The 144179-nt window shown below is 38.7% G+C and overlaps 1 protein-coding gene across 3 annotated transcripts; it reads left to right on the top strand.

Moving 5' to 3' along the window:
• Window positions 1-7852: 7852 nt before the first annotated feature.
• On the top strand, window positions 7853-109223 carry LOC131079630 (uncharacterized). Of its 3 annotated transcripts, none has more exons than XM_058017635.1 (8): window positions 7853-8279; window positions 21259-21950; window positions 22066-22298; window positions 22399-22551; window positions 22658-23057; window positions 23166-23574; window positions 23688-24253; window positions 109092-109223. In XM_058017635.1, the coding sequence occupies exons 5-7, from the start codon at window positions 22998-23000 to the stop codon at window positions 24251-24253; spliced, it is 1035 nt and encodes a 344-aa protein (XP_057873618.1). In that variant the 5' UTR covers window positions 7853-8279; window positions 21259-21950; window positions 22066-22298; window positions 22399-22551; window positions 22658-22997; the 3' UTR covers window positions 109092-109223. The 3 variants fall into 3 exon arrangements, with proteins under 3 accessions (XP_057873618.1, XP_057873616.1, XP_057873617.1); XM_058017634.1 differs by lacking the exon at window positions 7853-8279 and adding an exon at window positions 20829-20993; XM_058017633.2 differs by lacking the exon at window positions 21259-21950 and having other exon boundaries at window positions 7859-8279.
• Window positions 109224-144179: the final 34956 nt, after the last annotated feature.

The following is a 144179-nucleotide window of genomic DNA, read 5'->3' on the forward strand; positions in this document are numbered from 1 at the left end:
TTAGTTATGAGAGGCTTACATCCATGTTGAGTACATGTTATATATGTTGGTTTAGTCCCAAGGACTAAATGGGTTTTGGTTGTTGTTATGCTTTTCATGTGGGGTTTTGTGGAGGAGATCATACTTGACACGGTTGGCATTTAGAGGTGTATACAGTAGAAGGACATACTACTAGATTTGATTTGCAGTGTTTCTCTCTTTGTTTCAGTTATCTTCCTGGATGTTCGTATTCACATTACATTGGTTGGATGTTGTTTGGAGCTATGTGTTCATTGGATTTGTGTTTATGTGTTGTCATGTGGGAGATGGAATAGAGGTTCCTTTATCTCTTTCTTTTGTTGGTGTGGAGAACATGGGAGAGTGTTGGAGACATGGTGTGAGAGTGGTACTTGCAGGTTATCGGTTTACATGATGTTCATATTGATGTGGATGTTCTTGATACTACATGGTTACACTTCTATGATATGTTGTTAGTGGATTCATTTCTGATATTAACATTACCTATGCAATGGGAGTTCCTTGGTGTACATACGTGACATGTATTGCACTTGGGGCTTATGGTTGCATGTGATAGGTTGCATATGTTGATGAGATGTTATTCACTTGGTTTGTATACCTTGGAGTCATGTATAGTTGATGTGTTAGCACTTGTCATGGGTGTTATTTTAGCTATGGAAACAACTACCTTTGCATTGGATACCTTTTGATTAGTGTTTGTGTTCAGATATCAGTTGGTGCAGGACTTATCATTTGTTGCAACAAATTGTGTGGCTTTCTCCTTGGATGGCCTTTTCATGTCCAGTGGCAGTGACATGATGAGGGTGGGAGCATTCATGTATGATATGGTAGTCACTTTGTTTCTTGTTGTAGGTATCTTGATGGAGCACATGGAGCACTTGGATTCCATGATGGTATATGTGCACGAAGAGACCAGTTTCTTGTTTGTGTGATGGATTACTTCTTGGCCCTTATGCAATATATACAACAAGTGGGAGAATGTTGGGGAAATGGTTTTGTACACCTTGCATAATAATGCTTCATTATTGTATTATTTTATTATTGTGTGAGATGGACATAAAATTATATTATAATACCATATTGTATTGTTGCACCTAGGAGCACCTAGATGGACGTGCAACATATAGAGATTCCCTTGGAATATTCTTGTAACCACTTGATGAGTTGTATTGACACATTAATATTATTATATTATATTTATTTAATATTGGGGAATGTAATTGTGATGAAGTGCCCAATATTAAATGTGGGTCAAGGGTAGGTAGGAAAATATTATATTTTAGTGTCGCATGGTTTTGTAGCACATGGTTTTGATGTAATACCACTTGGTAGTTTTGTGGGAGCTCGTGTTTATAAAAGCAACCACAAGGGTAGTTGTTTGGGTTAGCCACGTTAGCATTTATGAAGGAGGAAGCATGGCATGAGATGTGTGGATTCATGCTTGGTCACATGGAGTGCTTGGTTATGGCTGGGTTTTCGAAGGCTTTCCATAGTTGTATTGTAATGGACACATTGTTGATAATACATGGTGGATGATGCTTTTGGAGGTTGTTTTTTTCCCTCATGAGGGTTTTCACAGGATATATCTAGTGTCACATTTTCATGGGTATGTTGTCTATTCTTTGCATGTGGACTGTGTGTGTTGATTTTATTGAAATATTAAATGGGTTATGTGGAAATTGTCATAAAGTTGGTTGTAAGTTTCCTTACAACCAACTAGACTTCTCAATAAATTGCCCAGGCTTCTATTCACCACTTTTACTTGGCTATCTATCTATGGATAGTAGGTTGCTCAACTTAAAATCAATTCTTAGTTTCTTCCATTATGTCCTCCAAAAGTATCCCACAAACTTTATATCTCTTTTGGTAGACCATGAAGCCTCACAATTTCCTTGAAAAATGATGTTGCAATATGAATAATAACAATAGTATTTTTACATTGAATAATATGAGCCATCTTTGAAAATCTATCTACCACTAAAAATATTGAATCATGAACTCTTTGTATCCTTGTAAAACCAAAAACAAAATTCAAACTAACCTCTTCCCATGGCCTCTCAAGTACAGGTAGTGGGTGATATAAACCAATGTTTTGGCTAGCTCTTTTTGCAACTAGGAAAATCCTGCAACCTCGAACATACTTCTTAAAATATTTCTACCATTGAGGCCAATAATAATTTTTTCCAACAAAATGTTATGATTTTGCTAAAACCAAAATGTTTTGCAAGTCCTCCACCATGTTTTCCTTAATCAAATTTATTCTCATAGAACTTCTAGGAGTGCATAACTGATTACCTCTAAATAATATACCATCCTAAATGAGATAATATGACCACCTTGTCCTATCCATAAAAATAAGTTCTTTGCCAACCTTCCATGCTTCTCCAAAATCGGGATCTTCTTCATACAATTCCTTTAGTTCATCAAAAGCAACAACTTCAACCTGCATTTCAATCAACAAATTTTGTCTTTTGCTCAAAGCATCTACAACCACGTTAGACTTTCCACTTCTATATTTCAAAACAAATGCATAACTTTGCAAAAAATATACCCATTTCATATGCCTTTGATTTAACTTCCTTTGACTATTCAAATATTGAAGTGCTCGATGTGTAAACAAAACAATCTCCTTAGGCAAGAGATAATGTCTCCATTTCTTTAATTATTGAACAATGGCATAAAAATCTTGATCATAAACTAAATATTTTTTCTTAGCATCATTTAGCTTCTCACTAAAGTAAGCAGTAGGTTTACCTTTTTTACTCAAAACAACCCCAATGACATTACCACTTGCATCACAATCAACTTGGAATACCTTGCTAAAATTTGGAAGTGCTAAAATAGGTTGGTCTATCACTTTAGTCTTCAACAAACCAAAACTCTTCACTACCCATAGAGTCGATTTGAACTCTTTCTTGTTTCCTCTCATAGTTAATCAATGGTGCACAAATACTACTAAAACCCTTAACTAAATTTCTATAAAAGCTTGATAATCCAGGAAATGAGCTCACCTTTGTCACACTTCTAGGTGTAGGCCATTCTATGATAACTTTCACCTTCTTTGGGTCCATCTTGATGCCATCTCTCAAAACAACAAAGACCAAATTAACCAATTCTCTCTTCACAAAGCTACACTTCTTGAGGTTAATAAATAATTTTTCATCTTTAAACTTTTTAAAATCTAGTCTAACATGCATCAAATGCTCTTTTAGTGTCTTACGAAAGATCAAAAGATACCAAGATAACTAATAAATCCGCCTAAACACTCTTTCAAAACATTATTCATCAATCTCATAAATGTACTAGGTGAATTAGTTAGTCCAAAAGGTATGACTAACCATTCATACAAATTATCCTTAGTCCTAAAAGTTGTCTTCCATTCATCTCCTCCAATTCAAATCTAATGGTAACCACTCTTCAAATCGGTTTTGGTGAAGTGCTTAGATTTACTCAAGCAATCCATAATATCATCCATCTTGGGTAATGAAAATTTGTATTTGATGGTAATATTATTTATGATTCTTGAATCCATGAAAATTCTCCATTCTCCTTTCTTCTTTGGTGATAACACTGGAGGTATTGCACAAGGACTTAAAATTTCTTTGATCAAACCTTTCTCCCAAAAAAATGCAACTTGCCTATTCAACTCTTTATTTTTTGTAGGGGACATTCTATGGGTTGCCTTGTTTGGAAAACTTGCTCCTAGTACCAAATCAATTTGATGACTTATCTTTCTCACTGGATGGGAGTCCTTTTGTCACGTTATCTAAAAAAAAATCCTAAAACTCTTGCAACAAGTTTGCAACTTCCATAGGAACATCTTCCACATTTTCATAGTTAGTTTTTGGAATCAAAGAATTTTTTTTTCTCATTCTTCATACCTTCTAAAATTTCCTTGCATCAACTAAAAAAACCCTTGCATTGTTGTAAACTTGAACCATTTCTTCTTTCAATGTCTTCAATTTATGTTTCAATCCATCCTTCGTTAATTTGTATGTGTTGGCATAACCATCAAGCATCACATTCCTATCAAATTGTCAAGGTATTCCTAACAAAACATGACAAGCATCTATGGGTATAATATCACATAAGATTTCATCATAATAGCCTCCTATTTTAAATTTTGCCAAAATTTATTCCTTGACCAAAAGTTTTTGATAATTTTGTACCCATGCAATTCTATATGGATGCAAATGTCTTCTTTTCTCTAGCTTCAATTTTCTCACCATTTCCTCAGTTACGAGGTTATCAATGCTTCCATTATTATGATGACATTACATACCGTCCCGTAGTGTCATAAAATTGCGACCCCTACAATTTTAACCACATTTGGGGTCTTCACCTTGGCGATGACATCCCCTCCCTTAACCGAGACTTATTTTTGCATTTCCAACCCTTATCCTTTCCTCCTTTATGTCTTGTTGCTGCTCTGTATCCTATTTGGGGCCCAAAATAGGGCAGGCATTCCTATCCCCCCTAGGACAGGAGTGTGGCGCCCTTGTCCCCCTAGGATAGTGGCATGGCATAGTGCCCCTGTCTCCATCTCCTAGGGTGGTCCTATGTGCGGGCTGCCTGATCTCCTATGCATTGTTTATCTTCGGGGTTTGCAATTCCTATTTGTCGGCCTTTAATGGTTGAAAATTAATCCTTGAGGCATGTATAAAAGGGAATCCAATACCCTCATTCAAAAGGAGGAGGACAGATGGATAGTGCATAGATGGATAGAGAACATAAGGAGAAGATAGAAGATTTCAAGGTCATCATCAAGCATTCAAGTCTTCTTCATTCATCCATTGGAGCAACATTACAACATTCATTTGCAAGCATGTGTGTGTTAGGGTTTTGTCATGTTACATGCCATTTCATACAACATTTGTGGTTACATTCAAGAAGCAAAGCAATCATCATCAACAAGTTGCAGATCTACAAGGTATACATCTCCATTGTTTACATTCAAGCATTTGCAATTACTTTCTTTCTAGGTTGATTCCTCAACCGGGGTTTGACTGAGGAAAACCCCTATCCACAACCCCCCTTTCTTCTCTTTTCTGTGTGTAGGTTTCAGGTGCACAGATGTAATTATAGGTTTGGGTTTCATTGCAGAGATGAAAGAACCCTTTTTGTTTTGCAGATTTTGTGGCGGACCATGTACATTCTCACCACAGTCCTGACGACTTTTCTCCAAATTTGCAAGGCAGATCCGCGTTAGTTTAATTAGCTCAGATCTAGAGTTACAACACGATCCCGAACTAGTAGCACCTCATTTCACTCATTTCCTCTCTCTTTTCCACATAGTCAACAAGTCAACTCTCTCATTTACAAAAGAGGGTAAATCACACATCAACCACTTGCAATCCACTTAGTATTCAAATCCTTGTCTCTCTTGGATTTGGATCTAGTGGATTCAACCCCTCTTTTGAATGTAAATTTCCTCCCAAGTGAAAATCATCCTAGTGGCTTCCTTTCTCTCTCCTAGGTGGGGAGTCACTAGGATCCAATTTTCCACTTTACACTTTCATTCACATTTGCATCTTGTCTTGAGAAATCTCTTTCCTTGAGTTGGTTCATTGTCTTCACTCAACAAGGCTCTCCTTGTCACCGAGACTTCACCTCCTACTTCTTCTAAATGTAATGTATGTGCATCTTCTTCATTAACATTTATTTTTCTAGGTTGATTTTCATATCTTCTTCTTGTTCTTTCTTCCTCATGAGGGCAATTATAAGTTATATGACCCTCTTCTCCACACTTGAAACAGGTTCCACAAAAGCCACCTCTTTCGAATCCTCTACTTGACCTTCCTCTTCCTTTGAAATTTTGATCTTTGAGATTGTATGAATCATCAAATTTTTTATTTTTGTTGTTGCCTTGGTTTTCATTTTTTTGATTTCTTGATTATTGTCTTCATTTTTATAAGATCTTCCTTTAGTCTTTCCACCATGACCTCTTCCTATTTGCTTGTTTTCAAATCTTTTGTTCATTCTTTCTTCTATTTTCAAGGCAATTTGGTATGCATCTTCTATGGTATACACTCTTACTAATGCCAACTCTTATTGTATGCTTGGCTTCAAACCATTAATGTAACAAATTACCTTCTCTTTGTTGGCCTCTAAATGGCTGCTTCAGATCCAAATTCTATGACTCTTTTGTATATTCTTTCACTATCCTTCCTCCTTGTTGAAGAATTTGCAATTGTTTTAACAAATCAAACTCATAATCTACTAGGATAAATTGTCTCTTCATTTCTCCAACCACCCTTTCCCATTTAGTGATTTTGTCTTTACCTCTTCTTCCTCTTTCCAATTGGACCTCTCTCCACCAAAATGAAGCATGTCCTTTCAATCTTGATTTGGTAAATCTTACTCTATCAGGGTCTTCAACTTCTTCAAACTCAAAATCGTCCTCAGTTTCATTTATCCACTCAACAAGTTCTTCAGGATTCAGGTTTCCACTGAATGTAGGGACTTCAATCTTTGGTCTTTTCCCTATCTTTGATTGTGCAATTAATAATGGATCATTAACAAATGGTGTTGCTGTATCCCTTTCACCGCTTGAGTAACTAGCAATTTTTGAGGGTTCTTCTTCTTCATCAGTTTCAGGTTCTCTTCTATGTGTAAAAACTCTTTAAATTTCTTCTTGCAAAGTTTCAAGTTACCTTCTCAAGGCTCTAAAATCATCACCATGGACAACATCTAGAGGATTTCCACCTCCATTTCTTCCTCTACCTCTACCTTTTGCAAACATTTTTCTCACAATCCACCATCACAATCTTGGTACGAAATGCCTCTCTCAATGGTCTATTCAAAACACTCAATAACACCTTTCTCTAATACCATTGATGTAAAGGGATGAAATCCCTTCAAAACCACCTGATCATACACTTCAAAACACTTATGCAAATCTAATTTCTAACAACAAATAAGATGAATTTAAACACCAATTTTGTGCAAGCAAACTGGAGAAATTCTTATTTAATTTTGAAACAACTTTACATAACACCATGCTAAGCCTATTGACTTCTCATTACAACATTCCAATCTAATATATGGTTGGTGACAAGGCTACAAAATGATGCATAACAATAGCAATATGGCTTTCAAAAGCCTTCCTTCCAAGCTCTCCAATCTTCACCTTTCAAAACCCCAAAATTTTCCAAGTCTTGAATGGAATATTAAAGTTGAAGTTGCTAAAACTCCACGTGAGCCACCTCCCAATGTGGTTTGGTAACCCCAAGCTAAATAATTTGTGGGAAACAAGAGGGAAGCTTATTTCCCATTTAGAAATTTCTTTAAATAACAATTGGATGCATTTTCAACTCCACCTCCAAATCTACTAATAATATCAGTTAACTGAGCCAACCACTCTACTCAACAACACCCCAAATTATAAATTATCCAATAACTCTTTGACATCCATTTCGAATAAATATTATTTAAGAGGGAAAATATGAGTGATCCCATAATAGTGACTCCCAAGAAATCACGTCCAAAAAAGATATATTCTAGGTTTGAACTAGAATATGCTAAATTCAAATTTGAACCACCTAATCAAACTTGCCTCCAAAATTATGACCACAAATATGTAATAAAATATTGACCTTTTATTACAAATCTATTTGTCCTACAACATAACAAAAACTGAAGAAAAATTAAATTAAACATATTTTTATTTTAATTGACGAGGATAGCCAATTCACCAAATATGCTCTCCATCAAAGACTATCATCCAACAAATTGATTTACTTAGGGTAATAAGGTTGCCATTCAAATGATTTCCGAATGATATAGATATCATCACTTTGACACAATAAGAAAATATAATATTCATTATATATTTGAAAAAAAAAGCACTCAAAAACTGTTGTCGCACTAATCCGTCAAAGAGATAAACTCGCCCTCACATTTATTCTTCAAATGAAGTAGACAGTTAATTCACACAAATCCGGAGATTATATATAACTTCAGATTTCATGCTTGGCTTCGCTACAAGGAAGATGAATGGTACAAGTGGCATACAGATGCATGCAGCTGCAGTGCCTCACACTTTCTTCAAATTTCAGAGAATCAGAGCTCCTCCAATCGCATTGCATGTCTCCAATTCAAAGGAAGTAGCATCATCAACTTCTTTGATAAGTAGAAGAGCTGCAATCCTGGGTTTGGTGCTACTCCCTTCATTAATTCAACCCACTGTACCATCTCCTTGCAAAGCAGAGGTTGAGGATGAAGACCAACAAGAAGAAGACAGAGTCGTCCAACTTTTTCAGGTTCTTCTCTGTTCTTAACATTTCTTGGTTTTGTGATTGAATTCATTCAGCGTTCGTAAATTTGCAGTTAATTCCGTTCAATACAGCATGCTTTCTGTTATTAGGCTGATTCAAATCTTTTTGTGATTAAATTCTGTTGTTTGGTAAATGGAAACAACCAACCACCCAATAAATAAATTTCCTATTGTTAACATAATATATGCAGCACGTTCATCGAGTTATGGCGTAATGTTAATGGAGCAACTTATCTTGGTTCAAATCTCATTCATAGAGATTGCATAATTTCATCAGACATTTCGTAAGGTTATTTCCTCTAGATTAACAGGGTCTTCGTTTTGTTTTAATATTGCATGAAAGTCGTCTACAACTAATCTTTCACAAGGGACCCATCAGAAAAACCCATAAAAAATTCCAAATTTAACAGTGACAATAAGAAAAAAAACCTAAGACCTCCAAGAAACAGTTCACCAATACGAGACTAGTTTCAATAGATCTCCACGATTCTTTATTTCTTTTAATATTGTATGACTTTTTTTCTATAAATAAGTCCTTACAAGAGACCTATCACTAAAAACCATGAAAAGATCCATATATAACAGCAGCAACAAAAATCTGGTGTCTCCAACCAAAAGTTCAACAATACCGTATGACTAATTTTAATAGGCCACACAGGGTTCATAACCACTATCACAGCCATATGAAATAAAAATAATCTACATCGACCATTTCTTAATCTGCATCATTCAACTTATTGCCATTTTGAGTGATTGGGGAGCAACACTGTGTTGCCCCACATTTGAAATACCCAAAATTTGAACTTTGAATTGGTCCTAATGTTGTATGAAGGCTCAAATATGTATCTCTGCAAAATGAGTGAGCATGTCATTCAAGGTTGTCATTCTTAACCTACATTGTTGTCAATCATAAATATGCCAGTCAAAATGTGAAAAGTGGATGAGTTTTGTAAATTACAAAGAATTGAGGGAAATCATTTTGTGAACATGTCCTAAGCATCATTTTGTGCCATATGACCAATTTTTGCTTGAATCCAGTTCACAGTTTGCTATATTTTAAATTTTCAAATTTTGATGTCCCTCGCTCTAAAACAATTAAAATACCTCACCCTAGGTTTCGTCATGAGGACTAAATGATATTATATGCTCATTTTCATACCTTGAAGGTGTGTTTCGAATTTCGGAGCCTAACTCCTTACCAATTGAAAGTTGTGGTCATATTTCCTAAATCAAGGCATTAAAGTCTAAATGGGAAATATTTAAATTATTCTTTTGAAAATAATTCCAATATTTTAAATTGTTTTCAATATATTTCCCATTTTGCTCTTTTTGAAGAGAAAGAGCAATCAAAAGTCTTAATGTAGGTTCTGATGGAGTAGTTGCAAGTGATCCTTTGCTCAATGCCCTTTGTTGCTCACAAATTTCATATTTCTAACCTCGAAGGTTAAAAATGCTCAAAAAGTGAGCCATCCTAACCTATTGCTTTGAAAAGTCAAAATCCTAACCTTGGAAGGTTAAAAATGCTCAAAAAGTGAGCAATCCTAACCTAATATGCACAGTTGCTCAAAAATCCTAACTTTCTAACCTCTATTCGAGCATTGAAAGAAAGTTAGTTATGTTCATCCATTGAACATGAGTAATATAAGGGTTTATTGGATGGGTTGCTGTTGTGCTGGCAAACAAAGCTACTGGTTTGAACAAATCCTTTAAAGAGATGTAAAATCATGGAGAGCGATGATTGCAGTTGCCATGTCAACATATTTGCAAAATGTGGAAGCATAGAATTGCAACAATGCTTTAGTAGTCAGCAGAAGGTATTGGAGTTTGTGATGCAACGTCGAATCAATTAGAGAATTAGCATGCGCTATTGTACCAAGTCTGGCACCAGGCATACTATAGTTTCATTACCAATGTCACTGCCGCCTCGTTAGAGCAAATTGAATAACTGGCGAAAGGAAAGCAGATTGGATGGGATACTGCCTCCCATTTCTGCAGTGGCTAGGAGAGTGTAAAGTCCTTTACTTCCAATCAATCCTCGTGGTGGAGCTTCGGCCTTTCTTCACACCTTGCACCATCAGATCAGTCATCCGTGTTACGGCTCGTTACCCGCACTCCAACTACCGGGAGCCAAATGGATCAATCAATATATAGCTGCGAACATACCTAGGGCATCTGAACCTATAGTCACTATTTAAACAATAACTCAAAGAGATACCATCACCGAGAGTGAAATGAAATGATTGCAGAATACAGCCAAATGGATTTGTTGAAGCGGCTTTAGAATTTTTCAAGTAAATGTGCAATTGATAGGTCGAAGCCAAATACTGCCACCTTTGCAATTGTTTTTCGTGATTGCACTAAGGTAAAGGAATTGAAATAAAACATGGACATTGCAACCGAATTTCTCAATAGAAGACCTCGAAAAGATGTATCTCATGGGATGCAATGCTCACAACAATGCATAAATGATTTGTTGAAAAGGCTCCGTAAACTCTCAAGTTGATGCAAGATGTGGATGCGTAGACAAGGAAAGTTAACTCATCGACAAAATTCTTCAAAGAGATATCATCTCATTAAAGGCTGCGGTCATGAGATAATAGCAACACCAAACTGCTGGAAAGGTGTAGTAGCCATGAAGTTCACTAAACACGCGTGCACAATATGAAACCATTCACAATGCACCCAAATCGTTTGATAGCGCTCCTCAAAGATATGCCTTCTCATGATCTACAATGGTTGCTGGAAATACTCAAAATCAATTTATTGAAAAGGATTTAGGAAATTGGAGTAATGTATTTCCAAATTCAACTCATCTACTCAATGTTGCAGAAGACAAAGAAAAGAATTATTCATTGGCCACCCTAGTGACAAGTTGACAAGTTCCCAAGAATTTGTATACGTGGATAGGATAAAATCCCAAGGCAGAAGATAATTTTCTCAAAGTTGTTGACTTTCTTAAGGAAAGTGATCAAGTGAAGAGCTAGTCATTGCAAAATTTTCTCATTGTTGATATGTGGGCTATCATTGCAAACGATATTATCACTATGTAGATTCCAATGAAATAGCATTCATGTTTGCAAGTTGTGATTCTCTATGGAACAAATGAAAAAGGTAGATTGAAAGTCACAAGGACTTGTAATGAAGTTAGAAAATGTGACATCTACAAAGTATTTCGGAGTTGATTTTCATGATCTCAACTTGAGGAATGGTCTAGGTAGCTTTTGTTAAAGCTGCATCATTTGTAAATTCTTTTTGGATATTCCCTTTAAGAGGTGTAATGAGAATTTGACAGGTTTCAATCTTCTTGGTGGTGATTTGTGGTTAGTTACAAAAGGTGGATATTTTATTGCATGCAAAGGAGTAACTTTCCAAGTTGAAGTTGGAGTGATTTTCCTTGAAGATCAAGTTGTTTGTGATTGCAAGATGACACAGTGCTCACTTTGACTAAATTGACGACTTGCTCATTCTTTCAACGAGTGTTTCCACTTATCTTTTTGAAAAAGTGATTATATCACTTATTGTAACTAAGGTTATAATTTGGGCTTTATTTTTGTAAAAAGTTAGGTTAATCCTAACTTGTCTTAAAAAAAAAAGTAGTTATCGTAAGTAGTTAACTTAGGAAGCTATTCTAAGTAGTTACACAAAGGGTTTAGATTAAGTGGTTACAAGGTAGTTATTCTCTCAAGCCTATAAATACAAGGCTTTAGCATTGTTAAGGGAGGGATTTTTTACAGAGGGGAAACTCTACTGAAATTCTAGGAGAAACTTGTAATGACATTTTGATTTGCACTATGTATAGAAAGGATTTTGGACTTGTATATTTCCAAAAGGATAATGAAGAATACATCTTAGTTCGTGTGTTCTAAATGTATTCATGTGTTATCATTGCTGATTTCTCGTATGTCAAATTGGTATTCTTTTTCTGCATATGTTTTTTGTACAATTGATGTAATGATACACAAGCAACCTTTGGTATCTTAGTTTGAATGTGTTGAAGTATCGTATCTCTGTGTATGTTGAGATTTGTCATTCTTCTTTATCGTCATCTCATGGTTAAGCGTATTATGTTATAAACTCCCCTTGTAATTTGTTGCAAATGTTGAGAAATCTCAGTTGATGTTTGTATGTCTATTGTTGGGGTTTCTATCTTTTATTTCTTTTTAGTTTTATGTTTTCTCCTTTATGTACTTCAGGTTAAAAGTACACAAAAATCCCAAAATACCCCCATCATATGAGGGAGCTGCCCCTCTCAAACGCAGAGTTTGATTGCAATCTCTCCAACTGTTGGAACGGTTGGCACTGCTCTTTGGGCAAATAGGGTCAATTTTTGAAGGATAATTCACAGTGACAAATCTGTTTACCAACACACTGTCAACCAGCTCTTCTGTTCTTAAATTAACACTGCTGGCTTCAATGACATCATATCTTTGATTCCTTTTCTCCAAAAAAAACCTGTTCCAGATTGCAAAGCACAGAGGTATTAAGAATGTGGCTGAAGCTTCAACCCAAACCACATTAACGGCAACCCATAACTTCATCCATGATTTGCAAAGAAAATATATAGGATCTGCATTGTTGAAATATTAGTCCTTGATGTTTCTGAAATTCATTTAGAAGACATTTTCAGTAAAATTTTGGCATAACAAGTCTTTCCATGACCAGTTCAACTCCATTCACAAGGAATGAACAACATCCTCTAATGACATTCTGGTTTTGCATTTATGTGAAATTTAGATGATCATCATCTCCAGAAATGCATATCTTTATAGTTTGAAATATTACTTCCTGATGTTTCTGAAATTCATCGAGGATACATTTTTCAGTAAAATTTTGGCATGACAAGTCTTTCCATGATCAGTTCAACTCCATTCACGGGGAATGAGCAACCCCCTGTAATGACATTCTGGTTTTGCATTTATGAGTAATTTAGATGATGATCATCTACGGAAACATATATCATTAGAAATTGGATAGGCATGCTTCTTGATGCATAGGAAGCATTGAGACTCTTGGTTTTTAAAACTTTACCATTCACAGGCATCAGTTCATTCCTTATGGGATTGGGTTCAATCAAACCTTCTGCCTTGTGGGGCCTCTGCTGGTTCTGGTTTTAATCAATGTGATGTTTGTAAATTGCAAGCTGTTAACTGCAGTGGCATATCCTATAATGGGCTTTGACCATGTGCAGGACTGGAGTGATTCCTCCTGCAATTCTGAAGTCACTGATGCAATCACTGTTGGAGAACTCCAGTATTTAGATTCAAACTCAAGCAACTCCTGAGTGTGGTGTGCTTTTGAACCTTGAGCCTCACTGGTTTAATACAAAAAATACCAATTATGGGATTTTGTTAATCATTAATATTTACCTTCTTTCTGCAGTCGAAACATAGCCATTCTAGTAAGCATAGGTTTGCATTTGAGCTGTATGCTTCACCAGATCAAATTAAAATTAGAATAAGCAGCAGGCTGCAGCTAATAGAATATCAAATTGGGTAATAAAAAATTATGTAGTAAACATTAATATTAAAATTAAGGGGGAAAATGAGATATTTATTAGAATTTCAAGTCAAGACTTCTCCCACAAGCATCTTTCTTAAGAAATGTTCCAAAAGGCTAGCAGATCATGCTTTTTACATATTTTTAGCCAGATGTATGGTGCACATTCAAAGTACAACTCTCAGTGCTATAAAAATCCTAGGTACATATGTAAATCAGAACAAAAAGATAAATTTAGAAGTTGGGTTTAGATAGCAATGACCAGCATGAAAATAGTTATAGAGCTGATTATCCCATCTGTCACCAGCAGTTTTCCACAAGGTCATTCATTTGACCTCCTTATCACATCAAGTTTCTTTAATGGTCTTCTTGGTCCTATCCATCATCACATATATAAAAAGTCCTCGGCAACTTACTTTCCATTCACTCATCCTCAAAACCTTTGCTAGCAGTGCTCAATTGGATAACTGCCTCAGTGTCCCTCCAAAATGATTTAAGAAAAAGCAAGATTTGAATAACCATGGCATCATTGATTTGAATGTATTTTGATTTGTTCCATTTATTAGAGATAATCATCCATTTAAAATTCGTCCTTTGTAAAATAAAATATCGCAAGGGGATAAAATTGGTCGTATACTTAGTAGTGGTTAACCAAACAAGATCTTTGCTATCTATGAATTTATTCTTTAAATTGAAGACTTATTCATGACTATTGATGTACATTGTTATGTTCTTTTCATTTTGTACAATGTTTCGACCAATTCAATTTGTCTAATGTTAATCTAGCATCAAGTCTAAAAATGGGTAGTACAAGATTTCAAACTAGTAGGGTGTCTCTAGATCAGTAGTTCTTTCTGTTGCCCTGTTGTTTGCAGAATTCCTCATCATCATGATTTCAATATATCATAAAGTGTTTGGGAAATCGTTATTTTACTGAATTCATAAACATAATTTTGAACATAATGGCCACAAAGCATGAAAAAAGAAAATTCAGCAATGTCCTGTTTATTCCATGGATACAACCATTAAACATGATGGTAAAACCAGAATTTATTAATTTAAAATTTAATGAATGAGCACAATGTTTAAAAAATATTATATGTAACATATTCCAAGATTTGTCATTTTAGAAGTGGGGACTTTCAGGCCCAGGACAACAATGGTAATAGCCTCAAACACGACCTGCCAGTAAGGGGATTAAATACCATAGAAAAGGGTGTCAAAGCTGAAAATAACCTATCACTTTTCAGCTTGTGCGTAGACATACTTTTTCCTTTTTGTACTCTATTATTTATGCTAGGATTGAGGAATAGAATGAGATGCAGAAATCCATGTATTGGCACTGCTAATATACGCTAACAAGGAGAAGAAGATAGAGTTTGAGAAGGCAGATTGATAGTATATTCTTTGTTTCCATCTCTTGGTTGTCTTGGTATACCATGTGAAGAAGGAGACCATATTCTAGAATGGGAAGAGGACCTCTTTCTTGGTTCATTTTTTCCCTTTTGGCTTTATTTTCTTTAATGTACGTAATGTCCCCATTTTGAAATAAGATTTAATAATAAATAATAATAATAAGATTATAATATAAATAAAAATAATAATAAGAAAATATAATCACAAGTTAATTAAGTTTAATGAAAGGTCAAGAGGCATGTCATGAAGAGTTTTGTCTCCCTCAAATGTAAAGATATAAGAGGGAAGAACAAATCTTGTGGGGGAGGATCAAGTTTGGGATTTGGGATAATAAAGATGTTCCACGGCCATTGGAGATGAGGGGACGGGTTTCAAGGATGGGGGGACAAAGGGCCTAAGTTTGGGGATGGCGGGGGGATGGCGACCGGAGGCGGGGTGGTGGTGTTGATATACATATAGTACTTGGAAAACTAGTTGTGAAAAGATGCATAACAGTATAAGAATTACATTTCAAATGCAACTATAGAAAATTAGTAAAATTATAAAATAGCAAAATTTGAAATACTAAATACAAAGATTTATTGAATGTTAAACGAAATTGTCAAATTGGAGATTTCTATTATATTGAAAATATGAATATCTGATATCGTAAAGATGATTACATGATACATTGTTACAATGAGTAGCAATAGCATTACAATTACTAGCATGATATCGAAATAAGATTTAAGTACAAATATCAAAAGTTAAAATGTCAAAACTCAAAATGTAGTGAAGGGAGGCATCTAATCATTTGCAAACTCCTCATCACTGGAACTGCTGGACTCCTCACGGTCAATATCTGTCAAATTAACACCAACCAGCCCTGCATTTGAAGTGGTAGGATCCTCATCTACCTGTGATGGCTCCCTTGGCTTTACATCCCATTGTGCCATTAGACTCTCTTTGTACACAAGTGTCTTGTGGTCAATGAGATGCAAAGCACTATGTACAGCCACAAGCTTCTTGCTCTCTTAGAGATAAGTTTGTTTCTCTTAAAAGAATGGATGAAGATATATGTAGACCAGTTCCTCTCATCAACTGAAGAACTAGAAACCTGGGATAGCATATGGATTGCTAGAGTGGTAGTCAAAGATTTCTAACCATGACAATTCCACCGCAAAAGTGGGTCTTCCTATGCCATAGTTTCTATATCTAGCTTTGCCATGCCTGAATAACCCCTAAGAGTGGCAAATTTCGTCCACTTAGTGCGAATTATGCCGGCATCTCTAGAATCATACATCTCTATGCACCTAAAGAACCCTGCCTTCACCTTAACATCTTGAATCGGTGTAACTCTATCGGGCCTAGCCTTGTACCACTTAGGATTCAAGGCATGGGCAACCATATGCAAGGGAGTGCTGAGCTTGTCCCATCTGCGCTAAATGATTGGCCGAATGTGCTCATTGTAGAATGCTAAAGTGGGGTTCTTCACTCTCACAACATCCCTCATCTGGTCAAGCATAGAATCGATGCACTCATACACCTCTCCAAGGTTAGTTGCATCCCCATCCCCATATTTGATGACCTGAAAAACCGGAGCAATGATGGAGACTATGTATTTTGCATCAGTCCAAAACACATCACTCTTCACAATCTCCTTCACCCTTCTCCCCTGCTCTGTTTTCGCCTTGACCCACCTATTTCAACCACTTCTCTAATTGAGTCAATTTTCCCCATGTCCTTGAGTGCATTTTTCATGGAATGCACACAACATGGAGTCCACCAAATATGTCTATAGGCTGCCTCAATAAGTTTCCTTGCTTCTCTACACACATGGGCTGCATCTGTCACTACTTGGACCACATTTTGTGGCCCAACCTCCTTAATAGCCTTCCTGAGGACCTATTGATGTGTTTTTTAAGCACAAAACATTTCAGAATAAAATACCAAGGTAATTTACCCTCTCTTGAACAAAATCACCTTAGATGCTAAGAATGAGATCAACTAAAATGATTCCAAGGTTTCTACATGTCAGGTCTTGACGAGTGGATAACTCAATGGTTGATGTGAATTGCTGTGTTTCACTTGGGGGCTTACGCAAATATTTGGATTATCATGAATGATGCGGAATAGGTGTGCTGTCAACTTAAGATTTATCAATATGGCTCTGGATTTACTTCTTACTAAAAAAATGGGCAAAAGGAATAGGGTTTAGGAAGTCTATTCTAAACCTAGGAATGTAGGAAATGATGAATGGATCTAGTGGAGCCAAACTAGGCAAGGTCTCACAATTAGGTATTGACACAAGCTTAGTACAATCGTCTAAGGTATACTTAAAGATTTTCAGGCTATCACCATCAAACGTTGACACCATCCAAGTTGATGCTTGTCAAGGGACGCATAATAGTTGAAGTTAAGCTTACTTAAATTTCTAGTTAACCACACAAGGCGCACTTACCAGCGACAAGAGGCTAGTGGTATGGATTAAGGATTCAACACAAATAAATTCAACAAATCTTTCACTCAATCTAACATACATGAAAATAAATTCTAATCTAACTTAGAGGAATTGAGAACCATGAATGCAAATACAACACTTGAAGAGCAAAATCACCAACAATTGAACAATGATTAGGATTCAAATAGCTGTAGCATATACCAACAATTCTACAAAAACTCTCCCTTACAAATGAGAGACAAGGAGGCATATATAGAGTCTCTTACAAAATGGATGGCCCAGATTGATCTAAGATCAACGGCCGAGATCATGCCAACAAAACCCTAGAATTGCCCTAATTAGGGTTACATAAAAAATGGTGCCACCAACATATGGCCCAATGAAAAGATACCTAGTCATCAAATAGGGAATCTTCTAGAAGATTCCTCCCTGCATCTCTCTCTCTCCTAACATACTCCAAGAATCTAGCCAATACTGAATCTAACTCCTCCATGGAAATGCTAGGCAAGGTATCTTGCTGTAAATCAATCACGTCCAGTGAATCCGAGCAAGCATTCAAAGTGTTCTCCCATTCTGGCATGAGCTTCTGCGACTATGAACATGAATCAACAAAGAGACCAAGTCATCTATCTGACTCTTCTTCAAAGAGTCCAACTGGCAAAAATACATAAATTTCATCTTGTCTCTTAATTCGGCTAATTGTAAACCACTAGCATCACTAACATCAACACCCAATAATTCCTCAATCGAGGCAAGGATCTTCATCTGAATGTCTTGAATTAACCCTTCCATCTCCATACAACTCGACTGGGCGTTCTCATAAGTTGATTTCTTTACGGCTAGTGAACAATACCAGCCATGGAAATCGTATCTGTCTCCACTGTGCACAATGTTCTCGCTGACCAAGGTGGAATTAGGAATCTTCTTCAAAGCCTGGAGGTGTGGAATAGTCTTGTCTTGGATAGGCTGGAATTCTTCCCAAACTCCTTCCAAATACTGGATTCTGAATACGAGCCCTGTTGTCCTATCATATGCATGGACAAACTGAGTGAGGAAACCATTTGCCTACTTTCTTGTGCTCTCAATCCACTTTTCCACCTCCGAGTGTGTACTTCTCACCACCTCACAGTATGAATGTATTCCATGGTCAACTGCAATAGGGGAAATAAGGGTGGGATTTCCATGCCTTGTTCCTGCAATATACTCTCTGAGTCTAATATTCTTTTCTCTGTACCTTTCTTTCTCCGCAACCTCTCTGCCTAACCTCGCATCGATTGCCTGGAGGTTTTTACCAATCTCCTGGAATTCTTTCTTTCTGGATGTACGACCAAGGGCAACTGAAGTGATCTGGAAATCCATAGGAGTAGCAATATCTGCTGTCACGCCTGCAATAGGAACAACAATCTGTGCAATCCGCATTCCTGTCTCATCTCTAGCTATGTGCGACAAAATCTCCGCTCTCTTGAGCTCCTTCTCCTTAGCACTCCTAGCTAGGTAGTCATCAATATCATCAATAGGCTGTACCTCTATCATTTGTTTACTTTTCTCCATACTTCTCATCAGCCATTTAGGAATAGCGGCCATCTCCATACCATCATTGAGACATATTTCTCGATCAAGTCCTCTCAATGCCGAGATAACATCATCATTATCATCAAGACTATTCTTGGTCCAATCATATACCTCATTTCCCAAGCTAACTTCCAAAAGGACAGTAGGGGATTCCGACTGATCATTATTCTCATCAGGAGGTGCAGATGTCGCTGTGGCATGGAACTCCTGAATATTCTCTGGTAGTATCACTGTGTTGGAACACTGTTGAGTCTCCTTGTTCGGTTCTGTTACTTCAATCACTTCGATTGATGAGACACTGGGAGGGGGTGAAGGAATGATAGGCGGAATGATAGTCTTATGTTTCTTCTTCACCTCCTCAATCTTCTTCCCTCTAGCCTTGACTTCTCTTGACGCGTTCTTCCTTCTCTTGGGAGCTTGACTCTCTTCGTTTGCATGAATCCTGACATCACTGATAGTCCTCTGATCATCCTCGGAAGTAGACTCTTCCGGCTTCATCCTTTCATAAGTGAAGGGAACACCCATGTCAACTAATTTGTTCATTTGTATGTCTACCCATATGCGGGAGAAATTCAAAACCTCTCTCATCAATATATTCAGGTCAATCTCCTCTGACTCTGACCAGTTAGGCAATAAGATTGCCTTCTTCATTTCACTCTCATACTGTGGATGTGTATGATCTCTATCATCTAATACTTGATCAGGAATGAGGAAAAGTCCACACTTCCTCATAAAGTCCACTGACATTCTGGACCACATTCTTCTCTTCACTGCTTGTTCGTCCATCAGGTTAGCCCAATAATCTTCTATATCAATTTTGTGAGTGAACTTCTCTCCCCTGATCCTTCCGACCTTCTTGTTTGGATCAAATCTTTCTCTCTTCTTATACGTAGCAAATCGATAGAATGCAAGCTCCTTACTCGCAGTGCTGGCGGCTATGGCGGACTGGCAAATCTCTGATGTTTTCCCAACTGAAATAGGGAATGTCATTCCTGTCCTGTGCTTCTCTCTCTGGATAACATCAAACTCTAGAAGCTGTCTTACCACTTCCAACAATATCATTTTGTCGGTTGGATACCTAGGAAGTCTGTAGGGTTTAGATTGAAACCCATGAATCCTAAGGTATGTGAAAGTGGGAAACTGTATATACCACGATCCATACTTTTCTATTAACTCTGTTGCCTCCTTGGACAATCTTCCGTGGATTCTACCTTGCAGCATCCGTGTGATGTACATAGTGAATGCATCATTCACGCTCTTATAGTCTTCAATTCTATACATGCTTAGCTGGGGGCATAGAAACGGGACTCGCCCAGACTCGCCTGGACTCGACGAGTCCGAGTACGAGTCATGCTTGGCGAGTCCTAGGGACTCGGATTCGGACTCGTCCGAGTTTGGCGAGTAAAATCGCCAGACTTGCCGAGTTCGCGAGTTCGGCTCAAACTCGCCAAACTCAGCGAGTCCCGAGCCCCAAACTCGGCCGGCGTGGGCCAAAAGTAAAACACAAAAAAAAAATTACTTTGCAATGTTTTTTTAATTCCGTTTTTTTTTGTTAATTATCTTTTATCCCTAAAAGTGACTTTCATTTCATTCACTTGCAAAAAAAGGAGTAAAGTGAGTTGGGAAGAAAAACAAGGGTGCATAGAAGAAAAACCAGCGAGGAGGAAGCTCAAGTTTTCTTCAATTTGTCACATTGGAGCTACATTGTGTTTGGATTTGGTGCATCAAGAGTTGGATAGGAAGACTTTGTAGCTCATTTCAAGCTTGTTGTAAGAGGTAAGATTGTTTTTTTGAAGATTAGTTTGTTTCTTGTATGCAAAAATTCCATTTTCTATTCATTTATTTTGAAAGTTTTACATTTTCTTTCAAAATATTTTGTATGTTTGTATGTAGCATGTAGTATGTAGTTGTAGTGTTGTACTATGTAGGGTTTGTAAATTTCCTTTTTTTAAAAGTAGGGTTTGACAAACCCTACTTTAGTTCTTTTGAATGTATGTAATATGTATTAATTTTATTTTGTATTTGTAATGTTTTATTGCAGCAAACTTCACTTTAGTATTTGCCTCAACTTCAAGTTTCACAAAACTATCCTAAAATGTCTACTTCAGCTTCTAGACCCCCCATTAGAAAGGACCCTACTTGGAAATATCATGAGGATTTTCTAGGGCAAGGAAAGGGGCAAACAAAATGTATGTTTTGGAAAACAATATTCCATGGAGGTATATATAGGCTGAAATACCATATTGCTGGTGTGTGTGGAAATGATGCCGAACCATGCCTAAAAGCAGTCCTTGAGGCCGTACATGAATGTTATGTAATGGTTGAGGAAATTGAAAGGAAAAAGAAACAAAAGGAGGATTGAGTGGCCATTGGGAGAGAGACATTTTTAGGAAGAGGGACATAGTTAGGTTGTGTTGGAGGCCCTTCTTCCTTACCTCCATATCGTCCCATTCAGTTTGCTACTGCTGGTGTTTCCGCTTCTACTTCTGCTTCTATAAGTGGCAGTGCCACCGCCACTTCTCATGCTCCTAGCACTAGTAGTTGTAGTGGGAGTGTTAGCACTGGACCTAGGATTCGTAAATCTAGGTTGGATTCCTTCTTTGTGCCTCGCACTACTCCTGGGTCCCAATCGTCGCTTGAGGGCATGGGTTGGAACAAGGAAGTCCATGATGCTGCTAAAATGGCAGTTGGTAGGTTTTGGAGCTACAATTGTATTCCATTCTTTCTAGCCAGGTGAATGCTTTACTAACTTTTATGTTTGATAACTTTGATTGTTTTAATTTTTATACTTAACTTATCTCATTGAATTTTTATACTTAACTTATCTCATTGAGTTTCTTTGCGACAGGTCTCCTTATTGGCAAGAAATGGTTGATGCTATTACCATATGCGGGGCGGGGTTCAAAGCCCCTAGTGAGAGTGATTTGAGGGGACCCATTTTGTCTCAAATGGTGGATGATGTGAAGAAGGATTTAGATGAACAACGCCAGATATGGAGCACTAAAGGTTGCACCATCATGACTGATGGTTGGACGGATAGGAGAAATAGAACTCTCCTTAATTTTCTTGTTTCTTCCGCAGGTGATTGATTAATTTTAGTTTCATATAGTCTTTAATTTTTTATTTTTTATTTAATGGTTTATTGAATGATCATTGACCTAACTTAATTTTTTTATTTCAGGGGGCACCGTTTTCATCAAGTCCATTCATGCCTCCGCCCATTGCAAGAATGCCACCTACCTATGTGAGCAGATAGAGGAGGTGATTGAAGATGTGGGTGAGGAGAACATGGTATAGGTGGTGACCAACAATGCGGCAAATTATGTTGCTGCGGGTAAACTTTTGATTACAAACTAATTTTGTTTGCAAATTAATTACTATCTTGTAGTTTGTACCTCCATTAATTACAATTTACAATGCAACAAATTATGTTGCTGCAGGTAGACTATTGATGGAGAGGCACCCATCTATAGTTTGGACTCCATGTGCTGCTCATTGCATTGACCTCATGTTGGAGGATATTGGAAAAATACCATGGGTCAAGAGATGTGTAGAAAGGGCAAAAAATGTCTGCAAATTTGTATATAATCATTCATGGGTGTTGGCTCTTATGAGACAATACACAAAGCAGAAGGAGTTAGCTCGTCCAGGAATCACAAGATTTGCCACAAAATTCCTTACATTGCAGTCCATGCTTAGGTCTAAGTCTGCCTTGAGACGTATGATTGTTGGTGAGGAGTGGTCTCCTCATCCTATGCTACCACCCCTGCAGGGAAAGATATGACAGACTGCATTTTTGATGAGCAAGACTTTTGGGTCCCTTGTGATGAGATAGTGAAGGTAATTTTTTAATAAATTCTACAATTTAACTTCATGTTTTATAACTTATTATATGTATTCTCTTATTTGCTCATTTTTCTAAATTACACAATATTTTCAATTTTGCAGTTTGTTAAGCCCTTGGTGGTTTTGTTGCGAGTTGTGGATGGAGATAAGCCCGCAATGGGCTATATATATGAGGGCATGGATAGGGCGAAGGAGGCCAACAGATTCGTCTATGGAGGAGATGAGAGCAAGTATGGTCCCATTTGGGAGATCATTGATAGGAGATGGCATCATCAGCTTCATAGGCCCATCCATGCGGCAACCTATTATCTGAATCCGGCATTCTGTTTTATCCCTTCTTTCAAGGCTGATGTGGAGGTCCATAATGGGCTATACGCAATCATGGAGAAGATGGGACCTGCCGGTATTTCTCAGATAGACCTTTTTCGAGAGCTACAATTGTTCTCAGGTGCACAAGGGGAGACCTTTTCTCGTCCTGTCGCCAAAGACGGTAGGACAACTATGATGGCAGGTAAAAATAAATTGTAAGGCTTAATTTTAGTTTTATTCAATACTATATTGTAACTTGTTAAATGAGTTCATGAGTGAGACTGATTTTATTTATTTTTCTCATTTCAAACTCAGATCATTGGTGGAGCTTTTTTGGCCCAGAGACACCAAATATTCAGAAGTTGGCCATTCGCATCTTGAGCCAACCATGTAGCGCATCAGGTTGTGAGCGCAATTGGAGTATGTTTGAGCACATACACTCCAAGAGGCGCAATAGATTATCTGTGGAGAAGATGAATGATCTCGTCTTTGTTCACTACAACCTCCGCTTGAGAATGAGAAAGAATGCATTAGTTGACATCTCTCCTATCATTCTAGATGAGGTTGATCTTGAAGCAGAGTGGGCCAATGAGAATCAGACAGCTCCTGGGACTCCTACAGCTGTCTTTAGTGATGATGACATTGATTGGATCGACCAGGTAGATATAGAGGTTGAGGCTGTAGCCATGGCAGAGGAGGAGCAAAGAGCACGAGCAGAGACAGGAAATACTGAGACTCAGAGTGACACAACTGTTCCTGATGTTGGTGAGCATGGCATGGTGTCACGGGGAGCGACTATGGCTGCTGAATCATCCAGGACCTACTTTAAACGCCTTCGCAGGGGGCCAGGGCGAGAGGGTGCACGACCCTCAGAGCCATAGGTTTGTACACTTGTAGTTGTATTTTGTATTTACTATTTACCTTTGGTATTTGTATGAAACATTTGATGATCATATGATGACATGGATTTTTTATTCCATGAGTTTTGTAATATTGTATACATTTGACAAAATTTATATATCTATGTTTGTTATTTTCTTCAGCTACAATTTGTGTTTATGCTTATGTGATTGATGTATACTTGTGTATGTAATCAAATGAGCCGAGTTTGATGATGTTTTTGTGTCTTTAAGGTGTATTCAATAAAGGGTGTCTGAAGCAAGTTTTAAATCTTTAAAAATCTCTAAATTTCTTGAGTTTTTCACTTTCTCGAGTCCAGCCGAGTCTGACGCCAAGTCTCAAGTTCGAGTCCGAGTCGGCCTTGCCGAGTCCGAGCCGAGTCCGAGTCCCGTTTCTTTGAATTACCAGCAATCACACGACCAACTGAATTTATCCACATGTAGTGATCCTACATATATGAACCTTGGAGTCTTCTTGAATGATCCTTAAGCTAATCTTGAGCATCCGAGAGATTTTGTTCAAGAGAGGATAAGATACCTTGGTATTTTATTTTGTGTTCGCATGTGCCTAAAAAACACATCAACAGTACTATCAACAAGTTATATTTGGAATTGCTCTTCATTTCCCACTAAAAAAGTGGTAGAGGCCAACCTGTCGCCTATATCTTTATTTTGTATTGCTGTCCTCCCGCTACATAAGCGGTAGAGTAGGTTGTTTATTTCATTTCCAGTCCTCTAGCTGCATAAGCGGTTGAGTGATTGTTTGCTTCAGTTTCTTGGTTGTTCTTGGCTGGTTTATTGCCAAGTTGTTATCTGCATTTCTATCGCCCGCTGGATAAGCGGAAGGGGCTGGCTTGCCGCCCAAGCATTGTAATATTTCTAGTTGTTTGAAGCTAACGATCCCCTCAACACCGTATGCTCTCACCTTCCCATATTGGGCCCTTGGTGATCAGAAAGTGGAAGAAATACAATTCCAGCATTATTGTATTTTCATTTCCTAACCTTAACGGGTTCTTGTTGTGTTGTAACTAGAAAAAAATTGAAAAAATTAAGGGGAATATTTCACATTTTCAGTCAGGTTTGGGCCAAATCGTCTCATGTGAAGGAGCTGCGCCATGTTTTTTGATTGATCCCAGCCATTGGAGTTGTGTTTTCAGAGGTGTTCTCAGACTTCAAGAGAGAAGTTCAGAACTGGGACGTTATAAAGGACACCAAGATTCCACATTTTCCAGCCTTAAAAGGGGCATATTCAGACATTATACTCAGAAATCAGACTAGAGATAACATATTAGCATCCAAAATCAGTCATTTTCTGAGCATTGGCAAGTGTATTCAGACCTGGAAATGTGTTCCAAACAGCGAAATCCTTCATTTTCTGAGTTTATTGGGGTGTCTTCAGACTTTACCAATTTTGATCAGACTTGTATTGGGTCTGAAAACCAGGTTTTCGGAGGACAAATTTTCCAGATTTTGATCAAATCTCTTGTATTTTCCAGAATTTGTGTTACCTAATGTTGAATTTCTGATTTTCATGAGCTTACAGGTCTGAAAACTATTTGAAATCAGAACCTTAATTAATTTTGGAAAATTATTTGCGAGGACGAAGTGAGGAACATTGAAGTGTCTTGATGGGGTTTGAATTTCCACTCCATCAAATGGTGATCAAATCAAACAAAATTTTCAAGGACAATGAGTCCTGATGAGGGTTGGATTTCCACTTGAGGGCAGAATTACAAAGGGACAAATCGATTCAAATGAAGATCAATAACAAAGTAGTACCTATAGGCATCAAATTTCCACCAAGTGAATGGACAAAGATAATGCAGATGTTTTAAGAACTGATCTGTCCTTATAATGATCGATTTCCCACCAAAGTTGAAATAAAGTTTATCCCTTAGGTGTTTGATTCAACTATTGTTTGTTTTATAGGTCCTCTACAAGGAAGGGAAGCACGATGATCAACATTTCAAGGATGGGGAGAGGACTTCAAGACAAGGATTTCCGAAGGCAAAGATGTGGACTAGATCAAACATGAAGAAGACTTCACTTTGTTGGTGAACAAATGAAGGAAAGCAAGTTCAAGACATGAGTGCTGGGGATTTCACATTATGAAGGAGTAACTACATCAAGGAATCTCAAAGTCCGAGAACGTTAAGGAGGAAATAGTTCAAGGAACTCCCTAACATATGCATGAAATGCGAAGTATCACAAGGAATTCCAAACATCATGAGGAATGTTCAAGGCAAATTGATTAAGTCTACAAGGCAAGTTGAGGTGGCATCCCAATCAATATTTGTTCAATCAAAGGATACCAAATCAGCATTCATTCAAGGAGGGAATAGGTGACACGTGGCGCTACATCAAATATTATTTATCTTACCTACCCTCATCTCTCATTGGCCAATGTAATGGTTGTTGTATCAAACCCTAATTAGGGTTTCTATCTTTCGATCTTGGCCATTGATTGTGAATCAATTTGAGTTATTCATTGTGATGAGACCTCTATCTAAGGCTTAGGGCTCTCATTTGTAAAGGTTAATAGTTAGCAGTAGAAGAGTAGAAGATAGTTAGTAGTTAGATCATTAGAAGTTAAATTGTAGAGTAGGGTAGGAGAAGAAGAAATTGTTGCTAAGACTTGTAAATGAATACACTCTTTTCATTGAAGATATGGTGAAATGTGTTGGTTCAACAAGTTGCATGGTTTCCAATTCCCATTCGCTTTCATGTTTATTAGATGAATGAAAGGAATTGTGGATTAATGGTGAAATTCGTTTATTTATACCACTAGCAATTTGTTGATTGTAAGTTTGCCTTGTGTGGTCAACTGGAATCCTTAAATGAGCTTAACTTCAATTGCTATTCACACCTTGATGTGCATTGCCATGATGGTATCCTTGTTGTTAATAGTGATTTGAACATCACGTGCCTACCTTAGAAGATCACACTAGCTTCGTGGAGTTGTTCGTTGATGGTGAAGCAGAGCTTAGTTGAGTTTTACCCAATTATTCTTTTTCTAATTGTGATCAGCTTTGGTTGCTACTAGCCGTCGTCTCCCAAGTAATGCATTGTATGCTTTCTTCTACAATGGGATGACTACAAAATTCAAGACGAACTGCTGAGTCTTGATCATTACCTTTTGTGCCATTATGTAATGCCACTTACTGAGATCCTCCAATTTAGGCTCACTGATTATCAATTCAAATTAAGTTTAAGGGAATAATTCAGTATTAATTCTAATGATAACTCAAAGTCTATCTTAAACGAGTCTAAAAATGATAGTAATAGTGATTTCATATTCATATTATACAATAATATTCTGTCCTACAATTTTATACCGAGGTTAGTTATAAATAGATAAATCTCATGCTGTTATGATAATTGGAGTTTGAAAGCTTACAAATCCTGCTAGGACATAATGTTCCTACAACCGAATACTTAAACAAGTAGGATGGAATAAGAAGCACTTGATATGCTGAAATGGAACCCTACAGATCAATTAAGGAGTGCAAAATTATAAGATACATGATGTAATCAGATCTAAAGTCCTATTATTTATACAGTATGAATCTATTCATAGGAACATAATGTGGGGTAGAATGGATGGGTGACGTTCCCAAGAAGCCTTCTACCCTAGGCTCAAGCGCGGTTTCACCCCCTTGACCACAAGTGGCCAATGCCATCAATGAGGTGGCCTACCTAGAGTGACGCACTATCACCGTTCTCCTCCACTTCACCAAATCTGTCCCACAATCTAGGGTTATAGTATTCAGTTAGTATGACAGAAGGTAAATGACTTGTTACAACAAGGTGCCTAGGAAGCCCTTCCTTTACAGGCCCAAAGGCAACATCGTTATGCCCCTTTGGCTTCATGGGACTCTCCAGTCCAACCATGGAGTGGTGTGCCTTTAAAGGTGACCCCAACACCGTTCTCCTTACTGTAGCTCATTACCTTAGACCATACTTTCTTATTATCAGTTTACCAGAATTGAATATGTCGATCTATATGGGGTTCCTAGGCTTCAAGTATATTCATAACAAAATATGCAAGGATGTGTGTAAATATACAAATTGCAGTGATATTCTACATGCCTTATTGTGAAGAATTAATAGTGGCATTATTGCAGACTTACAAGTATCTATGTAGGTTCACATACCCGATATATGGTCCTTCAGTCTGCCTGAGGTGCTTGGGCGCTTTCCTTTCCTCACATCTTTTTGTATTCCTTCTGCTTCTCCCCAACAACCCCCTTCTAGCCTTGCAGCCCGATCCTAGATACTTTGGATGCTCGGCTAGATTGGAAGATTCATGTCTCTTGTTTGAGTGTGTTCCTACAAGGGGCGTGACTTGGCAATACCCAATTCTTAATGAATCAGTATTATTTAAAACCATTATCTTGTCATTAAGAAAAAACATAACATATGTTAGATATTAAATCAAACTAGGCATTAACAATTGTATTATATGTCAAGTTATAGTCAAATCGATTTTTAGATTAAATTCCAATATTTATTTTAATAGCTGAGTTCGTGGTGCTGGGTGTGGTTCGTGACAACCCTCCCCTCCTAAATTTGCTTGCCCTCAAGCAACTTAAGATTTGGATGCTCAAATATTTCATGACCTTCCCATGTTGCATCTTTAGTAGGCAGGCCCTTCCACTTTACCAGATATTCTTCAATGGTTTTATTTCTCAACCTTTTTCCCCATATATTGAGTATTATTTCTGGTTCCAAAATTAGCTTTCCTTCATCATCGAGTGGCGGTAACTCTGGGCATGGAATGATATGTTGTCCCAAAACTTTCTTAAGACGGGATACATGGAACACATTGTGGATTTTACTGTTTGAAGGCAATTCCAGTTTGTACGCCACTTCCCCAATCTTCCTTTTAATACCTTATAGGGTCCGTAAAAGCGGGGTTTAAGATTTTCTGCTCCACTGACTTTGAGTGATGATTTTTTGTATGGTTGTGTTGTGACCTAATTCACACATCGCCCCATCACAGATGGGGATGCCTTGTTTTCACTTTTTTTAGGTTGTCTTTGCTTTGCATTTTCATAAATCTTCATTTTGAGAGAGTTAAGAGTTAGAATTTTGAGGTCATTCCAGACCAGATTGAGAATTTATACTTAGAATTGAATTCAAATGCTGTCAAAGTGCTTAGAAGGTTCGAAGGATGAGGATTGCAATTGCTTTGGGTCATTTCTGACAACCTGCTACACATTTTGTCAGAATTTGAAAATCTTGTCTCTAGATATAAAAAGAAGGGTTTCAAATTTTTTTCTTTTTTCCGAGATTAGGGTTTTGTTCTTTAAGTCATTTTGATCCTACCCATGTCTTCAGATTCAAAATTTTTTGCTTCTAAGTGTAAAAAGCAGGGCTTTGAAAATTTATGCTTTTTTCGAGATTAGGGTTTCAATCCTCATGCCAAATTATTCCTACCCATGTTCTTAGATTTTGAAAATTGTCTTTAAGGGTAAAAAGCAGAATGCAAACCCTAATTAGGGTTTTGTTCCAGAAGATCAACCATTTTATCAGTTACCATGTTCTCAGATTTCGAAAATAAGGTCTCTAAGTGCAAAAAGCAAAATGGAAATCCAGATTAGGGTTTTTATTTAGATGAACCAGCAAGGTATGAACATGGCATGAACACTGTTGACCAAGTCAAAAGGAAGGCAAGAAAAATGGCACACTGAAAATTTCGCTGAGGTTGAAGAAATAAAAATGGCAGATAAGTTCGACAGGGCTCAAGGAATGGCAGATGATCAGTCAAAATCGTCCAAGGATGTCAAGCATGGAGGATGATTAAGCATAATCAATGTCCGCCAAGGCATAGTAGAATTGTCCAAGTAAAATTGTTCGACAAAAACTCCTATTGAGGGTTAACTAATCCATGGCAAGAGTTACTCAAGCTCCTGCTTAGGGTTAAGCTTATTCATGTTTTGCCCCTGAGGGGTGTGTGTGCATTCTGTGCATAACAGTACATAAATATAGGAAATGTGACAACACACAAAGATACAAGTGAGAAGAAATCATATGTTTGTATTCATTGATTCCAAAATGCCAGTACATTCAAAACACAGTTTCCTTTACGCTTATCCCATACATTGAAATAGAAGCCCAAGTACATCTGTATAGGTGTCGGTATAGGTTGTCCAGTGCCAACTACCAACAACCGTCAAGTAATCACTGACCCTTAACACACTTAACATTCTAATTACAATATGACATAATTACCCGACAACATCATCCCCCCAAAAAAGGTCGTCTCCTGATGACTGACAACAAAATGGGGAATGACACCAAGACAAAACAAGAAAAATCAAAGCTGAGGGGGTACAAAGGGCATCCCTGCTGAAGAAGGGGCCGACGGTGCTGCCACTGCCAACTGCTCCCTCAACTGGTGGATCTGCTGCATCCTATGCTTTAGATCTCGCTCAACGACCAACTACCTCTCCTTGGATTTCTTCACTGTAAAAACTGCTTCCATGAGCTCCTTGTGCTTGCTGTCCAACTCCTCAAGGGTAGAGGTGAGACGGGTCTTAAAGGCTGTCCGCTTTGCCACTTCCTGCGCACGCCCCGCCGTCTCCTGGACTAACTCTGCCTTGGCACGAGCCAACTCCTCCTCCAGACCAGTCGCTCGGGCCCGCTGTTGTGCCCACTCCATCTCCATTGTGTGTAGGTGAGTGACTAGCTCCTCTCGAGTTGTGATGGCCGCCACCCGCTCTGTCTTTGTTGTAGATGCACTATACTGGGTACGCCTGAGCTGGTAGTACCCGCCCCGGAAGGCTTGCTCTACCCGCTGTAGCAGCAAGTGTACTCCACTAGTCCCAACTGTCTCCTCACTCCTCCAATCCACCAACATCTTTGGAGTCTCCATGGTAGGCCAACCCCTGGCCTCAAAACATCTCCCAAACTCCTCAGCACACCCTCCCGTGGCAAAGGTGAGGAGACCCTCAATGACAGGTTGCTCGAGAGCCCGCTCCTGAATAGAGGCTGCCAATCTCTGTGCACTGGCCTCTATCTCCGCTGCCATCCTCTGCATACTGGCTCCCATCTCCGCCAAAAACATCTCTATGACCTCTGGCTAGCTCTCTGAGTCTGTAGTGGCCTGCATTTGTCGCTGCATCTTTGTCATCTCCTCCCCAAACCCAACGATGTCCTATAGGAAGTCCATCGCCAACTCTTGCCACCCCTCCTCCTGATGAGAACTACCCTCATCTAGGTCCACAATCTTAGGAAAAGGACGTGGTTGGGGTGAGGCAGGTGGGGGTCCCAGTGGTGGCATAGGAGGCATCTCATAGTGACCCAACCACTCATCCATGGTGGCATCATCATCTCTGCCATTACAGGCTCCCTCTGTACGACAGACTCAGTGCAAGGAGGTTCCCTGTGAACCAATGATACTGCTGGAGCTCCCTCTGCCACATTCGGTGCCTGAATCACTAGTATATCCCCTGCCGAAACTACTGTGGCGACACTAGAGCGTGTCAGCAATGGAGGTCGGGGTCTCAACTGTCCAAATCCTGGAATGGGCATGACTGGTATGGCTCCCACTGTCACCCTCGAAGCCGAAAGTGGTGTCAGTCCTCCATCCAGCGTCAATATTGCTGGTGCATACACTAGTCGGCCCACTCTCGCAAGTCTCACTCCACCTACCAGTAATCCACAGATACCTCTCTTCACGTGCCCAAAAGACATCGCACGACCACTACTCTCCTCTATACCAGGGGTTTTCTCTACTTCTTTTCGGCTAGCAAGGCGGATTGCGTCATGACTCAGGCTGCTCCTAGAAGAAGTATCATCGAAATCTTCCCCTTCCTCTACACTACTATCATCCTCTTCTTCTGCATCCTCGTCAACTGTCTCTGTCTCCTGTTCATTTTTTGACACTACTACATGTGGTGGTCTCCTTCGCATCCTGCTGGAATGGGCTTCCCCACTGCCTGCAATGGTATCCAGGTGGGTCCAATAAAGTATAGCTGGCTGTGAAGATTTCAACGTCTCCAGAGGTTTCTAGACATACCTCTCCAGAGAGACCTGTGTGCGTACAGCATCAAGGAATAACCCTATGGCATGGAACGACATGTAAAAGGCTTTGTGCCATAGGGTCAGAAATTCATGAATTCTGTCAGACAAGACTGCAACCCTGTTGTACACCGTCCCCTTCCTCAATCCACAATCATGGGTACCGCCGTGTTTGATGCCTTGCTCACTCCAGTAAGTCTGCTTTTCATAACATCTAGCAGGCACTGCCATTCTCTTGGAACAATGTACGATTTTTTTAACCCTCTGCCCTTAGGTGCCTCAATCGCTGCCCCTTCTTGTTTTGAGAGATAACTTCGACATATTAGCTGTAGCAGTTGCTCTTTCCTCTCTGGCGACATCTTAGTGGCATTCTTGTCTATTTTCTTCCCCTCAGCTAGTATGCCAAAGACCTTGGCAAAATCCTCGGCTGTAAATGAGACGATCACAGTGCTCTATTGATAGGAGAATGTCGATGCCCTCGTTGAGCTGTCGTATCTGGCCACCATCATTCTCAGACATGATTCAAAATCCCTCATCGCAAAGATGGGCGTTTGAATTGCCCAGTGCACCCGTGCTTCCCTGAGAGACTGCTTAATCAAATTATTATCTAGGGTCTCCAGCCACTAGGTTCGGCATACACTTCCACTTAATCCTTCAAATGTAATAGTGTCCGATGTGATTTTTACCGGCATTGGCTTCTTTTTGCCCTTTCCTGTGTCTGCTCATCCTGCAATTTTCGCTTGACTGCAACACTCTTTCCCTTGTCCATGCCTGCTGTGCTTGCTTTAGTCATCTTTCCTAACTTAGACGGTTGCTCTAACTGCTGCAACCGTTTTCGCCAGTCCAACTTCCCTAGTCTTGGTTTTCCTAACTCCATCAATTTGTGTTAATTGCTAGTACCAACACTTAATAAACTTTTAAATTCCGTTACGCTCTACCTTGCACGATGACTTATCCTTCTTATTCTATACCTTGTACGACACATATGGTATGTTGTACTACCTCCCCCACTGGATTGCTCTGAATTACTTGTACGGTCTTCTTCCTTTATGGTGGTATGCTTCATTTATTCACTGTACAAACGTTAATGCTTATTTATTGTACGAAATTCAAACTAACCCCGTACGGAAATCAGCCACACGGAGTCTATTCTCGTCTTGTCGTACGACTCTTGTTCCTCTGACTACCGTACGAAATTCCTTGATTGCGTCGTACAGAAGTCGTTGATTGCATCGTACAGAAGTCGTTGATTGCGTTGTACGAAATTTAAAAAATCCTCAGCTGGGTTCTTGTTTGTAGTTAAATACTAAACTCAGAACATGTTAATTTGGTGTTTGCAACTCTGTCATTATTGTTATTCAAAGATATGAATACCCAGTTTTATTATTCAAATCCTTCTTACTAAACTGTTTTCATTCATAGCTAATTCATTTACCAACCAGTCATATTGCAAACACTGTTGATATAGAAATTTCAAAATAGACTGCAACTATTAAATAGCATTCTGGAAGAAGTGCACCTGAGAATACACAGCAAGTCCAAGCTTTCGATGGAGAAGATAATCAACGCCTAATACATATTTCTGGTAATTCCTGTCAAATCAATGTTTTGTTGAACAGACGGAAATGATCATACATCCCGCAAAGCAACATTGTAATATTGAATAGCCATAGCACCCCTAGCAAGTTGCGATATGATTCACAACTCTCACAACCCGGCAATTGACGCACGAGACACAGACGTGTGAAATCCCAAGTGCGCTAACGTGAACCAAAGACTCCCATGGTTTTATAACCAATATCGCGGCGTAGCCAGAGTTTCATTCCCGCCACCACAACACACGAGAATATATAGAAAGAATGCGACGCTCTGCAACACGACCAATGAATGCAAATACGAACTGGGTTTTAAATTTGTTACGCAGCAATAATACTCCTTGCATTCATACGGGGGAAATGAACTTTCGACGCTAAGTGTATGCAATGACTTTATTGACTCCAACATGGAAACTATATACGAACTCCTCCTTGGAAAAAAGTAACAAGTGCGTTGTTTGCCTCATTAAGGACCAGTAGGCCAGAAATGAATACTGGCGAAAGGCCAAATGAAGTAATATTAAATTCCTCACACAGAGAAATTGATAACAATTACCTTCGAATTCCTTCAGAAACCCCCCCCCCCCCGATCATCCAGATTTCCCCTTCATATAAGGCAGGGACGGGTATGAATCCCGTACAAAACCAAAACTAACTTTCAATAACTAAGAAACTTTATCTGTCTCTTATTTACAAAACTTCGAGCACTTTATCTGTCTCTTATTTACAAAACTTCGAGCACTTTATTAAGTATATTATTTTAGCGAATATACTTAACTAATATAAAATAATTAATACGCTAGTCTTAATTTAGACTAGGAGCTTAATGAAATATTAGGGAACATTACAAAAATTCGTTGATTGCACTGTACATGTACGATGCTCTTCTCCTCGGCTGTACGATCTTTCTTGTCTACTCCGTCGGCCATATGGATTCTGTTTGATGTTGTCGTACAGCTCTCCGTCTCTCCTCAGCGATACGATGTCCTTCTTCGCCTACGGTCGTCAGAGTTTGCTTTGGTCTGTTTGTTACCGTACGAATTTCTTTCCCGCCACCGTACGGATGTCGTCTCCACCAAAATTCGATTGTACGGACTCTGATCTCGTTGGGGAAGTCGTACTATCTGCTCTGTGTGACTTATGGAATGTCCGTACGGTTTTAATGACGAGGTTGTACGGTGAGTTCTCCATCATTTTATTTTTTTTATTTATTTAATTTTTTGTTTTTTACTTTAAAAAAATAAAATAATTACCTTTTCAAATTGGCTGGGTAGGTATGGCTTCCGGACGAACTGGGTCATTCCGTTGTTGCTTGCGGTGGTAGACTTTTAATTTCGACCCATTTACCGTCTCCTTGATTGGTTGGTCGTCCAATGTGGACAACTTAATTGCTCCATTCTCAGCTATGTCGCGAATTTTATATGGCCCTAACCATCTGACCTTGAACTTTCCAGGTTTGATCTCATTCCGCCCGTTATACTCTAACACCCACTGTCCTGGACAAAACTCCATGCGCCGGAGATGCTTATCATGCCAAAATTTCAGTTGTTGTTGGGCGGCGTCGGTGGCCCATTGGGCCATCACCCTTCGTTCGTCCAACTTGCCCAACACGTACAGTCACTCCCGCAGGCTCTCCATATCTCCTAGCCGGTTCTCAATTGCTATCCTTAGACTTGGGACCATGAACTCTGTTGGCACAATGGCCTCTTGGCCTTACATTAATTGAAAGGGTGTCCTGCCCGTCGTGACTTTGTAGGTGGTTTGGTATGCCCATAGTACGGATGGCAACTTCTCTTCCCAATCTTCTTGTTCAACTCCGTAGGACTTATAGATCACAGACACCAATATTTTACTAGTCACCTCGGCCTACCTGTTGGCCCTTGGGTAGTAGGGGCTTGCAAAGGAATGGAATTTTTTGAATCCCGTCGTGAGCAGCTTGATTACATGGTTCACAAAGTGCCCACCGCGATCACTCGTGAGTTGAATTGGAATGCTGTACCTTGTAATGATCTGTTCATAAATGAACTTAGCCGTACTCGAAGCTGAGTTATCCGATAGTGCGCGTGCCTCAGCCCACTTAGTGAGGTACTTTGTTGCCACCACAATGTAATGACATCTTCGTGTTCTGCCGGCCTTCAAGGGTCCAATGAAATCTAGACCCCAGCGTTCGAACAACTCCTGGGCATGGGATGGATTAAGGGGCATAAAGTTCTGCTTCAATGGTTTTCCTGCCCTCTGGCAAGTATCACAACCCACCACCCATTCTCGTGCATCATTATACAGGGTGGGCCACCATAGTCCGGCCATAAATACTTTGCGTGCTGTGGTGTTTGGACCCATGTGGTCTCCTGCAAGCCCTTCGTGTGCTTCCCGTAGCACTCCCAGAATCTCTTCTTCCATCACACACCTTCTGAGGACTTGATTGGGTTCCATTTTGTACAACAACCCATTAATTAGCTGGAATGTCCTGCTTCTCAGGACCAACTTCCTTCTCTCGCTTGGTAACATATCGGCTGGGAGTCAAGAAGTGGACAAGTATTCCCCGATTTTTGCATACCACGAAGGTAGTGCGGCAATTTGGAACAGATGTGCATTGGGAAAGTCATCATTGACTCCCTCCGGCGGCTCTCCCGACTCGACAGCAAACGACTGGCAAAATAGATGGGATGGTCCAACCCATGTCCCCCTTCCTGTGCTAGCGTACCCCAATGGCATAGTTCGAGGCATCCACATGTACGTGGAATTCCTGGTCCCAGTTTGGATAGGCCAGAATGGGTGCGGCCACCAGTCTCCTCTTGAGTTCATCAAATGCTTCCCCCTGTGCCAATCCCCACATGTACAGTTCGCCCTTCCGTGTCAGTTTGTCCAATGAGAATGAAAATTGAGCAAAGTTCTTAATGAACTTTCGGTAATATCCTATATGTCCCAGGAAGGACTTTACTCCTGTCACATCCATGGGCGACTCCATCTCCACAATTACCCGTACCTTATCCGAGTCAGTTTTTAATCCAACTTTATAAACAATGTGGCCCAGCAACTTCCCTTGTGGCACCATAAATCTGCATTTCTTCGGATTCAAGGCAAGCCTGGCCCTCCGACATCTCTCCTTACATTCCCGTAGTGCCACCAAGTGGGTGTCTTCGCGACTAAAAATAGACCAGTCATCCAAGAAGGCCTTAAAGTTTCCCACAAACATTTTGTCGAAGATGTGAAGAACTATCCTCTGAAATGTTGCCGGAGCATTGCACAAACTGAACGGCATTCGATTGTACGCATAGACTCCATCCTCCACCACAAAGGTGGTCTTTAACTTGTCCTCCTCAGCTACCGAAATTTGATTGTATCCCGAGAAGCCGTCCAGAAATGAGTACATTTCATGGCTAGCCACCTCCTCTAGGATGCTGTTTGTGAAAGGTATAGGGAATGGATCCTCGATGGTGACTGCGTTGAGGCACCGAAAATCCACACAGATGCGGATCTGGTTGGCCTCCTTCAGCGAAATCATGATCGGTGAGACCCACTCACTCGTCTCCACTCGAAATATGATGCCGGCCTCTAGCATCCGCGCGATTTCTTCGTTCACCTTGGCCACATAGTTTTTATTCATGTGGTACGACCTCTTCCGTACTGGCTGGGCTCCAAGGGCCAATGGACGCACAATTCGAGCGGGAGTATTCCATGAAAATTTTGAAGGCTGTAGCCTTCAGCATCGGATTCCAATTGTCTCCCACCTAGATATTTCGAGGGGTGGCAACATCTCCTAAGTTCGTCTCCTTCACGGTGGGGTCTTCGTACCGCATTGGTTTGTCTTTTGTAAAATCGTACGCCGGAACATCATTCACTCTGGCGTCTCCCTCCTTATACTCCCTGTATTTTGGCGGGAACTCATCTTTCTCGCCTGGCTCTTCTTCAATTTGCAGCATGTGGCACGCAGGATGGAAGACTTCATAATCTTCCATCTGCTAGTGGAATAGCCCATTCAACGAGCCTCCCTCATCCTCAGAGCAATCTTCTAATTCCAGAACACCTTTGTTGTTTGGCTACTTTTTGTTCTCATCCACCCCGGAATCCCCATCGGAGTTAGATTCTGAAGAAGATGCCATTTCTTCACTCACCATCTGTGTCCTGAGGTCGATGATGAATTTCTGACCCCCCTTCTCCATGGACAGCGTGTTCCACTTCCAGTTGTGATTTACTCTGGCTTTAATCGGCCAACCTCTTCCAAGGATTGCGTCGTAGCCCCTTTTCTTCAAGGGAATCACCACAAAGTCGAGAACGAAGGGCTGAATGTCAATCGTCACCTGTTGAGCCATGAGTGTCTCGATGGGTTTGATATTGTGCTGGTCGGCACCCACCAGGTTGAAGGTCAGCGGCCATAGTGTCAGCTTGCCCAATTTCTGCCACGTCTCCTCAAGAAGTACATTCACCCCGAATCCTCCGTCTATGATGGTGTTCGTGAGGATCGTACCCAATATCCCCATTTCCACCACTGTCGGGTGTCTCTCGCTGTTCACCGCCAACATGGGGTCAGCCGAGGGGCTAACCGGCACCTCTGTGTGAAGTGTTGCTGTACGGATTGACACTTCTATGGCTTTAGTGATGGCTTCTCTTAATCTCGGCATGGTGTTGAGGAGGTCCTGGAGTTTGACGGGTACCTCGGTCTGCAACACTTGTCTGAGGATGTTCTGTTCGGATTCAGCAGATGTACCTGTTGTTGGGGTTTCTCGAGGCTCCTTCCTCATTTCCCATTCAATATCAGCCTTGGCTGCCCGTACTCATTCCTTCTCTATATAGGGGTCAGGATAAGTAGCCTTCTTTGTTTGTGCTCTAGTAATGGTGAGCGTCTCCCTTTCATTGGACTTTTCAATTGTTAACAAATTTATTCCAGATTTTAGGCAACTCCCATCGTCGTGATCTCCTGGCCCGCACCATCGACACACATGCTGAGGGGTGTCTCCTTTGGGACAATCGCGTGCATAGTGTCCCCATTCATTATAGGCTCGACACTGGATCATCGAGTGGCCTTTTGCATCATATTGCACTCGGCGGTTGCTATTGTTGTTATTTTTTCCTCCTCGTCTATTGCTTCTGTACTCGCCGGAAGATGCTGTGGTATTGGCCGATTGCTATGGGTTAGCAGCTGCCGCGGCCGTGGAAGGTTGCTCCTGAGTTAGAAGCACTTGGGCGCTTCTTGTTTTCATATTATACAGGCACTCCTTGGTGAAGTGTCCCAATACTTGACAAATGCCACAGAATTCTTTCTTCGGACATGTACCCTTAGTGTGGCCTTCTTCCTTGCAATTTGCGCACCACAATTCCCCTTCGTTCTTACTGCTGCTCCCCTTCATTGCTTTGAATTCTTTCATCATTCTATGCATGTCCTTCTGTAGAGCGTGAACCTTCTTGCTGAGTCCTCGTCACTACTACTTTTAGCAGAACCATCGTCACCTGATGATTTATCCTTCTTCTTCGAGGTCTTGCCTTCGCTTTTGGGGTCCATGGCTCGATTGTATGCGTCCTCGTACGAGGTAGGAGGGACAATCTTCATCTTCTTCCTGAGAGAGGATCTCAGTACTTTTACGAACCACTGCTTTTTCAATCCATCGACAGGTTGACTATCCATCTTTCCGAGCAATTCTTTGAGTCGTTGGCTGTATGCTCGTATTGTCTCGTTCTTCCCCTGCTTTGTGCACAAGATTTCGGCGACGATCTCATTGTCGTCCTGAAGGAGTTGAAACTCCATCTCGAAGGCTTTCTTTAACTCGTCCCAAGTACCTACCTTCGTCTTGTCTGTATCGGGGTACCAGTCGATGGCTACCCCACATAGGGTGGTGGGAAACTGCACCACCCATTCAGCTTTGTCAGTCACTCCATTGGCCAACCAGATCGTCTCACATGTATGACAATGCCGTACAGGATCTTCCTTCCTGTCTCCAGTGAATTTAGGCAGCTTCTGCCTGTTTGCCATTATGCTCCTTGGTTATGGCCCAATCTGCCCTCTAGAACTCGACCCTCCAGAAATTGGTCCTCTAGAAACTGGCCCTCTAGGACTTGGTTCGCCGGAACTTGGTACGTTGGGTCCCACTAGGTTATTCTGACTTCCAGGGTTTGATGAGCCTGAACCGAACAGATTGCTTCTACTACCGTGCCCTTGTGCCCTCTCGACACTTTCGACCACACCGGTATCTCCCACTTCTCTGTTCTCGGTCTCGGTCTCCTTTTCTCTCCTGGTCTTGTCACGTCTAAATGGCGTGTACGACTCGATCGTACTCCCATCTCCAATCTCTTCCAACATGAGGGAAAGGTCCCCCAACAGCTTTCTAGTGGTGTCTATCAATACAGAAACTTGGCCCTCGCCAGTGGAGCCATCATTGCCATTCCCTCCACTTCCTTCCTCGGCAATTTTCTTCAGTCGTCTCCTTCGTTCGACTTGTTGCTCCAATCTTAGTGCCCTCACTGTTGCCGTGTGTCCGTCATCCTCTTGTCCTTTCGATACACGATTTCGGTCTTTGTTCAGCGTCATGGGCATCAATTCCTACGTTCCGTCGAGTGGAAGGTTCTTCGTCGGCCTTCGTCATGTTCCTCCTCCCGTCGACTCCTCTCTTGGAATTGTTGTAAAATTTGTTGCCGACGGTTCTCATGGTAGGTTTCCTCTCGGCGATTTTGTAGGGCAAGGAATGCTTGTGCCAACAGGCTAGGCAGGTTATTGATCAGCCGGTTCACCACCGGACTTATGCCAAGGGCACTCCACACGACGCTCTCAGGGACGTCCTCCGTGGTGGCTTCCCTTCGTACGTAAGTTTCAATTGATGCTTGTAAGATGCAGGTGAAGTCCCTTGTCAGTGCCCTCTCTCCTTTTGACAACTCCTTCGACTCTTCCTCAGGATTGCTACTTGTCCCCTCGCTCAATGGTTGTCCCATTATCGTCGTGCCATGTAGTATGCTCCCGTCATTCCAGGTTTAACTCGGCGACGACGCTAGATGTTTTGCCCTTGAGGGGTGTGTGTGCATTCAGTGCATAACAGTACAAAAATATAGGAAATGTAACAGTACACAAAGATGCAAGTGAGAAGAACTCATATGTCTGTATTCATTGATTCCAAAATGCCAGTACATTCAAAACACAGTTTCCTTTACGCCTATCCCATACATTGAAATAGAAGCCCAAGTACATATATATAGGTGTCGGTACAAGTTGTCTGGTGCCAACTGCCGACAACCGTCAGGTAACCACCGACCCTTAACACACATAACATTTTAATTACAATATGACATAATTACCCGACAACAATTCATACACGAAAATGTCTGACAAATCTTCTAAGTGTACTTCATGGCCAAGCTAAAATTGTCTGACAGATGGCAAACTCCTACTAGGGGTCAACTAACTCATGGCGACAGTTAACAAACTCCTTCTCAAGGTTAAGCAAATAAGAAACCAAGGCGTAAAAATGGCTAAGTATATGCAACTTTCATCCTATCCAACACCCTCCAAAGTTCGCCTTGATGAAGCATGGCACAAGGAATATAAAGTTCGCTCAAGAAGACATGTCCACCACCCTCCAAAGTCCACCTTGCCCTAGACTCATCCAAGTCCGCCTTAGGAAGTGTGGAAAGAAAAATTTAAAGTACGCCTAGACAAGGTTGACCATGGTCCAAGAAATATGAACAAAGTTCGCTAAAACTTGAGGAAGAATGTCTAAGGCAATGTAGGGACTACTTAGGCAAAATTGAAGATGACACTGCAATTAAAGATGACATGGCATTCCAAAAGGGTTGAATATGGCAAAGATGATGACCTGGCAACTAAATCAATATAACATATGACATGTCAAGTTCGAACTTCTAGAAGGAGATTTAAAACAAATAAAATTTTCTAAAGTATAATGGAAGCTTCCAAGGATCAAGTTCGAATTTCTTAGAGGAAGTATAAAGCATTAAAACTTTCTAATTATTGGCAATCATCTTCCAAACTTCCTTCTAGAAGAAAGCAAGGATGAAGTTCGAATTTCTTCTAGGAGGATAAAACAATAGAACTTTCTAATTTTTTTGAGAATCTTCCAAGCAAGGCAAAGAGTTCGAATTTTCTAAAGATAGAATAAAACAATAAAGCTTCTAGAAGCAACCCAAGAAGCTATAAAGACAAGGTTTTGCCATCACTTCTCTATGCCAAATTCAAGAAGCATAAAATTGCTAAGAGTGATCAGGGTAAGCAGCTCAAAAACATAAAAGATTATCAGATTCATGCCAAAATCTGATCATATTATCAGATTAGCCTTGCAGAAGTAGAGCATATTCAAGGTTTTGAAGGAAATAAGTTTGATTTTTTCCCTCAAATTCGCCATTGACAGCAGTTTTGAGGTGTAAATTCTACCTTGATCATCTCCAAAAGCAGGAGTAAAGAAAATTCGAGGGTTCGAAGGAAAGAAGTTCGATTTTTTTTTTCTAAAAGTCACTTAGGAAGCAGCTCCAAAGTCTGATTAGATTATCAAATTTTCAGAAAGATCGGCCATATAAAGCAAATCTAAGGGTTTGGAGGAGACAGTCAAGAAGTTCAACAAGTTCGCCATTAACAACAGACTGAAAGTTTGCTGATAATATTCTGAATTCATCATTGATCATTCTTGAATCTGCCTTGGTAGAGAGAAAGATTAATCAAAGATGCATATGGTCTCCTTAAAAGTGCACTTCACCCTATCCAGAAGACTATTAAAACGGCCCTTGATAGGAAAGAAAAACAAATTGGGAGGAAGATACATATCCAAGACTCGTCCAAGATCATCTTTGACAGACTTTTGATGCTCTTCCAAGTAAAAGGCGAACTTTTGTGTAAACCTGCCCTGCCGAGAAGAAAGTAATCTAAATTCACATATCCAAGGATTTGGAAGCCAAATGAAATTGTCCAACTTCTGCAATCATGATCAGACCTCTAAACCTGCCTTAGAAGAGAAAGGTTGTTCAAATTTGATGCACATGAGATGATCTTTCAAGTATGATACAAACCTGTCTAAAGCCTATAAAATTCGCCATGGAGATGAGAAATAGAGCATTCCAAGGGTTTGGAAATCAAGCAAAATTGTTTAAACTGTTATCCAAAGAAGCAATCAAAGAAAGTTAGAAGATTGGAGGTTCGCTGGACACAAAGAAATACACATGTTTGCCATAAAGAAAAGTATGAACAAACTTAAGATTGTGTCCAAGCACAAACTTTGTCCAAGGATGTGGAATGTCCGCCCATGTTCAAGGAAGAAAATTCTCAAAATTTGCTAACAAAAGTGTTTAAATCTCCTCCAATTCCGCCTTGGTAAGGATTTTGTCCAAAGAAACTAAGCACAAAATTTGTCCAATAAAATGACAACTTCGCCTTGTCAAGAGGAAGACATTCAAGCATGAAAACTTTTCCATAAAAAAATGACATAATCTCACCTAAGTTCACCTAAAGATGGACAATCAAATATAACACAAGAAGAAATATGCCAAATGAGCAAAGATTGTTAAGGATGTAGCCTCATTCGGATTGAAGCAAGCAATATATTATAAGTAAACTAACACACACACACACACACACACATATATATATATATATATATATATATATATATATATGTTTGAATGGAAATATATATATATATATCATTTCAATTAAAATCACATACATATATATATTGAATGAAAGTAACATTAACATATTGCTGATTGCCTTACGGCAGATCAATGACTGTTATCATTGTATTATCTGATGACTATCGAGACATGAAGTTGAAGTCATGGTCGATACTAAAATCACCGAATTGTTGTTGTTAAGCACGATAGTATCGAGCACGATAAATGCTTCGGTGAATAACTAATGATGATTGCTAATATGTTGAAGTGTTATGGCTACGTAGGGTCATGATCCTACGTGGGCATAAAGCCACGTAGGGGTCATGCCTCTACATAGACATAACCCTTCACCAATATATATGCACAATGATATCGATGCTTGCTGCGAATATAATCAATAACAGTGGCAATTACATTATACAGCAAGCAGTCAATAATTTATATATTCATTAGTTATAATTTGACAGAATCGAATATATATATCAGTGATCAATATATACATATCAGCGATCGCTTTGAAACTCTGTTCTTACTATATAGTATTATTCTTATTGTATTCTCAGATCAAATCTGAGATTATTCTTACGACAAAATATCTAAAGACTGTGATAAAGTCTGAAAGTAAATATCAGATATACATTGAGATTAAAAGACTATTGTTTTTTTTCTATCACTGATCTATATTTCTTAACATGGTATCAGAGCCAAGTTGGTAGAGAAATAAAGATAGTGACATTTTTAATTAAAATTCAGACTTGCATTTAGAATCAAAGGAAGAATAATCATGGTGAACGGTGTTAGAGTGGAGGATAGACTCGAAGGCGCATCGAACTTTGTCTCATGGAAAATTCGAATAATAGCAATTCTTCAAGAACTTGAATTGGATGCATATATATAAGAAGACACTAAGATGCCCGAAGACGAACCAGAGAAAACAACCTGGAAAAGACACAACAACAAGGCTAAGAAAAAAATAATTGATGCTGTTAAAGATCACATTCTTCCAACCATATCAAAACTAACTACAACTTATGATATGTTCAAGACCATCCAAAATACATATGAGATAAATAATGCAAGCAGATTGCTTACTTTAAAACAACAATTAATGCATATCAAGATGAACAAAGGAGAAACAATCACATCCTATTTCATAAGGATTTCATAGTTGAAAGACCAATTGTCAACTATTGGAAATAATGTAGATGATATGGAGCTATTTCTAATAGCACTTAAGGGATTACCATCCAATTGGGAATCCTTTATTCAAGGCACTAGTGCTCGACCTACACTACCGAAATTCGATCAACTCAAGAACGATTGCACTCAAGAAGAATCTCAACTAATTACAAGAGAGATGGGTCCAAACAAAGAGGGAGAAATTCAAGCACTACATGCTAACACAAGCAACAAAGGGAAGAAAAAGAAGTTCAAACGGAAGAGAGGAAATAACAATCAAAATCACAAAAATAGAGACTTCTCCAAGATTCAATGCTACAGGTGTGATAAATTTGGACACACTCACAGGTTCTGCCTGGAAAGAAAGAAAGCCCAAGTAACCATAGCTGAAGTCAAGGAAGTAGAGAATCCTCTATTCTTCTTAGCCTTATCAAGCGAGCTAAATACAAACAAAAATATGTGGATAATCGATAGCGGAGCATCATGACACATAACCGGATTTAGAGATCAATTCGAAACCTTTGAAGGGCACTCAACTGAAGAAGTTACAATTGGAGACAATTCTACCTATCTAGTGAAAGGAATTGGGACCTACTCAATTTAATTAAGAACATGAGTTACATTACAATTGAAAGATGTTCTTTTTGTACCGGGTATCAAAAGAAATTTGGTCTCTATTTCAGGACTAGCTGATCAAGGATATTGCGTCACCTTCCATGAAGATAAAGTTCTACTCTAGCCTAAAAATTCTAACATAAAGAATGCTATTCCTATAGGATCTAGAGACGGTAGTTTATATAAACTATGTAATGCTCAAAAACATGCACTAAATCATGAAGTATCAAATTCTAATGAAATTTGGCATAGAAGATTAGGTCATCTTCGGTTTAGTGCCCTACCTTCTATAGGAAAGATCACCACAAGATTACCTAATCTAAAATCTGATCATGTTGGAACTTGTAAAGGATGTGCTCTAGGGAAGAACTCAAAAGGGTCCTTTCCTCCAAGTGAACACAAATCAAAAGTTGTACTAGAACTTGTCCACACTGATTTGTGTGGTCCAATGTCATTACCATCACTAGGGGGATTTTTGTATTATGTGATATTTGTTGATGACTACTCTAGGAAAACTTGGATCTATTCCATAAAACTTAAAGAATCGAATGAAGTGTTATTGAAATTCAAAGAATTTAAAGCCTTAGTGGAAAATCAAACTGGGAAGAAAATAAAGACTCTAAGATCAGATAATGGGGGTGAATATATCTCTGAAAATTTTAAAGAATTCTGCATTTCTGTTGCGATTAAGAGGGAGGGAGTGTACAATACCTTATAATCCTCAACAGAATGGAGTCACAGAAAGGAAAAACAGAACCATAATCGAAGCTGCTAAAGCCATGATGCATGATCAAAATCTACATATCTCATTCTGGGCTAAAGCCTCAAATACAGCTGTGTACATTCAAAACAGATGCCCTCATTCAATCTTAGAGAATATAACACCTGAAGAGGCCTTTACAGGGAATAAACCAGATTTAAGCCATCTAAGAATCTTTGGTTGTCACGTGTATATTCATGTTCCTAAAGAAAAGAGGACCAAACTAGAACCTTTCGGGAAGAAAGGCATATTTGTTGGCTATAGTGAAACCACTAAAGGATACAGAGTCTATATTCCAGGACAAAGATCAATTGAAATCAATAGAGATGTCAAATTTGAAGAAGATGCTGCTTATAAACTCTTTCTAAGTGCAGAAGATGATCAAATCACAGAATTAGATGAAAATCATACAATTGAGAATCAGAGGGAGAATATCATAGAAGATCATGAACCTCCATCATCTAATTTTGAGAATGCTGAAATTCCTAACAAGAAGAAAAGGCCACTATGGGCAAGAAAGATGGTTGAAGAAAATAATGTGGAACCTGATGAAATCTTCAGAGAGAGTAAAAGAAAACAAGAAGTCAATCATGCTATGTTGCACTCATGACCGAGCTTACAAAATCTGAACCATCAAATGTTGAAGAGGCTTTAACATGTCAAGCTTGGAAAGATGCAATGATTGAGGAATACCAATCTATCTTAAAAAATGATGTCTGGGATATTGTACCTGGACCAAAAGACAAATTAGTTGTCTCTTCAAAGTGGTTATTTAAAATCAAATATGCACCAGATGGTAGTATTGAAAAACACAAAGCCAGATTTGTTGCCAGGGGGTTTTCTCAAAAGGTTGGAATTGATTACGAAGAGACATTTGCTCCAGTTGCCCGATATACTTTTGTAAGAACCATTATTGCCATTGCAGCGTCTAAAGGGTGGAAGATACATCAAATGGACGTAAAGACCACATTTTTGAATGGTGTTATTGAGGAAGAAGTATATATAGAACAACCTGAAGGCTTTGCTACACATGATAGAAACCTCTGTGTGTAAATTGAAAAAAGCTCTCTACGGCCTTAAGCAAGCTCCCAGGGCATGGTATGAAAGGATAGATAGTTATCTCTCCAAGCTAGGATATTCCAAAAATGAAGCAGATCCTAACATATACTTCAAAATATCGGATGGTGACATGTTAATACTTGTTCTCTATGTTGATGACTTATTGATAACAGGAGAAGATCATCTTATTGCAAAATGCAAACAAGATCTTGTGGCTGAATTTGATATGAAGGATCTAGGTCTTCTGCACTATTTTCTGGGTCTAGAAGTATGGCAAAAAGAGAATTATATTTTCCTAAATCAAGGAAAATATACCACTGATATCTTGACCAATTTGGTATGATGGATTGTAAACCTCTATCCACTCCAATGGAAACAAATCTTCATAAGCTTAAAAGTGAAGTAGTAGATTCAAAACCTACAGATCCTACATACTATAGACAAATTATTGGATCTCTTATGTACTTGGTAAACACTCGCCCTGATATTTGTTATGCTACTAATGTGTTAAGTCATTTCATTTGCGAACCTAAGAAGATTCACCTAATGGCTGCTAAGCATATTCTGAGATACTTGCATGGTACTATTGGACTTGGCCTGAAGTATGAAAATGTTGAGATACAACTCCAAGGGTATTCTGATTCCGACTGGGCAGGCAGTTCCATTGATCGTAAAAGTACTACGAGGTGTTGTTTCAGTCTTGGATCGGCTATGATATCCTGGTTTAGCAGGAAACAGTCAGCAGTTGCTCAGAGTTCCACTGAAGCCAAATATATGGCTGCCTCCATGGGAGCTCGTGAAGCAGTGTGGTTAAGGAAATTGCTAGTTGGACTATTTGGGAAGCCCCTGAACCCCACAATGATTCACTGTGATAATCAAAGCTGCATCAAACTTCTGTAAATCCAGTTTTTCATAATTGATCCAAGCATATAGAAATCCCTTACCATTACATAAGAGATGTGGTAGACAGAGATGTTATCAAATTGGCTCACATCAGCACTGAAGAGCAAAGTGCTGATATATTCACCTAACCTCTTGTAAAGTTGAAAGTGGATTACTTTAGAGGTAAACTTGGTATGACTAAATTGTAATTGAAATTTCTGATATTGAATCTCAGTCATATGTAATTTGATATATTCATGAATATTTTGGATAAAATATTGCATTTGTGTGTTATGTCATGAAAGGTGACGATCTTTCATGTGATGTATGTGTAAGGTCACTATTGTAAGGTGACGACCTCAACAGTATTCTGATCTGTTATCAAGATTGACTACATTAAGTTGCTATCCTAGAATGTGCCGGAAATCTTGATACTGAATTTGTTGTGTTTGAGTTATTGATTTGTTGTCATTAAGTGTTGTCCCGAAATGTGTCGGAGATTATGTAACAACCATATCATGATTGACTACATTAATTTCCTGTCCCGGAATGTGCCGGATGTCATGATACAAAAATTTTTGCTCCTAAGTTTTGATTCATTATCATGACGGACTACATAAATTGTTGTCTCGAGATGTGTCGGAAGTCATGATAACGAAGGTACAAAATGGACAAAAATTAATATGTTGAAGAACACAATACTTGCGATAATGACAATCTTATAGTTGTTACTAGGATCAAGGTTGTTATCTGATAGACTTCATGTAGTTGTTGTCCCAGAGTGTTGGAGATCAGATAATCCATATCTCCCTGAGATATGAAGTATTCCACTGGTAAGCATTACTGAGTGAATGTATATGCTCATACCAAATAAATATATATCTAGAATGTTGTTCCTTAACATAATTATGAAATTCAATCCTCTTTTGCTAAGAGGGAGTGTTAAGGATGTAGCCTCATTCGGATTGAAGCAAGCAATATATTATAAGTAAACTAATATATATATATATATATATATTGAATGGAAATATATATATATTTATCATATCAATTAAAATCACATACATATATATATTGAATGAAAGTAATATTAACATATTGCTGACTGCCTTACGACAGATCAATGACTGTTATCATTGTATTATCCGATGACTATCGAGACATGAAGTTGAAGTCATGTTCGATACTAATATCACCGAATTGTTATTGTTAAGCACGATAGTATCGAGCACGATAAATGCTTCGGTGAATAACTAATGATGATTGCTAATATGTTGAAGTGTTATGGCTACGTAGGGTCATGACCCTACGTGGCATAAAGCCATGTAGGGGTCATGCCCCTACATAGACATAACCCTTCACCAATATATATGCACAATGATATTGATGCTTGCTGCGAATATAATCAATAACAGTGGCAATTACATTATATAGCAAGCAGTCAATAATTTATATATTCATCAGTTATAATTTGACAGAATCGAATATATATATATCAGTGATCAATATATACATATCAGCGATCACTTTGAAAGTCTGTTCTTACTATATAGTATTATTCTTATTGTATTCTCAGATCAAATCTGAGATTATTCTTACGAAAGAATATCTGAAGACTGTGATAAAGTCTGAAAGTAAATATCAGATTACATTGAGATTAAAAGACTATTGTTTTTTTTCTATCACTGATCTATATTTCTTAACAAAGATCAAATGATCTGATCTTGTTCCTAAATCTGCTCATGACAAAAAGACATATGACTGTCCAAATTTTTTTCTAAGAACCGATCCAAGATAATCCAAGACATGAATTAGCAAGACAAACAAGATTCAAAGAGGAAGATGATTGTCCAATTGACATAAAGCATTCCAAAATCACAAACCCAAAGGCATGAAGAAATTGTCTAAACCCTTGCAAGACAACCATACACTGATGCTTTGATTTATCCAAGCATAAATGGAATATGCGAAGAAGCCAACCAAGAGATATTCTACCATCCAGAGAGATGAGACAGGCAACTGCATAGTGCAAATAGCTGTGCCTATGGTGAACAAAGCAAAGAGAGACATTGCCCCTCATGAGTTTGAGATCATCACTTTTGACTTAGGCCCAATCACAAAGACCCAAGCAAAAGATGACTTAGATAATTTAGTTGCTTCCATAAAGGCAAAATTGGACGAGGAGACAAAAAAGAAGAATGAGCATAAGAGAGAAGTAAAGTGCCTGAAAGAGTGTATTTGGCAATTAACTACTAAGCCACTTGATCAAGCCAATCCAGAAGCTCTCTTACTTTTGGATTCACAGCAGGTAGTCAAAAGTTCTGAGGAAGATGCAGTGACAGCCAGAGAAACCAGGGATTGGATGGAAAGTACAAAAGAAGAGGCATCCAAGTTCATCGAAGAAATATCATCAGCATATGAGCAAACTTCTTCTTTGCTTTCTAGGATTGAGAACATGGCAGAAACGTTTGCTGACTTCCAGGATGTCTAGGAAAGAATCATTTCGTGCCTTCGAGAACTCAAATAAATCTCATCCCAAGAGTTGGTTGATCACAAGATAATTGAAGCAAGGGCTGCTTATGATTTTCACAGTTGGTTCTGGACATTGGTTGCACAGAATGAGGTCTTGGAAAAGGTGAAGATTGATGCTGATAAAATAGAAGAACAAATAAGGGCCATTCAGGATAAGATTCTCCTTATAGTTGTAGAAATACTTGAGAAAGAAACTATCCGAGAAAGAGATATGCAGTTGGAGAATCTGAAGATCAAAATGTAGGACATCTTCTTTGCCATCACAGGACCGGTCTTGAAAAGCAACCTAGCTAAAGTATCGAACCTTCTTTCCATTAGAGATGCCTTTCAAAAGCAGCAACTAGACTGGGAATTCACTTTTGCTCTTTGTGCAGATGACTTAAAAGGATTGGAATTCAAGGTCAACCTATTGCCACATGTCACGATGGAGGAAGTGGACCAAATTGTGTCCAAGTTCAATGAATATCAGATGAAAGGGATACAATCCTAAAAAATAGCATCTTGCGCCACTTGTCTCTTTTGTAATTGATCTTTGAAGTTATTTTGGGAAACTCTATCTAGGGTTGTGTTGTTTAAATCTCGACCGTTGATCTTAAATCGATCTTGACCTTTCATTCAATTTTCAAAACTCTATATAAACCCCATTCTCTCATTTCATTGTTTTGGAGAGATTTATGAAATTATTGCACACAGCTATTTGAGTGATAAAATATTCATTATCAATATTGTTTTGAAATCTTTTTATTGCTAAATAGTTGCATGGTTGCATATTCCCTTCAACATTTAGATTAGATTTGCTTAAGTAATTTGTTTTTAAGTTGTTAGATGAATGATAGATCTGATAAGTATTGATTGGTGAAATCTCGCTCATACTTTTGTTGGATGGATGATTTCCTTTCAATGTGCAAAGTTAGCTTGTGCTTTTAATATGGATGTTTAACTTCTACTTGGAATGATATTGTTCAATTGTTGGTATTCTTTTTGAGTATGAAAATCTTAAGCATAACCTTAGAAGATTGCACTCGCTTTGCGTAGTTGTCCCAGTGTGGCGAAACAAAGCGTCGTTACCAGTTTCACCCAATCTTTACCGTCTCTTGAGTTCATAGGAATAGCATAGAATCCTCGAACCCTCATCCTTTTTATCTTTTTTTAGTCCTAAACCAAAAAATTCAAAAACATAGAGCATAAATTGTCAAATCTGCCTAAGTTCAACTCGTGAATGATACCAATTGATAAGCGTAAGTCCCCCTTGAGATTTTCAGCATACACTACCCAAGCAGCTATCCCACTAAAGTCTCTTGTTCGCACATATAGACCTTGTAGTCGCCTTGTGGTCTTTCTTGCAATCTTGGCACAAGTAGTGATTTTGTTCAAGAGAGGATAGATATCCTTGTGGTATTTTATTCTAAGTGTTCGGTATATGATAAAACGTACACCAACAGGTTGTAGCCTTAGAAAGACCATATCCCCCACCTCAAAGGTTCGTTCAGTCCTCTTTTTGTCTACATACATCTTTTGCTGATTTTGGGCTTGGAGAAGATTATCCCTAAGTGCATTCATAATGTCCATGCTTTCCTGAATGAAGTTTCTTGCTCCTAGATCCCTACTTTCAGTGTGAATCAAGTCCTCGAAGGATGTTTCTATGTATCCATGTAGTGCCTTAAAAGGGCTCATCCCTACTGACATGTGATGAGTGGTGTTATAGCAGTACTCTCCCAAGTGAAGCCATTTAATCCAAGCATTTTGTTGCCCTATGACGTAATTCCGTAGATATCCCTCCAACGATTTCAGTCTGCCCATCCGTTGGTGGATGGTAGCTTGTGTTGGGAGTCAATTTTGTTCTGACCAGTCTAAAAAGTTCTTGCCAAAAATAACTATGGAAGCGACTGTCTCGATCGCTTACAATATGTCAGGTTAATATAATCTGAAAACCTCCTTGAAGAAAACCTCAGCCACTTGCAATGCTCTAAACTTTGAAGATATGGCCATGAAGTAGGCATATTTTGTCAACCGATCTACCACCACATAAATGTAGTCTCCCTTGTACTTTGGGCAATCCTATTATAAAGTCCATGGATATAGTTTTCCATTTCTGATCAGGTATGGGCAAAGGTTGAAGTAACCCTATGGGATATGTATGTTCATCTTTGTTCCTCTGACAAACCAAGAACTCTTTTACATGCTTTAATACATCTCCTTTAAGACCCTTCCATTAAAATCTTGCTCTGATTTGCTTATAGGTTTTGTAATATCCCTGATGGCCTACTGAGGGATTGTCATGGTAGTTTTTCAAGATTTCTTCTTTTACCTTTGATCCGGTTGTGATGAATATTCGGTCCTTATAGAGGATAAGGTCATTCACTACTTGGTATCTTTCATCTTGTATTTTGTCCTCAATCAAATCACTAGAGAAGGCGTCCTTGGCATACTCGACGAGTATAGATGTTTTCCAATCAATAGATATTGTTGTCATTGCATTAAGATGGGGTCTTTGTGATAATGCATCGGCTACAATGTTATTCTTACCTTTCATGTATTCAATATCAAAATCATAGGCTTGCAACTTGCTTACCCAGTTTTGCTGCCTGTCATTTAGGTCTTTTTGACTTGAAAAAATCTTTAACTAATGTGGTCAATCTTTACAACAAACCTTCCGCAAATTAAATATTGCTTGAATTTTGCCTAGGCATGCGTTATTGCCAACATCTCTTTATCATAAACGGGATATGTCCTTTCTAGGTCATTGAGTTTTCTTCTCTCGAAAGCTATGGGGTGTTTGTTTTGCATCAATACTGCCCTGATTCCTTCACCCGAAGCGTCACAATATAGCTCGAAGGGCATGGAGAAATCAGGTATGGCTAATACAGCACAAGTACTCATGACTTCCTTGAGTTTCTCAAAAGCTGTTTGAGCCTCTTCTATCCATGTGAAGGCTCCCTTCTTAGTGAGTTCCGTAAGCAGTGCCGTTAGCCTTGAAAACCCTTTAAAAAACCTTCTGTAGTAGCTACAAAGACCCAAAAATCCTCATAGGTGTGTGAGGGTTCTAGGTTTTGGCCAATTTTGAATGGCGTCTATCTTTTCTTCATCGACCTTTACTCCTTGTGCATTAATCTTGTGTCTCAAGTATAAGATTTCCTCCTTACCAAATTCACATTTGGATAATTTTGCATATAGGGAATTTTGTTTAAGTATTCCTAGAACTTCATTTATGTGTGTATGCTCAAATTGTGGTACCTGCAAAAGAGACACAAACGACACAAACACACCAATGGAACATTGCGTTAGAGATTAAAATCAATCAAACACTTTAGTTAATAAAAAACTCTCAAAATCGTCTCATTGTCCTCTATCTCCAAGGATCTTCAAGATTCAAGGTGGCCCTCACTTGGAAGAGCACTTGATCTTTAGGATGACAACCTAAAGAATGAGATTTAAATGATATGATCTAGGATCAAAATGAATGCAATTAAGATCCTATCTAGATGATCAAATGATATGAAGAGATGAAATGCAAGGTGGAATGCAAGATATGAAGTTAAGATTAATTCCAAATTGAAAGCTTATGGTGTGCTAATTAGACTAACATGGATATTGCTATGAAATTGATATACAATGTTATGAATTAAGCTAGCATGACAATGGGGTTAGCATTATACTATCAACATAATGAAAGCTAAACTAGCATGCAACTAAGATGATCTAAGTGCTTGAAGATGACAACTTGAGCTCCTTGATAACCTACAAATTGACTATAAGTTTGATGCACAAGATGATGGATGGATTGAATGAAGAAAGGGGCTCTATTTATACAGAAAATAGAGAAATGGATGGTTGAGATTGAGTAATCTCAACAAGGGCTAGGATTGAAAGTTATCAATCCATGAGGGGGATTCAATCCAATCCCGAGTTGACAAATGTCACCTTGAGATGGCTTGAGAGGATGCTAAAGTAAGCATTAGGGGTAACCTCAAGAGATGACATCATTGGATAACGCCATTATCCAAGGGAGCATGCTATTGTCCAAGAGGTAAACTTTTGTGCAAAGTTGAGGGATGGCGACAACCATCATGGGCTAGGATGATGTCTTGTAAGAGGCATTAAATGCTCTTTGAAGACTTTGGAGGTTAACTTGTTGAAAGTTAGATAACCTTACAAGTTTGGAAGACTCAACAAGTTAACTTGTTGAAGAAGGTAGAGTCTTCAACACATTTAGAAGACTTTCTTCCAAATTTGGAGAAGTGACTCCCCCAAATTTAGGGATGTGACATGATTAGAGGAATTTAGGCTAATTAATGAGGGGTTAGAAAGGTTCTAGAAGAATATTAGCATGCTAATGAAAAATGTAGGAGAATGCAAGTGGAGGAAAATAGGTATTTTAGATAAAATAAAAGATTTATTTTAGCTAAAAGGGATGCAACTTGCATTTGTAGGATTTTGCAAGTGGGGGGACTATTCACAAATAAATAATGATTTATTTAAATGCAAAGGGATTTTAATCAAATGTAAATTCAATTAAAAGGGAAAGAGGGGGTTTTCATTAAATAAATAAGATTTATTCAATTAAATGGCTAAAGGGTACTTAATCAAACTTTAGTTTAATTAATAGGTTAGGCTAGAAGAAAAGGATTTTAATCAAATCTTTAATTTGATTAATAAGCTGATAGGGATATTAACTAAACCTTAGTTTAATTAATAGGCGAATAAACGATGATTTAGTTATGCAAGTTTTAGGTGTCTACAATGTGTTTTAAACTTTTAGGTGCTCCTCCTAGGTTCTGTTGTAGATCAAGATGTCATCAAAGAAAACCAACAAGAATTTTCTTAGCCACCCTCTGAAAATGTGGTTCATACAAGATTGGAAGGTAGCTGGAGCATTGGTTAAGCCAAATGGTAGGACAAGAAATTCGAAATGCCCATAATGGCATCTAAAAGCTGTTTTTGGTATATCCTCTTCCCTTAGTCGGATTTGGTGGTATCCTGATCTTAAGTCTATTTTGGAGAAGTAGACTGTTCCGTGAAGTTCATCAATGAGTTCATCAATTCGGGGAATGGGGTATCTATTCTTTATTGTTTTCTTATTTAGGGTCCTATGGTCAATACACATCATCATCGTGCCATCTTTTTTCTTGGAGAGTACAACGGATGAAGCGAATGGGCTACAACTTGGTTGAATGTGTCCCATTTCTAATAGCTCTTTTATAGTTTTTTCAATTTCCTCCTTATATTTGTGCGGATGGTGGTAGGTTGTGGTACCTACTGGTTTTGTTCCTTCCTCTAGTTCAATGGAATGTTCAAAACCTCTTTTGGGAGGTGGACCTAGGGGAATATTATCAAAGACCTTTTTGTGTTTCCTTAGTAATGGCTGGATATCTATATGGACTTCTTTACCTTTGGAAGTGGTTTTCTCCAAGATTAGGCATTGGGCTACCCGTTCTACTTGATTATGACTAAGGACTTTTCCCATTTTCTTTGCTGAAATTACCTTAGGAGATCCATCAGAGAGTCCTTGCAATATAATCTTCTCCCCATTGTTCTCGAAACACAAATCTAACTTTGAAAAGTTTATATTAATATCTCCTAGTGAATCTAACCAAGGGATACCCAAAATTAAATTTGTGTCCCCTAGTTTTATAGTATATAATTTATCCTTGATCTCATGTTTCCCTATGGAGATGTTAAGTTGAGGAATCTTCTTGGTACATGAAGTTGTGAACCCATTAGCTAGAGCTACCTTAAATCCTTTGAAGTATTAGCATTTGGGAACCCCAAATAAAAGAGTAAAATACAACAAAGAAATGGAAGAGGATGGTACTTTGGCATCCATCTCAAGAGCAACAAAATACTGCCCTTTTAGGATCCAAGGAGTAATTAAAGGGAAGAAGGTGACGACTTTGATAGAAAAGGGGGTATATTCATTCTATGGGTAGACTCGTGGGTAGTCCCATCATCACTTTCTGGTTGGCATGGAGATCTATCTCCTTCATTCCTTTGGTTTGGCCTAAGATTACCTATGGTTGCTGTTATGTTTTGTAAGGTCTGGTTAGTTTGCTCCATGAAGGTCCTGAACTCATGTTCCATGGCTATTGCGGCTTTCTTTTTTCTCTTTCTAGAGCTCTTAATGTTTTCTGAGTTAATTGCATCAATTAATTCCCTTAGGTTGGTAGGAACATGCTCTGATACCACTTGTAATGTCCCTGGGATCCTCCAATTTAGGCTCACTGATTATCAATTCAAACTAAGTTTAAGGGAATAATTCAGTATTAATTCTAATGATAACTCAAAGTCTATTTTAAATGAGTCTGAAAATGGTAGTAATAGTGATTTCATATTCATATTATACACTAATATTCTGTCCTACAATTTTATACTGGGTTAGTTATAAATAGATAAATCTCATACTGTTATGATAATTGCAGTTTGAAAGCTTACAAATCCTGCTAGGACATAATGTTCCTACAACCGAATACATGAACAAGTTAGACGGAATAAGAAGTACCTGATATGTTGAAATGGAACCCTGCAGATCAGTTAAGGAGTATAAAATTATATGATAAATGATGTAATTAGATGGTTGGTGAGGTGCCCAAGAAGCCTTCTATCCTAGGCTCAAGGGCGGTTTCACCCCCTTGACCTCAAGTGGCCAATGCCATTGATGAGGTGGCCTACCTAGAGTGACGCCCTATCACCGTTCTCCTCCACTTCACCAAATCTGTCCCACAATCCAGGGTTATAGTATTCAGTCAGTATGACAAAAGGTAAATGACTTGTTATAGGAAGGTGCCCAGGAAGCCCTTCTTTTACAGGCCCAAAGGCAACATCCTTATGCCCCTTTGGCTTCATGGGAATCTCTGGTCCAACGATAAATGGCATGCCTTTAAAGGTGACCCCAACTCCGTTCTCCTTACTGTAGCTCATTACCTTAGACCATACTTTCTTATCATCAGTTTACGAGAATTGAATATGTCGATCTATATGGGGTTCTGTTGACGTGTATTTTATACACCATCATACACAGAATAAAATACCAATAGGCATCTTATCCTCTCTTGAGAAAAAGCCTCTAACTGCTGAAGATTCGCATAAAGGATCAGTTAGGAAGACTCCAAGGTTCTGGTTAGTAGGGTCTCTACGTGTGGACAAGCTTCCAGCGGTACGATGTGATTTGCTGTATCCTTCAAGGGGTCTTACGCTTCCGAAAGTTCAAGATTTTACTAAACTAAAGAAACTTTTCAAAAAAAATAACAAAAGGATAGGGTTTTCAAGGGGTATAATCTAGTCTAACCCTAAGAATGACTTCGTGTGAACAAGACTTGGCAAGATTCAACCAACTTCAATTTTGCCATAAGATAACAACTCAATTGAAATTGATGCGATCTTCTAAGGTAACAAAATGATTTTCAATGCATCAAAGATCAAAGACACTACCACGAAGGTACATATCCAAGACACAATAATGATTGAAGGTTAAGTGATTCAAGGTATTCTCCAGTCGACCACGCAAGGCGTTCCTACAATCAGCAAGAAGCTAGTGGTTTGGATTACGAATCCTACCAAAGATCAAGTCTCACACTATGTCCTTCAAATTAACACACTACTTTGATTGAGCATGATTCAAGTAAATTTAACAACCATGAAGATAACCAAGAAAGTTGCAACAAAACACCATTACTTCAATATTTCATTGATTTCAAAGTCATCATGTACAACAATTGCTTGAATTCCTCTCCTCAAACTCAATCTTGCTACAAAATAAAATTGCTTCTAACTTCTAATCTCTTAGCTATCTCTCTTCTCTATTACAAAAAAAAAACCATTTCAAATGAAATGAAAATGAGGGTATAAATAGCATCCTCAATTACAATGAAAGGTCCAGATTGAAAGTAGATCAACGGTTAAGATCATGACACCTAAACCCTAATTAGGGTTTGTTACAAATGGCCTCCTTTTTACTGAACAACATTAAATGCATAGCCAAATATTAAATTTGGCACAAAAACCTAGGAGACATAAACCAATGACAAATAAGATGCCATGTCATCTATAACAACCTCTCATCTAGAATCTTATTCCCTTTCCAATTCTCTTTTTTAGCATATGCAATGAATCTTGACACGATTCCTTCGATCTCTGCAATTGGAATCTCGGGAAGATTCTTCATACTCTCTTCCAAGTGGATGACTTGATCGAATGCATCTAGAAGAGCTGCGTCCCAAGTAGATTCAAGTTCCTTTGTTCTTTCAATCAGGAGCATGGTGGCAAACATTTGATCATATTGCTCGTCTGTAACATTTGCGTCCTTGCAAAAGATGACCTTGATTCTATCCTCTAATTCTTGCATATCCACATCTGTCTCGACCTCGATCCTTCTGCCAAGAATGGTACGAAGTACCTCAAATACTCTGTCCTGGATCGGATTGATCACCTCCTCAACTTGGCTACATCTTGTACTAATGTCCTCAAAGAAAACACTCTTCATATGGAGTAAGGTTGACCACTGAAACAAACTGTGAGATCCTCCATCCAAGATCTTCTCTTGCGCTAAGACCTTCCTCGATGTGTGTCTGATTACTTTCAAGACAGGGATGATAACATCTTTGGTATGGGCAAATGCGGCTATTGTTATCATCAAATTGTGGATTATCTCAAGAACCTGGATAGCTTGATGAATAATCTTCATCATCCTTGTTACAAATTCTATGGCCACTGTATGAGATTTATCCATCCAAGTACTTGTACGCTGGACCATATTCTTGAATCTTTCTGCCTCATTGATTGATTGAAGTGGAAGTGCCTGCACTGGTGATCTAGCTGGATCCTGACGTCCCAAAGGTTCATTGATGTGACTGAAATATGTCCTCCATGCACCTCTCTCTCTCTCAAGCTTTCTATTCTTCTCCACTTCTTCTCTAAGCTTGTCTTTCAATGCTTCAAATGAATCGGTGGCATCATCCAACGTCTGCTCTGCTGTGGATGGTCCTAGCTCAAAAGTCTGTATATCATATTCCTCTGCCAGGATCTCACCTTCATATTTGTCTACTGCCGGTGTAGCTATCTGCAGTTTTCTGGATCCAGTCTCATCTCGAATCATCTTGGACATCTTGGTAGCCTTTCTCTTCTCTGTTACTTCGTGAGAACGTCCAACAAGGCTCTCTAAATCAATTGCATTGTCCTCGTCCTCTACTACGATCACCTTGGTTAATCTTTCCTTCAACCAATCTGGGATACCCGATCTTGTCTCTTGAACTTGAATTTCTTTATGCACTATTTCCTCTTGTCTGGGAGGAGATGTCATTTCATTGTCTTCTTTATCTTCATCTAACTCATAATCTTGGAGAGATCCATCTGGTGACCCTTGTTGTGCCTGTCCTTCTTCCTGCCTGTCGTTCTGTACTATCGACTCCATAGATTCTTCCACTTGAAGTGTCCTCTTCTCTGGTCTAGAAGATGTGCCGGATGAACGATCTCGGTTGGCCTCTTGTTTCTTCTTGGAAGATTCTCTCTTTCCAGGTCTCTCTTTCCTCTTCGAACCTCTTGGATGGAGATTGCCCTCACTGGCACATCGAAGGTTACCTTCACCTGAATTTCTAGGATTAGGATTGCCTTCACTCACACTAGCTCCACCTTCGGCTGGTTTCTCTTCCAAAGTGAAAGTCATAGCTACGCCTTGTTCTCTCAACTTCTGATGCTGTACGTCAACCCATCTGCGAGTACAAGACAAGACTGGAGCCATCAAAGTATCTAGATCCACGACCTCAGGCTCATTCCAATCTAACCTTATTGATTTGCTTTCTCGATCATAGGATGACTGGATATGTCTGCCACTGTCCTCTGCTTGGTCGGCCACTCTGTAAATCCTGCATTTCCTGATGAAATCCAAAGGCAATCTAGAATGCATTTTTCGTTTCACTTCAAGATCATCTAAGAGATTCATCATAAAATCTTCTATTTGGTACTCATGCTTAAACTTCCTACCGACTGTTTCCTCTAAATGTCCATGTGGATCAAAGCTTTCTCTCAAAGCAAAGGTTGAAAAAGAATAGAGAGAGAAAGAATGAAGGACTAAGAAGCCCCTCCTGAAGTAGACACCTTTTGCATCCCAAGCAAAGATCGCAAATGAAGGAACTTGCTTTCAGTGAAAGGTTTGGTGAAGATGTCCGCAGTTTGCTCCGATGTAGAACAATACTTAAGATCAATGATGCCTTCCTGAATGAGCTCCCGAATATAGTGCATATGTATCTCAATGTGTTTCGTCCTCTGATGATGAACTGGATTTCTTGAGATCTGTATAGCACTCTGATTATCACAAAAGATGATGGTAGGCTTTCTGACTGGAATACCAAACTCAGTAAGAATATTTTGAAGCCAAATAGCCTCAGTGGTGGCATTGACTGCCCCTCGATACTCAGCCTCTGTCGATGAAAGAGCAATTGTAGACTGCTTCTTGCTCGACCAACAAACTGGACCAGAACCAAGTGAGAAGCAATACCCAGAAGTAGACTTGCGATCCTGAGAATCACCTGCCCAATCTGAATCCGTATATCCTACCAAGTCAATATCCACACCTGCTACATACTGAATTCCATAATTGTGAGTACCCTGAATGTAGTGGAGGATCCGCTTAGCTGCTTTCCAATGCAACTCATGTGGCTCCTGCATGAATCTAGAGACCATGCCCACAGCATAAGAAATGTCGGGTCTCGTATGAGTCAAATAAATGAGGCTTCCAACAAGCTGTCGATATAAAGTGCCATCAACCAAGGGTGAAGAGCACTTAGCCTCAAGTTTGACCCCTAACAAAAATGGAGTAGGTGTAGGCTTACAATCAGCCATGTGAAATCTGGAGAGCATATCAAGTGCATACTTGGGTTGTCCAAGGAAGATTCCTGAAGATGATTGAGTGATCTCAATTCCCAAGAAGTAATGCAGAAGACCCAAGTCTGACATCAAAAATCTATCATGTAGAGCAATTTTCACTACTTTGATGGTGGATGAGTGACTCCCTGTGAGTAACAAGTCATCAACATAGAGAACCAAAAATGTGAGAGTTTCATCCTGTTGCAGAATGTATACGTTCGGATCAGAATGGCACCGAGTGAAACCAACTGTCAGAAGGAATGAGTCCATCTTGGCATACCAAGCTCGAGGAGCCTGTTTAAGGCCATAGAGAGACTTTCGAAGTCGACACACAAGTGAAGGATTCTGAACAAACCCCTGTGGTTGCTCCATGTAGATTTCCTCCTGAAGGTCACCATGAAGAAATGCACTCTTCACATCCATCTGATGAACTTCCCAACGATGGGCTGCAGCTATAGCAAGAACAAGTCGGATGGAATTCATCTTAGCAACTGGAGCAAAAGTCTCAGAGTAATCAACCCCTGGAACTTGGGAAAAACCTTTTGCTACCAAGCGAGCCTTATACTTATCAACCGACCCATCCGCTGCAAATTTTGTTCGATAGATCCACTTGCATCGAACAAGTTTCCTTCCCTTAGGAAGAGGAACTAAATCCCATGTGTGATTCCTTTCCAAGGAATTGAACTCTTCTTGCATTGCAGCATCCCACTCAGGAACACCTAAAGCTTCTCGAAAGGACTGTGGATCAGAAGCTGAAGCAATGAAGAGATGTGGAGCTTGCTGAAATTGTGACCTTGTTCTTCTAGTATCTAATGGATCACCAAGCGAATCTCCTGCTGACTCAAAAGTTTGTCGAGCTCAAAGAGGCACTGAGGCTGGAGAGTCTGGGGGAGAATCATCAACCTCTGAATGATGACTATGAGAGGAATGTGAATCCTCATCATCACTGTCACCATCTGAAGTAGAGGAAGAAGACTCCTCATCAAGATTAGGAGGATTAAGATCCTTTGAAGAACTGTCATCATAATGCAATTCCTCCAATGTGATAGTGGATGGAGAAGTGGTATGAGAAGAACTAGAAGAACTCTCCTCAAAACGAACACTCCTCTCAATGAACAACTCATGAGTAGTGGGATGGAGAAGCCTATACCCTTTGACATCATCTGGATATCCAACAAATATGCAAGGCTTACTCTGCGGATCCATAGCCTTGCGTTTTTCAGCTGGAATGTGGGCCCATGCAAGAGAACCAAACACTCTAAAGTGTTTAACTATGGGTTTTCGACCAGTCCAAGCTTGAAAGGGAGTTACCCCCTTCACAGCTTTATGAGGAACTCGATTCTGGATGTAACACGCACAGTTGATAGCCTTTGCCCAATACTGAGGTGCCAAAGACTTGGAGTGAATCATACAATTAGCCATCTCCTTCAAGGACCTATTTTTTCGTTCTGCTACACCATTTTGCTGAGGACTGTATGGAACTGTGTGTTGCATGTTGATACCTTCTGAAGCACAAAACTGTTCAAACTGATTATTAACATATTCACCCCCATTATCTGTACGCAGAATCTTGATGAACTTCCCAGATTGTTTCTGTGCAAAAGCTTTGAAATCTAGAAAATTTTCAAAGACTTCAGACTTTTGTTTGAGAAAGTAAACCCATGTATATCTAGAAAAGTCATCAATAAATGTCAAGACATATCTAGCCTTGCTGAAAGATGGTTGTGGAAATAGTCCTGCCAAGTCACTATGTACCAACTCCAATAGTTGTGTAGCTCTCCAAGCTTTACCTTTATCATACTTCTCCTCTGGATGCTTACCAAGAATGCACCCCTGGCAAACTCCATCAGAAAATCGAATAGAAGGCAACCCTGAAACCATTTCTTGTTGACTGAGTTGTTGCAAGTAACTGTAGTTCAAGTGGCCAAACCGTTGATGCCACAAACAACTCACCTCATGTGCATGAGTGAGTAAAACTGTCGAAGGAGAGTCAGGAACAAAGTGAGAAAACTGATATAATCTAGAATGATGATCTGCTTTTCCCACAGCAACAGTAGACCCATTATGCATTTCGCTGATTACCACTGCATCTGATGTGAACTCAACTCGCTTGCCAGAACCAGTGTGAGTGATCTGATAAACAGATAGGAGATTAGTTGATAAAGATGGAACACAAAGGACATCTTGAAATGTTCCTTCACCCACATCAACAGACCCTCTCCCATGCACTTCAACAGGAGTGTCATCACCCATTAGGATGGAAGGCATAGAACATGGCTCTAAAGATGTGCAATCATCTTCTGAAGAAGCCATGTGGTGTGAAGCACCTGAGTCAATTATCCAAGAATTTGGTTGTGAAGCAATAGCAACTAGGGCCTTACCGTTTCCTTTCCCCTTACTCTTATCTATGTCCTTAGAAGATCCTTCTGATGAACTCTGTTTGACTGAATCAGGAACCTTGATATTATTCTTTTCAAGAAGATTTGAAAGGTGATCAATTTGTTTCCTTAAACACTTATGTTCATCATGACCAGGCCTCTTACAATAAGAACACTTGACCTTCTCCTTCTTAGGTTGTTCACCTTTTGATAAAAAGGTCTCATTGTCTGCTTTTGAAGTAGCAGATTTCTGATCTTTCTTCTTCTCTCCTTGGTTCTTTTGTTTCTTATCTTGCTTACTAGACCCTTTCTGTTCTTTTGTGCCTTGATTTACAACTAAGGCATGTGACTTAGAGGGCTTTATTGTACCCATTTGAACCAATTTGTCCTGCTCCCTAGTGAGTTCTGCAGCAAAATCATCTAAAGAAGGCATTTTGAATGTGGTACCTAGGGCACATTTGGTAGCATAGAATGTAGAAACAAACACTGAATAGTTAGGACCAAGCTTAGAAAGAATACTCAAGATCAGTTGTTTATCATCTTTCTTAGTTCCACACTGTTCCAACTGCAATCTTATAGACTTAAGTTTAGTGAAGAAGTCTTGTATAGTATCAAAATTGGTTGGATTCAACCCTATGAGTTCATTCTCCAATTGATGACCTCTTAGTTCATCCTGCTTACCAAAGAGGTTTCCCAAAGTAGTCCATACTGCATTTGGTGTAGTAGCAGATTCAATGTGAAAAAGAAGGTCAGGAGAGACTGACATGCACAATGTACCAAAAGCTTCATCACATTTATTAAACCATTTAATCTTTTCTGCAGCATCTTGAGGTTCAGTTTCAAGTCCCATAGTAACACGATGATATCCATGTCTTTTCAGATATATTATCATCTTAGATTTCCATTCAAAGTAATTATATGGTGTTAAAAGTGGAACTGTAGATGCATCCATGATAGCAGAAAAGAAGATTGCAAAGAGTCAAGAAGAGTGCAAGAAAGAAGACACAAGAGACACCCCCCCTTTTCACTAGTCTTTGAAATCACCCCCCCCAAATATTACAAGGTTGGCACTTTATAATTAGTGCATTTACAAGGCTTTTATTAGATTACAATGCTTTCTAAGGCTTTAATGGCCAAAATAGAAAGTTTAAATACATTTAAATTTAACACAAAATCTGAAAAAATTAGCCTTATTGCTGCTGAATGTATCTTAATACCTTTCCAACAACTATTCATTTTTGTAAAATAGAGTTGTGAGAAGAAAGATATGATCTATAGAAGGAAAAAAAACATGCAGCTGATTCAACCTGCAATATCTAACAAAGAAGGGTAGAATATTTCAATAAGACCTGCAATTATGAAGAGTGCTCATTTCCAGCTTTCCGTCAAGTACTCTGATTTTTTTACTGTGTTCTCCAAACTTTGAATTTGGTGAAATAAAAGTCACTGATGATTTTCACAAGCCTTCTGGACACTCTGGAAATGCTAAAGAAGCCTCCAATATTACCAAAAATGTTGCAATCACCCAGATCTCAAAGAACACATATATAAAACCAGATTTAACTAGAAGCTTATTTTCCTTTAAACTGTTCTGATTCTCCAGATCACACGAAAATGCAGGAGAAGAGCATACTTGGTTTTTAAGAAAAATATTAGCTATCTAACAATCTCAAATCTCTCAAATAAATCAGAAAAGCAATGAGCTATACCAGACAACACGGCTCTGATACCATGTTAAATTCTGTGAGAAGCAAGAATTGAGCCAGGATCTGATGTCGGTCATAGATCACATGCAACTCCAAGCAACGGATGATCGAAGATCAAAATAGCTGAATGAAGATAAATCTGATATGAGAGAAAAATAGAGATAAAGAAGAGAATTTAGAGAAGACTCTCACCGAGCTATCACTTGACTTGTGAAGGTGGGAGTATATTGCTTATTATATAGAAAAATAATAGCATATACAACCAAGAGGTGCATTAACTCCCACCTCCATAAAAAGTGGGAGGTTTTACCTACTACCCCATAAAAGGTGGGAGGTTTTTACCTACTTGGTAAATGCCAAAACATGTGGCATAACCTCCTTACATGAAAACAAAAAAGGAGTTATAAGAGGTGGCACATAAGGCCAAAAGAGGGTGAGAAACCCAACTACCCCATAACCCACTTAGGAAATGACAAAATAGTGGTTATGAGAGGTGGCACAACAAGCCAAAAGAGGGTGTGTAACTCAACTACCCATGTGAGGTGGAGAGTTACACATGTAGCTAATGTATTCCGCCACGTGTCCTCATATTAACCACACCTAATAACCTAAGCAAGCTTAATAATATATGTGTAGGAAAAATAAATACCCCCTAACATAAGGAAAATAAAAAAACCTACACTAACAAAAATAAGTGCTTTGGCAAATATCGCCCTGGTCCCTTGGAGAGGGACAGGAGCGATCCTAGTGTTTTCTCCTTGATCTTGCATCTTTGATCTCAAATTTCCATCACGAGGCGAATAATAACCTTGTTTCTTCATTCCGTACTTGTTCCACTTGAATTTTACAAGGCATTTAGACGTTTGGAAGGATCATCGCCCTTGTCCCTTGGAGAGGGACAGGAGCGATCTTGAAGCTCTAGCCAAAATGCGTTATCTTTTAACCTTGGTTCCTCGTTCATTGCCTCTTAAAGGGCGTCCTTGATCTTGTATAAACTTGCCTTGACATGCATTTGAAGGAAAATGAAGGATCCTATGCAAATCGCTCTGGTCCCTTGGAGAGGGACAGGAGCGATATAGCCTCTTTGTTCAATTTGATGATCATTTAACGTTTAACCCTTTTGCATATCACCTTGTTATGATGCCTTAGACCTTGTGTGATCCGCAAAAACCTTGACTTCATGTGATTTTTGAGAGATTTAGCCAATATGATTAATATCGCTCTGGTCCCTTCCTGAGGGACAGGAGCGAACTTAGGTATTTTGAGCTCGTGCTTGTTTCGACCAACTTGCAATCACTTTCATATTGTAAGATGAAGTCCCTTGATCCTTCTTAGCCGCTTGGTACTTGGTAAATTTTCAAAATTTAGAGCCTCACAAGGATTTCGCTCTGGTCCCTTGGAGAGGGACAGGAGCGAACTGGGGTATTTCTTTGCAAATCCTTCGATGTTGGCGACCTTTGATGCTTTGTGCTTGATTGGAACACTTCGAAACGTCCTTGCCACCTTGTTCTTTGTCTTGGAGTGTCTTGAACTTGGAGGAAAAGGCATCATAGTCATTATATCGCCCTGGTCCCTTGGAGAGGGACAGGAGCGATCTTGCTCTTGTGGGCTTCATCTCACTTTATCATCTTCGAAAATTATCTTCAACGGATCCGTTGTACCTCCTTTCATTCATCCATGCCTTGGGATTGATTGTAACTTAGCAAGAAATTTGTCTAAAACAAAAATCGCTCTGGTCCCTGCCTGAGGGACAGGAGCGAACTTAGGCATTTAAGTCCCTTGTTGACGTTTCATAATCTTCAATTTATCTTCAACGGGTTCAACTCACCTCCTTTCTTGCCTTCAAACTTATAACTTGCTTGATTTTTGCCCGAATTTTGCCTTATGAAGAATTTCGCTCTGGTCCCTTGGAGAGGGACGGGAGCTACAAAGAATTTCGCCCTGGTCCCTTGGAGAGGGACAGGAGCGATTTTGTCATTTTGGGTCATTCTCCTTCACGACGGCATTTCCAATTATATTCATTTGGCAAAACACATCTCCTTGGATCTCTTCAAATCGTCAAGTCGTCAAAATCCTGCAAGGACGAAGCAATATTTGATTTGTAGCTCCGGTCCTTCACTGAGGGACAGGAGTGATTTTGACTCCTGGAGGCATTTCCGTGTTCGTGAAATTCTTCAATTTATATTCAACGGAAAGATCACGCCTTTCTCTATCACTTCCATTTCGAAATTTATCTTGACTCTGCAGGGACAGTAAGATATTTGAAAACGAGCTCCGGTCCTTCACTGAGGGACAGGAGCGATTTTGCTCCTACAGGCCAAAATATCAAGATTTCACAAATTTAATCACTTCACAAGGCAAAAACAAATCATTTCAAATGCCTAGGATCAAAAATCAAAAGGGTCAAAATTTGGTCAAAATTAGTCAATTGGACAAAATTCACATTTCATCTTCAACACTTAGACAAATTTAAGCTCTGCACTCAAAATTTCCAATTGAAAATAGACCATTTTGGCGAATTCATTGCATTCAAAATTGCATCCTACGAAAGGAGGCTCAAAAAGCTCTCAAAACTGACTGGATTCTGGCCTGAAAAGACGGCAATTAAAACCCTAAGGCTTGACCCTAAATCCAGACAATTGACTGACTAACAAAACCCTAAAAAACGAAGCGAAAGGCGAGCAAAAAAAAAACAAAAAAACGAGCAAAAAGAGGGGGTCCCCATTTCAAATGGGGCGATGTGTGAAATGGTCACAACAGGTTCCCAGGCATCGAGTATATTCATAACAAAATATTCAAGGATGTGTGAAAATATACAAATTGCAGTGATATTATACATGCCTTATTGTGCAGAATTAATAGTGACATTATTGCAAACTTACAAGTATCTGTGCAGGTTCACATACCTGATATATGGTCCTTCAGTCTGCCTGAGGTGCCTGGGCGCTTTCCTTTCCTCACGTCTTTCTGTATTCATTCCGCTTCTCCCCAACAACCCCCTTCCAACCTCGCAGCCCAATCCGAAATACTTTGGATGCCCGACCAGATTAGAAGAGTCATGTCTCTTGTTTGAGTGTGTTCCTGCGAGGGCGTGACTTTGCAATACCCAATTCTTAATGAATCGGTATTATTTAAAACCATTGTATTATTAAAACCATTATCTTGTCATTAAGACAAAACATAATGTATGTTAGATATTAAATCAAATTAGACTTTAACAACTGTATTAATATCAAGTTATAGTCAAATTGATTTTTACATTAAATTCCAATATTTATTGTAATAGCTCAGTTTGTGGTGCTAGGTGTGGTTCATGACACATTATTGTTCCCAATGGCTTGATTCCATGTTAGTCGGTGCCTACTAGTTGGAATGTCGGTGGTGAAAGTTTTGGCTTCCCAAGGCATTTCCTAGGTACCTTTCGACAACATGTTGATTCTTAATCCTCCATTGACAAACATAGTTCTTCCCCATGGTTTCCATCTGAACGACTGTGGGCTTCTTCCCAATGTTCATCGTTAGTAGCATTGGGTCAATGAAATGTTTGTGCTTGGTTGGCAACTCTACTGTCATGTCTTTTCTTGGGTCTTCTTGTCTCCAACTGTTGATGGTGTTTTTATGCACTATGCAACACATAATAAAATACTAAGTATTCTATCCTCTCTTGAACAAAATATTTCAAATGCTAAGCTGCGTGATCAAATGGGACGACTCCAAGGTTCTTGAATGTCAGGTCTTGAAGTGCTCTTGGATAGACTCAGTTGTTTGATGTGATATTGTTGGAATCACAAGGTGGACTTACGTTGAATGCTTGAATGCTTGAATGTCGATGGAACGTGGAAATTTTACTCAATTTAAAAAAAAGGAAAAAGGATAGGGTTTAGGAAGCTAATCTAATCCTAGGAATGTAAGAGCAACCTACACTTTTTGGTGAAACTCGACTAAGCTTTGCTTTGACATGCAACGAACATCTCCACAAGGCTAGTGCAATCTCCTAAGGATTATGATTTTCATATCACCACTACAAGTATAGATACCCTCAAGGTGAAGCATATCAATGAAGGAGTGATAATTGAAGTTAAGCTTGACTAAGATGGATCTATTTGACTACGCAAGACACTTTACAATCGGCAAGGTGTTAGTAGTATGGATGTACAAATTTCACCATTGATCATACACAAAGTTCTTCCATTCATTTAAACAACATGAAAATAAATGAGAAGTAGAGACCATGCGAATTGCTGAATCTACACATAGAGTTCACCATATCTTCAATTAAGTTTACATGCTTCTTACAACAATGTCTTGGCAACAATCTTTGTCTTCTCTTCCTACTCTACTCTAGCTATTTGCTATCTATTCATTGTGATCTACTAACCTTTACAAATGAAGAGGTAGAGCCTTAGATAGTGCTCTCATTACAATTGAGTGGCTTAGGTTGATTCACAATCAATGGCCAAGATTGAAAGATAGAAACCCTAATTAGAGTTTGTTACATCTATTACAAAGCATTTAATGCTTACCCAATGACAAAATTACATTTTATGGGACACATGTCCTTTGAATATTCGACCAATAGATGATAACGGTAGGTGCATTGATCTTTGTGCCCATGTGGTAGTTATCTCTTTGTTGGATGAGTCAGGTACATTGAACTTGGACGCCTTATCTTGGAATAACATGATTGGATAAGTATTGACTGGGCGCCACCTCAGTTTGTTCTTTGTAACTCATCACAAGTTGTAGATGAATGGGGCATATCTCTTGATACTCAACATTTCCAAGCGCTTGATGTAATGATGACTTTGCTCAAATCGATCCTCTAACTTTGATTAACTCTTTTGGAACTGACTTCTGTCTTGATCACTTGCATTCTCCTTGTTTTGTGTGGAAACTCCTTTGTCTCGGATTTGGAATCCTTCATCTTGATTGTCTTTGATCTTTTTTCCCTTTCTTAATTATTGCTTTGTACTAGCAATGCTTCTTAATTCAAAATTGTGAAATTTTCTTCCTTGAGTGCCTAATGTTGATCGCTACTCTTTGCCTTGAATGCATTGATCTCATAGAAATGGGATTCGGACTCGGCGAGGCCGACTCGACTTGGGAGTCAAGACTCGGTTGGACTCGGCAAAGTGAAAAACTCAAGAAATTTAGAGATTTTTAGAGATTTAAAACTTGTTTCATGCACCCTTTATTAAATACACCTTAAAGACATAATAACATCATCAAATAGAAGCTAATTGATTACATACACAAGTATGCATCAATCACGTAAGCATAAACGCAAATTGTAGTTGAAGGAAATAACAAACATAGATATATAAATATTGTCAAATGTATATAATATTACTGTTGTCATTTTATGACACCCTTGGTCCATCAGTGAGAACTGATAAGAGATATGTTCCATGAACCAGCGCTGCCCCAGTTTGATCCAAGAGAAGACGATGGAATCATAAAGTATGAAGTGTTGTCTTGTCGGAAGTTCCTTTCCCAAGACTTCTCTTCCTCTCTCTTTCCTGGAACTTCGGACGACCGATGTTCCGAAGTTCCCTTCCTTGGTCTCTTGTTCTCTTGTCCTGGAACTCTGGAACCTCGAAGTTCCCAAGTTGCTAAGTCTTGCCAACTTTGGTGACCTAGGTCTCCGAAGTTCCCCCAACTACGGTGACCCAGGTCTCCGAATTTCCTAGGTCTTCTCTTCCTGAACCCTGGAACCCCTAGGTTCCCAAGTTCCTTATTCCTCAACCCCGGAACTTCGGAACCCCCAGGTTCCCAAGTTCCTTATTCCTCAACCTTGGAACTCCGGAACCCTTCTAAGTTTCTAGTTCTTCAACCCCGGAACTCCAGAACCCCCAGGTTCCCCGATTCCTTGTTCTTCAACCCCGGAACTCCGAAACCCCCAGGTTCCCAAGTTCCTTGTTCTTCAACCCCGGGACACCGAAACCCCTAGGTTTCCAAGTTCCTAAGTCTTCAACCCCGGAACTCCGTAACCCCCAGGTTCCCAAGTTCCTAGTTTTTCAACCCCGGAACTCCGGAACCCCCAGGTTCCCAAGTTCCTAAGTCTTCCCAACTTCGGTGTCCTAGGTCTCCAAAGTTTCCCCAACTTCGGTGACCCGAGTCTCTAAAGTTTCCCCAACTTCGATGACCCCGGTCTTCGAAGTTCCCCCAACTTCGGTGACCTAGGTCATCGAAGTCTTCCAAACTCCTTTTGGCTGGTGACACTTTCGGATGGCATGATCAACACTCAAGGCTATTAATGCTCCAACAGTTTTGGTGACTTATGCACCTTTTTTTGCGGAGCCACAGGGGTGCATTTAATGTTTTTGGTAGGATTTCCATCAAGGGAGGTACGGGGCCATGCTTGTTGTGGTGACTTATGTCATGTTTGCAGACTCTGACTTTGGAAGGTCAGTCAATCCACCCTTCTCAGAGTTGCCTTTTGTGGTTATGGCTAGGTTGCTTGCATGTACAAGTCAAGTGCATGCACTTCCCTGCACTTCCAGACTGAGATACAGGGGTCATGATCACTCTTGTAACCATTTTTCTATATAAAGGCTGTTAAACCTTATTGTAAGGGGTTCTCTCCTTACTGCCTTGAGCTTTCTTATGCTTTTCTCTTCTCTTGAAGACTTGTAATTATTTTTGCATTTCTGCAACTGTAAGTTTGGCCATTGGCCTTATAATTAATTGAAATCACCATTCTTGCCTAACTTCAACTTATGCATGTTGTGTATGTGTTCTTACCTCCATTATAAGTGTATGTTTGTGATTTTCTTTCACATGTATGCTGTGTTAGCTTGTTTTTTGAGTGTGACTTGTGGGAATCCTTCTCCCCTCTTGACACTTAGCAAATTCTAACCTCCACACATATATTGGGATCATTCATACCATAGTTGAACTACTCGCGACTCGGCTCGACTTGCCAAGCCCCTGGGAAAAAAATTCGGCGAAAACTCGAGAAAAACTCGGAAAAACTCGGCAACTTAAAAACACGCTTAAACTTAGTAAAAAATGCATTTTTTTAACAATTTTTAATGAGAAGATGCATCCAAGAGTCAATAAATGATAACACAAAAGAAACAAGCTGATTCTAGATATATTTAAATGCAAAGCGTCTACAAAATCACATCCTCATGAGGAATGCTGATGGCTGGAAGCCTGAAGCAAAATAGTAAATTACAGTTTACTAAATAGTTTTTGTAAAAACAAAAGTAAATACATCATTACAAATTACAATTACAACTTCCTCTTCCTAGCTCTAGCAAAAACATGGGGAGAGGTAGAACTAGAGGGTCTAGACTGTCTAGTCGTATAAGTCTGCTGTGGGACTGGGTGTGACTGTGCCTCCTCGCTCGGTATGGTTGATTGAGACTCATCCTGCATCCTGGATGAAGCTATGTCTCCACCTGCCTCTGGCACTGGCAATGAATCCTCATCCTCATCCTCATCCTCATCCTCCTCAATGTCATCCAGCCTGAAACCAAATCCACCCCCCTCCTCCATAGCCCGCCTCTCCAAATCAGTGATGTCAATGTCGGAAAACAATGGAGGCTGCTCCTGTGATGTCCAATCATTGTAAGGATCTATATCATCCAAGTCAATTGGACCACCTTCTAGTTCCTGTACCTTCTTTACGCGCAATCGAAGATAATATTGCACGTAGACAAGGTCATTGAGCCGTTTCTGCGCTAACTTGCTCCTCTTCTTCGTGTGGATTGCTTCAAACAAGCTCCAATTGCGCTCACAATTGGATGAACTGCAAGGCTGACATAAGGCTCTAAGGGCAAATTTTTTTAGATGTGGGGTGTTTCCACCCCAATTTTGCCACCAAGCATCTGCAAAATAAATAAAATGGAAAAGTTAGAAAGCAAAGAGAAAAGAGAAAACATAATTTATCAATCATTTTAGTCTTTAGATCCCAAAATCCAAATGGCAAATGTTATACCTGGGGTTTGAGTGGTTCTTCCTCTCCTAGCCAGCTCTAAAGAGAATAGCTTACCCCTTCCTCCCTCATAATTTTGGAGCTCATTCACAATGAGGTCTCTCTCCTCAACATCAGGTACCATCCTCTCAATGCATGTACTGAGGCCCTCCATGACTTCTCCATTCAAATTTGAGTAAGAACCCCTGAACCTAAAACGAGGGTTGAGGAAGTACCCTGCTGCATGAATGGGTTGGTGGAGCTGATTGTTCCACCTCCTATCAACAATTTCCCAAATAGGATCAAATTTGAGCCTATCCCCCTTGTAGTTATTTTTGATAGACTCCTTGGCCCTATCCATGGCCTCATAAAGATATCCCATTGGGGTTTTATCCCCATCCACCAAGCGAAGAACTCGAACCAAGGGCTCTGACACCTACAATTGAAAAATACAAATTACAAAAAGATCAAAATTTAAATAATGAAGTTACAAATTAGTAATGAGAGACTTGAATCAAGAATAACTAAAATTTAAAAATTAAAGTTTTGAAGTAACAACCTTCACAATCTTTGCAGCCCTTTGTGCAAATTGGTTGTCGAAGACTATGCATGCGACAACCTCTCCTTCAGGCTTCTTTGAATAAGGTGAGTTAAGCCATTCTCCACTCACAAACATTTGTTTCAAAGAAGTCAAATGCAGCAAGAATGCTTTGCAACGTCAAGAAAATCGTTGCAAACCTTGTGACACCAGCTCTCACCAAATCTTTCGCTTGCGTGTGTTGTCTCATCAAATTTAGGACCCAAGGGTGATTGTATATATATTTGGTGATCCTCCTTGCATCTTCCACAACTGGAGTCACCCACTCAAGTTTTCCTATGTCCTCCAAAAGAAGGTCAAGGACATGTGCTGCACAAGGTGTCCAAAAAAGAGTGGGGTGCCTCTCTTGGAGGATTCTTCCTGCAAAAGAAGAATTTATTCTTAAGAAATATGCAACCAAGTAAAACAAAGCCACAACAAATGAGAATATTGCTAATGCCTAAAGGTGATAATTCAAAAGGATTCTACCTGCTGACACATATGTTGCTGCATTATCTATGATGATTGCACCACATTCTCTACCCCCACCTCCATGATGACATGCTCCAACATTCCAGCCAATGTTTCTGCATTTTTCACCTTGTTGGAGGCATCAACAGATTTCAAGAACACTACATTGTCCTTGCAAGCGACCAAAAAATTGATGATGGTGCGGTTCTTGCCATCTGTCCACCCATCAGAAAGAATGGTGCAGCCATAATTTGCCTAATCAATTTTTTGATCCTCCATCACTTCTCTTGCCCTACCAACTGCCATTGTGAGCAACCTGTAAGTGCAAAGTGAAATTAGGTCTTAGTACACAATTTTGATTTAATAAACAAGAAATCTAAAAAATAATTAAAAATGAAATCAAGTGGACTATGTAGTAATTTACTAACCTTCCACTCAAATCCTTGCGAGAAGGGGCCTTGTACCCCTTTCTTGAAACTGTCATAGCAGTCACCAAATTCAGCCAATAAGCATTCTCCGCCACATTGAATGCAATGTTGTTGAAGTACCAAAAATCAGCAACTGCAATGTCAGTTTTCTCATGTAGCTCCTTATTCCATCCAGTGGCCTCTAATGATGGTTGTGCTCCAGGTGTGTTTCTGGGCACAAAGTAATCACCTATGGACCCTGCTCGTGGTGATGGAACTGGAGCAGTGCCAGGTACTCTACTAGAGGAAGCAGAAGCAATGGGCGAGCAGGAGCTGATGGTGGGTTTGCGGATATGTGGGCCACGCCGAGAGCCCACTATGCCCTCAAGTGCTTCTTGTTCCTCTTCAAGGTCAACAGAAACACCTTGAGATTCAGCTATGGCTGATCTCATGGCTAGCTTTGCCCTCTCCCTTTGCAATTTCTTCTCTTCCCCAGCTGCAAGTAGGGCATTCATTTGTCTTTTTATTTCTTCATTGGTCGCAGGGCATGCTCTAGCATCATGCCTATCTATTCCTGCAAGGTGGTATTTGAGGCGATTGATGCTCCCATGAAGTATTTTCTCACATTTTATGCATATAACTGACCCAGGATCGGGTCCCTCATAGGCATACCTCCATGCCCCATCTCTAGCACCTCTAGGATGGGTGCCTATATATCCAGATGGGCATGGATCTAGTGGCCATTGCTCCCTTGCCATGATTAATGCTTACTTAACCTAAACATACAAAGTGAAAAAAAAATTTAACATTTTAGTTAAACAATTTAGCAAACTATCTAGTATCTACATTAGTTTAAATAAATTTAGACATCATTCAAAGTTTTTTTTCAAAAAAAGTAGGGTTTGAATTTTTTTTTGAAAACTAGATTCTTCAAAAAAATTGTGAAAATTCAACAAAACTTGTCAAATCTAGTGTTAATCTTGTGCAAATAACTTAGAAATGATTTAGATTACCTAGGAATCATTTCTAATCCATCTAAATGCAACAAAAAATAAACAAATTGTTTTAAAAAAGCATATAAAAAAAATGCAAAAACTTACCTGGGAATCTGATTTTCCCTTCAAATCCCCTTCAAATCCACTTGGAATCACTAAAAAAGCACTCCAAATCACCTTGCAACTCACTACAAGTCCACTTCCCCCTTCTCAGCCCAAAGCACAATCAAAAAACAAAAAATGCATTACTTTTTTAACGTTTTTGGCTAAAAGACCCAGGCGGCCGAGTTTTTTTCACGGACTTGGCGAGTTTTTGGCAAAACTCTGTGAGTTTTCTGGCAAGTAGAAGTGGTAACTACTCGCTAGGCTCAAAAACTCGCCAAGTTTTCGGCGAGTAGTCCATCTATGATTCATACAATTGAAGTTTGTGCATTACCTGGGTGTTTCAGTTAATTCTTTGTGTCATTTCGGTAGGGAGAGGAACAATCTCTTCTTGGTGCATCACCTCCCTTTATTTTAAGCATTTCTCTCTTCCCTTTCCCTCTGCAAGTTGTTAGGATAGGCTTAGGAGTTAGTTTTTAAGTGTTGAGTTGGTTCAACACCGACACCTGGATTGAGAAGGAAGCCGACCTTCTCCGGAGATTCAACCCCCTTGCGCAAGGTCCCACACTTCGGGGTTCTTTCAATGTTTCGCAAGGTTGCTGAGTTGATAGCTCAACAAGGGTGCAAGTTTTTGTGATACCAGTTTTTGGCACGCTCGGTGGGACTTAGTTCGACATACATGCTAAGGATTCAATGCTAATTCTTATTGTTTCAGCCTTTAGAGGCAATCACCTTTCAAGCACTTGGTGACTCTGCTCAAAGTCCAGTTCTTGTTCATACGAAGTTCCTAACTTTGGGACCCCGAAACCCCTAGGTTCCCAAGTCACCAACTCCGGAACTCCAAAACCCCCAAGTTCCGAAGTTCACAAGTCTAGAACCCCGAAACCCCTAGGTTCCAAAGTGCCTAAGTCCTCAACTTCGGAACCCCGAGGTTCCGAAGTCATGCAGTCCTAAGCACAAGCCAATTGAAGATTCTGTGTGTTCTTCAGTTCATGAAGCCTTTGGAGGCAACATTTTTCAAGGAAACCTGGCGACTTTGCAATCATTTGGTGGATCTGTGGTATGTTATCAGTCTCTAGTTGAGAGGGTCCATCGGCTCTCTTTAGGCATTTTGATATAAAAGCTCCATCTCTTTCAAATGCTTTAAAATGAGTTCATATCATGGATCTAACTTCTATTCACCCCCATTCTATGAGAATGCCAACCACTTTTCCCCTACTTACCAACAGGGCCAAACTAGGAGTGCTCCTAGTTTCATGCCAAATAACTTCACTTCAGCAGTAGGTGGGTACTTTCTTAATGCTTGCCACCCACCCACCCCTGCTCAACCTTCTTGGCAGCCCAACCAGCCCCAAGATGACGAAAAAAGGCAAATTGCAGAAATCAAAAGTGTGTTGCTTGATTTCACCAAGCAGTTGGAGGAGTTGAAGAGACAACAGGAGTGGGATTTACAACAGGATCAACTTGCTTATCAGGCTCAGCTTCAACGACAACAGATGGGAGCCCAAAGGCAACATGAGGAGTTCCTTACAAGGCAACTTGCCTCTGCTAGGAAGGAAGAAATTAAGCAACTAGTAGCCATAGAGATGCGGCTCATACAGGAGGAGGTTTCTACTCCTAGGGTTTCTAAGTTTGAAATCCCAAGCTTCAGGCAGGGGAGACCTCCCAAGCCTTCAACTAACCCCCCTAGTTTTAAAATTCCAAGTTTCAAGGGAGCTCCAGCTGTTGTTATACAAGAACCTTCTCCTCAGTGCCTTTTGCAAAACCCACCACCTAGGTCCTTTCCTGATGCTATCTCCCTTTTTAAGGCCGGACCTGTTGTATGGAGGACGGATGGTTCCCATCCTCATCATGACGAAGGTGTTCAATCAGCCATTGGTGAGTCTTCATATGCTCTAAAGGAAGAGGAGTCGACAATGCTGTAGGAGGATATTGAGAACAATCAGTTGCACTAGCAGGTCATTGAACAAGAGGAGTGTGAAGGTAAAGAAGAGGACATTGTCCTCTCATTTGACAATCTTCCTTTCTTTATTGATCATGAGGAGAAGGATGTGTCTACACCTCCCTCGATGGTAGCCCTGGAGCAACATGCTAGTCTTGAGGAGGGCACAAGGGGTAATGTTTGTACTATAGATTGCATGGCAGATGGATTATGTCACGAACCTGAAATCGTTGCATTCTGTTGCCTAGAGGAGGAAACAAAAACAAAGAGACAATTTGAAGATTTTAGATCTTCTTGTGAGGTGTCTCATAAACCTGAGATATGTGCTGATGAGTTGGATATCAACACATGTGATTATGATGTATGTTGGTTCTCCCCTGTCCCTGAAAGTGATGATGTTGAGTATGAGGTCTTCATTCAAGGTGAAGATGTTTCTTTTTGCATTAGGGATCATGTTCCTGAGCTTGAATGTTTCACTTGGGACCAACATGCCAAGTTTGATGACATTGAGCAACAATATGTTGGTCATGTCGACAGTCTTTTGGTTGCTCAATTTGATAGTATACCCGAGCTTCAAAGTTTCCAATTTGATGTGTCTAAAGAGCCCCCTTGTGTAGGCCATGACCAAGATATGGTATACTTTTCATCACCATGTGAGTTCGAGGCCTTTTCCTTTGGTTTCAACTCACAACAAGAAGTCGGCTATTGTGGAATAAATGATGCCCCCTTGTATAAAAGAGATGCCTTATCTTTTGCATAGAGTAGTTCTTTTGATGCTTGTTGACTCCTAAAAAACTCCCCCCTTGCTACTATTTGTATGCTTCATGCATCCCCGGATGTCTCAGGTGGCTATTTTCTATGGCTTCCCTATGGTGGCAAGGTAAATGGTGAAGTGTTCTTTCACCACATGAGTAGTATGTGTGATCTAGTGCATGCATACAAGAGATTTCAACCATTGCAACTAGATGGTGAATGTAACAATGGTATGAGGGGGATCAACTCCTTCAAAAGGTTCCTCTTTGATAGAGGCAAAAGCATCAGTTGCCTCTTATTGTAACAATGTAAATATTAGTTAGGTTTCTTGTTTTTCAAGAAGTGCACGAGCACAGGTTGTTCCCCTTCAGAATGGCTGATCTTGATCCTTTGCAGGTTATAGAGGAGAGAGTTTTCTTTTTTCTTGTAGTCGTGACTCTGCGCCCAATGGATTACACAGGCTAGTGATCTATATGCTTAGCAGGCAAGCATCCCGTAGAGGTCGCCAAAAATGTTGTCATTTTATGACACCCTTGGTCCATTAGTGAGAACCGATTAAAGACATGTTCCATGGACCAGCGCTGCCCCAGTTTGATCCAAGAGAAGACGATTGAATCATAAAGTATGAAGTGTTGTCTTGTCGGAGGTTCCTTTCCCAAGCCTTCTCTTCCTCTCTTTCCCGGAACTCCGGAACACTGAGGTTCCGAAGTTCCCTTCCTTGGTCTCTTGTTCTCTTGCCTTGGAACTCCGGTACCTCGAAGTTCCCAAGTTGCTAAGTCTTGCCAACTTCAGTGACCCAGGTCTTCAAAGTTCCCCCAACTACGGTGACCCAGGTCTCTGAAGTTCCTAAGTTTGCTCTTCTTGAACCCCGGAACCCCCAGGTTCCCAAGTTCCTTATTCCTCAACCCCGGAACTCCGGAACCCCCAGGTTCCCAAGTTCCTAGTTCTTCAACCCCGTAACTTCGCAACCCCCAGGTTCCCAAGTTCTTTGTTCTTCAACCCTGGAACTCCGGAACCCCGAGGTTCCCAAGTTCCTAGTTCTTCAACCCCGGAACCCCCAGGTTCCCAAGTTCCTTGTTCTTCAACCCCAGAACCCCCAGGTTCCCAAGTTCCTAAGTCTCCCCAACATTGGTGACCCGAGTCTCCGAAGTTTCCCCAACTTCGATGACCTAGGTCCCCGAAGCCTTCCAAACTCCTTCTGGCTGACGACACTTCCGGATGGCATGATCAACACTCAAGGCTTTTAATGCTCCGACAGTTTTGGTGACTTATGCACCTTTTTTTGTGGAGCCACAGGGGTACATTTAATGTTTTTGGCAGGATTTCCATCAAGGGAGGTAGGGGGCTGTTGACGTGTATTTTGTACACAATCATACACAGAATAAAATACCCAAGGGTACCTTATCCTCTCTTGAATAAAATCTCTAACTGCTGAAGATATCGCAAGAAGGATCAGTTAGGGTGACTTCAATGTTCTTTTAAGTAGGGTCTCTACGTGTGGATAAGTTCTTTGTGGTATGATGTGATTTGTTGGAATCACAAGGGGACTTACATTTGATGCCTGAACTTCTGATTTGCTTTGAATATTGCTGGAACACAGGATCTTCACTAGCTTTGACTTGAAAAAAGGAAAAAAGATGAGGGCGAGGAAAAGATCTAATCCTAACACTAAGAATGTAAAAGCAATGATTGATCTTTGATGGGATTCTAACTAAGTCTTGTTTTGACATCAAAGGACCATCTCCACAAGGCTAGTGCGATCTTCGAAGGAAAGCTTTATGATGTTCAAATCATCACTGCAGGCATAGACACCATCAGGTTGATGCATATCAATGAAGAGGTGACAATTGAAGTTAAGCTTAAGCTGAATGATTCCAGTTGACTACACAAGGCAAGTTTGCAATCAACATACTGCTAGGAGTATGGATATACGAATTCCACCATCAATCAAGCACGTTTCTTCCACTCATCTAATAACATGAAATCAAATATGAGAAGTATAAAGACCATGCAAATTGTCGAATCGACCCATAAATTTCACCATTTCTTCAATGAAGTTACAAGTCTTTTACAACAACATCTTGGCAACAATCTTTGCCTTCTCTCTCTACTCTACTTTAATTGCTATTCTATCTTATTACTTATCTATTTCTAATTGCTTCCAACTATATTCTAACTATCTAACTGCTTCCAACTATTTCCTAACTATTACCTTTACAAAATGAAATGCCAGGGCTTATATAGTGCCCTCAATACAATTCGATGGCTTAGATCAATTCGAGATCAACGGCCAAGATTCAACAATGAAAACCCTAATTAGGGTTTGTTACAACCATTACATAACATTTAATGCTCGACCAATGAAATAATTGTATTGCTTGGACACATGTCCTTTCTGGAAAAATCGACCAATGGATAGCCGGGGTAGGTACATCGGAGTTTGTGCCACCTTCCATGAGTTAGGTACATTGAATCTGGAAATGTTGAGGTGGACCAATCCGACTGGAGAAGTGATGACTAGGATGCCACCTCGTCTGACACTTGTAACTTGGTAAATATTCAACTTGATGTTGTTGAGAAGCTAGCTTTAATTAATTCATCTGGAACTATTTGCTTCTTCAACGAACCCTTGTTCTGACTTCTTGTGTCCTTGATGTGCAGGATGATTGATGTACCTCGCCTTGGAATACTGGATTGGAAGAGGTCGCCCTTATCTTGATGACGTTAGTCCAAAGAAGGCCATCCTTGTCGATGCTAGGCTGGATCGAAGAAGGTCGTCCTTGTTGATGCTAGGCTGGATTGAAGAAGGTTGTCCTTGTCCTTGCTTGATCGTCCTTGATCTGGCTTGATTTTCCTTGAGGAGAGTCTTCCGACTTGTAGATCTTTCGAGCTTGGGAGTCACCATCTTGATACCTACACAACATTTCAAAATTAGTAATATATCTTGAAATCTAAAAATTAAACTTTAAAAGGAAGATTCAAGATTTTAATTAGGAAACTTCATGATAAATCTTGAGTTATCATTTCCTAATTTAGGATTTTCAAAGCAAAATTTAAATCTTGAAAAATGGTGCCAAGGTGATTACGCCATACCTCCACTTGGGAATTAATTCTAAAAAATGATGTAAAAAAAGGAGAATTCGCTAGGCAAAATGTAGATCAAGACTCCCTTGGATAAAATTGCGACTCCATTAGCTAACTTCTTCAAGATCTGGAAATTCGCCTTCAAATGTAGCAAGAAATTCGCCTCTCCCATAGCCTTCAATATGAATTTCGCCCTTCTTAGTCTCCACTCCTGGTAGAAATTCGCTCCTTCAAATTGCTCTTCCAAATCGCACTTGAAATGATGAGTGAATGATTTGAATAATGAAAAACATGCCTCAAATATATAGAGTGCTCACCATTTTATTTCCATGGGCCGACTTGGAAAAATAGGCCAAAAGATAAATAAAAATTAATAAAAGAAGAGGCCGACTTGATAAAAACATTAAATAATACCCCAAGCGCTCCAATTTTTTTTTTTTATTTTTTAAATAATAATAATTAATTTTAAATGCCTTTATAATTAAAAAATTCGATTTTTTTAGGCTCAAAATTAATTATTAAATACCATGCGCTTTTATTAAATGCCAAAAATATTTCAAGGTTTTATCGAATCTGGCATTTAATGTAATTTGAAGGATATTTGGCGCCCAAGCATGGAAAATAATGGCCATTAACAAGATCGTTCTGGTCCCTTGGTGAGGGACAGGAGCGATCTCATTCTAGACCTCACACTTCTTGTTTTTTACGTCCAAGACCTCATTTTTGACGCTCAAGATGGCATTTTTACTTAGAATTTCGAGTTCAATTTATTCGATCTTTGAAATGAGTGCACTTTAAAGCATTTTCGCCCTGGTCCCTTGGTGAGGGATAGGAGCTATTTTGCAAATCCAAGCTTATCCGTCCTTTGTTAGCCTTCCAAATTATATTCAATGGATAAATCATGTTTTCCTTGGTCTCTTCAAATCATAAAATTGTCTTGATCCTGCAAGAACAGTGCAAATTTGAAATTCAAGCTCCGGTCCTTCAGTGAGGGACGGGAGCACTTTTGCAATTACAAGCCAATTCGTCCTTTGCTAGCTTCGAAAATTATCTTCAACGGATCGATTGTGTCTTCCTCCATCCACCTCAAACGCGAAACTTGCTTTCCTTTTGCCAAAAACTTGCCTTGAGGGAAAATCGCTCTGGTCCCTTGGAGAGGGACAGGAGTGCCCTAGCCAATCACCTTGGTCCCTTGGAGAGGGACAGGAGCGATTTTGTTACTTAGGCCGATTTTCTTCATTGTGGCGTACTTAAGTTATATTCAACGGGCAAAACATACTTCCCTTGACCTCCTCAAATCGGGAAACCACTTAAATCTTGCAAGGATAATGCGAAATTGGAATTCAAGCTCCGGTCCTTCAGTGAGGGACAGGAGCGATTTTTGCTCTCAGGGCCAAATCTTTTTACTTTTCACTTCAAATTTCCTTCGCTGAGGAAAATATCATCTCTTTACACGCCATGAATAAAAGTTCGAGTCCAAACAAGGTCTAAAAATGTGTATATGAATAAAATCGCTCTGGTCCCTTGGTGAGGGACAGGAGCGAATTTACCTTTCTAGACAAATACCCCATCATTTCATCGTCCTTAATCAAGTCTGGATGCTCTATCATGCTCATTTCGTCCTTCATTGTGTCTTTGATGTTTCAATTTGACCAAACAAGGTCAGGAATGACTCAAATAAGCCTTTTCGCCCTGGACCCTTGGTGAGGGACAGGAGCGAATCGCCTTGGTCCCTTGGAGAGGGACAGGAGCGAAATTCGCTCTGGATCCTCAGTGAAGGACAGGAGCGAAATTTGACTTTTTGAACTCTCTATCAGGATAATTTTAATGGAATATAACATCTATCTTTCTTCTTTCTTATACTTTAAGTTATATTCCATATATACTTTCAGGATGTTTGAGAGTGGTTTCAGACCTCCAGGAGTTATATTGCAAAATCTAGTTTTTTGAGGTTTTTCAGTTTCCAGACTTAGTCAAATTCAGGATCAGGACATTCCAGACTTAGCCAAATTCCAGGATCAGGACTTTCAGACTTAGCCAAATTTTCAGGATCAGGACTTCAGACTTAGCCAAATTTTCAGGATCAGGACTTCACTCCAGCAGGACCTGCTATCCTATTGATCTCCCCGACAGCACTCAAAATGCAAAGGCTAACTAACAAAACCCTAAAAGACCTAGAAAACAAACCCTAAAAAGCAAAAAACATGGGTCCCCATTTGCAATGGGGCGATGTGTGAAAACGTCACAACAGGGGCCATGCTTGTTGTGGTGACTTATGTCATGTCTGCATACTCTTACTTTGGAAGGTCAGTCAATCCACCCTTCTCAGAGTTGCCTTTTGTGCGTAGGCTATGTTGCTGGCATGTACAAGTCAAGTGCATGCACTTCCCTGCACTTCCAGACTGACATACAGGGGTCATGATCACTCTTGTAACCATTTTTCTATATAAAGGCTGTTAAACCTCATTGTAAGGGGTTCTCTCCCTAGCTGTGTATGTGTTCTTACCTCCATTATAAGTGTATGTTTGTGATTTTTTTTCACATGTATGCTATGTTAGCTTGTTTTTTGAGTGTGACTTGTGGGAATCCTTCTCCCCTCTTGACACTTAGCAAATTCTAACCTCCACACATATATTGGGATCATTCATACAACTGAAGTTTGTGCATTACCTGGGTGTTTCAGTTAATTGTTTGTGTCATTTATGTAGGGAGAGGAACAATCTCTTCTTGGTGCATCACCTCCCTTTATTTTAAGCATTTCTCTCTTCCCTTTCCCTCTGCAAGTTGTTAGGATAGGCTTATGAGTTAGTTTTAAGTGTTGAGTTGGTTCAACTCCTACACCTGGATTGAGAAGGAAGCCGACCTTCTCTGGAGATTCAACCCCCTTGCGCATGGTCCCACACTTCGGGGTTGTTTCAATGTTTCACAAGGTTGCTGAGTTGATAGCTCAGCAAGGGTGCAAGCTTTTGTGATAACAATTACAAAACTCATGGAATAAAAAATCCATGTCATCATATGATCAAATGAGATGCAAACTTTTCCTTTCCAACTCTTGATGCACCAAATGACAATATATGTTATATGGAACCTAATTAGACTTGGAGGTTAAAATTTTCCTACTTTTATTAGCGTAGTTTCCCCCCAAATTTTACGATGGGGGTTTGGGGGTAGTGTCCCCCAAGTTGGGGTCAAGGGGCAGTGCCCCTTGCGGGGTCCAAGGGCAGCGCCCCTGGTGCGCTCCCTGTCGCAATATGGGGTGGGGTCGAGGAGCAGCACCCCGCGAGGCCAAAAGACTTTTATTATTTTATAAAGGTGTCAGGTGTTATTTTTCTATTGTTTCTCCTCACAACTCACCTTTTTCCTCCTATTTTGCCAAATGAATGAAATGAAGTTCACTTTTAGGCTCAAAGCATAATATAAACCCAAACAAATCAATTCGAAAGATATTATAAGTGTTTTTTTGTTTAACTTAAAGTTACATGCTGCCCACCGAGTTTGGGAGTCGGGACTCGCGAAACTCAGTGATTTTGGGCGAGTGTGATTTTTGGCGATTTTTTGAGCCAAACTCGGCCAAGTCCGAGTCCGAGCCCTCTAGACTCGACGAGCATGACTCGACTTGGAAATTGCCTAAACTCAACGATTTTGGGCGATTCCTGTTTCTTTGATTGATGTTACTCCATAACTTATACATTCTTTTGAAGTCATCTCTTTTCATATGAAGCTTGCTTGCTTACTTCCATCCTTCTACGATCAATTGCCCTTGTTTCCAAGGTCTGAGCGCATACCAAAGGGCTCCTTGTAATCGATCTTCTTGTGAACCTGAAAAAGAAGCATTGTGAATCAAGAGTTAATAATGAATTCAATCTTACACACTTTTGTCGTAAAACCTCTACCAATAATATCTGGAAACAAACAAGTAAGGTCTGAAATGATGAGTTTTGACTGTAAATCTGATTAAACAGTGGACAAATCTGCTCAGATCAGAATGCCTTACCTGGAAAATTTCTTTTAATTGTCTGCTTTTTAATGACTTAGCTCAGTTCTGCCATTGTGCCTAAAATATGTGTTGTGCGTTGCACACGCTCCCTGTTGCCGATAGGGTCCCCCTTCCTTTTTTCAGGCCTTTTCGTCTTCGCCCTGTTGAGTTCCGCCTCTCACGTCCTTTCGAGCGAGCCCGCGATCAGTCTGTGAGATGATAATGTTGTGCGAAGGAACCAGTGTCCGTATGGTCAGTCGAGCCCTCGGGCACGAATTCCAAGAGATTGTTTAAGCTTGTAAAACACCTCAAATAGGCATAGGATGATGGAGACTGGCGAATTTTGCCAAGTAAAGAGCAGCGCGTCTGAAGGTCGCATGAGGACCCAAAGTTGCCAGTTTTCGTGTAAAACAATGAGAGGGGTTACATGATGTTTGTTTTTATAAGTTTGTGAGATTTGTATGAATGGCGATTCTCGCCAGCTGAGAGAAAAGTTGACAAAATTGGCAAAATGGCCAAAAGGGCCGAAATTCGGACCCTTTAAGTAAAATGCCAGAAAATGTGAGAAGTTGCCAAAATGGCCGAAATTCGGACCTTAAGGCTGAAATGTCAAAAAATTAAGAAAGTTGACAAAAACTCACAAAAGGTTTGAAATATTGGAAAAGTTGGCAAAAAGACCAAAAGGGCCGAAATTCGGACCCTTCAAGTGAAATGCCAGAAAATGAAAAAGTTGACAAAATGGCCAAAAGGGCCGAAATTCGGACCTTAAGGCTGAAACGCCAAAAAGAAGAAAGTTTGCAAATGACCAAAAAGGTCCGAAAATTGGCAAAAGTTGGAAAAGGTCTGAAATTCACTAAAGCACTTAGATTGCAAAATTGGCAAAACACCAGAAGTCGCCGAAGTTGACAAAATTGTCAAAAGGTCCGAACTTAGCTAAATCGCAGAAGTCAAGAAAACCGAAAATCGCGTGAAGGTAAAAGTGTGGAAAAGGTAAAATGTTTGCAAAATTGTCAAAAACGCCAAAGTTTTGCAAACCGCACCCAACTCCCAAAAATCGCGATTTCTTCGGAGGTTGTGAGGTTGGCAAAGGGGGTCAAACCATGCGAAAATTTTCAAAAACCCTCATAGCTCCGTAAATCTCATTTTAGGGTGAAAGTGCGAAGTGTTTAAATTGGCAAAATGCCTAAGAGTGTCGAAAATCCCGATTTAGGGTAAATGCGAAAGAAGGTTTAAAGTTTTAAATAGTCTTCAAAACTCTCTGATTCACCGAAGTTTGCCATCCGCAGCCCCTCTTCAGAATCACGTTTCAACTAGGTTACTCTAATGTCCCCACTTTGAAATAGAATTTAATAATAATAAAATTAAAATATTAAAAATTTAATTAAAATATAAAAGAATATAATTCAATATAATTAAAATTTAATTAAGTTAATGAATGGTCAAAAGACATAAAATGAAAAGTTGTGACTCCCTCAAGCATGAGATATAAAAAAGGAGAAGAGAACTGTTGACGTGTTTTCTGTACACTATCAAACACAGAATAAAATACCCAAGGGTACCTTATCCTCTCTTGAGTAAAGCCTCTGAATGCTGAAGATATTGCGAAAAGGATCAATCAGGGTGACTTCAATGTTCTTTGCTGTAGGATCATGATGTATCTCGCCTTGGAATGCTGGATTGGAAGAGGTCGCCCTTATCCTGTCGCCCTTATCCTGATGATGCTGGATCGAAGAAGGTCGTCCTTGTCGATGCTAGACTGGAGGAAGTCGCCCTTATCCTTGCTTGACCTTCTTGGAGGAGACCATCCTTGATCTGGCTTGATTTTCCAACTTCCGGGATCTCCATTTGATACCTACACAAAATATGAAAGTCAGTCTTTTGAGCATCAAACCTCAAAGCATGAAATTTAAGACCTTTCAAAGGTAAAACTTAAGATATTAATTTGAAAAAAGCCATGATAAATCAAGAATTATACATTTTCAAATTAATTATGAATGGAATTTGGATCTTCAAGACTTAGATTTTACAAAATTGCAATGGGATCACAATAAGTCTTGAATGAGAACTTCAAAAAATGATTCTTCATACCTCCTCTTTGATTGCTTAACTACAAAACCTTGGCAAAAGATGAAAGAAAACCGGATTTTGATGGACAAGCTTAGATTATAGTCCTCCCTTGGATGAATTACGCCTCCTTTAGTCTTCAAAATGAATTTCGCCCTCCTTAGTCTCCACACTTAGCAAAACTCGCCTCCAATCACTTTCAAAAAAGCTGGAAATCATCCTTTAAATTAGCAAGAAATTCGCCTCTCCAATTTGTTCCTCAAATTCGCATGAGAGATAATGAAAGAATGATTTGAAATGTGAAGCAACACCTCCAATATATAGAGCGCTCACCTTCCACTTAACCATGAGGCCGACCTAGCAAATAAGCCTTAAAATAAAATTAAAAAAACACTAAGAAGAAGGTCGACTTGATAAATAAAGACAAAATAATGCCTTGTGCGCTCAACTTGTAAATTTTTTATTTATTTAAATTAATTTTAATACCTCTAAGATGTTTATTTTGATTATTTCAAGGTACAAAATTAATTTATTAAATTCAAAATGCCTTAATTTAATGTGAATTTGATTCAAAATCTCCAAAGGGCTCAAAATTAGCAAATTTGGTGAATTCGTTAAGAATTTCAACGCTCAAGCAATGTAGAAAATGAAGGATATCACAAATTTCGCCCTGGGCCCTTGGTGAAGGCCAAAAGCGATTTTTCAATTTTTGCTCAAGATTAGCATTTTTCAACGTCCAAAACCTCTTCAAGACATTCCAACCAGGTCTTCTCGCTGACTCGCAAACTTGGTTTTATCAAATTTTGAGGAAAAAGTATGATTTTGAAGTTTCTCGCCCTGGACCCTTAGCAAAGGTCAGGAGCGATTTTTTATTTTGTGACTAAAATCCTCAATTTTCAAAGGCAATATAATATTCTTCAAGTTTCTTGGGGTCCTTTTGCCTTATCTCATCCTTGCCTTAGCACAATTTTGAAGAAAAGTTGTAGTTTTTTGCAAAAATCGCTCTGGGCCTTCAGTGAGGGTCAGGAGCGCTTTTGCAAATTTAAGCTTGTCCATGCCTTGTTGTTTCTCCAAATTATCTTCAACGGATAGAACACACCCTCTTCCATTTATTTTAATCACAAAACTTGTTTTGTCCTTGCAAGAAAATTATACTTTTAGAATCTAGCTCCGGACCTTCAGTGAGGGTCAGGAGCACCTTTTTTGCTTCTTGGTATATTTCCTTATTCTTTAGACTCCCAATCGCTTCTAAGGTATAAAACATCATCTCTTGATCTTTAAAAGAGTTTGGGGGCTTCATCATGCTCATTCCACCGCTCATCTTGCCTTTAATACCTCATCTTGATCACAACAATGCTAAAAATGACCTTCATGGAGAATTTCGCCCTGGACCCTCCGAGAGGGTCAGGAGCGATTTTTTAATTTCAAGCTTATCTACCTCTTGTTGGCCCTCCAAATTTTCTTCAATGGGTAAAACATACTTCTACGCATCCATTCCAACCATAAAAATTGCTTTGACTTTGCAGGAAAAATGTACTTTTGAGAATTTTGCTCTGGACCTTCAGAGAGGGTCAGGAGCGATTTTCTCTTTGTTGCCCAAAATTCACCATTTTTCAAACTTTCAAACTTTCAAATGCATCCACTAACGTCCAATCTTCTCTCCGGGAAACCCTGCACAAAACAAGTTAGCCAAAATTAGCGAGAAATAAACTTGAACAACATTTTTGCCCTGGACCTTCAGTGAGGGTCAGGAGCGAAATTTCTAATCTTGGAAAAAAATTCATCATTTTCTTCAAGGTGTTCAATCGATTCCAAAGTCCAAACAAAATGCTTTTGCAAATCAAAATTTGATCGAATAAGACTAGGAATGAGTCCTAGGTTGATTTTCGCCTTGGACCCTCAGGAAGGGTTAGGGGTGAGATTCGCTTTGGACCTCCTGAGAGGGTCAGGAGCGAAATCTGACTTTTTTGAACTCTCCAACAGGATAATTTTATGGAATATAACATTTAAGTATAAGTGATATACTTTCAGGATGTTTGAGAGTGGTTTCAAACCTCCAGGAGTTATATTGCAAAATCTAGTTTTTTGAGGTTTTTCAGTTTTCCAGACTTAGTCAAATTTCAGGATCAGGACATTCCAGACTTAGCCAAATTGCAGGATCAGGACATCACTCAAGCGGGACTTGCTATCCATGTGATCCCCTTGGCGACACTCAAAATGCAAAGGCTAACGGACAAAACCCTAAAAGACCTAGAAAACAAACCCTAAAAAGCAAAAAAGCTGGGGTCCCCATTTGCAATGGGGCGATGTGTGAAATGGTCACAACAAGAACCTCATTTGAGGGGGGATAATTTGGGAATGAGAATTGTCGATCTGATTTAAATAAAAAGTGCAGATCTAATCATGAAAGGTTATGTGAATGTCCCTTTCAAAGGGCAGGAATAATGAAGAGTTGCACTCTTTCAAAAGGGTGCTAACAGTGAAAGGGTGTGTCTTTTGCCAAAGGGCATACACGATGAAGAGGTGTGACCTCTCCCTCACATTGAGAGATATAAAGAAAAGGAATCAAAAGCATCCAGTGATATCACCATGCATTGGATCAGATCAGAACTATTATTAAGTTATAGGCAGTAGCATCTTTGTTCTTGGTGGTATGGCGGGGGATGTGTTGAGTATGTATGCTTAATATACGAAACCTGATAATGTTGAGTATGTATGTTCTCTAAATAGTAGGGACATTACAGACCTAAGAGTGCCGAAAATCCCGATTTAGGGTAAATGCAAAAGAAGGTTTAAAGTTTTAAATGGTCTTCAAAACTCTCCGATTCACTGAAGTTTGCCATCCGCAGCCCCTTTTCAGAATCACGTTTCAACTAGGTTACCTAGGTTAAACTCTAAAATCGCCCAAGGTAAATTGCTAAGTCTAAAATTTAAAACTGCAAGTTCTTTTCAAACTGCAGCCGCGAAAATTTGAATTAGAAAGTTGACCATTGAAATTCAAAATTGCAGAGGCCTCCCATTCCAATTTGCAAATCGTGCAAATTCTCGCCATTCATTTTCGCCAGGTAAGTACGCTCTACCTCTCTCGATCTTTTGAAGTATTTACAAATTGGATAGATGTGTGTGCAGAAAATTGATTAAAATGCTTAAATCTTGAGAATCACATCTTTCCGTTTATAAGGCGTCATGCAAAGCAATCGAAATCAGAATTTACTCCTAAGATTTAACCCATAAATTGCATTTTCAAACTTAGGAAAATTTCTCAAGCTTTGTCCATTTTGAAAATTGATCTTGAAAATGCTCAAGTGTAAATCCACAATTGAAAGCTTCATAAACACTTGGGTTTAAATCAATCAAGCTTTTAACTAACAAGATCATGTTGTTGTTCTAATTCAGGTTTTGAATGCTGGTATACCCTTTATCTAACCCGCCTTACTTCCTTTATGTCGCCTCGTAATCCGCATCCGACTGTGCAGGATAAATGCCTAAATCAGTGGTAGAATCATCAAAGACGCCTGCTACAGTTGAGACATTGCGAGCATCCAAATGAGATATCCCTCGCCGAGTCAAAAGGATGAAGTACTAGTATCAAAGAGGGGGATTGAGGGAGTCAAAAGTTCAGAGTGTCTGGGATAATGTCGGTGATACTGACCTAGGCCATATCGATATCCAAGATTTCAGGAGCCGAGTCTTCTCCCCTAATGCCTACAGCAGGCCTAGGTAGATGATGCAAGTGGCATCGCCCAAGCAGTAGGATTTCCCCCAACATTGCAAAACTATGAGTTAATAGTAGAGGCTACCTGGCATTACCAGCTAGGTTCCAGATTGGTGCTCCTCTAGAACATGACCCTCGCTAACTTCAATCCTGAGGCCATTGGCGACACATTTGACATTCCCTTCCCAAACAATCTCACAACCACAACTATAGATGAGGCGCAGGGGGCGTATAATATGAATCCTGCCAGATGCAGAACACTGATCAATGAAGAGTGGTACAAGGAGAAAAGACCTCCAAGCGTCAGAATTGGGAAAAAGACCCCGAGAAGTGACTTTCACAATGAGCATGGGGACATGGTCACATTGCTCAGCAGGGTCATGGGACTCCCCAAATCCAACTACTTTGAAGAGTGGATGTTTTACTTCATAGAGCAAGTCTTTGCTGGGAAGTCTAAGTTTGACTGGGCCCAGATTATAAGCGACAACATCCACACTCAGCTAATTGAACTCGAGACAAAGAAGTACTTCACTATGACCTCTTATTTGGTCTACATGTTCACCAGGAACCAGCCACTACTAGATTTAATAATGAAAGGTGAAATTGGGAATGGACCTGATCAGGTAAAGGTATACGATTGTTACCCACAACTTCACTATCAGGATATAGCTCAGAGAGAAAAGAACAGCTCGGCTTATGCAGTTGGCCAGTATGAGCGCGTCAATGACGCCTTCACAATGCGCTTGGTCAGGCTTATGCAAGGAGGATTACACATAAGGCTCTCGGAGCAAGCTACTATTTTAGTACAGAGATATGGAGCCTGGTTCATCCAGTTCCCAAGGTTCTCCTATATTCGGATAGCTGGCTTTGATAGTGCTCCTCTCCGGCTTCCACGGTACCCAACCGACAAGATAGTTCTTATGGAGGTCGCAAAGCAGTCACGTCTGGCCGACATCTTACTCAGAGATAGCAAGCAGGCTGGATTTGCATTCCCCATGATTATAGGCAACTAGGATGTCCATCTAAAGACCCCCACCCAAGCAGAGGAATCCTTCGCAGAGCTGGCCTCCTATGGCCTACAGGAGCATTTTCCAAGAAAATGCTTTGATCACGACAATCTGGCAAAGAGAGCCTATGGCAGGCAGTATAGAGCAAAGGAGTTAGTTGAAGATTATTGGAAAAACTGCTCTGATGACTATGAGGTCCGAAGGCGTGAATATTCTAGGTTGAGTGTGCAGCAAATGCGACTCTATGAATATCGTCGGGTCTCAGATCAACTCACAGATTCAGGAAATTGCCTGTAGGTCCGGGAATTTGAGGCAGTAAGGCATCTTCTGCCGGGTGTTGATTGGTCGCAGGACCCGATCACTGATTTTGAGGCAGTCATGGCAGCCCCAACAAGATATACAGACCAATGGTTGCATCAGCAGATTGAGCGACTAATTTATGAAGGAGTCTAGTTCACTTACCACTTAATGGGTAGCCTTGATTCTCAGTCCTCCGAAGATGAGGGAACTTCCAGTGCACCTAGGGAAGAAATTGAAAAGCTAGAGAAAAGGAAGAAGGCTAAAGCCAGCAGAGGAACTCGAACATCCAAGAGAACAAGGGAGAAGATTCCCATTAGGAGGCCAGAGGTCACTTCATTGTCAAAGGACCCCAGTTCGTCCGACGATGTAGTAGAATTGGATTATATACCTACTCCTCCTTCCCAGAGTGACATCAATGCATTTGGAGTTGATGATCCTCCCGCACCCGACATGCTAGATGCCGAACTAAGAGTCATTGAATCAGCCGAGCCGGGTAACCAAGTTGAGGAAGGAGAGATTCCATCCATTCAGGAGATCAAAGTACATGAACCCACCCAACAGAGTTGCCATGAACTGCTGCTCCATAACACTGCCAAAGATGACTCTATCGTTGAGGAAAGCAAAAGACAGAGGAGACCCGCGAGCTCGAAAAGACTGAAGAGCTACCATCACACGAAGGCACCAGACAATTGTTCAGTGAGGTAGGAGAAAACTCTGCTGCAAGCAAAGAGCTTGACACCTCCTCCACTCCTCCCGTAACCAAGCAGCTACAAATTTGTGATGAGACGGCTGAAAACATCAAAGAACAGAGTGAAAATTTAACCATAGCATCAGCCCAAACTATCCCTCAGGAGTGGTTGATTGCCCGAGCCCAGGGCAAGGCCGCCACAAAGCCACCCATTCATTTGGAGGACATCTTCTCACATATAGATCAAGCTAAAGTCAAGGGGAAGAAAAAGCCCAAGGCATATTCCAGAATAACTAAAGATGAGCAAAGGAACCGCACTCTTCACATTGCCACCTCGCCTGTAGACAAGCTAGTAGATCAGATCACACTGGCAGATTATAGCATCACGACTGTCCCCATCGGACGAGCCACCAAGGAACAGGAAAAGGAGGAATTCAAGGATTCAATACAGAACATGCTCAGGCAACTTGAAGAGATAACCGCTGAAAAGGACATATATTGAGCTCGTGCCGAGCAGGTTGAGGGATACATCGATCAACTCCTGAGACCATTGCACAATGCTTCCGAATCCTACATTCCCTCGACGGCCTTGGCACAGAGGACCACAACAGAATTTGAAGGAGTACGGGATACTGCGAGGGCCATAAGAGAATGGATACAAGGCATCAAAGGGAGGGGAGAACGAATCCTCGAAGAAGTAAAAGAGATGGCTCACCATCGAGAGGCCACCCTGGTCCGGCTATTAGAGGTAAAGAGGGAATCCCTTAGAATGCATGAAGTGGCTGCCACTACTCTTCCCCTCATGAGAGCTCTCTTCTGGACCCACGCATAGATTCCTGCATTGTCCACCATCCTAGATCCTTATAACATCAACACTCTTAAGGAATGGTACTGGACTATCACCATGAAGAATGACACAAGAGAAATCATTGATAAAGAACACGATGCATGCGAGACAATTCTAAACACCATGCAAGAACTCGGCAAAATGATCCTCCGATCAATGGTCTGGGGATGGCAAAATGCCCTGTTCGATGAAGTGATACAGCCGGACTGGGAGGAAAGACTAGGGACGAATAGGATCACCTATTTTGCTAAGGACCTAAGTTTTGCTGGTCAATTCCAGTCAGACATGTTGTGCTTCGAGCGTAGTCGTTCCAGCTGGAACGATGGTTTGAAGCACGTAGACCAATACTTTGAAGGCATGTAGTATAAAATTCGCCATCCTCCTATGCCTCCATTCAGTTTGCTATTCCAATTGTGCCTCAGGTTCCAGGAATATGTTCGTAAGGAATGTATAGCAGGTCGGGACCTTTGGCAAGAATATTTGCACGACGAGGATGAATTCTTGGAAAAGGGGTGTGAAGCTGAAAAAGAAAAAGTGCTCTCCAAAAGTGTTTTTTTTTCTTTCTGACTTCGAAAAGTGCACTTTTTGGCCAAAGGGTCATGTTTGACTTCCAAGTCAACTAAATGTAAAACTTTGTGTATGCACCTTTTTGGATTATTTTTGGATAAGTTCTAATTACCTTTTGGGGTAGTTATTACTCCCTTTGGGGTAGTTGCTGATATTTGCCTCCCATTTATGGGTATGGGCAGCCATGTTTTATGGATGAATCTGGGCCTTTAGTTTAGATTAGATCTTGGCCATTCATCCATTTTTGAAGCCTATTTAAGGGACTGGTTTTCCCTCATTTTGTAAGAAGTTCATGGATTGTTGCTGAAGCTTTGGCGAAATTTACAGGATTTAATGCAAAGTTAAGACTGTTTCAAGTTTCCTTGTGAGTGCATGGTCTCCTTCTTCATTAATTTAGAATTTTCAGTTATGTTTCTTTCCTTTATATAGCATTTTCAAAGTAAACATCCGATAGAATCCTCGCTGTTCATACCATTAGGGAATGGCTGATTGTCTTTCCTTCTGCATGGTTAATCTGAACCCTTCATATGCTTAGTTCGGTTGTTGAATGCTCACTGAATGAATGTTAAAGTTCTGATGTTGTATTTAATAGCATGAAAATTCAATTTTCCCTTGAAGATCGCACTAGATTGATGCAAGTATTGTGCTTAAATGGCTGGTAATGCTTAATTTAGTTATTTGGAGGTGTCTCTCTGTTTACTAAATCTGCTATCTTAGTTAAAATTTATATTTTCTGTAGCTCTCTCTCTCTCTCTCTATCCCTCCTTTTCCCCCCTTTTTTTTTTACCAAGAGAATCTGCAGTCCTGCTGAAAACAGTATCGACCCGACTTAAACCATTTGATAAGCAAGACCATTAAAGTTTCGGGGAACTCATCCAGCAATTGCCTATTTCACCGTAAGTCCCCCTTATGTTTCCAGCAAAATCACATCAAACCACTGAGCAATCCCGCAGTCAAGACCTGACAAACGAAACCTTGAGGTTATCCCCTTTGATCAAACGTAGAAAATTGCACTAGGGATTTCCTTATCTCAAGAGAGGATAGGATACTCAGCAGGTTTATTTTATTCTGCGTTGGCCGTATGGAGTTTGTAGCAATGTGACTTTAGACACGTCAACAATATGGAAAATAATTTGTGTGCAATGAAAACACTTAGTTCTCCATCGTATAAGTATATCCCCCTTTACTCTTTGATTTCCTATTTTAACTTGGCCGACTTGGATTAATGATATAGTTTGTTTGTAATTTCATTTTCCAATGTGGAAGGGAAGCCGACTTAATTTTTTCCTCTAAATTTGGCATGAAACGTATCTTCTCCCTATGTGGGCCCCCTCTTACAAGCTGGCGTTGATGTTAGATGTCTCCTTGGCTTGAAATGAGATCGCACTTCCTTAAGTTGCTGATTTGATATAGCAAAGGAAGCCTCAAAACCTTATGTCGCATATTCAGCATAGCAAAAGAAATAAACAAGGCTTATATCGCGCTTTAGAGACATCAAAGGAAATAATCCTTAAGTCGCACTTTCAAAGTAGCAATGGAAATGCCAAATCCTTAAGTCGATCTTTTTGGTAGGCAGAGGAAATCCTTAATTCTTAATTCGCATTTTTGACATGGCAATAGAAATTGCTCAAATGCTTATGTCATGCTTTTTGGTAGTCAAAGGAAGTGACAAGGCTTATGTTGCACCTTTGAACGGTCAAAGGAAGAGCTGATGTTGGTGTTTGAAGAGGCATTGTTAATGCCTTCGAAACTTTTTTGCTCTCCACCATAAGGTTTGTGGGGCCCAAGCAATGGTGTGGCATGATAGTAGAAAGGGAGGTTGAAGGCAATGAGGTGGAAGGGTGTGGTGAAGAAGAGGGAATGGTAAGGAGAAGCCACGAGGGTAAGGTGGAAGGGATGTGGGGGTAGGATAAGTGCCACGGTAGGTAGGGGTGGAAGGGAAGAGGTAAAGAAGAAGTGAGTGGTAAGGAAGGTGCTGGGAGATGGGGAGTTATAAGGGATAAAGGTATTAAAGGGTGTAGGCTGGGATAAGATTGGGGTTATGAAGGTTAGTAAAGAAGGTGGGTAGTGGATGGGTAGGCTAAGGGGAGTAAGGGGTAAAGGGTGTGAGATGTGGGTTAGAGGATGTAGAAAATGGAAGTTGGGAGGTAGAAGAAAGGTAGGAAGTGGGGTGAAGGTAGTAAGGGTAGTAAAGATGAAAGGAAGGAAGGGGGTAGGGAAGGGAAGTTAGGAAATGGGAAGGTGAATGGAATTGAGGGGAGATGCTAAAGGAAGAAAGATGAAGAAAGATGGAAGGATAAGGGATGGAAGATAGAGGATGGAGGAAGAAGGATGGGTGGAAGGTGAAGGATAAGGTAGTGGAAGATGAAGGGATAGAAGACGTAGGTGAGGTGGTAATGATAGGTGAAGGTGGAGAAGGGTAAGAAGTGGAAGGAAGGGAGGAATGGTGAAAGGAAAGGGAGTTGGGAAGTGGAAGGATGAAAATAGGATGGAACAAGAAGGATGGGTGGAAGGTAGGAAGTTGAAGGGTGAATAGAAGGAGGGAAGTGAGGGAAATGGGAAGGAAATGAAAATGGAAATGGAAAGGGAGATGGAGAGGTGAAGAATTTGGTGAAGGAAGGGTGGAAGGAAGTGAGGGTAAATGTGAGGAGGTGAGAGGAAGTGGAAATGAAAGGGAAGAAAGGTAGTGGAAAGAGATGGAAATGGAAGGTGTGGGGGGGAGGGTTTTTTTGAGTATTCACCGTTAGTGTTGAGAGAGGTAGGTCGGGGGTTTAGGAAGGCAAAGGAAGTGGCGATGGAAAGAAGCGGAACGAAATGGAAGTGGAAAGAAGTACTTTTGCTTGGGTACCAGAACTCTGGTCAATACCATGATTAAGCAAAGGAAGTAGTGGCAATGTCTTGGCTGGGCAAAGGAAATGCTATCAATGCCTTAAGTCGCTGATCTAGGCAATCAAAGGAAATGCTTAAGTCGCACATTTGGGGGGTCAAAGGAAGTGGTTCAATGCTTAAGTCGCACATTTGGGGGGTCAATGACAGTGATTGAAATGCTTAAGTCGCACATTTGAGGGATCAACGATAGTCCTCTAAAATGCAAACTTAGAATGCTTGACCTTCAAAATCAACTTGCCTTAGCCAAATTTCAGCACTTCATTTCTGATTCAGCAAGCAAACTATGATCAAATGGAGTGATCAGCATGAATCGTTGACTTCGTAATCCTTGAGAACTAATTGGCCTCACTTCATCCAAAAAAGAGAGACATGACTTGATTGCCTTCTGGCCACTTAAGATAGTATACCTCTTCCAAGTGAAAGGCTAATAGCTAAAGACTCCACAACTAACCTAGAAAGTAGAAAAAAGTGGGGGTCCCCATTTGCAATGGGTTGATGTGTGAAAATGTCACAACACCAACTTTGGCTGTCACCAATTGTGTTTGTAATTGCCACTCTTAGATGCGGCATGGTTTGAAGGTCTATCACCTTGATTGATACTATTTTTTGTAGAACTTGCAATACTATGTTCTTCTCTGACTCCAACCGTAATGACGTACTTGCAATTCCATTGGAGGTTCTTTGTTCCTTTGCTATCACTTGTTATACTCTTGCTTTGGCTTCTCGGAGTCTTTCCTTCTCCATACAAGGGTTTGGGTATACTATCTTCTTCGTTTGTGCTCTTGTGATTGCCATAATTGCTTTGTCTTATTCCTCTGCATCAAATACATTAATACCCTTTTGCTTTAGGTAGTCAATGTCTTCATGGTCACTTGGTCCACACCATTTGCACAATAGTTGTAGTTGTCTTTCTTATTTTGGTAGTCTCTTGCAAAGTGTCCCCATTTGCTATATTGTTGGGACTGTATGATATGATGTCATGGGAATTGTAATGTATTTGATTTCCCCCTCATTGCATTCAATAACCGCTTGACAATGCATTCACGACTTTGATGGAGTGAACTCTCCCTATGTGAAGAGTACTTGCATACTTCTAGTCTTCAAATTGTATGGGTACTCCTTTATTGAATGGTCCATCATTTGGCAAATCTCACAAAACATCTTTCTAGGAAAATTATCTTTCATGTGCCCTTCAATTTTGCATTCAGCATACTATAGTTCATTAGTTTCTTTCTCTGCCTTTGATTCTTTTATCATTCTCATCATATCTTTCCATAGGGCTTGGACTCTTTTCAATTTTTCATTGTTGCTACCTTTAGTTCTCTTGTCATCGTTTGTCTTTCTCTTCCTTGGGATGATGTTTGATTTTCACTATTGATGTCCAGTGCCCAATTGTTAGCATTGACGTACAAGGATGGAGGCACCATTTTCATCCTCTTGCGCAGGGAGGGTATTAGTATCTCAATGGACCACTACTTCTTTAGTCCATTAGCCAGCTAGTTTTCCAACTTAACTAGCAACTCCTTGAGCCTATGCTTATAAGCTTGTACGTTCTTGTGTTTTCCTTGTTTGGTATTATGGATCTCTGCCACGATCTCCTTATCATCTCTCAATAGTTTGAATTCTGCCTTGAATGCCTTCTTTATTGTGTACCAAGAGCTTGTGGTTTCTTCATCAAGTTTTGTGAACCGGTTGATGGCTATACCCTAGAGTGTCACTGGAAACTCTCTCAACCAATAGTCTTTGTCTTCTTGGCCGCTTGCTATCCAAATCATTTTTCACATCTTGTTTGCTTGAGAAGATCTTCAAATTCATTTCTTGTGAACTTTGGGAGTTTCTCTCTCCAGGTTTGGACTCGTTGAGAGAGTCACCATTCTTCTTTTCTGATTGTGTCCTTGTGTGTTGGACTTGGGTGGAGTGTCTCAAATGCTATGTTCTAGTGCCTTCCTTGCACTCTTGGCCATGTTCGAGTCCTCTACACGTCCGTCTTTAGCATCCCTTGCACTCCAGATCTCTTTAGGCTTGTTCCTGCACTCCCTTTGTCCGGGGGTCTTTAGATTAGTTCTTCCAATTCCCAATTCCTTCAAGATGAATAGCCTTTCAAATATTGGACGGATGGATTGTCTACTTGGTTAGCAAGTGAAATATCCCAGACCAATTTTTTTCAATTTTTCAATTACAAAGAGTAATGCAACACACATCCGTTAGGGTTAGCACTTAAACCAAAACTATGCGGAAAACAACTCTAACCAAGAATGTACACCAAGATCCCGGGTTGGGCAAGGCGTGAGCATATGGTTAGAGGGTCTTAAAGCATTCTGAAAGTAACTCTAACCAAGAATGTGCCCAAGATGGACTAACATATGGTTAGAGGATCTTGGTGCATGCTGAAAGCAACTCTAACCAAGAATGTGTCCAAGATGGACTAACATATGGTCAGAGGATCTTTACAATTACAACTACTGAAAGGAAAACTCGACACCAAGCATGTGCTTTCAAACCCAGGGTGGGAATGGAGCTACCATATGGCGGAGATGCTAAGAACTTAGAAAGGGAATTAAATGTAAATAACAAGCGTGAAATGAAAATGAGAAGAAATGCTGCTAGTACTACTGTTCAGCTTACAATATGATAGTAAATGCTTGCCAAGATCATATGATTAAGACTATACAATGCTGTAACAATATAGAAGGCTCTCCCGGGCTTAACAAAAATGATAAGTCCAAGAAATTCTACTCAAGGATCAATCTTAATATTCTGATTTATGACAGACCTGCACATGAAATGCTTAATCAACAACACATGGAATCACTAAAATGCTCATTACTCTCTCAATACTAGTCCGAATGACCCAAAACCAAAAGCAATGGCTTCCTATGAAGGAGGCGACTCAACCAATACCAAGAAATTAGACATTAACCCAACAGATTATTTATCACGAACCCCAAGGCAATTCCCAGCAGTGACGCCAGGCAAGAATGGCGATTCTTCTCTATAAAATAAAACACTTCATATTAGAATCTGCAAATTTGCACAAAGGAGCGCCCAGCCAAAACAAGAGGAAATATGCAATACCCAGAATGAATATGTTTTTATTTTGAAATATATGAGTGAAACTACAAATCTGCCCTGCTAACTGCGACTCCCGAAAATGAAATGAAATGCAAATAACTGAACTTCAAGCACAACTCAAGCTACAATGCAATCCCCACTACAAACTCTCACAACTACACTAAATCACCACTAGTTGCTATCTTTCAAGCAAGAAGCAATGCCAAGGCTAGGAGGCATTCATTCCTTGAAGCAACCCCAATACCATTCCGGCAGAGTAACATTACAATAGACATAAGATGCCAAATGAAGGGAAGAGGCCTCCATTTATACGCTTAACAAGGGATCTCTAGAGGCTTCTAGAAAGTGCGCCCTAATTTCACATTTGAATTTTCCTCCAAGAGATGGCGCCACTTTTAAAAGCTTAATTAACCTTTATTTTAATTCACTTCTCTTCATAAAGTTGGCACCCCTTTTCATAAGCAAGATTTTAGACCTTAGGAAATATTAAATCCCTTCCATGATGCGTCCACCCTTGAAGACCACCTTTCAAAACAACTTGAAGTGATGAAGCTAGGCCAAGGGGTCAACTTTAAAATATAACATTAAAACATAACATTATTTAAATGAAATGAACTTATCTCTCCAAAAACATCCCAAGGCCAAAAGTGACGAAGCCAACTGAACCAACTGAAGAAAAGAACCAACTGAGTCGAAATAATCAGAACCACTGCCAGAAATAGAATTTACTAAAAATAGTAAATTCCAAAACGTGCTCGTAACGCAAAGCCGAACATACCACTGCGAAGCCCTTTGAAAACCCAGAAAGAATCCACGATCCAAACTCTAATTCACGAGCAACAACAAACTCCAAAATTGGAAACCCTAATTTCACCCATTGAGTAGCCTACGGGTCTTCGAAATAGGCCATCGGTCAACTGAAACATTATGCTTGAGAAGGGGACATTACAAGAAGTTCTTGGTGTACTTCATCAGGGAATGGCAAGTGTCTATCAATTTCCTCCCACTTGCTTGGCATACATTGTGTATGTTCTACATTGAATGTCTTCCTTTCTTCTCGATTATGACTTTGGCTCTTACTTCTTGGCAGACTTGGGCTTGCAAACTCTTTGTCAATTCTTCTCAATTGCCTTTGTTGCTCACCTCTTAATCGGAGAGATTTTCTCATCGATCCCTCTATCGCTCCCTAATCACTTGGGTTTCATTTTCTTTATTTGTTTGGTTGCATGGGCATTAATTCCTGGGGTTATGTCTTCTAATGGTATCGTGTTCTTCCTCTTTCTGCTGGTTCCTTTCCTCCTACCGTTGCAATATTTGTTTCCTTTGCTGCTCTTGATCCCTCTCCTCCCAAAGGTCTTGAACGATGATGAAGTGTTGTGCGATAAGCCTTGGTAGTTGTTGCAATAGTTGATCAACCTCTTTGTTGACATGTGAGGTTGTCCAAGTAGTGCCCTCAGGGACCTCCTTGGTGAGAGCTTGCCTTCAAAGGTACTCTCGTAACGAGATGTCCTAGAGATTTACCAAATCTTCTTTTAGTCGATCCTCATGTTCTTCGTTGGTTTGTACTGTTCGTCAATACACTTTTCCATTAGAATGGCACGATTCTTGCTTGTGAGTTGTGATATACTAGAATTCAATTGACAATGGTGCCAAATGTTTAGTGCTATATCTGATAAATAAAATACATGAAGTAATAATAAAGATGACAATGCATACCAGATACATGAGTAAAATATATCTTTATTTGCACTGAAATTATTACAGAAGAAGATCCAAGATGATCAGCCAAGGATCAAAGTCGATTTGACTAAAATCATACTACTTTCCTTGATGATACACAATATATTAGAAAGACTTGACAGTTTCCAAGAGGAACGCAACCATAAGCCAACCAACACTTATAACTACCCAAGAATGACAAACAAATCAATACATAGTCGGATAACCAATCTAATCGAAACATAATAATCGACATTGTACATTGACTACACTCTCAAGCTCTATTTTATTTTCATTTTCTTCCTAATGGCTTGGGACATGCATTTGCATGGTCTGATCTTGCCTTCATATGGGGTCCATCATTTTGTTTAAAGTTTGTATGATTTGCTTGGTATTATCTTGCTAACTTCTTCTATTGTTGGTGTTTGCCAATATGGGCGGTTGAGTAAATAATTTTATCCTACTTTATAACCTTTATTACAAACTGTCTCATTTAAACTTTTGCACACAACAACATAATACATGACGATAATCAACCATGATAGTATTTGCAGATAAATCACACAAGTTGGGAGTCAAATACAAAGAGATCTAGGCTGTAGAAAGGGCAGCATTAAACCAGACCCAAAGATAGTCAAATCACCAATTTGGAGGCCTAACCAACTTTGCTTTCTCCATCTATCCCAAATGTAAATATTGTAATTGTGTAATTTGAAATCAACTAAATAAACAGTTTGATATTCTAATTTATGTTCTTCATTGCCAACTCTTCAAAGTATGTGACAGTTGAAGCTTGGTGATGTGCGTTGTGATATGTTATAAATTGCTGCTTATTCTTATGAGTACCTTAAGACAATACATAACAGCTTACAGATATAATTGATGCATACATCATTTCTAATGTTGTTTGTAACTAGGTAAAAATGGGTTCGGATTGCCTTAAGGCAACATCTGAACCCATATAGGACTGGGTCCTATCCTAAAGGGGTAACGTGCCCCCAAGTTGAGCCCAACCCTATACCTCCACGCCACAATAAATAAATTGGTGCCAAAAGAGGGAGGCCGACTTGGATTTAATAAAGGCTAAGGACTCATATAAATAAAGGTTAAATTGCAAATGCAAATACAATACAGTTGTCCATGAAATCAGCGAATTAGCTCTACAAACAAGAGGTGCGAAATCACCAAAGAAGGTTGTGCGAATTTGTCCAAGGATTGGGCGAACTTATTCAAGAGGATATAGGGAACTTATTCAAGAGGATATAGGGCATTTTGGTGCAGTCTTGAAGCATGCAAAAAGGGCAGATCTGATATATAAAGATCAAATTCAGAAAAGCAAGCTAAGTATTGTATTTGTGCAATAAGAGTGAATACATAATCTGACCTGTGGGTCTTTAATGCTGGGTTTTTCCTCCTTGGAGGTTTTCCCAAGGTATTTATGTTTGTCTCTTGGTTCCTTGCTTCATTCTTGAATTTACTTGATTATAGTTTACTAAATTACAAATCTGATTAATAAACTAGGGCATGATTAAATGTTACAAATTTGATTACTGATCTAGGGCACGAATTTAACATGGTATTAGAGCTAAGGTTATACTAACCCTCAGATTTCAGTAAGCTCTTACCTTCAGGTTGTTGTTCGTCTTTTATTAAGATAATGACAGGGGTGAAGTTAGAGGGCATCATCGGGTCCTCATCAAGGAGTCATTCTTTAATTCATTAAAGATTGTGGAGATTCGAGTGAAGAATCAAAGAAGGAAGTTACTGATATTTCTTCTTTCAGATTTTCAGATCTCTGGAATCCAAAGTGTATACTGTGGAGTTATTACCTTATTCAGACCTTCAGAGTTGTTGATTTTCAGAATTGGTCTAAACCCTAGATTGGTATATATTTCATGATTCTTAACCCTTGATGTGATCCGATCCAATTTTAATAATGATTGAATCTTTGATGGTATGGTAGATTTATTTTGCTACTAGACATGCAACTACTATTTTGTATTGCTAACAAAATCAGTTGTATTCCCACCAATGTTCAAACCCTAGCTGACTGTGCTAAGGCACATCAAGAGGAGATTGCGAATTATGGCCTTTTGAAGATAGACTGCAAAGATAGTTTCTTCTGGGGAAGCTTTCGGTTCTAGTGTCAGTGATATCTAAACATCAACAGGTGTATTTTTCTTAATTCTTTATTAACTTTGTGATGAGAGACTTTATGATAATTGAAGGTTAAGTATTCCTGTTGAATAACTTTGTCAATTTGTTTATATGGGTTTTTTTTGTCAAGTTGTAATAATAAGGGTTTCATTATCAATATTTGCTTGTTATGGGTTTGTGCTTACTTAGTTTTGTAAAAACCCCTGTTGGGTTGTGTGAAAGGAAAATGATATTCTCTTTGAATTAACCCGTGTTGGGCCAATCATGTTTTGAGGTTCCCTGTGTCAGGTGTTTATCCTTGTAGGTCTACAAGCAAGTTTGTGCCTGTGTTATCCCAAGTTACCATCCTTATATCATCCCTGTTGCATTCAAGCTCATGTCATTAAATGTTGTGACAAATGCAGTTTTATTATGTGTCAGTTATCTGTTAAAATAACTACATGACAGGTTGCTTTCAGTTAATTGGTTATGATGATGCTCTTTCCTACATAGTAGATGTTAGAATGTATTGTTGTAAATAGCATATGTAGGAAGAGTGAAAGATGATCAAGTCAGTGGTCTCCTTCTGTGATTAGCATTGAGATCTCTTCAGGTTGAGGTAAGCATTTTACTCATTAACTTCTTCTACTTCCACCAAAGCTGAATATAATTAGGATCTTGTTCAGCAAAGTATGAAGATTCTGTTCTACTTGATATTTATCAATCATATGTATGTAGTCATACTATATCTTGTGATTGGGTTTCTAAGAAATCTCAATTTCAGTTGTTTAGTTTGAAAGATGATTTGGCTTATGTATTTTGCTTGCTTGAATAAGTATATAAGGATCCTTTTAGGCATGGTTATTTGGATGGGAACTAGGTTGTATCTCAGCCTCTCGGGGTTAAAGATGAAAGTTTTCTGAAAATTCACCTTGCAGAAGGTGAAAGTAAGAGAAAAGCAAGTAGCATCTTCAGTGTTATATTATTTTTGGTTCCTTTATTGATTCTTATTTGATTAAGGATTAAGAGGGAGTCTTATCTTCAATAAAGACTTAGTATTTAAAGAATTGACAATCATTTGTTAAGTCTAGGGTTTTGTAAAGTTCTAACTTCCTTTCTTAAAGTATTTTGGTTTTTGATGTGATGATTTAACTCTATTCTCATCATTGGAATATAAGGAATAATTAGCGCAAGGATCTAAATTTATTGTCTTCTAGGATTATAAATATGTCAAGGATCTAACCAAATTATTCCAAGTCAAGTATACTTTTGATATTTAGAATAATGGATTGTAAACCTTTATGAAAAATAACATAAAGATTGAGGATGTCTGTAGCAAAGTCTGATTTTGCAGATTCATCTGAAGACAAGCAGCTGATTGGTGGATGCCTCAACTAATTCATGATCAAGGTTGAAGCATGTTGTTGCTGCCAAGCATATCTTGTTGCATTTTGAAAATCTCAAATGATTGTGAGCAGAAGACTGTAATCACCTCAGAAGGCTAACTCAGATTCTGAAGTGTCTCAGATAAGGGAAGTCACTTCAATCTCTTGTTGTAACTTGGATACCCTATGATCTCTTAGGACTACAACAAAACAGTCCTCAGTCACACTGAGTACTGCTGAAGCTGAATTCATTGGAGCATGAACTGTATCAAGGAAATTGTGTGGTTTTTCAAATTCTTGTTGAATGCTTTCTTATAATTATTTATTATCAGAGTCGTATAGAGATACCTGAAAATTTAGTGTCTTATGGCAGGATAATCTTGTGTTGCAAATGTTCTCACCAAGTCTTTTGAAGCTTGAGTACTTCAGAAGATAGACTTGGAGCTGTGAAGAACACCGCCTTGATTGAGAAGGAGTCTCAACCTCAATGATGCATTGTGTTTCATCAACTACCCTCTGCGGCTAATGTAAGGTGGTAGTGTAATCTTCTTAGGGAGGAGTAATTGTTACCATCCTCTGCGGGCAATGTAAGATGGTAGAAAAGATGGATTTTCATCCTATGCTTGTGTGTTGGATGGAAAGTGTACTAGATAGAAGATTATGTTTATTCATTCTTTGCTTGTGTGCAAAATGGAGGACTATGGCTTATGTAACTTCATTCTATGCTTGTGAGCAAGATGAAAGATTATGATTTTCTGATGTTACATTTTTCTTTGGGAGAAGATTGAGGTAAAGGTAATGCATTCTTCTTTGGGAGAAGATTAAGGAGAATACTCGTGTGCAAATAAAGTTGGTGCTGCAATCTTCTCTGAGAGAAGATTGAAATGGAAGCTCTTCATCATTCTTAGCAGGCAATGAATGGTGTATATGCGTGATAGATATCATGAAAAGAGTCCATGATGAGCATATATATACTCGTGTTTGTATTCATGTCTTGCAGGTGTACATGATAAAGTTCAGGATTCATCCTCTACAGGCAAGGCAAGATGAATATTATAAAAGGATCCATGATGAGTTACCATTATGTGATTTGGTTACTTATTACTTATGGTTACTGGCTACTTGTTGTGATCCTCTCTAAGGAGTGTTGGCTGAGTTCAGTTTACAGATTGCACAATGAATGTATCAGGAAAAGTACTTCGGGTATCTGCTTCAACTTGGGCTCTACAGTGATCTCTTGGGCATGTAGAGAGCAATCTTACGTAGCATTGAACACTGCAAAAGCTAAGTACATGGCAGCATCTGTTGCATCCAGAGAAGCAGTGTGGCTTCGCAAACTCCTCGCTGGATTATTTGGTCAAGCTAGTGGTCCTACCACCATTCATTGTGATAATCAAAGATGTATAAAGATGTCAGTAAATCATGTGTTCCATGACTGGTCCAAACATGTGGAAACACACTATCACTTCATTCGGGATATGGTGCAAAGAGGCGCCATTCAACTAAAGTACATTAGCATGGATGAATAGGTTGCGGACATCCTTACCAAACCCTTATCCAGAGTGAAGTTCGAATACTTCAGAGATAGACTTCGTATTGTGGAAAATGAAACTCTGATTGAGAGGGACCTCCAATCTTAGTGACTCTATCTGCAACACTTTGATCATTCTTAGCTTGTGTGCAAGAATGAATTGTGTCCAATCTATGCTTGTGTGCTAGATGGAAAATTGTAATTATGTAAAGACCCACTTGTGTATTACACTTTCTATGCTTGTGTGCTAGAACCATCCTATGCTTGTGTGCTAGGTGGAAGATGTAATTCTATGCTTGTGTGCTAGATGGAACTCTAAAGGTTCAGATTATGTATTCTCTTCTTCCCTAGTTCAAAGGGAGTGTTGTTTGTAACTAGGTAAAAATGGGTTTGGATTGCCTCATCCGAACCCATATAGGATTGGGTCCTATCCTAAAGGGGTAATGTGCCCCCAAGTTGAGCCCAACCCTATACCTCCACGCCACCCTAAATACTCCACGCCACAATAAATAAATTGGTGCCAAAAGAGGGAGGCCGACTTGGATTTAATAAAGGCTAAGGATTCATATAAATAAAGGTTAAATTGCAAATGCAAATACAATTCAGTTATCCATGAAATCAGCGAATTAGCTTTGCAAACAAGAGGTGCGAAATCACCAAAGAAGGTTGTGCGAATTTGTCCAAGGATTGGGTGAACTTATTCAAGAGGATATAGGGCATTTTGGTGCAGTCTTGAAGCATGCAAAAAGGGCAGATCTGATATATAAAGATCAGATTCAAAAAAGCAAGCTAAGTATTGTATTTGTGCAATAAGAGTGAATACATAATCTGACCTGTGGGTCTTTAATGCTGGGTTTTTCCTCCTTGGAGGTTTTCCCAAGGTATTTGTGTTTGTCTCTTGGTTCCTTGTTTCATTCTTGAATTTACTTGATTATAGTTTACTAAATTACAAATCTGATTAATAAACTAGGGCATGATTAAATGTTACAAATCTGATTACTGATCTAGGGAATGAATTTAACATCTAAGGGAGAGGAAACATGGTAAAAATTAATCATGCAACTGCAAGGGGTTTGCTTATAAGTTATATTGCAAATTTACAAACCATACATGGAAAACTAATCTCATTTATGACACACAGCCTTGTATCTCTCGCTGGAGTTTATCCTATGCAGTAAGATGGATCTGAATGTTGTGTAGGGATAGTTGATATTATTTGCAGTTGCATTCATGCTATTTAAGTTCTTTGAATTCAGAATAGTTCTGTGATTTAAGCGAAATATTGAAAACCATTTGTTTAGTTGCTGAAAGCATTTGTATTTCTGATTGATCAAGAAGTTGATTCTAAGTGTTTCTTCCTTGGAAACTTGATTTGGAGTTAATTTTTTGTAAAGGTAAACTGTTTGGTTGACATTGTCTGCAGCAAGTCAAAGTATTTTTTCTCTTTATACAGTTATGTTCTGTATTTTTTTCTTGAATAGTAGGATTCAACCAGATCAGTTGTCTCTATAAAAGATATCGAAGTGCTAAACTCCAGGGCAATTAACCAGTCATCAACATCAGAACTGACAGATGGAAAAGTGGAAGGCACAGGTTCTGGATTTGTTTGGGACAAGCTAGGTCATATTGTAAGTTTTTGTCATATAGACCCAGCAGTTCTTAAGCATATGCATTTTACTAGTTATATTATTTCTGTTGCCTGTTAGAGAATTATGCAGGAAATATATTTAAATGTTTACCTGTCACTTTTAATTGTCTTCAAACTCATTCGCTTGGCTCTACTCTTGAGTTAAAAGAAAATGTATATATAAAAGTTTCCTCTAGCATCTAGTTAGTTTTCACATTCATGGAATCAACATTACAGTTATGCTTTACTTTTATATTTTGAACAATTCTTGTGAATGCACAAAATAACAGGTTACAAATTATCATGTTGTGGCTAAACTGGCTTCTGATACAACTGGTCGTCAACGATGTGAGGTTTGCACTAAATGATTGTTCTTGAATTATTAGTGAAGTATTTCATTGCTTGCATTGTCATTCTGTAGCATTTAGAAAAATATTTTTGTACAATAGACCATGTTTATGTTCATTGTCTCCTGTAAGATCTATAGGATGAAGATTTAATTTAAACAATTTCTTTCTGGAGGTTACCAGCTATTTACTTCAAGGTTGTCACCACAAGCCATATGTCTATTCAATTGGTGCCAATATTTTGGTTGTTTAGAACATCCTTAATATAACTCAGTTGTTTAGTTCAAAAACTTACTAAGCTATGTAAGCTATTCAAATTTTCATTCCATTTTAAGTGCTTCTTCTGCAGTTTCTTGTACATAGGATGATGCATCATCACATTCCTCTCATCCAATTTCTCTTCGCTTGCAAAGTGAACATAGATGTTCTTCTCAGGCCACATTTTTCCATCATCTTGATTCATAATTTAGGTGATGAGAGCATAGCTGGAATTGACACATAATGTTATTTATGCATGTAGATTTTCACTTGGAGGCATAGTTGTTCTTATAGTTGATCATCAGGTATATTTCACATTGTGAGAATCTTATTTTCGTACTAGGATCTTGGCAAAGCTTCTCAATCACCTTCTTTTGTATCAAGTATCAGATGTTTAATGGGCTTTGAGAAAATATACCATTTCAATCCTTTGTATTAAATCCATTTCATCTTGTCCTGGTACCACTGCTGCTTGGTAGTCCAATATGTCTTATTTTGGTTTGATATGGGACAAATTGGCATAATTCTCTTTGTAGAGGTAACATACCTGTTTTTGTTGGCATCATGGTGTAAGAGGTTTGTATTATTATTACTCTTAGTTCTAACAAGGAAGATTTCTGATCTGTCTCAACCTTTTTTGAAGTTTCTTTTAAGAGGTTTGCACCCTAACAGGACAATCATACAAACTATTGTCACTCTGCACCAATGATTTGCATAGAATAAAGGACTTTAATTCTTCCTGTTGCATGTTTCTCCCCATAAGAATCCATTAATAATTAGAATGAATTCATTTCCCAAGTGTTCTAAGAAGGAACCGCCTCCAATTTATTGTTAATGTGATAGCGTCGGTTAGAATCCTTGTGGGCCGACATAAACAACTAAGTTGTCTAATTGGCCTTTTGGCCTTAGACAATTTAGTTGTATCGATTTGATTCTATTTATTAAAATGCAGATTATGTGTAATCAGCCACCCCTTGGTCATAAGACGTGTTTATTAAGACATGATCCATGCCTAACTAAAGGTATGTTAATTATATATAAATGAAGAGATGTGTTAAGGAGCCAACTTTCTAAGGAAACGTGTTGGTTGGCGCCACCTTGTGAACGGATATATGAAGTGCTGCGTTTATCTTAGATTCATTCTCAGTGCCTGCTATATCATTCTGCCATTACATATTGTTTGTGTCTTGTGATTCCCAACCTGTGCATTCTCAGTCTATCTGCAGTTCGAATACTGTGACGATCATCAAGTAGATCGGAGTATATTATCAGCAAGTCGTGCATTATACTGTGCAAGCAACCCGTGTGCATTCATCTTCAGCCGTGCACATTCATCTACAGTCCGTGGATTGTCTACAGTGGATAGTCCTTTACACATAGCTGATTTGATTGGCAGAGGCAAGCATTGTTCATGCATCCTACAATAGTTCAGATTACATCTCCTTCATTCTAGAGTGACTTGATCTATCTATAAGCTTCAGAGAGTGAAGTGATCTTGTAATAAGCATCTATATTCAATAAATATAATTTGAGACTTAATTGCTGGGTTTTTCACCTTCAAGAGGAAGGTTTTCCCAGGATATACACTGCACAATTGTGTGAATTCTTTGTCTATCTATTCTGATCACTAAACTTAACATGGTATCAGAGCTACGGTGAAAGAAGATCGTGATCAGATTCTCTACAACTTCTAAGCATTCTCTCCTCTCTCTCTCTCCTTCGAGTAGTATCTCTAAGTCTTGAAAATGGTGAATGGTGTTAAAGTCGAAGATAGGCTTGAAGGCGCATCTAACTTTACCTCATGGAAGTTCAGAGTGCTCATTGCACTTGAAGAAAATGATCTTCAATTTGTGGAGGAAAAGGATTTATCCGAACCTGAAGATCATGAGGAGAAGCTTCAATTCAAGAAAAATGCCATCAAAGCAAAGAAGATATTAATCAACTCCGTGAGGGATCACTTGGTGCCTCTCATCTCCAAGATGACAACTGCAAGAGATATGTTCAAGACCTTGGAGGGTTTATATGAGATTAACAACGTAAGTAGGTCTCTTGCCTTGAGGCAACAACTCCACCAAGTAAAGATGGCAAAGGGAGATTCAGTCATCACCTACTTCATGAAAATTTCAGAATTGAGAGATCAACTAAGCGCAATCGAAGATCAAGTGATTGATAAAGACCTTGTCATGCTAGCCTTGAATGGCCTTCCACATTCATGGGAGCCATTTATCCAAAGCATAAGTGGAAGATCTAAATTACCTAAGTTTGATCGACTTCGTGCGGATTGCATTCAAGAAGAGTCAAGGTTGATATCAAGAGGAATTGAGCATAACCATTATGATGTGGAAAATCAAGTCCTTGCTACACACACTTCTATGAAAAGAGGCAAAAGAAGAAAGAGGGATAGAGATAGAGATCCAGATCCTATTTCGAAAAAGGAGGACTTATCTCACATTCAATGTTTTAGGTGTGACAAGTATGGCCACATTGCTCAAGAGCGCAAATTTAGGTCTACTCCTCTAGCTTCTTATATGGAAATTGACATAGGGACACGTCAGGAGGAGCCAAGGTCAAATGTCAACTCAGAAGGGTTCTTGTTCTAAAAGGAGGAAATGTCATTTCAGCTTCAAAGGGAGCCTGACATTTCAGCTTCAGAGAGAGGTTGACATTTCAGCTTCAGAGGGAGCGTGACATTTCAACTTCAGAGAGAGGCTGACATTCCAACTTCATAGGGAGTCACATCGTCTTGAAGATTTTGTTAATGCATTCTTCTCTGCGAGAGATATTTGAGGTGCAAGCCCTTGTTAATGCATTCTTCTCTGTGAGAGAAGTTTGAGGTATCAGCCCTTGTTATGCATTCTTCTCTGTGAGAGAAGTTTGAGGTATCAACCCTTTATATGCATTTTTCTCTGTGAGAGAAGTTTGAGGTATCAGCCCTTGTTGTGCATTCTTCTCTATGAGAGAAGTTTGAGGTATCAACCCTTGTTATGCATTCTTCTCTATGAAAGAAGTTTGAGGTTCCAACCCTTGTTGTACATTCTTCTCTGTGAGAGAAGTTTGAGGTATCAACCCTTGTTATGCATTCTTCTCTGTGAAAGAAGTTTGAGGTTCCAGCCCTTGTTGTGCATTCTTCTCTGTGAGAGGAGTTTGAGGTTCCAGCCCTTGTTCCACCCTCTGCGAGTAGGTATGGTGGATGTCATGTGAGAGACTCCATGACTTGGCATTTGTGCTTATTCACCCTTTGGGAGTAGCCATGGTGGATGTCACTATGTGACTCTGTTATCGAGAAGGATTCCTCCCTAGCTAAGAGGGAGTGTTAATGTGATAGCATCAGTTAGAATCCTTGTGGGTCAACATAAACAACTAAGTTGTCTAATTGGCCTTTCGGCCTTAGACAATTTAGTTGTATCGATTTGATTCTATTTATTAAAATGCCGATTATGTGTAATCCACCACCACTTGGTCATAAGACGTGTTTATTAAGACACGATCCATGCCTAACTAAAGGTATGTTAATTATATATAAATGAAGAGACGTGTTAAGGAGCCCACTTTCTAAGGAAACATGTTGGTTGGCGCCACCTTGTGAACGGATATATGAAGTGCTGCGTTTATCTTAGATTCATTCTCAGTGCCTGCTATATCATTCTGCCATTACATATTGTTTGTGTCTTGTGACTCCCAACCCGTGCATTCTCAGTCTATCTGTAGTTTGAATACTGTGACGATCATCAATCAGATCAGAGTATATTATCAGCAAGTCGTGCATTATATTGTACAAGCAACCTGTGTGCATTCATCTTCAGCCGTGCACATTCATCTACAGTCCGTGGATTGTCTACAGTGGATAGTCCCTCACACATAGCTGATTTGATTGGCAGAGGCAAGCATTGTTCATGCATCCTACAATAGTTCAGATTACATCTCCTTCAGTCTAGAGTGACTTGATCTATCTATAAGTTTCAAAGAGTGAAGCGATCTTGTAATAAGCATCTATATTCAATAAATATAATTTGAGACTTAATTGCTGGTTTTTTCACCTTCAAGAGGAAGGTTTTCCCAGGATATACACTGCGCAATTGTGTGAATTCTTTGTTTATCTATTCTGATCACTAAACTTAACATTTATCACCACTGAATGTGATCTTTAAATCTTTATCCCAAGAACCTATTGCCATTACCTTGTCAAGTGCCTTATGCTGTTACAATTATACATTTTCCTTTTTCCTTAAGACAACAAGATGTCTCTTGAGACTATCTCCGTGCTTTTTCAATAAGACAATGCCATCTATATCAATTAACAAGAATAAATCAAAACTTGCTATGGGCACTACTCTCCCATATTTCATGACCCAATATTCTACTTTATCAATATATAAGTCAAACGATGTAGGTGAGAGGGAACATTCTTGTTTCACACTGATATTATTGTCAATTCTGACTTTCTTGCTTCCATTTTCTTAGCATTTATAGCTACAGCTGATTTTGCCAGAACTTTTTCATTTTGACAGACTGATGCTTCTATGTTCTATCCACTCAGCTGGAATTCCTATTTTCCTCATTCTTTCCCAAAGTTGTATTTGAGAGATTATATCAAAATATTTAGCAGATTCTGCAAAGTATAAATAATATTATTATCTTTAACATGTATTCTCAGTTACAGCTGTAATAGTTACCAAATGCATAGGTTGAAATATTGCTTGAGAAGGAGCCTGTCCCTTATCACTTGATCGAACATATCCTTGGGAGGCTCATGCAAAAGTAGATCATCTCCCATGTAACCATTCCAGTGATCAAACAATAAGGATCATGTTCATTTCCATTCACAAGATGCTTAATATCTTTCTCACATCACCTTTTGAATTTTCTTATGTTCCTTTCTTGGAGATCATCATGTTGAGCTTATTTCCCTGAATGCTTTTTTTGGAAAGACTTTACATATATATGCAATCATATCACCTTCCTTTATATCACCCAATCAAGAGTTCAATGAATGTAACTATATTGAAACTTTTTAGGAGGTTGTGCTATGATATGAATAAGCTCCAACTGCTTTTTCCTGAGAAAAGCTATTTTTCACTACATGGAATCTTGTTATATTCACCTATCTGGCATCTCCCTTCATCTAAATATGCACTTACCAGTTCTTTTTGTTGAGACATGGACCAGCTATGACTCGAACCTAGGACCTTCCATACACTGCTGGAGTGCTCTACCTCTGAGCTACTGGCCCCTCTTGGACCAGTCCATCATCGGTCCGGGTGTGGCTTATTTCCAACACCAAAACCCCCCCTTAAGCCACACCTTTCGTATGCTTGGGGCTCCTAGCTTGGACCTGGCTCTGATACCATGTTGAGACTCGAACCTAGGACCTTCCATACGTTGCTGGAGTGCTCTACCACTGAGCTACTGGCCCCTCTTGGACCAGTCCATCATTGGTCCGGGTGTGGCTTATTTCCAACACCAACACTTTTCTATCAGCTTTGCATAAGAAATCTTACAATTCATCACAAGGCTTCTAACCAGGCTATCTGATCTTGTTATCTAAAAGACATTCCTCATTCACTTGTAACAAAATTTCTGTTAAATCCATTCTACTCCTTTCCATAAATCATATAGGTCATGTGATATTCTTGATTCGTCTTTCTATCTCTGGACAAATATTTATCTGCTTTGGGTACCTTAATCTCCACATAAGCTTTTCACATTCTAGCATTTGATCTCATCTTTAACCATTCCATGTGGTAAAAAGAAAATGACATATGGGGGGGATTTCACTTTCTTTCTGTGTGGGATGGACAGGTTTCACTTTTGGATGCAGATGGGAAAGCAATTGTGAAGGAAGGACAACTAATCGGCATTGATGCTGCACATGACTTAGCTGTTTTGAAGGTATAACTATATATCACAGTATTCATTTCCTCTACTTGATTATAATTCCCAGTGTTCTTTTAAAATAATATGTCAGCATCACTCTGACGTATTTGTGGATTTGTTTAAGGTTGATGTTCCAGAGAGCTCTCTCAAACCAGCTGTCATTGGTACCTCCCAAAGTCTACGAGTAGGGCAGAGCTGTTTTGCTATTGGAAATCCATTTGGATATGATCACACTTTGACGTCAGGGGTATCCCACTAGCTATCTGCATAAAGGAGAAATATTTAAGTGCAACTGTCTGATACAAAAATATAAATAGTGTTAACTATTCAACTGAAGAAAGATGTATCCATTTCAATTGTTTACAATGCATTTATAGATATGTTTGTCAGAATATTCAACCCTTTCTGTCATGTGATTATCATGAATTAGAGTAAATTGTGATTTTATAAGGGTAGCACTAGCGGTAAGCTCTGCTAAAGTCTGATTAATCTATAATATCAGAAGCATGTGGAAGAATGTAAATGAAATACACACAAAAATGGCCATTATTATCTTTTGATGAGATGCCAAAGAATATGCTTTTAGATTAACAATATTAAGCAGCCTTTACATCTAATAGCCTGTCACTTTCCTTAAGATTGTAAATACTGAGTTGTTGATTTCTTTAAAATCTAGTAATAAATGAGTTAATCTCACAAATATCATGATTTGATATGAAGAATCATAATTGATGAATGAAGAACAACTAAATGTTTCTGATTATTTCTGCTACAGCTTCCTAGTGGTGAATTTTTGAGTATTCCTTGGTGTTTCTTAGTGTATTTTCAATTTAGAAATTGTTTCTTTTCAAAGGATTCATTGAAGCTTTTTCATTTGGCTTTCTCTCTGAGATGAATGGTTCTCTATTTTCTGTCCTCATGTCAGTTCATACCTTGTGAGGAGCAAATTCTCATGGTAAGGGTTTCTTGTGAGCCTTTTCTTTTTGTGTTTGTTTTTCAAAAGGAACTTTTTTTTAAAACCCCTAATTCTTAACCTAAGGAAGCATACAAAGTTTTTGACAAAACGTGTATGAGGAAGAGTACATGATCTTTTGGTGATAGTTTAGAGGCTAAGTTACCGGTTCAAGTAGGGTTATGGATACGGAATCAGGTACGGATTCATAGGCACAAGAATTTTTTTCCCTTGTGTACGAGTATGGGTACGTCCGTACACACACACACACACACACACACACACACACATATATATATGTATGTATACATATCTTATATATATTTTCAAACATCAAAATAATAAAATATAAACTGTACGAGTGTATAAATATACGAAGAGTGATAATCATATATCCATAATTGCCAATAAATATAAAAAAATAGAATGTTTTGATACCTCATTCATAATTTGCAAAAATGAAAATATTCAAGTGTCAAAATGTCATTACACAATGAAAATTCAAATTATAATCGATTTTAACATTCATGTTCTTTATTAGAAGCATCAAGGTCAATACCAACATTTGGTTCAAATTCATTTGAACCACAATCAATTGGGCTGACTATCAATAGATAAGTTAAAGGAGAGACTTACCCTTATTGGGAAAGTTACCCTTCTCTTTGCTCCATGTAGGCATCCATCCAATCTAACATAAAACAATCATTGAAAACACAAGAATCCATCTATGCAAACATGCATACAAGAGCACAAAAGAGCATACAAGAGGTCATAAAAACATATGAACATCAGTTCAAGCACATTAATTCCAAGGTTAAATAAGGCACATGAAATTTATACAGCTAATATCACTGAAAATTATGTCAAATACATTTTAAATTATGCATAAGAAGCTTATGAGCACTCATAAGCGTTCAAAAGTATCAACAAATGCAATACCTTCTTGATAATTAGGTGCATAGATGAAAACATTACGACCACATTTATTTTATCTACATGCACATATGCATTTACTTTATAAAACTATATGATGACAAGGCATAAATCATTCACATAAAGTTCCATGATCCTTTTCACAACCATTTAAATTAGAAGAGAAATCTAAAGTAAATCACACAAATTTTCTATAAATCAAATGTAACATTATCAGCTAAATCTTACCATTAATTCAACATTAAATAAAGCTATACATGTTTTCATTATTGAGAAAAGATAAGTAAATTCCTATTGATACTGAACCTATACCTTAAATCAAGAATATACCTTAAATCAAGAATCAATCTTTTCCCTCAATGCCCAATTACCCTTACTCTACGAAGATTCTAAAGGTAAGGTTGCTAGATGATCATTTGACATAATCTAGAGGATATACAAGACATACCATTACATAAGAAACGTATACCATAATGATTTAAAGATCTATTCTTCCTTTTGATTATAGAGTAGACCTCAATACTAGTCTATCACTATCTCTTAATGCCCTATCATTAAGATAGACAAAAGGTATTAACTAGATTATCAAATATGAACATAGTTTTAATTACATAACTTGCTTCATAAACAAGAATTCAATAAAGAGCTAACAAGGATATTTTCGACATAATACCTTGAAATATTCTATATTTAACCATAGAAAGACCAGTCTTTGTTACAACATCTTAATATTTACCTAACACAACTATGGGACTTTACCTAATCCTCACTAATTACTTATCCTTGGGAGCAATTCCTATAATTACTCTATATTAACCTTAACCCTAAACTTGAAATCATGACTGAAATATCTATACAATGTCTCAAAAGTTTTTACCTCCTTGACTGTTCTACAATTTCATGCAAAGAATAGATTTTCAATATTGCAATAAATTAATTTACAAGAATAAACGTTCTAGTTATAATATTTTCTTCTATATCTCATATTCACTATAATCCTTCTTTGAGGTACTATACAACTAGTAAATTATATTTAATCTATATACATATAAATAATCATATAGATACAATCTTCATCATATTTGAAGGCTAATATCCCTAGAAATCTTTTAAAATCTAACAGACAATTCTGTCAATCTTTTTCAAGAATGTATGTCTTACACACTATAAGCCATGCACCAATCAACCTTATCTATCATTTAACAAGATATGTATCAATTGGAGGCTATACTCGATCCTCCAATTTATCCTCATTAATAGCCTCTTCCCTCTTGCTTGCAATAATGGTGAAACAAAGGCAAAATAGATCTATTTAACAGTTTGGCTCAAGGGAAAATTGATATCAGAGTAGGAGTTTTCAGTTCATGCATGGAATGGATTTGTGATAGGATGAACAAATCTATCAAAACATAAGAAAGAAAGGTCTGAAATACATGCAAATTCTGATGATAATAAAGTTTAGGAGATCAAGCATACCAATACGATAGCATTAAGCATGCGCCTTGGCAAACATGCATGCTAAACGGGTCTTAGAACTACTGGTAAAAGAACTTATTTATAGTATGTCACAAATTTTTAAGAAGATTGCATGATTAAAACTAAATGGACAAGCATCTTAGACATATGATAGGGAGTTTTATGCAAATGTATTTTGTAGACTCCAACATCTATGCAATTCGTGGGAGTCTAAGAAGGCATTTTGCTACCAAAATGGAGCATAGAGACTTTAGAATATCTTAAGCAAGGTTGGATGCCATTAGAAATGCTGGATTCTAAACAATAATTATATACCTGAGCTAGATTGCATGCATAAAAGTTCGAAAGGTTTTAATCACAAACTGCTTTCTCATTCTGTAACTTATGTTGTGCCTTATATCACAGAGCAATAATCATTGACCAATAAAAGAAATTGGATAAAGAGATTCCGCAGAGAAGAAAATTCACCCAAAATCAATGGCTAAAGGGTATCTATGATTGGATTTGTTGAAGAAAACATATTTAGACATTCCCACAAAATGCTATTATTTCAGATTAAGCATAAAATGGATTCAATGCTCAGACATTAAATACTTCCTAACAAATGCGACTAGAAGGTCCTCTCTTCCATGCCAATGGTGGTTTGGAACAAGGTTTTAGACATGCATATAGGTGTAGAGAAAGAACAATATGGTCAGAAATAATTGATTTTGAATTTTCAAGGATGAACCATTTCTTGCTGTGCTATGTTAAGACACAAAGACTGTATAATTACTTAAAAATGGGTTGGAGATTTCACTAAAAATAGAGCCCTAAGCCTATCTACAGTGGGTCTGTTTATGCAGATAACAAAATCAGATGGAAATGATTTTAAATTGGAGATCTTGAGAATGTGATGTGGTCTAATCTGTAAAGAGAAGTGGGTGTTGTAAGGATTCAGCATGCAGATCTTCCAAATCTAGGCTCCTGCAGCTGAGATGTGATAGCTACCTATCTTCTCTCATTTTTCACGCACCTTTTTCCCTTCAAGTGCCCACAAAATGCATGCAGGTTCTAAGTAAGAAAGTTTTTCCCCCCGTGATCACACATGCCCGTCCTTAAAACCTCTCCCGCAACTAGGATATGAAATCCATTAAAATGCTTCATGCATGCCTAAAATTTGGCATGCAAAACATGAGAAAGATTCCTCCCAATGTGCCAATTTTTATTCCCATTAACACCACTCAACCTAGACTATTAACTGAACTTATAATGCCCACTCCAATTCGAATTTTCAAATTAATGCATTTAGTAAATCATAAATGCAATAACTAACAAACGATTTAATAAATCCTTTTCAAATATCAACCATTACATTCCTTATTATATTTTATATAAAGAGAGAGGTTTGGCTTTTAGTGTAGACTAGGGTCATGACATTTGGGGCAAATGTGTTTGTAGCTGTCACAAGGTGATTTTGATGGGCTTTCAATACCTTTGCTGGTGAAAATATCTATGTATTTGAGGCATGGAATTGGCTAACACCAGGTGTTGAAGTTTGCGGTCCATTTGAAGCTAGTGTTCAGTTCTTTATATAGGTCAAAGAGTTTTCTCTCAGATCTTTTCTTGGCATATGATGATCCTAGTGCTGGACATTTAAACTGGTCTGGATGGCACAAGAAAGCTGGTCGAATTCCCTATAATAAGTGTGGCACAGGGATTCTGCTGATTGGTGTAGGTTTTGACAGTTCCCATATTTCTCAGAATTAGAATTGACAAGTCAGGTGTAGTCTTTACAGTCTACCTTTCTGATGAAGGCAAAATTAAATTATTTTTAAGTCCCAGCTCAATATTGTGGGTGAAGACTTGCAGATTTAAAGTTCTTGTGGGCATTTATCTGTGCCAAGGTGTGAGTTTGTGTGTTGGGAAATTTTCTTTCTTCCTGATTGAGGCTTCAAACCACTGGTCGAGCAAGTGTAGGAAGGAATGTTAGGAAATTCACTGTGGTAGCTGGCACAGTCCTTGGTCAACTGTTGTTGCTGTTAGAAACCAGATTCAGCTTGAGGTGTGACTTTCCATGTTATTGGAGGAACATTGGCAGGCCGGAATAGTGGCACACTGGGCAATGGTCAGCTGGTCATTGAAGGAGTATATCGCTGTCATAATTTCCTTTTCCTTACTCCACAAAACAGGTCAGACCTGTAGCTGTAAATTGATGCATCAGAACAGAAGACATCTAATTTCAGTTATTGTCTTTTCTTGAGGAATTATTTAATGTTATTCTATGCTTAATAAGTTCACGAGTTGTACTTTGAAAATTTGATTTGAAAAATCATTAGGTTTTATCTAAAATTGTGGAAACAAGAAAGCTTTCACAATTACATGCATGCAAACTGTTTAACAAATTGTTCATGTGAACAAGTGCAAAAAAGATTTGGCAAAAATTCAGGGTGGGATCTTACACAGGGTTTGTTAATAAGGCAAGACACTTCTAAGCACTTTACTTGGAAGTTAAATAGCTTATGATAATAAGGAAAAGACTTGTATATTTTGTCAAAAAACAAACAGCAGATTCTTGTAGAAGCATATAAATTGACCATTTGGCAAGCACACTTAAGGTTTTGTATGACTTATTTATGAGTCAAAAATACATTCTATTGGGAAGGACTTGCGATGTAGTCTTAAATTTTGTTGAGAATGTGAAATTTTTCATAGAAAGAAACGAAGACTGTGAACAGGCCTGTATTGCTCGAATCCCTAACAATTCCTGATCATAAGGGGGAAGAGCTTTCTAAGGATTTCATCACAGGTATGCCCAAGTGAGAGGGGAAATATGAAATACTTGGGGTATTAAACACACTTACCAATTATGTTTGTTTTTATGTTACATTTAAGTAGGCTAAGGTGTTTATGGATGAAATCAAGCAACTACACAAGGCAATGAATGATGGGGTCTATCTAAGGCTTCAACTGTGCAACATTTTCTCATTTCAGATTTAGACAAAATAAACGAGTTTAGAATCTGGTGGCTGTTCATTTGTGTTGTGCATTTATTTCACAACTGATTCTTTTATAAGATTACATATCATGCATTGAAATCTGAATCAGATATCCATAGTTTACTTCAAACTAATATTTATTTGGGTTGTCCGATTTCCTTTTCTCTATGTATACAGTTCAATTTCAAAGCTATTTTTGTTTGAGTTGTCTTGATTGTGAAAGCCTACACTTTCTATCAACGCAGAATAGAATGCTGAATGTATCCTATCCTCTCTTGAATAAGGAAATCTCTAATGCTATTCGGATTGATTATGGGAGATAACCTCAAGGTTCCAATTGTCAGGTCTTGACTTGCTAAGGATAACTCAGTGTTTGTGTTTTGCTGGTAATCGCAAGGGGACTTATGCATTTGACAAGCTGGTCTGCATTGGGTATGGCTATCTAGTGATGCTTTACTTCTCAAATTGGGTGAAATAAATAGAAAAGAGACAGGGTTTAGAGATCCTAGGGACAATGATAGTAACAGTCGGTGTTGTAGGTAGACAAATTTTAAATAATACTAGTTCCTGCTTAGCTAGAGATAAACTCACAACTCTACAGGAATAGTGAAAGCTTCTAGGGGAAGTAAAATATTTTCAGACCATGAACATTCATTTGGATACCCAGCTTTGGCACAATCCAAAACAAACACTCATGGTTGAACTAAGAACAATTATAAGCTCAGACTAACCATGCATAGAGACCTACAGTTAGCAAGCCTCCAATGGTATGAATCTGAAATCAAATCAAATACCCTCACACTTCACCATTAAGATCACTAAACACTAACTAACTTGACGGAAAGAAACCATGCAAAAAGGTTAGGGCAAATGGCAGAAGACCACGCTTCAATGCTGTATTCATTTGTTTTAACTGCTATTGCAACAATTCCTGTCCAACAATTCTTGCCCTATTCTACTTCTACTCCTAACTACTGCTACTTCTAACTTGCTAGCGTCTAAAATTCTAACTCTCTAACCCTTCTAACCCCGTACAATGAGAGAGGCACTGACCTTTTATAGATCTTACATTCAAAATCAATGACCAGGATTCCATCCATCCACCGACTTTGATCTGCCTTCTAGAAATCTTGACACTTTTTGGTTAGTGGTTTCAACAACTTCCAACCACCTTTTCAGCTACCTTTAACTATTTTCAATTAACCCCACTAGAAGACAAAAGTTCACAGGACTCAAGGCACAAAAAGGTAAATTTGGTAGCTGGGGAAATAATTAACATTTGGCCCCCTTTTGACTAGCATTAAATAGCACCAAAAGTAGTCATTTTACAATAAAATAATTGCCATTACAATAAATTTATTTTCTGTCATCTCCAGCTATACTTTTTTTGTTTTTGCATACTCCTGTAGCATTTTGTGTGTCCTGTGAATGCCTTCCAGAATTGTGGAAATATCACCAAGTGGCCCTGCAAGACACTGCTCTATGATCCTTCCTTCAATCCTATGCCCTAGTTTTCATCTTGTTGCCTTGTTGGTGATGGTAGTGGTCTTCACTCATCCAGCTCCTCCTATTCTGTCTTTGGCTCTGTTTATTGACATCTTTAGGGTGCTGACATGGAATTCTTTCTCTTTTATCATGGTGATCCATTTGGCATATTTAGGCAATGTCATGGATCCCTGGCTTCTTCGTATGGTCCCTTCCTCTGTTGGTGTTCCGGATTGTAGTACTGTCGAGCTTTCCTTGCCCCTAGCATCTCTACATGGCCTCCTTTGAGCTCCTCATCTTGCATGAACGCGAAAGTCAAAGATCAATCGTCATTTATTCATTCACTATTCATTGGAGATTTGTCCCTTACAATGCTTGTTATCACTCACTCTTTCACTCATTCCTCGAAGGAACTCAAATTGATTACCCCTGTTGTGATTCAACATTTGAACATTAATCTGCCATCGTATCTAAGGGTGTCTTTTGGCTTTGAGAAAGTGATCCGGGAAGAGCCAAGGATCAAACTTGGCATAAGGAAGTCCTATTGGATAAGGCCAAACCAGATTCCACACCCCTATACCAAAGTTGGAAAGCTTGTGTAGATTTGGTTTGAACTTTGGCGTTTGAAAGGTTAAAAGGAATAAGAGTTGTTTCTAATTTCTGAGAAAGTGTCAAACTTCATAAGTTTGGAATGATTTTCGGCCTAGGAAGCACCTTGGGAATAAGGACTATTCCTAATTTCGAGCTTCAATCAACATTGATTTTGGAATGCCACTTTGTTTGTCTAGGAAAGGTCCTTGATGCCCTAAATCCCACCACTTTGTGACTACAAAATCCGACTTGAGAAGCAAACTTGGGAATGAACCTCGGCATAAGAAAGAGAATTAGGAACATCACTGAATTTTGGCATAAAATGAGAAAGTTTGACCTTTTCTTTGGCCTTGGAAGGATCATTGGAACAAAGCTTATTCCCACCTTTATGAAAACACTGAAGTTAAAGGAGGTTAATCAAGAATTCGGCCTAAACTGCGGCATTGGAATGCCAAAAGTTTTACAAACACCAAACTTTGCTCAGGTTAAGTGTAAACTTCGGCCTTTTCATGGGGATTGGGAAAAGAAATAATCTGACTTTCTACTTGCTAAAAGCCAAACTTGAAGAGGTTTAGGATGAATTTCGGTTTTTTCTTAGGCATTTGGAAGCACTTTAGGAACAAGTCATAATCTGACTTTTGGGCTTAAAAAACACCAAATTTGAGTTGCCTTTGTCCCAATCCAGCTTGGGACCATCTTGGCTTGGACTCAAGATAGACTCATTGAATAATTGCAGCATGTGTAATATCCTTAGCAACAATGCTTGTTTCTTTTCCCAAGCCAACCACCGAACTTTGCAGAGTGGAAGGTACAGTCTTTTCCACCTGATAAGAACCAATCCTTGAGCAATTCTAGAGTAGGATCCCATCTCATGTGTTTCATCTTATGAACCGTATGAGTTTGAAACAGTGTTCCACGGCTGTTGGGGACGGGGAGACGGGGGGACTTGGGCTTGGAGGGGGGAAACCCGTTTCCGTGGAACACTGGTTTTAACTCTCTCTCCCATGCTAGCAAGGCTAAAATCGAAGGGGTTCCCTGTTGGAGACAGGGAGGGTGTGTACAGCACAACAGGTTGTCTGGGTTCCTTTTCTCTATTTGTGAATCTTGTTTATCTCAAAGCTTATATGTAACATACACTGCAATTAATCAAATTTACAGTTTACTTCAAATGTATTCTTCCTTGAGTTGTCTGAGTTCTTTTTCGCTATGCATTAAGTTTGGTTATGTTAAGCCTTGTATTCTTCAAATATTGTTTTTAAACCTCTTTTTCCTTCTATTCACTCTTCGAAGCATATTCAGATAGAAAGAAATCCTGCAGTACTATAGGCTTGTTCTTATTGTAGTTTCTTCTGGATATTTTATTACTAGAAATTGTTCTTATGGACGTGTGATTCTGGCTATGGACTTCTGGTCACTTTTTGAGAACATCACATACATTGCACTAAACAAAATATGAATGTGAGAGAGAGAGAGAGAACACAATGGGATTCCTTAGATTTGATGATTGCCTTTTCATCTAGATATTCATATGTATAGAAAATGATTATGTTTTCATGTAAGTCAGATGCTTCTGAAGTTTATTTTTCAGACTAACTCATTTTCATTGACTTTGAAAACCTTCTATATTTTCATGTTTTAGATACTCAATTGTAATTCATTTTTTTGTCACAGTAGTGGAATAACTTATTTGCAAGAGTGTAATTCTTACGTGTTAATAAAATATGCTATACAGGTTGTGAGTGGACTCAAACGGGAAATACCTTCTCCCATTGGGAGGCCCATCCTGGGAGCAATTCAGACAGATGCAGCAATAAATGCAGGTTTGCCAATTGGAAGGCAATATTCTTGGTTATCATATTGCATGCTACTATGTTTTGAGATGAGCTTTGAAGTGTCCAAGGATTGCTTATGTTCTTAGTAGGTTATACTCTATTCTTATATGCTTACAACTGATATTAGCTTATCTTTTTACCCCTTTTTGGTGCTGCCTTCTTTGTTTTTGCTTACATTGCAAGGGTCCCATTGCAGAGTTTCATTTGATGGTTGAACATAGAATTAGTATTTGCTTGTAAGAGTTCGAATTTCTGAAAGGGGTTATTTGACAATATCTTTGCTGATCCCTCTGTCTTTTTCTTTTTGGATACCAAGATTGAAAATAAAAATATGATGTTTACTCTTGCACAGATCATGTTGCACATAAATAAGCCACATTCATGTAAAGAGTGGATCAAATTAACTTAACTAACTAATCAACAATCCATTCTCATTTCCGTTGTTACATAATTCTTGGCATATAGCAATTGGTTTTACCTTTTGCAATCCCATTTGATTTGTTGAGTATAACCTCATTGTACAGTACATGATAAAATGGAATATTCTGAGGTTTGCAATCAAACATATGTAATGATGAAGAAACTTATGTACTGATGAAGAAAGTATCCAAATTTGACTAATATATGAACACAGGAACCAAATCTTGCAATCTTAATTGGAACTAAACTTATAGCATGTAAAAGTTTCATTGTTGATTACTCATGTCCAGATATGGGACGAGGGAATTAGTTCCAGTGATGATTAACGGATCTCCACTAAAACTCAAAGGGAGGGGGGTCAGTACTGTAAGAAGATGCCCCAAAAAATATAGAATTCCTTCTAAAAATATAGCTATTACTCGTCAATCAATATGCATGAAGTTGATATATACATACACTAAATGCTTAATCCAAATAAATGTGCAGTTTTGAAGTGACTGCATGATACTGTGCAAATCATTTAATTTTTGTATTAATACTGGAATGAGAATACAATTACAGTCATGGCAAAGAAATTAATTGACAAGTGAAATAAATTCAAGGTAGGATTTATAAATGAGTAGATTATTAGGAAAAACCACAAAATGGCTTCAGAACCAGGTGATAGTTGTCTTGTTAAAGAGGTTTTCATCTACTTTCTTCTTGATGTAGATGCCACAGCTCTCTGTGTTCAGCTTTGAGGGACTAACTAAAGAAAATAGGCCCTTTTGTCCCAAGAGTGGAGTTACAAACGCTGAAAGATCAATCTTAATAACATTAAGGTGATAGCCATAATACTTATTGGGTAACAATCCTAAATTACACTTCATCTCTAATTTGCATGAAGTTATGCAATATACTTTTTTAATGGAAGTTTGAAAAGAAAAGAAAAGAATAAATGCAGTATAGTGTATTTCTTAGCACTCCAGGGATGCTGGAAATGCACTCAAGTGTTTGGGGTGTGCCAGCCATCCTTGGCCAAAGTCTAATATTGTAAGAAGATAATAAAAGCAAATAGAAAACACATTTTTCACGAAAAAATATAATTATTCCTGCACTGACAATGCAACAACTTAACACAAAATGAAAATAATGAGAATCCACATTGTGTAGCAGTGGGGAATCATACTTGTGCAGAGATGCATAACCGCTGGCTCAGAGCATATGATCACCAAATTCAAAATTTACTGAAAAAAGGTTAGAATCATAGCATCTGCAGTGCATAAGAGTTGAACTTTTAAGGTACCTAAGTTTTCTTATTCCATATTGCATAGAGGTACCTTTCTAATTCAGATATCCATTGTTCTTGGTAACTTATAATACATAAAACAAAATGCTTGCAGATGGAATTCAATATTTAAAAGTTGTAGGAAACTATATTAAAATCTTAATGCAACAGACATGTACAAATCACCATATACATGTAGATAATAATTAACAAAATGGCATTTGCTATGTGAAAGATCTCTTAGAAAGTTTCCACTCCATTTGTGTTTATCCATTAATTTGAAAGTGAACCTGTATTTAAATTGCAAGCCAACAAGCCATTGCATCTGCTTTACAAATACAAGCATAGCATCCCTCTAGTTGAGATCACTTAAACCAAAGCCAAGAGGGTAGAATGAAATAACTGTCTTGAAGAAAATTTTGTTTTTGAGGAGTCAAGTATACACAATGAAGAATCTGCAAAAATGCCAATACTTTGTAAATGTTCGCATCTTTGGAAAACCACCTTTGTACCAAAATGAGCAAAAACATATGAGCATACAGGGAAACTGGGAAGAAACAGCCGTGAATCAAGATGGGGTAAGTAAATTATATTTATTGACTATGTAAGGATAATAAAAGTGCCATCATTAGTAAATTGTGATCATAAGCATCCAAAAAACAACTCACTTCATGAAACAAGTGAGACTTCAATTGGAAACAAAGAGTAATTTGGACAGTAACAAAATTGCTAGATATGACAAGGTGACAGTTCTGTTATTGGTTCACAGTTACAATTGTGAAAGTAGCAGTTTCAAATATTTCATGATGGTTGTGTATGTGCATGGTGGTTTCATCCTTATATTTGTTGCACTTTCTCTCACTTCAAATAGAAATAGAAGAGTAATGACAGAAAAGGGTGTATTATCAAGTTGCTTGGACTTTGGAGGCCCTTTAGTGCATGAAAGGGCACTTCCAACTATCCTATTTGTAAGAGGTGCAAACCTAGTTATAAGGTACATGAGAAAAGGGAGAGTTAATGAGTTCTAGTGGGTTGGAAGTCATTGCAGACAGAAATTGAGTGAGTGTGGTAGTAGAAATATTATTATACATTCTCCATCTTGTCCTTCTCTAACCATCTTTATGCAAGGAAGGAGAGGATGCTGAGGGGTGCAGCAGCTGCATGTGGATCACATGGTCAACTGTTGAACAAGCATGCAAAGCAGACAACAAAAGATAAGGGAGTTTGAATAAGAAAAAGATCAAATTGTAGAGAAACAAAAGGGCCACCAATATGTGAAAATTTATCACACCCTGCTAGCCAACCCCTTCAAGGAATATCCATAGACTATGCATTTACCACTCGAATCAGTCTAAAGCTCTACCCAAAACCTAATTATCCAACCAAACTCATCCAACCCCGAGAATTCCAGCCACCTAGACTAGTCCAACCCCATGAATGACCAAGGCATCACATCTAGCATTAGCAAGCTGTGCTGCCATCTAGGATCTAAGTAGGTCATTTCTATAAATGTGCACTTAGGAGGAAACTGAACAGCAAGATTGTCATGTCACTTCTTCATTAGTTCGGCTCCTAGCACTTCAATTAATAAAGGTGTTTTTAAAGACCATATAAATATAAATATATATTAAATTAATAAATATAAAGTATAAAATATATTAATTTAAAATTAAAATTCAAAATTTCAATTTAGGTGCCAAGGATAAGTCCCATGGGCCCATTTTGTAAGGTATGTCAGCAAGTCCTATTTCCAAATTTTGTAACTTCCTACTAACAAGAAAAGTAAATGATTGCTTGCATTTAACAGATAAGGAAGCTAACTAATATTGTATAACATTTTTTTTTTAACATGAAATTTTCAAACTAAAATGAATTTACATATTAAGCATCATGATATAACTGGAAGTAAACATGAATGTAAAGATTCTAGCTTGATCTTTATTTATAGCATATTCAAACATGCTAATCATAAATAAGAAAGACAAAGAAGGGTTTAGAATCTACAAAATTTTGCTTGATATTATTGAAGTTCAAATCTCGGCATATTCTGTTTGAGGGAGAGCATCATTAGGGTGCTTTTCCTCCAACCATAGGCCTGGCGGTCCCACGCACACCTCCCCTTTCGAGAGTGGCCCTACCCTTCACGAGGGTGCAAACACAAGATTAGGTCTAGTTGCCATTTGAGCTTGGTGTTTAGATACCTACATAACTCTAGTCGGCCACACCCTATAGACCCTTGCTAACTTGTATTACCCATTGACTAGGTTATGTATTTGGTCTTGGTGAATTGATTAGCGCAAGTAGAGCTTTGTGCCACCTTGGCAAAAGGTTTTAATTATACTTGCTAAGTACGCCACATGCAGTCATTTGTCCACCCACTCCTACTTGACTTGAGACTCACAAACACTTTTTGGTCTTATTTGACGCATTTGTTCAAAGTTTGACAAGCGGCTTAAGGACATACATTCACTGCAAACCGTCTATGACAGCTGGTGTAATTCACATTGTGAACTGGATAAGTAGAACTTTCATAATTCAGTTAAGAATCACAATCTATTGATCATTATCTTCCTTAACATAGGTGAATGAGGAAGGTTGGGTGTTCAAAGTTAAATTATTACTACCATAGCATCAAGTTAAACTGAACCAATAATTCCCAATTCAATTAAGATTGACGGATGCAGATTTGCTGCGTCTACATCGCAGTTACATTTCTGTCAAACCTCTCTAGCCTAGAGGCATCTCTTAGCATGATTTTAAACCTTGGAATGTATAAGATTAAGAAGCCAATCACTTTCTCTATAAGCACTCTTAAACGTGCTAATTCTGCACTTTCATGCAACTTTTATGTGCTAATTCTGTACTTACATGCAATTCTTTATGTGCTATCACTGCTCTTCGGGTTATATATACCAATAATTTGTTGCCCACAAATCCTTTGCACTCCAGGGTTTAGTATAAGCTTAACCCCTTGATGACTAAGTTATTGTTCAACCAAAAGGTTGGTTCTTTATAATAAGTTTCACCTAGCACTAGGTATTTACTGCTATCTTCAGTTTTGAGATTAAATGATATTATGACAAACCCAACATCATTGGTCATGCCTTAAAAGAAAGAAAGGCTCCAATTAAACATAAAAGTATTCCTCTTCCCTTAGCCTTAATAAGTATAGAGTTAAAGTAGCTCATAATCTTTATCGATTTTTCCTTGAGGCAAAAATTACAGAGTTTCTCAAGAGTCAAGGATATATATCCTCAGTTGGACAGATCAACTCTCTTAATCTGGTAGATGGACTAAAGATTTTGACTCTGTTTGTAGCACAAAGAACACATTCGAGATTGCTTAAGCATACCATTCATGCATTCTAGATAACTTTAGAGAAATTAAATAATAGATAGAAATTTCTTTCATACATTTCAAATGACTTAAGAGGAATTAAATAATACGGGACTCGGATGAACTGCTCGAATTATTCTAGCAGGTTCATTAATTTACAGGCATGACCTTGCCAGAATCACGTTACTATCGTACCTTTAGGAAAAGAGTCCCCTAACTATAGCTCCCTACCCACCCCATTGCGAATAGTAGGGCCCTACTAGATTGATAAAGAGGGGCTCAATCCCTACAATTGAGCTACCTCCAACTATCCCCCTACAATTCTATGGGAGGAGGGCTAGCAGGCGTCATTAATTAACCCCCCTACTATTATAGTTGCTGATTCGCCCTTACCCTACAATTCTATGGGGGTAGGGGGAGGGTTCTCGATATTTGTGATGGGGTGGGACCTTAGGAGGATATAGCTAGTTCCAGGTGGGAGGCCCCTACAATTCTATGTGGGAAATCTTATCGATGAAATAAACTCTTCACACATCTATCCCTCTCCCCTAGCCACTATCCCGGCACAGTCAAATGGTTTTCTATTGCTTTGATTGGCGAGGAGACAGAGTGTTCTAGCACTCGGAATTTAGGAGCAAGCAGGATTCCTACCCTTCCCTACTCTTCCAATGGGTGGGTGGGCCCCTACTATTTTATGGTGGAATATAGCTCACCTATTTGTCTATTGATATGTCTTCTTGCAATCACTAGCAGTTCTGGAAGGGGGCAAGTGGACAAGGGGTTCGCTCCACCTCCAAGGCTGAGGGAAGAAAGGCCATGAGAAAGTACTAATGGATGGATGAATCTTCGAAAGCTGGTGATTTGTTAAGCCAGGTCTCCACCAACTAAGAAGAAATAGGGGGGGCAAGAGGGAAGAATGACAGATTCACATTGTAATGTCCCCTCTTGGGATCTTTCCCTATTTTCCAGAGTTACCCGGGGACGCGTCCCCGACCTGAAAACCCCCGTCCCCGTCCCGGGGACGTTTCGGGGACTTGGGGACGGCCAGGGGACGTTTCCCCCGTCCCCAAATTGCCCTGTTTTTTGAGGGGACGTCCCCGAAACGGGGGGACGCCTGCCCTAGCTCTGGGGGACGTCCGTACGTCCCGGGGACGGCTGGGACGCCCCAATCCGTCTCGGGGACGGCCAGACGTCCCCCATTCTAAGGCCCTTCAAAAATATTAAAAAGTTGTATTTTTAATTTTTTATTTAAATTTTCTAATAGAGGCCCCTTATTAATTCAAATTGTTATTAAAAATAAAAAAAATTAAAAGATAACATTAATTAAATTTTAAATTTATTAATTTAATTCATAATTTTGACAATGAAACTATATGGCAGCAGTGTAGCCTTTGGGCATTTTGACACAGAGATTAGAAAATCTCCAAACTCGGCGAGTCAATAGAAAAATAACACCCAACGCCTTTATTAATTGACTATTGAAAACCAAAGATTTAATATAATTTCGATAATTCACCTTATTAACAATTTTTCACCCTTCACGGACAAATAAAACATAACATCCAGTAATTAAAACCATTAACACACAAACTGAGCAAACCTCAAGCAAATACTTGTAAAAGATCAACAACAAAATACGAAGGCCGAACAAATTGACTGGATGACCAACTGATGACACTCACAGGAGTGTAACTGAATCAAATAGGGTCAACTACTATCTCCTCCACTTCCATCGGAAAATATATAAGGCACGCTCAGGCTGCCCCTTGACCCCACCTTGGGGGTGCTGCCCCCAAACCCCCATTGAAAAATATGGGGGGAAACTGCGTCGATAGAAGTAGGGAAAATTTAACCTCCGAGTCTATTGATATGCATATTGACAATGAGGATGAATTGAAATTCTGATTTATGAATGCATAATTGCATATTGTCTATTGAGTATTAACAATGTTGTATGTTCAAAATTTACATTCTAAAATGTTTTCAACTTTTCATAGTATCATACACATGCTATATCCATGTTTTATTGTTTTCATATGAATATAATGTATGTATGCATGCTTTATCCATGTTTTCATATGAACATTTAGAATTTTGAAATTTTCCTATATATTTTAAATTTTTCCTATATTTTATATAGCCGTCCCCTTTGCCGTCCCCCGCCGTCCCCAAATTTGGCAAAAAAATTTGCCGTCCTAGAAATGCGTCCCACCGTCCCTTGCCGTCCCCGTCCCGAAACTCGGGGTAACTTTGCTATTTTCCCCTAGAATCACAAATTCAGTGGATAAGGAACAAATTATATTTATGAGTGCACAATTGCTCACTTTACTAAGCCTTGATTTAGAACCCAGCAGTTTGATTAACAAAGTCTTCTGACTATTCTTAATATCTCTGCAATTAGGTCTGTCTTAATATCTCATCTGTCTTTCTATTGTTTTCTGTTTGGTTGATCCCCTTTGTTACTAATTGCTGACATAGGTTATGCCTTTATCGTGTCTCTTAATGACCCTTCAGATTTGGGGTGTATAATGGAACTGATTACTGCTACAGCAGTGTTCGTCGCTGCCTAACACATTGATTTTCTGCCTTCCACATGGTTTCCTTTTCTTATTGCCAACCTTACTGTCTGATCGCTTATTCCCAGTTACTTGTGTAATATACAGTGGCTGTATGCCTTTAGTATATACCTATGTAATTCTGATTCCTTATTCTGATCTTGGTCTGCTCCTCTCAGACCTCAAAATTCATACTTGTAATGCCCAGATTTCTTCCTTCCATTTCTACTTCTGTTTCCCCCATCCTTATTGGGCTTCCTTTCTTTTTATATCCCTCAAGGCGTGGGAGACACAACCCTTCCCTTCCCAAGAGGGGTGACTTTCCACCTAGGGCTGTTAAATAAGTGTCAGTGATTAGTTACCAGGTCGGCCCCTTATTTAATCACTCCATTTTCAATATTCAGATTGGGGGTGAATATGTATCTATTTATATATTTTGTTTTATTTATAATGTCTCCCCCTCCTTAGGGTCGGCCCATGCATTTATTTGGCTATACTTCATTATATTAAGGGAGGACTAGGGTTTGGCTAGGTTTTATAAATGCTGCGACCAGGAATTATAAAGGCTGCCACTAGGGTTTTGGATGGGGCATGACACCTATATATACCCAAACCCAAAAAAAAAAATTGTAATGAACTTATTTGTCTCTCTCTCTATATCATTTTGCTGATAAAGATATTAGAAATAATCTAGGTTGCCGGTTCAGGTTCGGGCACCGTTCAGGTTCGAAGAACCGATACACCGGTATGAAAATTTTGAAAAGGGGTTTGGGTTCATTAGTACAAAAACATGTAAATTTAATATATATATATATATTTTAATATTTGTGCAGCCTATAAGCATGAATTAAGATTAGCATGTCACATAGCATCATATAAACAACAAAACAACATAAACTTGTAATCATAGCATCATGATCAGACCATAATAGCATCATATACATCAAGTTTAATAGCTAAATGGAAAAATATTCGAGTATCATTGCTTCAACTTTCAACAATTTAAAGTTTAATCATCAAATGGATTCTCTAAATTTCTAATTTATCGTCCTCCCCATCCTCCTCATCATTGACATTGATGTTAGATGAGCCAATGCCACTTGCACTTGCACTATAAGTTTGCTCACTATTTGAGTCATCAAGTGTTAATGCAACAAGCTGAGATGCGGGAGCATCCAAATCAGTATGCTCTGGTTCTATATCCCACATCTTCATTTCCCCTTGGGTGTAGTCACGTTGTTTGGGCGAAAGAAGACGTAGGTTGGAATGCACATATACTAAATTCTCCGCTCTTTTTGATAGCAGCCTATTGTGCTTTATTGAGTGGATGAAAGAGTATGTGCTCCAATTTCTTCCTGAAGTAGATGAACTAGCAACCTATGAAGACAAAGTAAACTATAAATAAACTTGTGATAAGTCTTAATTAATTAAACTTACTTGTGGTAAAACTTTGTCAGCGAGGGGTTGTAGGTGTTGGAAGCATGCGCCATGGAAGTACCACCAACTATGAGCATCCTTCTTGGATCTATGACGAAGAGCATCGACACTTAGACCATTCCCATTTGCAAATTTTATGAACTCATTTGTAACAGTATCTCACAAATCATCATTAGAATATAGTCTAAGGAATGTTACCTTGTACCCATCAGATACTTCTAGATCTCTCCATGGTTAAATCGTTCTTGGTTTATCAAGAAATTGATTGCTATAGTACTTTGGTGTTAAGGCATAGAAAAGAAGATGCAAAGGAGTGGTCATCTTATTCCACCTTTCTACAACAATTGCTTCCACTTCTTTGAATAATTTCTTATTGGGGTCTTCCTCTCTTGCATTTATAGTGCACTTCATTTTTTCAAGCATTGAGTCAATGCCATCATAAATCTCACCAATGCAAGGCCTATCCATGTCGGTATAGCGAATCATGCTCATAATGGGCTCAGTGATACTAAGGAGATATGTCACAAGCTCCCACCATTTCTCATCCAATATTCGGTCCCTAATTTTTGCTGCCCTCTCTCTGCTACTTTGCTTCCATACAGTCCAATTGGTGCTGATCACCATATTGCATAGTGCCACTCTAACTTTCACAAGTCGTCTTAAGACGATTGTGTTTGATGCAAAACGGGTCTCAGCAACCTATAACACAAATTAATGCCAAAATGATTAAAAAATAAAGCCAAACTTTAAAGAAGAATACACAATATAGCTTACACAATGATATTATGAACATTGAAAATTAAAAAAATCAGAAAATGTAAAATTAAATTACCTTTTCACTTACCTTCAATAGCTCCAAATTCGAAAAGGATCTAAAAATCTCTTGAGACATGTGGTGGTTTGTGACGAACATCTGGATATCCTCAGCCTCTGCATACACATCTCTGATTCATTTTATTTTATTCCCAATCCTTTGTAGCATAAGATTGAGTAAATGGACCACACAAGGTGTCCAAAAGATGTGATCATAGCGTTCCTCAACCAACAAACCAGCAGCTTTGTATTGTCCGTTATGACTTGTACAACATTGTGGGGTCCCACTGACTCAATGGCGAAGATGAGAATATTTGCAATAAATTGGCCATCTTTTACTTGGCCCTCACAATCCACAACTTTCAAAAACATTGCCCCTTTAGGGGACATCGCTATGACATTGATCAAGGGATGATTTTTAGAATCTTTCCACCCATCTGAAACAATTGATACACTTGTCTCAGCCCATGAATCCCTTATGGGTTTCAATGCATCTTCAACCCCCTTCACCTCTTTTTCCAGTAAGGTTCCACATACCTTCTCATAACCTAGGCCCTTATACCCACTTGCAGATTCATTAACACTTTTCAACATTTGCTTCCAATATGGGGAGCGAACAACATTGAAAGTCAACCAATTTGCATATATGCACCTTGCTACATCTTGGTCAGCAGTGTCTCGACTCTCATTTTGAAATGCGGTTTCTAAAGGCTCCTTTGTTTTTTTGTGTGTCAAGGGTGCTTCACTTTGAGGTTCAGTTGTGGAAAAGAAGGGGTGGTTTTCTACTACAACATCAGGATTAGATGGGGCTTGCATTCCCTTTAATTTTTTTGGTGCGGTTTGATTCAATTTGCAGGCTTCTCTCTCTTCTGCTGCCTCATGCTCCCTAATATATTTCATCACTGTCTCATCTGGTATAGGTTTACCATCTTTTCCAGGGCATTTTTTGATGCCTCTTCCTCGTATTCCACACAAATGGCCTACCACCCGATAATATGAACTATTACGTTCCATACCACATCCTTGGCATCTCCAACGACATCCCCCACCTCCTCGAAGTGGTCTTATAATGTCAACATACTTCCATAGGGGAGAATTTGGATCATTTCTTTGTTTTGATTGTTCATTTGTGCCAATGGAGGAAGAGGTAGATGCCATTCTAGTTCTTATGGCAAGAAATAATATGAACATATTCAAAATAAAAAACAAAAACAAAATAATGAAAAACAATTAATGTTTCATGTTTGACAATTTGTGAAACAAAAATAGTTGAATTTTTTTTTCAAAAACCTACCTCTTGTAGCCAATGGGAGCTTGCAAATGTGTGGAAATGATGCTGCAACACTTGTTGAATCTTCAAAAATCAATCTTCAACTCCTATTTGATTTTGGAAGCCAAACTTTGTTCACCCTTTCTTCAACTTGCTAGCAATTTTTTTTTGTTTGTAACACAAATGAGGAAAATGAGCCAAGTTTATGTTTTATAAGTCACTTTTAGGGTTTATTTTTCACTTTTTAACTGGCGGATTTCAAAAAAATATTAAATTTTGCATTAAAAAACGTATTGGGTTGGCCGCCCGCTCGGGCTTGACTTGGGTCTGCTCGAGTTCAACCAGGTTCGACTTGGGTCCGCCCAGGTCCATTCTGGCTTGAATCCGGCCTGTGGAATTCGGACCCTGTCCGAACCACAACCGGACCGAACCCAAACCACAGACCCGAACAGGGCTAGACCAAGACTAGGGGGCTAGGGGACCGAACCCAGTAAGATAGGAAATAATCCTAAAATTTGAGTTCAAAACAGATGTCTTTGAATTTGTAGATAAATTCTCTACAAATACACAGTACACCATAGAAATGAAACTAGGACTCGCCTTGGACTCAACAAGCATGATTCAAGCTCAAATTTGGACTTCGCAAAAAAATCAGCAAAGTGAAAAACCTAAGAAATTCAAAGTTTTTTAAGGATTTAAAACTTGTTTCATGCACCCTTTATTAAATGAACCTTAAACGCACAATAACATAATCAAATTGAAGCTAATTTGAACACATACACAAGTATACATCGATCACTTAAGTATAAATGCAAATTGTAGTTGAAGAAAATAGCATAATTAAATATATAAATATTGTCAAATGTATACGAAATTCGTGGAATATGAAATCCATGACATCAAAAGTTCCAAACAAATATATATATATAAAAAAATAGAAGTCTATGGCTCAGAGGAGCCTACATCCTTCCTATGAAGGTGTCTAAGGTAGGTCTTAGATGATGTAGCAACCATAAATTCTTTTAACTATGAATATGCAAAGATTTGCAACAAGGGATATGTATTATGTAGATTTTTATGATTATGATTCATGATTGGCCTATTATTTGCTTAGACTTGTAGTTTGACAGGGATTTGGGACAACACCAAATTGAGGTTAAGAGTAGCACCCCTCACGGTGGTCTGAGGGTGAGAGAGAGAGGGATGTAGAGATAGGCCTAGATCTTGGGGGAAAGAGGAGAGAGTGAGATAGAGAGAGGTAGGGAGAGGGGATAGAGGAAGAGTGATAGGGAGAGAGATAGGTCTAGAGTTTAGGGAAGATAAAGAGAGTGAGAGAATGTTGATAGGAGCCTATAGATACTGAAATTTGACTGTTTGAAAATTTATAAGATCTGAAACCTAGAATTTGCATTATAACTCCTAGAGATTTGAAACCACTCTCAAACATCCTACCAATATATGCATGAAATATAACTTGAAGTATGTTTTTCCTTTCTTATACTTAAATGTTCATTTCATGTATATATTTTGATGAAGAGAATGAGACTAACTTGAAGACAAAGATGGGGAAAAATGTTATATTTCATGTATATTCTGGGGTCATGTCATAAACCCAAAAAGCATAGAAAAATTGAGAGCTTAAAAAAAAATGGCCGAGTTTAGGCCCAAACTCACCAAGTTTGGGTGAGTCCCAAGATTCTCAAGTCTAGCAAAAACATGGCAGAATACTCGTTCAAGCCCGCAAAACTTGCCAGACATGCCTCGTCCCACGACTCACCAAGTATTCGCGAGTCTTGGGGAGTCTCGTTTCTATGCTTTACACTAAAACATTATTATATATAAATATAAAATTTTGTTGATAAAGTTGTTAGAAATAATCCTGAAATTTAAGTCCAAAACAGCTTTGTTTTTAAATTTGTACAAAATATTTGTACAAATACACTTTACATTAAAGTATTATTATAGATAAATACAAATTTTTGCTGATAAATTTATAAAAAATAATCTCAACATTTGAGTTGAAGACTGCTTTGTTTTTTGAATTTGTGCACAAATTTAGGTTAAAAACCATATGTCCTTTTGGAATTTATATGGATCTGCTTTCGTCAAAAAATGATTGGAAATGAAATAGGATTGATGTTAAGCTATTTGCAAGTGGTATGTTAGGATTTTCCATTTTTTTATTGGAGAAATGTATCTTGGTTCAACAGGAAATTCAGGGGGTCCTTTAATTGATTCATTTGGCCATGTCATTGGTGTGAACACTGCAACCTTCACTCTCAAAGGTTATCTTTACACTTATGTTCAAAATTAGTTTCCTATTTATCTTTGTACATGATTGATGCAACATAAATCATATTTAGATGTTTGGTTTTCTATTCAAAACAATGTAAGGTATGCATATTTAAAAAACTGGAATATATTATTCTATTGTGGTTGAGCATTCATGGTTTTATGGTCAGTTGATAGTTGCGATTATTTTGTCTATGCTTTGAAAGCGTGCCTTTAAATAAAGTTAATGGCCTCGACATACTCATGTAGGTTATAGATATCAAACCTTTTTTATGATCCATTTGTCTAGTATCTCAGCTGGCTTTGGTATTTTTAAATTTCTTACCTGAAATTCCCAAGTACTGAATTCTCTTTTGTGGCAAGACAATGGAAACAATTAAGAGCTAATTAAATGTTGACATTGTTAATACCCTTGTTTTAGGAAAGAATTGTTCCAACCTGAATTCTTCGATCGATTATATTAAAGATTGAGAAATGCAAATCATTAGTACCTCATGGCATAGTATTGGTTAGACATTTTTATTTTTTAGGATATTCCACAACCATGAAGATTTTAACATTCAATGCATATCTTTTTGTTGTTATTATTGGTAAAATTGGGTTTTTATAAGGCCCAAAATTTTTTACTTAGAGAGAGAAACACTAAAAAGCACAGCTAGAACAATGAAAACAGCAAGAGAGAAACTAAAACAATGTACCCCAAACAGAAAACATCATATGATAAGGCCAAGCTAATTAGGGCAACCCAGAAATATGAAAAGAGTGATCAACTCAAGGTGGCAAGAAGTTAAAATCCATTGGGTTTCATACATGAAGAAAACATCCCTTTTCATAACCTCGTTAATGAGAGAATCTCACTTGGTAAAACTTTCATACATGAAGAAAACATCCCTTTTCATAACCTCATTAATGAGAGAATCTCACTTGGTAAAACTCCCAAGATTAGAAGCCAAGCACAAATCAGAAAGGGGCAATGGACAAGAGGAGAAAATTTCCTTAGCCCCTAGCATCCTTTCCAAACTAGGACAGCCCAATTTCAACTCCTTATGAACCCTCACCTGACCACTTGCTTTGGGTTGAGGCCTACCACTTGAAGACAAGTGACCAACACCATTTAAAAGAGCTGAAACCAATGAAGGGGAAACCTCCTTGACACAACACTCCATCCTCGGGTCAAAGCTCAAAAACCATCATTTGAGGCATAACCTTGCATGGCCAAGGAATTGAAACTCACCTAAGAGAATCTGATCGCAATTGTTTAGAAATGAAAAGGAAAACAAGAGAAACCTGAAATAAAGGCCAAGATAACAATTTGGCTACAAGTCTTCTATTTTCTTTGAGCCCAAGCATTGAAATCGTCAATATTGGGTCAAGCACCAAAAAAATTTCCATCTAGGGAGTTCTTCAACTTGTCAGAGGCTTTATCAACTACCTAATCAGTGATATTGAGAACCATAGAGGTAATAGGCCGTTCCACACATTCCTTCCCAATATTCACATCTTGGTTATATGGCAACCAGAATAGGCCCTTACCTTGTAGAATAGAAACAAATGATGAGGTGAAATAGAGGCATCAAGGTCAGACATAGCAGTAGATTGCATTAGAGAAGTCCCTTCCTCATCAAAGCAGAATTCAACACCTTGTCATCCACTAGAGATTTGTGCATTAGCCACAACTAGGTTGCTAGGGTAGATGAAAACATGCTTAGGCACACCACAAGTGGACCCCACCATAGGAGCAAAGAAATTGCATAGATAGTGATGTCACAGGGCAACTATTCACAACAAAGGAAAGGAGAAACCTGTAATATCCCCTCATGGTTTTAGAGATGCTTTAGCCATAATTAATCAATTTCAAGATACTTATGACTCAAACTAAATATATCAGGAGATAATTTCACCTTAACATGCATCAAATCAGTGATATTCTGTAGCTCAATCAATTAAATATTAATAAATAAATTGTTCATCTATCAAACATCCATAGTTCTTAATGTAAGTATCAAACCAATTGTAATGTCCCCTATTAGGAACATCTCCTTTCCCAACTTCTTAAACACAGACAGTCATAACAGAAAACATATTCTTCTTCGTGATATTAACTTAAGAGCTCTTCTGATTTATATTATAATATTTATTTGTTTGATCAAATCATTACTTTATATATATATTGATATATATATTGTGTATTTATATACTATTATTATTATATTCGTCTGTAGAGCATTTCTCCGTTAATACTATAATAATAATAATAATTATACAATTATCAATATTTCTTTATTTATTATAATTATTATATTATTATCAGTATTTATTTATTATAATTTATTAATATTTTATTCATTAAATTCTGCATAAGAACATTGTCGAACTTCATATATTAAGCATACATATTAAGCACATCCCCACGCATACCACCTAGAACAAGAAAGTTACTGCCTGTAACTTACTATGACTGTCAGAATATACATATACCTCTTTAATTTATATCCCTGCGAATTTCCCCAAAGTCTGGTCTATTCACTGTTGCTGCACATTATTAAATCATACGTATTACTTCTAAACCATTCCTTTTTGATCCATCGTTTTTTTCCTCCTAATATGTTGCGGAATGTTCTTCATCAATAGATGTGTCTTTTAATACTCATCGGTTGCTTCCTTTTCATTATAATCTGTTCTCCCTAATTCGTTTTTAGACAATTAATAAGTCCGTATAATATATTAGTGATCAGATAATATATCCCAAATATATTAATAATTGATAATAATTACTCTTACTGAATTAATATAAAATTATGAATTAAATAATTACTGTTAATATTGTATTTATATTCTGGGAATTAGTTTATTGTTTTATTTAATTATTTTAAATATATAAATTGTCTTTACGGTTAGGAATATGTTTATAATTTATAATATATAAATTATGTTTATAATATGATATTAATTAAATAATAATATTAATAAATAAATTTAAATAATTGTTCGTTGTGAATTATTATATTAATTACTAATAATAACTGCTTCATTTAGGATATATATATAACGATCAAGGAGCGGATATGACAAAATCCCTTGTGAGGACCCATTGAAGGCTCCCTAAAAGCCTCTTGTGTATTAGACGTTACTAGAAAGTCCCATAAAGCCTTATAAGAAAGAAGATATGCATGCTTCCCTTCCACAATTGTTTGAGCTTTTGCTCAAATGTCCCAAAGGCTTTTGCCTGCCTCCTCATCCCCACAATAGTTCCATTCGTCCATAAAATCACCGTGCCCATTTGTTGTGATGTTTTCACACATCGCCCCATTGCAAATGGGGACCTCCACTTTTTCGCTTTTTAGGGTAGTTTTGCTTAGATTGTCTTGCTTTAGCAGTAGTTTCCTAGTTTTGGCCTTTGTTTATCAGAGGGTGTTGGTCAAAATGCAAAAGGTTGTTAAAGTTGCAAGGAAGTGGTCTTAAGTGTTAAGTTGCTTTGGTGTGTCAATTTGTCCTTCTGAGGTCAATTTTCCACTTTGCCTTATAAATTTTGAGCAAAAATGATAAAATTATTGCAAATCAATGTGATTTTTGTGAAAGTCCAGATGGACTATGATTTTCCACTCTTGGGGACTCAAAACAATGCGAAACAAAGTTAAAAATCCTTAAAATCCCAATGGAGATCTTTTTTCCATTGTGTAGAAGAGTTAAAATCCATTAGTCCCAATGGAATGGGATTTTCTACCTCACAAATGAATGAACAAAGTCAAGTTTGAGCCATGGAAGTCATGAAAATCTACTGTGTCCCAATGGGAGTCGTATTTCCTCTATGAAATTAGGGTAAAATCAATTAGTCTCGATGGAGGTCGTTTTTCCCCTCCATTTTGAGCACCAAATTACCTATTTTGAGTTTGGAACATGTGTTTAGAATGTTTTGTCTTGATGAGGATTGTTTTTCCACTTGGAAAGAAAGTTTACAAGGCAAAAAATACATTAGTCCCGATGACCCATGTTTTTCCACTCCTGGGACTTAGTTAATAAGGAATGAAGATGTTCGGAAGGAAAGTCGCAATGACCTTGAATTTTCCACTCAAAACAAAGCAGTGAGGATTTTAAGGACAAAAGTGTCCAGATGGGGATCGATTCTCCACCATTTCATTTGGTAGACAAAACAAAGGGAAATGTGACTGAGCTTTTTTGTCGCTATGAATGTTGTTTTTCCTCACCTTGCTGATTTAACATTTTTTTTGTCCCACATTTGCTGTGTGGTGAAAACGAGAGGTGAAACACTGGATAAAACACATACCAGCAAGCAATAAAATATCATTAAGTTGCTAATTCGATGTCAGGTGAGCTGGAAGAAAGAAGGATCAAAATCATCTAAGCCAGCTAGAAGAGAGGAAGAAGTGTGGATTTGCCTAAGGCATTAAAGACACCATAGCTGAAAACATTTTGCAACCCAGCTGAAATGTACCATTTCCAACCAATGCAAATACAAATCGTATCAAACACATGAATCACACAAGAAAGGAATGATATTCAGTTGATAGGGGACGATTTTCAGACTTTCACACTCAGAAATCAGACCTAGACAGCAATCTTGGTTGCAACATCATTCAAATTCTGTGTTTGGAGGATATTTTCAGACTTGCAAATTATAATCAGACCTTCCATAAGTCTGAAAATCAGGTTTCTTTAAGGCAAATTTTCCAGATTTGGATCAAATCATTTGCATTTTCCAGAATTATGTTAGATAATTTCGGTTTTCTGATTTTAGAAAGCTAAAATCACTTGAAATCAGAACCTAAGTTAATTCTAGAAAATTAATTGTTCAAATTACCTATCAAGTT

Source organism: Cryptomeria japonica, chromosome 8, assembly GCF_030272615.1.
Source record: "Cryptomeria japonica chromosome 8, Sugi_1.0, whole genome shotgun sequence".
Classification (NCBI taxonomy): Eukaryota; Viridiplantae; Streptophyta; class Pinopsida; order Cupressales; family Cupressaceae; genus Cryptomeria; species Cryptomeria japonica.

Excerpts from the sequence above, each read along its gene's own strand:
- LOC131079630 (XM_058017635.1), top strand. The coding sequence starts at position 22,998 with ATGACAGACTGCATTTTTGATGAGCAAGACTTTTGGGTCCCTTGTGAT. Across the intron at positions 23,058-23,165 it reads CTTGTGATGAGATAGTGAAG|TTTGTTAAGCCCTTGGTGGT; the intron begins GTAATTTTTTAA and ends TCAATTTTGCAG. Across the intron at positions 23,575-23,687 it reads TAGGACAACTATGATGGCAG|ATCATTGGTGGAGCTTTTTT; the intron begins GTAAAAATAAAT and ends TTTCAAACTCAG.